This window comes from Styela clava, chromosome 5 (genome assembly GCF_964204865.1).
Source record: "Styela clava chromosome 5, kaStyClav1.hap1.2, whole genome shotgun sequence".
NCBI lineage: Eukaryota > Metazoa > Chordata > Ascidiacea > Stolidobranchia > Styelidae > Styela > Styela clava.
This window is the reverse complement of record NC_135254.1, coordinates 13,323,680-13,467,858: the sequence shown is the minus strand read 5'-3', so window position 1 is coordinate 13,467,858 and position 144,179 is coordinate 13,323,680. Positions and strand designations below refer to the sequence as shown.

General features: G+C 34.2%; 13 protein-coding genes across 13 annotated transcripts in view; 7 read left to right on the top strand and 6 right to left on the bottom strand.

Moving 5' to 3' along the window:
* Positions 1-315, top strand: part of LOC120344299 (exosome complex component RRP4-like) — a 3,276-nt gene extending 2,961 nt beyond the window's left edge. Inside the window, exon 6 of the mRNA XM_039413440.2 lies at positions 1-315. This exon is cut by the window's left edge and continues 15 nt beyond it. Coding sequence (XP_039269374.2) covers positions 1-66 — 66 coding nt within the window. The 3' untranslated portion in view covers positions 67-315.
* Positions 316-3,080: 2,765 nt separating this feature from the next.
* LOC120344784 (putative sodium-coupled neutral amino acid transporter 6) lies at positions 3,081-10,753 on the top strand. The gene is made up of 12 exons (XM_039414093.2): positions 3,081-4,198; positions 4,569-4,748; positions 5,069-5,235; positions 5,743-5,824; positions 6,326-6,467; positions 6,542-6,620; positions 6,950-7,152; positions 8,142-8,322; positions 8,841-8,965; positions 9,216-9,306; positions 9,599-9,747; positions 10,380-10,753. Exons 1-12 carry the CDS (start codon positions 4,164-4,166, stop codon positions 10,455-10,457), a joined length of 1,512 nt encoding a protein of 503 aa, XP_039270027.2. The 5' UTR covers positions 3,081-4,163; the 3' UTR covers positions 10,458-10,753.
* On the bottom strand, positions 10,607-13,419 carry LOC120344785 (uncharacterized). The gene is made up of 2 exons (XM_039414094.2): positions 13,077-13,419; positions 10,607-11,498 (listed from the first exon to the last, which is right to left on the bottom strand). The coding sequence occupies exons 1-2, from the start codon at positions 13,307-13,309 to the stop codon at positions 11,378-11,380; spliced, it is 354 nt and encodes a 117-aa protein (XP_039270028.1). The 5' UTR covers positions 13,310-13,419; the 3' UTR covers positions 10,607-11,377.
* A 1,317-nt stretch (positions 13,420-14,736) lies between these two features.
* On the bottom strand, positions 14,737-44,605 carry LOC120344982 (matrix metalloproteinase-14-like). Its single transcript, XM_039414333.2, has 10 exons — positions 44,268-44,605; positions 43,186-43,457; positions 38,677-38,963; positions 30,196-30,357; positions 29,666-29,831; positions 28,114-28,224; positions 26,411-26,553; positions 25,665-25,802; positions 17,707-17,826; positions 14,737-16,728 (listed from the first exon to the last, which is right to left on the bottom strand). Exons 1-10 carry the CDS (start codon positions 44,463-44,465, stop codon positions 16,304-16,306), a joined length of 2,022 nt encoding a protein of 673 aa, XP_039270267.2. The 5' UTR covers positions 44,466-44,605; the 3' UTR covers positions 14,737-16,303.
* Positions 44,606-49,258: 4,653 nt separating this feature from the next.
* Positions 49,259-50,111, top strand: LOC144422729 (uncharacterized). Its single transcript, XM_078112472.1, has 2 exons — positions 49,259-49,509; positions 49,645-50,111. The coding sequence occupies exons 1-2, from the start codon at positions 49,277-49,279 to the stop codon at positions 49,841-49,843; spliced, it is 432 nt and encodes a 143-aa protein (XP_077968598.1). The 5' UTR covers positions 49,259-49,276; the 3' UTR covers positions 49,844-50,111.
* A 3,014-nt stretch (positions 50,112-53,125) lies between these two features.
* On the top strand, positions 53,126-61,933 carry LOC120344566 (sodium-coupled monocarboxylate transporter 2-like). Its single transcript, XM_039413848.2, has 12 exons — positions 53,126-54,901; positions 55,821-55,924; positions 56,415-56,603; positions 57,132-57,317; positions 57,743-57,897; positions 58,136-58,276; positions 58,352-58,570; positions 58,987-59,099; positions 59,181-59,338; positions 59,693-59,898; positions 60,505-60,608; positions 60,916-61,933. The coding sequence occupies exons 1-12, from the start codon at positions 54,838-54,840 to the stop codon at positions 61,089-61,091; spliced, it is 1,815 nt and encodes a 604-aa protein (XP_039269782.2). The 5' UTR covers positions 53,126-54,837; the 3' UTR covers positions 61,092-61,933.
* Positions 61,934-64,573: 2,640 nt separating this feature from the next.
* LOC120344599 (UBX domain-containing protein 6-like) lies at positions 64,574-67,488 on the bottom strand. The gene has a single exon (XM_039413894.2). It carries the CDS (start codon positions 67,410-67,412, stop codon positions 66,120-66,122), a length of 1,293 nt encoding a protein of 430 aa, XP_039269828.2. The 5' UTR covers positions 67,413-67,488; the 3' UTR covers positions 64,574-66,119.
* Positions 67,489-72,101: 4,613 nt separating this feature from the next.
* Positions 72,102-74,406, bottom strand: LOC144422678 (uncharacterized). Its single transcript, XM_078112377.1, has 5 exons — positions 74,281-74,406; positions 73,655-73,938; positions 72,851-73,252; positions 72,724-72,776; positions 72,102-72,646 (listed from the first exon to the last, which is right to left on the bottom strand). The coding sequence occupies exons 3-5, from the start codon at positions 73,023-73,025 to the stop codon at positions 72,530-72,532; spliced, it is 345 nt and encodes a 114-aa protein (XP_077968503.1). The 5' UTR covers positions 73,026-73,252; positions 73,655-73,938; positions 74,281-74,406; the 3' UTR covers positions 72,102-72,529.
* An 8,134-nt stretch (positions 74,407-82,540) lies between these two features.
* LOC120344558 (matrix metalloproteinase-16-like) lies at positions 82,541-89,856 on the top strand. The gene is made up of 11 exons (XM_078113143.1): positions 82,541-83,072; positions 83,486-83,823; positions 83,898-84,007; positions 84,458-84,726; positions 85,957-86,118; positions 86,533-86,635; positions 86,913-87,020; positions 87,854-88,014; positions 88,485-88,616; positions 89,199-89,318; positions 89,648-89,856. Exons 2-11 carry the CDS (start codon positions 83,641-83,643, stop codon positions 89,854-89,856), a joined length of 1,557 nt encoding a protein of 518 aa, XP_077969269.1. The 5' UTR covers positions 82,541-83,072; positions 83,486-83,640.
* A 4-nt stretch (positions 89,857-89,860) lies between these two features.
* On the top strand, positions 89,861-99,308 carry LOC144422941 (matrix metalloproteinase-16-like). The gene is made up of 11 exons (XM_078112987.1): positions 89,861-91,345; positions 91,759-92,096; positions 92,171-92,280; positions 92,732-93,018; positions 94,307-94,468; positions 94,883-94,985; positions 95,262-95,369; positions 96,203-96,345; positions 96,838-96,969; positions 97,543-97,662; positions 98,024-99,308. Exons 2-11 carry the CDS (start codon positions 91,914-91,916, stop codon positions 98,230-98,232), a joined length of 1,557 nt encoding a protein of 518 aa, XP_077969113.1. The 5' UTR covers positions 89,861-91,345; positions 91,759-91,913; the 3' UTR covers positions 98,233-99,308.
* Positions 99,309-104,298: 4,990 nt separating this feature from the next.
* Positions 104,299-127,806, top strand: LOC120345029 (growth factor receptor-bound protein 14-like). Its single transcript, XM_039414404.2, has 17 exons — positions 104,299-104,497; positions 104,957-105,052; positions 105,449-105,563; positions 105,832-105,952; positions 112,991-113,044; positions 113,909-114,074; positions 114,585-114,706; positions 117,527-117,613; positions 118,359-118,493; positions 118,889-118,993; positions 121,161-121,247; positions 122,089-122,172; positions 123,390-123,552; positions 123,706-123,756; positions 124,011-124,098; positions 124,313-124,406; positions 125,392-127,806. Exons 1-17 carry the CDS (start codon positions 104,428-104,430, stop codon positions 125,536-125,538), a joined length of 1,785 nt encoding a protein of 594 aa, XP_039270338.2. The 5' UTR covers positions 104,299-104,427; the 3' UTR covers positions 125,539-127,806.
* Positions 127,807-129,471: 1,665 nt separating this feature from the next.
* Positions 129,472-130,517, bottom strand: LOC120344166 (oxaloacetate tautomerase FAHD1, mitochondrial-like). The gene has a single exon (XM_039413264.2). The coding sequence runs from the start codon at positions 130,515-130,517 to the stop codon at positions 129,861-129,863; it is 657 nt and encodes a 218-aa protein (XP_039269198.2). The 3' UTR covers positions 129,472-129,860.
* A 19-nt stretch (positions 130,518-130,536) lies between these two features.
* On the bottom strand, positions 130,537-134,214 carry LOC120344165 (dnaJ homolog subfamily C member 1-like). The gene has a single exon (XM_039413263.2). It carries the CDS (start codon positions 134,147-134,149, stop codon positions 132,764-132,766), a length of 1,386 nt encoding a protein of 461 aa, XP_039269197.2. The 5' UTR covers positions 134,150-134,214; the 3' UTR covers positions 130,537-132,763.
* Positions 134,215-144,179: the final 9,965 nt, after the last annotated feature.

Genomic DNA, 144,179 nt, shown 5'->3' with positions numbered 1-144,179 from the left:
AATCCTGACATCATGAGTGATGTTGTAAATCAAGCTGTGTTGAGGTTACGAAGAGAAGAGTCCTGAGATTGAGGAGAATTTCATGAGGAAAAATTGTTGCAAACAACTGTTGCTTGTGCTAATATTCGAAGAATATTATAGGATGGGCTGATTAACAATCGTTTGCACAAGTAGATAGCAAAGCCCAAAAGCATTTTGGGCGATGGGAGCAGTCCTGAAATTTGCTTCATTTTCTGACCTACGGAATAGATAGGCAGTGTATTGTACTCTATCAATCATACATAAAAAGGAAATAAAAGGATTTTAATAACCATGCACTATTTGTATATAATGGAATATTCATGGGTTCATATTAATGCTGTTATCAGTGCTATGGTTGTCTTTGCTTCAATCAGCTAGCAGGTCTGAAAGTGACCAATGTTGGCAGATTAGAGTGATTGATTCAATTCAACCTTTTGTCACCCATCTTAAACTGAAAGACTCTACAAAGATAGTGACTGGACTAAACGCAAAATGAAGTCTAAATGCCAGTGTGATTCATCTTCGAATTATTAAATAGTCTCCAGTAGTCTAGTTACAAATCTTCCTTAAGTATTCAATTCGAAAAAATATTCGATCAAATGCGAAATCATCTGGTATTTGAAAATACCAGCCCAATTTGTGACTCGCAACAGCAGCAATGTGGCTTGGGAGTGCAAAAATTCGAATTTTAAATTTGCTAAGACTGATGATGCTGGACTCCGGGTTATGAGGCTATTATTTTAAGAGACTACGAAATGGGCCCACTTATTAACAGCGTACAAAGGCCCTGGTTTTTGAAGATTGCTTCTTGAATTTGTACGGTGTCAGATAGAGTCAACCAAGAATGTTTTTTAATTTTCTGCAGGCTTCGACCTATTCGGAAAGCCCCAGTTTTAAAAGTATTTCGATATAAATAAAGTTTTGTGCACAAGACGTTGGCTGTTTGCAAGTACTTGGTAATTTCTCTTCTATCAGATGTCTGAAAAGTTTTGAACTAATTCGAAAACAAGGGCTCCGATATCCTAACAAGACTCATTTCAAATTTACACATTGCTAAATTTTGCTATCTATGAATGTTGTTTTCCTTTATAACAATGACCAATCATCGATGAATCGAGCATGAAGTAACAATTGAAATTTGAGAAACCGCTCCGAAATCTGCAGGCACGGTAATAAACATCGACTCGTTGTGGTAGTTTTGAATGTCATTTGTCAGTTTTTAATAATCTTCCGTCTAAAATTTAAGAATCACTAGTCCACTCGCAAATATTACTCTCAATGTGAGCATAAAAAATTTCGCAATGACAAAATATATAAGATGGCTCAATCATATGTCGAACCACGGCTTCTCGTCTGGTTGCCAGTCCATGCCGTGTATCGGGTCAGTTATTTTGTTTTCAAATGCATGAACTTGATATATCAAGTATTTATAATACAGGGTAGTCTTGTTAAGTTGGAAAACTAAGTGGATGGACGGCATGAGTCAAAGTATTCACTCCGGGAAAATCTCGTCTACCGATTGTATCATTGAATTTTCTCCTAACAGCTTTTTCATTTATATTTCGTCTTTTGTGAACACCCCGGGTCGTCAACTTTCATTGTATTTTCCATCTCCACATCGGTTGGCCGAACAATGAATGGCGAATAACGCATTGTCTGAATATCGACCAGGCCAGGCCGTTTGGACAAAATTAATTACAAAATCAGGCTTGGCAATCAGAAAGGTAGTTTTCAAAATGAGGGTTATTAAGTTATAAAAAATTGAAAATCAAATACTGAAATAGTGCAAGATTACAAAGTCACGTAAATACGTTACACTTTGCGCTCAACTTGTGTTGTTTGTATATATTTAAATGAGTAATAATAGGGAACTGATATCGACCTCAAAACAATCTTTAAATGTAAGCAATAGAGTAAGCGGCTTACAATCAGTTCTGTAAAACGGACCGAGGCATTCAAAGCCATTTGTATTTATTCATATATTCATGAAGGCGAACGTCCCTTTCAAATCACCCGGGCGTATGTTTCAAAGACGAAAATAACAATACAATGAAATGGGGAACTGATGTGGGCGTGTAGACGTGTAGTTATTGGGGATGGATTGTGGTAATTTCATATTGTATATATGACGCAAAGTTCGTGTTACCACTCGATTGAATGTGCTCACTGAAGTACCTATGAAATTATTGAAGTATGATTTTAGGGTAGAGAAAGTTTAAGAAATATTCGACGTATGGGCAGAACATTTGGGCACTGTTTTCTCATTTTAGATTAGTGTACTTGCAAGGATAAATGATACCCTATATGGTGTAATTATCGGTTAAAATGTATCTAAAGATCTGTCTAGGCCCAGGCAAAATTGCTTTAAATCTGTAGTTCGAGCCTTAGTGACTCCAATGGTCCATTCAAATGCAGTACATCTACGGTGCGTGGCGGATTAACGGGGTTTTGGCCAAGCAAAACATTTGGTGTCTGCTTTGCCAGTCGTGGCCAAAAATTCAATGGCACGCCAATGTTGAAACTGTCCGTACAAGGTGTAAGCTTTCCGAGCTTATGAAAATAAGTTCTTTAAATTGAATTTTAATTATTAAATTTAGCCCTGTACACGGAATTTTACTTTTGATCGCTACCAGGACGAGTTGTTTTCCCGGCCCTTGTCCCTATAGAAATTCTTCCTATACTACACCATTGCAACATTTTTCGTGCTTATTTTTATAATGTTTCAGCGGGTTACACGTGTAAACAGATATACATATTCAAAATCACAATTTATTACATATTATTCAAGCCGTTTCATGAAAAAGTACTGTCAGCTATTTTTAGCTAAGTCTGTCCCATTTTTTCAGTACCTTTTTTAGTTACCGCAACTAAACTGAAACGCTTCCGGAGACAAAATTACGGTTGGTTTTTCATTTATACCCAAATTTACGACACATAACTAAAAGTAAATAAAGCCAATATTGACATTTGAGCTTGAAAATCCACGAGAGTGAAAGTGTCCGGCCGACTAATAAACGTTCAGTTGTTGGGTCACCGTTCTTTTGTTGCTGACTAGGCATTGTTATGAAAAATTTTAGTTTTTCGAGAGTCCACTCCTGTGCAAAAATGCAGTTTTGCGAAAGCAGAAATTTGCGCAATTTAATTTTTTTAATGTTATGCAAATAGATTTGTGAATGGGGCCTTTTCAGTTGAAAGATCTATATGTATATATAATTATATATTGTAATACTCTGGGATACTTAACTACAATTATTTACTTTCGGGTAATCGACTTCCCTATTAACAGTGTGCGGTGGACTAATTAATAAAATGTTGATTGTGAATGACAGCAAAATTGGTTTCCATATGGTATCCAATGTGTAAAATCAACAGGCTTATAGATAGATGGGACTTGTGTATGAGGCTACCAAATATCGTATAACTGAATAAATATGAATATCGCTCTATTCCACCTGTGAACAATTAAGGACTAATTTTAGTGCCTGCTGGTTTGCAGCCACGTTAACAAACATATTGTTAACGATTAACAAGATTACAATTGAAACACAATGCAACACAGTCAGTACCAAACACGACTGAACTGTCGACGTAGCAATTTGCTTACGCAAGCGTTCCCTTCAGACGATACGAAGGAAGGCATTTCCCAGAGCAGGCAATATTACGTTACGCCGCAGCGTTTTTGGAATGAAATTAGGAATGCGATACAGATTTCAGTTGGTAAATATGGAGACTGTACATTGGAACCCATGTGTATATCCGCGGGTTCAATCTATATGTGGGTGCTAAAATCCATGGGTTAGGGTTAGTATGGGTTCAAATATCCGTGGAACAAAAAAAATTCCATAGGTGCAATAGTATGCAGGTGCAATTGTCGTGGGTTCAAATGTAATGGAACCGATAAATATAACTGCCAAACATAGGACGTTTGTCAATCCTACCTTTTAAACTCGTGACTAGGATTGTAAGAACAGTCAAAAATTTGCATATCCCTTCTTCGTCATACCTATCACATGCATAGGTGACGAAAGATTAAATTTTGATGATATGGCTGAGTTCAAAATAACATATTTTTGTTTTATCAGTTGTTTTCATATGCAGGAGCGAGAGTACTAGTTAGCTCAAACAAAGAGAAGGATAATATCATGGATAAGAAATCTTCGGAAATGGTTGAATTGAAGTAAGTTTGAACTTGTACGCTCCCAAGCAGGAACAAACATTTTGCAAATTATAAATATATTGATATAGCCTTTGTGTTAACTGCTGCGTGGATCTACATTTGAATGTTATGGTGATAAATTGTGTACAGTTACGCCAATTGGCTTTTGCAATGGATTAGTGCACTATAGAAGTTTGTATCTGATGCTATTTTTCATCTCATGTCACGTTACATTACCGCACCCGCTACATCCCACTTCACCATGGAATCTATTACCAAGGCTAGAAACCAATAAATTCGATAGTCAACGTTTTCAAATTGGTCCTTATATCATACAAGACTATATATATATATATACTAATATTTTTCTAAGACTCTTGTCTTTTTATAGGCCTGGCAGGCGTCCAACCCTAGAACAGGTCCAGTATCTAAAGGTACGCCGTGCAAGTCAATACGAAGGGAAAACTGCTCATTTTGCACTATGTGTCTTCAACTTGATGAATGCAATTTTGGGAAGCGGCATTCTCGGACTTGCAAATGCGATGACAAATTTAGGATACATTCTTTTCACGTAAGCTAACATGATAGCAAAAGTTTGTAGCCAGAACGTACATAGAGATGGGCCCACTGGTGACTCAGATTGTTCGCACTACTGATACTGTGATGTTGTGCGACCGATGTTTCTTTTTTAAATAAGATTCCAGGTTTCAGTGCATATATTGATATAATTTTTTCAATCTGAATAAAAACACAATGATTAATGTTACGTCCTCTTATCGATTGCTATTGAGTTTTCATTAAATATATAACTTACTTATCTATTTTATTAAAAATATTGAAGCTATTTTGGATCTTTACATTCCACAAAATTTGTTTTTGTTCAACTTTCAGGGTTTTGCTAGTTCTTGTAGCTTTACTGGCATTCAACAGTATTCGACTGTTGTTGGACATGTGTGATTTGACGGGCATCACATCTTACGAAGCAATTGGAAGGCAAGCATTTGGTGAAGGTGGAAAAATTGTCACAGTATTGAGTATTCTGACTCATACATTAGGAGGTGTGCCAAATTTTTCTCATAGGAAGTAATCAGTATTACAATTAAGGCCGATATAGCTATTAAAAATCGTTGCAAATTTGTAGTAGCCATGCTGTTAATTTATTCGTTGAAGCAAACGGCTTTATTCGAGTCAGTGGAGATTGGGTTGATCGTCTAAAACGGGAAAGCGCCAATTCTTATAAATAATAAATCTCTCTTATATCCTAAGCTGGCACGAGATTAGACTGTGTCATTCTGAGGGGAGCTGATGCCGATTTCAATTAAAAAATACATTTTTATACAGAACATCCCTTGAGAGATTCTTAAGAATACAAAAAAGGCAATGAAAACTGGTCTATATAACCGTAAAAAGTATGATTATCGAATGACAATTCTCCAAACTGGCATTTTAACTTGCTAAACGTATATTACCGTATGTTAATTAAAGATAAAGATGGCATGTAAGATATCGCATTGTGTTCTACCATATTGTGAAGTATTTGCTTCAATCTGGTTCATTGTTTTCAGCAATGTGCAGCTTCCTCTTTATTGTTAAATACGAATTACCAGAGGTACTAAGAACCCTGACTGGAGCCGAAGAATGCTCAAGGTGGGATAATTCACTGTGAAATGATCACTGTTTTAGATATTGTAGGCTTATGCTTTATTTACTAAACTTGTTAAAAAATGTGCAAAAAATATCGAATTGTTGAAATTTCTTCGGTATATATAACGAAATTGTAGTTTTGTTTCAAACTTATTTAATATATTTATGCAAGTGGTAAAACTCTGACTTTATAGTTTTTAATTCGCTCAATTTCCAGTTGCTTTGCGTAGAAACACATGCTTGTGATTCCTCGAACATGGCTGCAAGCGCCCCTGGTCGAGCGAAACACTGTCTGAAAACAGCAGTCTATTCCAGAGTGCCTTACTTTGTGGTCACATGGCAGGGTAGAAATCTTTTAATCTGATATATACTGCTGAGTGCTGACTATTTATACCAAAAAGAAAAGTCCAATTCATTACGTTCACCTAAGCTGCACATTTCACGTATAGCTATTACTCTAAATTGAGGTTTCAAACTTATTTTTAACTTTTTATTTTATTTTAGTGCCTGGTATTTGAACGGTGATTATATTGTCATCCTCGTAACGTTAGTGATTATCATGCCACTCTCTGCTGCAAAAAATATTGGATTCCTTGGATATACAAGCGGATTTGCCATGGCTTGTATGATATTCTTTACCGTCGTGGTATGTTTGCATATTATTCGTTTTTTTATGATTCAAAAATTATACTATTTTATATCCTTAATAATTCTCTTTAGATTGTGATAGAAAAGTTCATCATACCTTGTCCGATATATGGGATGAATTCAACAGTGCATCACGAAGAATATCATTTAAGTAAGCACCGAATCCTGATTTCTGTGTAATAAACACCATCCGTCTCTGTGCAAATAAAGTCCAGTGGCAATATTGTACACATTTCTAATTCTTTTTAATTTCTGTTAGCATCAACCTTCTTTGGAATAAGTTTTTTATCCTGACCAGAATAGGGCCGCAGGATTACATTATCACGTGGCGAACCACGCCTGCTAATGAATCTATATTGGATTAGGCCCAGTGTTGGAATATGATTGTGATGAAATAGCTAATCAGTAAATCTTTTCATATGGTATTATGGCGGACGATTATTAAAGTTTATACTGACAATGTATTCGTATTTTTTACAGTTCAAATCCCGGAGCATATTGATAATTATACCAATACAGTTGCAATGGCGACTGTATCGACTAATAATAATCCTACAATCGAACCCGCTGGCGTTCATAACGAATCTACAGAGTGTGTTCACAAGAGTGCCCTAACTCAGGAATTGGAAGAAGCGTTGGAACAACAACAATGTGAACCAGAACCATTTGTAATCAGTTTGAAGGTAAGAGAAGTATCATTTACTGACAGTATTTATTTTTTATGGTCAATTGCCTCTTATAGCGTTTAAAGCAGTATGGTATTCTTATATCGTGTGACATTGAGGATCCGACGACATGATCGTAACGACAATTTTACTAGTAAGCGATGGAGAAAATGAGTATTCAAATAAGAAACTCTATTTGTGATGAAATCAAACGCATCTTTGTGCAAAGTCCGCTTGGAATGTTATGATTTGTATTTATCTGTAGCGTAGATTTGAACAGGGGCGTATCCAAATCAATCAAATAGGAAATGAACAAATATTTTTGATTGAATATATGAAATCAACATACATCTACGACATGATAAATCGAATCCCTGATGCGCAAATTTGTTTAACATCAGCTTTTGAGTTTGTTTTAAAATCTAATCTTGTTTGCAGTGTGCATTGTAAATTATCAATCTTTACCCGAACACAATGTTGAATCTGTAATTATGTAAATATGTTTGTCTTTTCGAGTACGACGAACTATATTTACGAGTACGTACAGTATAGAAAATATATGTATATTTAATGCCATGCACTTCTAAATATAAGGATCATTGTACTGGTTGGTATTGTTCATCTCTCGCGGTCGTTTGGGGAGTTATTGAACAGCTTATTGGCGTTCTTCTGACATACTCTTTTAAGAGAATATGAATACACCATTTAATATTATTTACTTGATAGGCCGTTCAGGGATAGGTTATACTCTCATAAAACATATTTTGTCACTTAACGTTACCAGTCTGTAGCGTTATCGGTATGTTCATTTTCATAAATATATTATGTCCTAATATGTTATATTGCTAGTTTGCGTTTACCCAAAAAGTATCAAACGTGAAAGATTTATTACCAATTATTCCCGAAAATACATGACAAGTGTCCTTTATTTATAGTGAAAAGTTTAAACAACTATAGTCATGCATGAAACTTTTCAAAGTATTTTGTTTTTTTATTATTTTTTCCAGAGTGCATACGCAGTTCCAACAATGGTTTTTGCTTTCCAATGTCACGCATCAGTTCTTCCTATATATCTTGAATTGACCAATCCAACAAAGACAAGAATGCAACTCGTATCAATCGTATCAATTACTAACATATTTCTTCTTTATTTTATTGCTTCATTGTTTGGCTACCTCACATTCTTCAGTAAGTATTTTTTATTTTAACACGAAGTTTCTCTCGAACAATACCTTACGTTCTAGGAAATGTCAAACAGATAAAACGGACTTATGTTCTTGGAAAAAGCCATTCCAACATGTATGTTTGTGTGTGAAACTTCTTGAAAACATTTACTATCATTGTAATTTAATACTATACAATAGCGGGTAGTGTTTCCTCACATGGCACACCCACCGTTACTGGTGACCAATAGCTCAACACGAAAACTGACACACTGAACAAAATATTGAAATGGCTGCATGGAATTGCTAGCTTAAAACTTTGCATATGTGTGACTTTGGCGCCGTACATTTTGCTAGATTTGAAAACGATTTACATGAAAAGGTCTATTTCTTGAATAAAATGAATGACTGAAATTTTTTTAAACTTTAAAGCAGTTTTGTTCCCTGGAAAATGTGACGATTGGGCCAACAATGTGAGACACGTATTTGTTCGCGAAGCTCTGGGACACAGTTCTCGATTTCTGAACTTTTGTTTTGTTTCAGCTGCTGTTGGACCCGAATTGCTGCTAATGTACAGTTATTACGACCCGGACAACATCGTTATACTTCTTGCTAGAATTATGGTTCTGATTTGTGTCATATTTTCGACTCCATTGCTACACTTTCCGGTTCGTACAATAGTTAAATTGAGAGTTTACAACCGTAATTTCACAACTTTCTGCAATGTTTTCGATCTATTTTATATCCAACTCTTTCGCAAGCGATGTTTAGAAATCAGGATGTTGTAGGCCACAAGGCGATTTTATTTTTGAAAAAAACTAATCCTAACAAAAACGGGATATAAGCTTCGGATATTGATTTTCGGATTTGTAAAGCGTTTTCACTAATAACCGAATTTTACTATTATGTATTTTGCAGTCTCGGCGATCAATCGAAAATTTATTCTTCTCAAAATACGAGTTCTCATGGATTCGCCACCTCGGCATTATGGTTGTTCTGCTATCACTAAGTAAGTGCAAAATACTGTTGACATTTTCTACTACGAAACACAATTTTTGTCGATCTAGATTCACAATTTTTGAAAACAGATTTGATGTTTATCGAATTTGTATTTGTACCGAACTGGGAGAAGTAAATACTTCTACAATCCCAAAGTTTATGGATCAAATTCACGCTTCTGGTAGCAGGGCCTGTAAAGTAAATATTTGCGACATTGTTCATGCCATAACAAAATCCTGAGAAAAATTGATATCATTGATACTTGATATCATTTGAGCAACCAACATCAATTTTCATTTCAGCCGATATTCTCGTTATTTACGTCCCAACTATACGTGAGGTTTTCGGATTTATCGGCGCAACTTCTGCATCTATGCTTGTTATCATTCTGCCATCTTTATTCTACATAAAGCTGGGGTTGGATCCGACTTGTTCATTCAAGAAAATTTCGGTAAGACATTGCCTTATTTTTAGACATTTAAATATATATTTAAGATATAGTTGTCCGGCATTCACACAGTGATCTCTATTGGGTATTAGAGTAATGATATCAGGTTGGCAACCGGGTACTCGTAGTATGTGAACCAAGATGGCGGACACCGGAACGTAGTATGTGTACCAGGTTAGGCTTAGGCCATAATTCCAGGTACAAATACTACGGGAGTCACTTGGCTAGTCCCCTCGTCATAGAACTAAAATAAGGAAAATTGGAATAAAATTATGGCCTAACCCTAACCCGGTACACATACTACGTTCCGGTGTCCACCATCTTGGTTCGCATACTACAGGTGTAGGGGCATCCGTATTCAATTACACGCTTGGCGGTGTCGTGGGTTTGGATTCAGCCAGGGGCAAAGCGTATATATAATACAGGGGTGGGCACCGAGATCTCTCCCATTTCGCATCTCATCAGAATACACCAAAAGCCTTACTACGTGTATGCAAACAAAAATAGTTTGTGGAATCACTCAAAACTTGATGATTTAATAGCAAACAGCTTGTTATATAGAAATTTCATAGCGTATTTTAAGGCAAAATAGAGACATTTCAGATAGATTCTAACAACGCGTTTATTCTTTTTAGTGCATTTGCCTCGTGGTATTTGGAATCCTTTTCACTATCATGAGCCTAACATTGATCATATTTGGGTGGCTGCAGTGATCAGTTAAGACACATCTTGGATTTATGTAAACAATTGAACATAAAGAAACATAAACTGGTGGCATTTCGCGATACGTATCTCCTGACCTGAACATTTATACAGTTGTGTGGGAGAATAGTGATGCTCATTAAGTATTACAATTTGCAAGTGCATTTTGGTTGATTTAATCAGTATGCCGTCAAAAAAGCAAAATCCACATGTTATAACATATTTTTCATGTGTACTTGATTTCTAATTAGCTGCACCATTATTGATAACATATTTTGAAATGTCAAACATCACGGGTTGTTAAAAAGTGGCTTAAAACAGGAATGCTGCTGCTATGTTGTTGAGAAACATTTCTCTCCTCCGAGAAATTAAACAATGTCTTTTGATTTCAGAACATTTTGCTTGAAGGCGTTGTACTTGCGTTTTGCCAACCTTTCTCCACGCCACTGGTTTTATTCCACTGTCCAATTTTATAATACGAAGGCTCAAATTATTAATCCGCTTGTAAACTAACGTGATTTGCAGTCCTTTTCATTGTACTTAATTGAAACGAAATAAAAATAAATCGATTTGCCTGATTAAAGGTCTTTCAATCCTTCAGATAGGAAAATTCAAGAAGACAAAATTCAAGAGAGGTAATATTGAATGGATGTAATGTGCTGAGGAATAATAGCTTTCATTTAACTTGAAATGAACCAACAACTGAAATTCGACATCAGTGAAATGCTCCATAACTCGTGAATCTTGCATAAGGGTTAATAGATAGGTGCAAGACATGCTTCAAACGTCCCAATTGATTGACGGTATATAGGATTTAGTTAATGTATATCAAGTGGTACGCATGTAATTCCACACGTTTATGTCAGAGGATGAAGACAAATTCTACCATGAGAAATATTTGTCATCAAATTCCACCGTCACTGTTCTGCAGTCAAATTAATTGAGTTTGCTCTTTCAAAAAAACTACATCTTGTGGCGAAACATAATTACCTCGGGGTATACGAATTGTTGCAAGTCGTTTCATTCGTTTTGATTCCGCCATCAACAGCTTCCTGCAAAATTAATTCTATTTTAAAAAGGACCCTTTTATAAAATTTCTATAAGATTTAAGGGCATATATATGAAAGAGATTATGGGCACAAATTGCCACTACGCTTTTGTTTGCCTCATTAGTTTTTCTGAGGTAAAATGTGGTCAGTCCCTGATCCAAGGCTACTATATAAAATGGAATAATCGGCTATGAAAATGGTTACGAATTACGATAACCAACTTTTCAGTTTAAATATCCGCATTGCAGGGCAGCAAATAAATAATGCCTAACGATATAAAATACATAGCGTTATAACATGACCACGTCAAGGGTTATTTGCATCAATAAGAAACAAGTATTTATTTCAGGCATGTATTATTATATACCGGTATATGTATGTCTACACATCTCAGTGCTAATCGAATCGTGCTAAGGGTAAGGCACAAGCAGTTTGCAGGATATGACAAAATTTTAATGAGACTCGCTGCTGTACAGCCATGTGTCTGGTAAAAATACCTAATTCTCATAATCGACACGGACTGGTAACTGCGCGAGAGGTTTCGAATCGTCATGTAATTGAGGCATCTCAAACGCTCTGCGCTCCCGTAAGAAAACTATGAAATCCTGGATTGTACGAACGCCCGTTTTTTAATAATGAAACGAGACAGAGTAAAGACTCACTATATAGGTGGTGCACTGTTATCTGGCAGAATTTTTGTTTAATTTGTACAAAGAATATCCAAAATTTAAAAAATTACAGACCGCGCGAGATTTTCGTCGATTATTTTGACAAGAAGTTGTTGTTACATTGACGGCGCGAGACCACGGTGTTCGAATTCGGACCCCACAGCGTTTTTTCTCTTGTACATGTACGTAATTTCAGAGCAATACAGTGTAATAGGTTCTAGATGAAGTTATTGCTGTTGTAATAAACTATAAAAGCATATTACCAGTCAGCGTATTGTCGGGATACATATCAATACGCCGGTGAAAAATGATTTTATGAATCGATAGCATTTATGTAAGATTTTTTATATGTGATCAATATATGGATTACGACTATTAGTTTTGTCGATATTTTGCTTGTGTATTAGGAAAATAATTATTTCCAAGTTTTTTAGTTTTCTTGGAATTAATATCCACCCACCAAATATCCATGTATCATATCAATCGAAATTCTTCCATGGAAATTGGATATTTTAACTATAGTTTGGATCACTAGAAGGTTAATATTTCCATTTTGCAAAGTTTCTGTGTGTTCCATGGCACCCTATGGGGATGTGTGCCTCTTGGACTAGAGATCACACCACCTAATTGCTTCAAGGGTACTCCTGAAATATGCGCACCAAGATGTCGCATAACCTGAACCCTAATCTGGTATCTTGGTGCGCACACTTCAGGAGGTCCGCTCCAAGTTTCATGTTAACAGGTATGCTGACGCTTCATATGCCATTGAGCTCCTTGGTATGTTTCCTTCGCTTTTGAGTTAATGCATTGCTTTGAGCAAATACTCGTAAAAACAATTTATCAGCAATACCCTTCAAGTGCTCTTTATTTATAAAACACAATGCTTTATCGGTAATGATTTATAAAGACATACCTTCTGTAAGCTATGAGGCCCATAGGTACTCCAATGATTATCATGCAGAAGATAATGACGGCCAAATATAATCCAAAATTTCCAGGGAAATTATCTTCTGAAGTCAATTTTCTTTCTTCCTTGGGTATGTATGTTGTGTTTCCATCACCTTCTCCGCTGTGAAAATTTGTATCCGAAACATTACCGATCCTAACATCAGCGATAAACATCCCAGCATCATCACCAGCCTGCATTTGTTTGCTATTTAATTATTTACATATTCTAGGGAAAGTGCTATGCTCATTTTTCAGTTTTCTGCAAATTTGAATCATACACAAATCAGACCGAGTCCAGCTGCAGCTCATTTAATCGTGACTAAGCTCTGACTAACACGTCAGCTGATGACTAACGTTAGCACCAATGCGAAACGACGCAAAGACCTACCAGCGACATTTGCTTGTGCGTGATCGACGGTCACTTATTTGCGTCTGGACTAATTAGTTTAATCAGAATATCCGTTTTAGTTTGTTCAAGCGGAAATTACACGAGTGGGAGAGAAAATATAAATTGCGCCTGACTTGGTTACCGCTTTGTTGTCAAGGAAAAGATTAACGTCGATATCTCACGGCGTGGAATAAATTTACCACGTGTAATCACAACTTTAATCGATTAGGATTATAGTATGAACAGTAAATTAAATCTGGTTTCTAATTTGTTTCTTAGTAATTCCAATCATATTTTGAAGTGTGTTCGAAACCTTTGAACGATGCTAGATATTCACGTTCCATCTGTTTCACACTGGTGGACGTAACATACTTAGAGTTACCATATTTTTGTGACCCCAAAGTGGGACGCCTTCAAAGATCATAGCTGTGATTTTTTCAACTTCAAATTTACCGAGTTTACATTAGGGGCCTAGATTGAAAACCATCCCGGCTGTCTTCTTAACCATGTTGTCATCGAGAGTTCATGCGCTGTCTGTCTGTCTGTCTGTCTAAATATCGGTTTCAGTTCGAAAATAGAAAGGAATTTACGTTGACGTTGAGCACCCTTTTGGCGTACGGGGCTTACACGTAACAAATTGTTAGCGGAAAACAACGAAACAGATAAAACCACGCACCCACCTTCAGTAAGTTGGCTACCGGTACGCTACACAGCAACAACAGTACCGGTATCAAGAACTCGATAATTAAAAATGTTCGTGTATTATGCTGATTGCTGACTGGATGAACGCCTAAGCGGGACTTCTGGCTGACAGGCAGGGGCGCCGGGACAAGCCGTTGAAAAGTGGGACTGTCCCGACTAAAACGGGACGTATGGTAAGACTAAACATACTGTATAATTGATTATATATCACTTCGAGGTAAATATTTTGCTATTAGCGATAAAACTATTTGTAACACATAATAATGTGTTATGACTGACAATCTGTACATGTATATGCGCCACTTTCTGGATATTCAACTACAATTATATTCAAGTTAGGATTTTAAGGTGTGGTGTCACACTTCGATTTAGAAATTTCGAGGCGGGTTGAGGTGTAGGGCAATTGCTGTACCATACCGGAGCTCAATTATGTTGAACTGAGTTCATGATTCGCTCATAACGTTTGACCAGTGCTGTTATTAATGAATCTGCGACTGTAACACGAATGTAGAAATACTATTCACAATTGACACGAAATGGAGTTTTTCCTCAAATTTATTACTCAGTGCTGTTGGAATCCAGTCAAAATAGCAAATTAAAAGATTAATACTGATACTTTTATAAGGTTCTTTATGGCCAGGTAAACCAAGTAAAAGTTTATGATGAAGAAAGTGGCATGTTATGGCCTACTCTGCATTACCAACGATATTATATAAGAAAATGAACTCGGTATAAGTCACGAGGAGTAGAAAAAGTTTTTTTTACTCAGATGGAAAACATAAAAATAATACAGAAATATTAAGAAAATTTAATAAATAAAGCAAAAATGACAAAATAAAAATTTGACATTTGATCTTTTACAGAGGAGACGGCACTTAATAAGCAAATGTCGAATAAATGTAACTTTGCAGAATATGGTTCGGTTTCGAGTTTTTATTTTAAACTGAAAACAAAACAAAATATGAAAACAGTACTTTTTGCAATAGAGATCAATACAGTGACATAACGTTGTATATCACGGTAACAAAATACAAACGAGCTTTTTAAGCTAAAACTGCAGTTTGCTTGGCTATTCTTAAATCTCGGCATTGGTAGAACGTTGAAAATTGTTGAAAACAATTATTTGTCAGTTTTTTAACAACAAAATGCTCCTGAAATTTCAAATAAACGCATAAAACGAAGCTATTTCAATTCAATTTTTGTGAGGAATTTACGTTTTTTTTTTATATATTGTTTAATGCCAGGCCGTTGTATTTATGACAAGCTTTATCCGGTAAAACTTTAGGGCGGTAAACCCAAATCTTCAAGTAAGTTAAGCTCAAAGGAATCCGCATTCAAAAAAAAAATCGTGCGATAAAATTAAGAATTACTGCTTCCAAAGAACGGAGATCCAAATTTAATCCAAGTTCGAATTCCAATGAAAACAACTTTTGAAGTAGTACGAATGGGAACAATTCATATAAAAAAATTATGTCCAGTTCTAGGCAGTAATAATTATAATGTTCTATTATGCTACTATTTTCGTGAACGCGCCGCTGACTTTTATATTGCCAACTCTAGAATTAATTCAATAACTGATACAAAATAAACAGTTGTAGCATTTTAATTCGTGTTTCAGAGGAATGTTAAAACTTGGAGCTAAACTAGTAGGCAATTAATTGAAAGTGAGTATTTATACGAAGACTACTCAGCACCGAAAGATAAAGAAATAATGAAAGCTATCGCGATGTTAGCTCCTTGACTAAAATATAGTTATAAACATTGATGAAATTGTGCTACACAGGATATACGTAAATAATCTAGTGCGTTTGAAACAGTGGTTACACATAGTAAATGACATACAGAAAAGTGGATAGTCCGTCACAAGAAAGTTCTTGGTGCTAATAATACGTTATAATTCACTTTTAAGCCTAAGAGGCCAGAAGAGTATATTTTGCTCTTTCATAATGCCATTGGCGACCTGTGTAATGTGTTGTCCATTCAATGCTTTTGTAAGACTCACAGTTCTGTTTGCATATCAACATTACAGGCCAACCATGCACTCTTTGGCGCGAACCTTCTGACATCAATAAATGGCGCTATAGCACTTCCCTCGTTTTTTTTCAAACTTTTTGCTGCAACGAAAACTTCAAATTGTTCCATCCGTGATTTAAAGTATGTACCCACACAAACCTCTGTGCGGATCTATCTGCGACTTTTATTTCTTCTTCAATATTGCATACGTAATTATAATAAGGTGGCTGAGCAGGGTTAAGGCTGGCTGTGGAGGGAGTGTGCTTGTATCCCCGTCTTCTGTAGTGCATGAAATATATGCCCATAGCGGCAAGAAATAGCATTACTATTACTACCGTAATTGCTGCAATTGCCGGTATGGGTACTCCCGTTGGAGGGGGCGGTGGTAGTACCAAGACGTTTTCGCAACCCAGCCAATCATGAGCAAAGTTGTCAAATTCAGCTATCACTTTGACATCTCGAGCGTGGAACTTCCAGTATTTGTTGCCCTTGACAAAATAGGTGTGATTTTTACCTGAAAAAAAAAATGAATTTATTTCTCGTCTTTGTTTATGGTGATAATATATGCACGAATTCAACTAAAATGGTACAATATATATGAAATATGTAAGTTCTTGAAGATTAAATTTTTTGTCACAGTGTTTCACATTGTATTCTAGTTTCAATTTTAGATATAAATCAAGCTTAATTTTAATCAGAAAACAACCTGAACTCAGGTTGTGTACCAGGTTAGGATTTAGGTTGTGCGACATCTTGGTGTGCATACTTCAGGAGTACAAGTAAATTGTATTTGGGATCTCGTGGGTGACGGTAATAATACACTAATAATGTTCTCAAAATAAGTTCTCTACCACTATTTCGAAAAGCATCGAATGATATATTCAAACCAATATGGATGAATTTTAATGTGATACTAATCGCTAATCTCGTATATCTTATCTATATAGGTCGAGCAATTATACCAGAAGCATAGAGTTGCTTTGATTGATTAACTATTAGGTCTTACTGTTTCAATGACTGATATTCGTTAGCCAACGGCTGCACATTTTATTGGCCGTCAAATAATGCGTTGTCAGGCTTTAATTTCTTTAAGATTATTATCATCGATTATATCGATGTGTAGTTTGAAACTACAGAATGTAATAACTCTTTTGTATCGAAGAGTAAGTAGTTCACTTCTTTAGGGAAGAGAAGGCATATCAAACATATGGAACAGTGAACGTCGTGGTGCTATTTTTACATTTTAAGAGCAAACCATGCTATGTACAAGCTATCATAACTTAAACAATAGGCGGAATTATTCCGATGAATTCGACTCTGAGTGAAGTGGTGAAGTTTGAGTCTCGATTGTTTAACATTCAACTGAACTAGCTACAGAGCTACTGCTCTAGAACAGCCACAGCGACCACGAATGAGGAGGAGCTGGCTTGGTTATTTATAAAGACATTTGCTTGCAGGCTCACGTACAAAATAATACATGATATATACATACCGTCCTCGCCAGGTCCAATGAAAGCAGCATCCAAATCTGCTGGAACTCCTGGCCACGCCTTCATATTCTTCGGGTATTCGTCATCGACGCGATCGTTTTCTAATCTCCAATATTGATTGCCTGTAACAAAATAAAATTGATGAGTTGATGATAAAAAAGGAAATTCAAGAGCTTCATTGTTAAAACTTGTAAGTAAAGTAATAAACTTATCTACGAATTCGGCCGATTTAAAACGCGGCACATTTTGCGGAATGGGACTCTATGTTTAACAATTCAGAATAACAACTAAATTTGTTTTAATACCGTTACTAATGTAAAGACAAAATCGAAGCGAAACAGTAACCACAGGGCAACTTCGTTTATTTTCCCTGTCTTGTTGTATCGACCAAGATTTTTTAGTTAGAAAAGGAAATATCGTGACAACTGTGGGTAGTTATCAAATTAGTGGTAAAACGTGGGGTGTTAACTTGTTTTGGATTTATATACCACAAGGAGATATCGCTAACATGGCGCCATTCTGTATTTTAGCAACAAAATTATCCTGCGTTTACGCAGGGTCAAGTTGAAATGCAACGAGGCGATGAACACCGATAGCAATAGTAAGGCACACCAGAAACAAGTGAGCAATGCTCAAATATATGGACAGATCCAATAAGTAACCGCAGTACCGGTAGCCTGTTCGACTCATATGAGAATGTGACTGACCACCGAATTCGCAAAATTAAAACTCCCGCGCTGGCCACGCTTGACTAAATAAAAACAGTGTTCCCATGAATAAAAAGGATACCGCGTAATTTTTGAAATAATTTACAGAGAACTCAGAGGAAACTTGCCGACTTGACTTTTTTATTGTCTATCTATTTTATCACCTTATTGGGTTACAAGCGGCTACATTAATTTTAAATGTATTTACCAAAACTTTATACTTCTTGCCCAAATCTATGGTTGCCAACATTTAGTGTTTGTTTATATATCGTATGCTCTGGTGGTTGTAATCTAATACGTCAATTACTATTATCTGTATTTTAGGTATTTAGACAATGAAACATTGTAATGGAAATTTTGGCTCTGCAAAAGCCGTGCAATTATAAACAATATAAATAATAAAATATTATTGGAAAAATTCAGGTGTTTGATAACAAAAGAGATTGGGATTGTCTGAAAAGAGTATGAATTGGTCTTGTAATATATAATCTTCACCTTTTCTACTCTACTCTCATATTAAGTTTCCAGTTATTTTAATTGCTATGAATTGTCTGAAAGACTATTTTGTATAAACCTAATTTGAGGAAGGCTTAAAAACCACAAAGAGTCGTTTTCCAACGATTTAGACATTTTAAAATAAGCGTAACTGTTTTATGTTTATGTAAATGCCAACCCCCTGCTATTAGTTGACATAATATAGATTGTGAGTTGAAGATTACTTCTATCCTTCATAATAAGTGTACTTCAAAGAAACATGGTGGACTTGGTGCAAAAGCTATGTTAAACAAAAGGGCCTTTTTAATCCCCGTAGATACGGATGTATACATGTTGGGCACGGATCTTCCAAATGAAAATACGCATAAAAATGAAACGAAGATTTTATTTCTTGGAAATTTTGTGATTTAACCATCAAAAAATGTGGAATCTAAACATTTATTTCACTATCAAAAAATTAACCATTCACCAGGAAGACTTCAATTTTTTTAAACATGTCATATGGTCACACTTGCAGCTGAATGTGAACGTCTGAGTAATATTGGTGCATATTTATTCAAATCTGCACCATTAATTGTAAACCAATAGGCTAATAATACCTTCAGGAAAATGGAAATACGTTCGATGTGACATATTGGTTTCCGAAACTTTCTGCGCCAAAAAATTAAAACGAGGTGTTAAAAAAGTATAAAGTTACCAGAGCTGCTACTGATAGTAATAATTTAACAAACTTCAAACTAAAAATCACTTTATAAAAACCTATGACGTAATTTGTAATTTGCCAAAAATACAAAGAACAGAATCAATTTTGGATATCGTTTTAAAATCGGGTCTCCCGTTTCTGTTGTGTGTATGTATACGGTAATTTCTGAATCCAGACTTGATGGTTATTGGGCGAGATAGTCGATCGGTGACCATATTGAAAATAACTAAATTACAGTTGAAAATCAAGCACCAATTTGCGGTGTAATACATTAGAAGTAATATATGACGAACAGGAAGAATTCTGAATATTCCAAAGGCTATTATATCCAATGCTATTGTTCGAAGTGGAACACCTGATTAAAAATTACACGACCATAAAAAATGAAGCTATTATTCAATAAAATGGAAAGATAGACATTAAAGCAGTGCACGGCAAGGGAAATTTATCGAATTTGACCAATTTAAATTTGTTTTGAAACCAACCGACCCTGTCATCACTTTGCTTTCATTCATCATTGGAGAACAGATCCGACAAAGCCATTAAAACCGCTTCAGATAGAAAGCCAGACGAGCATAACTCCCTCAAAATTAAATTTTCCATTACCGTGTTTTATGGAAAAGAGCCGGCTTTGATTTTAATGCTTCCCCGCGCGGATTCTCACCAGGCCATGTTTGTAATAGAAAAATGAATCATCTTGTCAATAAATGGGCGATCCAAGGGGGTTACCGACCACTGAACTCCGTTCCCCTGCATCACACGGTTTTATACGGCCCATTGTATAAAATCGAAAGATCTAAGCTGAACCTGAGAACTTTTAAGTAACTATTACATCTGATCCACGCCAGATCAAAATCGAACAACTCATAATAAAGCCGTCAGGCCTATTCCCAATGCAATTATGACTCAAAAATTTTCCATTTCTTTCGAACGAATCCTAACTCAAATCATGAATTATACATGTGCCAAGCAATAATATTATACATAATAAAACTTATGCGTCCTTATATGGATTATGGTTACATTTTTCTTTTCCCTGTAGTATTAAATATTTGAACATCGTAATTCATGCATGACATGTAATAAACAAAATAAGCGCCTTCTTATCCCACAGGACGCCTTCAGCAGGTGTTTACTTAAATTTCTATTATTGAATGATAATTTATACAGGAATCATGTTAAATTAAGTATGACAGAAGCTTACATATAATTGATAGTGTAATTATCCTAAATAAATTTGATGAGTTTCTTTGAAATCTTAATTAGGAAATATGATCCGATATATGACGATTAATTAACATTTTAATAATTTTGCAAAGTATTGAATTTCGATTTACAAATTTTGGTAACGTTAAGACTTTTTGCTAGTTATTCAGTAAAAATTCGACCATATTTTCCACGTTGCATAGATATAAACCAGCCAAATCGATCTGTCCAATTCGTATTACGAATCACGTTTCACCATTAACACAAAGTTCCATAAAAAAAAATTTATTTTGCAAAAGACATGGGAAAAGTCGAATACGATTCGAAATTGTATAAAATATTTGATTGCGTACTCTTCATTATCAAATTTATTAATTTTACAGGGAAAGCAAAGTCGCATTATGGCGAAGTCGCTGAAGGCAGTCATTGGGTGTATGCATTTTTGTGTTGGGGTAGCCTTGATTTTTTTGCATTTGATATTACGCTTTCCACAAAATTAGCTGTATGTACAAATCCCAATTTTTGTTGCAGGAAACCCGCCCATGCGTCAAACAAAAATAAAAATCGATTTTTAATTCAACAAAAGGTTCACGTTACAAAACCTACAATAGAACAACCGGTCTGCATTTCATATTAAAATGCGCAACAGGAAAAAGTGAGGTTGTCACCCGAATTGTGATACTTTGTACATTAAAAAATAAACACAAATCGCTGACTACATCTCGCGTGAAAATTGGGCCAATGGTGTAAAACAGCCGGCGACAACGGCTAATTTGAGAGCAATGATTCAGTAACAACGGTCAAGTATGGGCGATAAATGGGTCGCGCCTCCGAGGTGCGACCCATCAATCGCCCATGCTTCCCAAAGGTCCATTTTAAAGCATTACGTAATGAGTCGCTTCATAAAGTTAACCTCATGTAAGCGTGTAAAAACGTTTGCATTAAAGATTTTGATGTTTAGGAACATCGTGTTTCTCAGAGAAAAATACAATCAAACCCTTTCAAATACAAAATGACGTCATAATCGTCCAAGTCATGCACGAGTAAACATTTTATGGCAAGTGTATCCCCTACTTTTTATATTTAGACCATGACCGGTGATAGACTAGGTTGAAATAGCAAATGTACAAAGTTGCATATAAATAAAATCTGTTATATTGACATTTTCCATACCAGTGATATGTCCATCTGTTTGATCTAATTGAATCAAAAGTGTAATTCAGACAGCTACAAGTGTAAAAGGACGGAAAACAAGCTATTTTAGTAACAATTTGTCAAAAACTATTTGGCAGCGCGGATATTTCTCAGACTGATACGCATATTTGTCGATGATTCCAAATAAAACACGAATTTGTGTTGATCAGATTAATATCATGGATGGGAAGAAATAAAAGCAGCATTTCTGATAAAAACCATCATAAACAACTGCAAATTAACTTTAAAAATTGAAAATTTATTCATTAAAAATTTATCAATTCAAGTTTATTTAGTTATTATTTACACGGAAATTGAAAGACTGGTTTTGATAGCTGAATAAATATAATTTCAAATAAATCTGAATCATACTATATCAAAGTTTGCTGTTAGTCATAGAGACAAAATTGAGGAGAAAACGGAGATGTGGTCAAAGAAAAAATGGACAAGTGGCAAAATAACAAGAAAGAACGTTTTTTGGCCTTTTCATTTGAATTTAAAATATAGCTGCCCTGTTTCAAGCTTGCGAACATTTCTATATAATAATTCCTAGTGACTCAATCACACTTGCATAATTTTGTTCTGTAACAGTGCGTGCGAATTCACAACCACAAAGAATGAAATGGGCAGCAGTACGTTACTACAATCATCTGTAACATTTTGGAGTTGAACTCATTAGAACTAAAAATCAGATACTTGTTTAGTAAATAATTAATTGAATAATCGGACCTCAGATGGGAAATCTTAGGTGTTGAATGCAAACAATTGCCCAAGCACCCGTTTGTATCCCGGGCCAGGGGCGAGCTTGCGAATTAGAACTGAACTGGCCATTGGAGGGTGTGATAAACGTTTATTATCGTGGGGATTAGTTTGCATTTGCTAGAGTTTGTCAGATTGATTGTAAGACTTCCTTTTTATGATGTATACAATGCCTATACGGGTGTCATTTACTCATATCTAATTTTACCATTTTCATTGCCGTCGGGATTTGCGACCGATGTTACACGGCCGTTGTGATAAGAGAAATTTGTTCGTCAGAAAGTGTCGACGGACACCCTTTTATGAAAATTTCAACACTCGTGATAACGCTGTCTTTCCTGAAGTACATTTAAGTCTCCCTGTACACCATTAACCCCATGCCCTCTGGAATTTCTATTAAATCGCGATAAATCTTTCATGGGCAAATATGGATCCCTCATAAAACATGATAACGACAGCAAGACCCAATATAGTGAGAAAAAATTGACTGATTCAGCTACAATGTAATAATATGCCAATGCTGTCATAGAATTGTGCTTTTATATTTAAAATATCAAGCAATTAACTGACCGTATTGAATATTTATGTAAGCCCAGCGGTCGATGCCTACTATTGTAATTGCCTTGAAAGCGTTTTTTATACTCTCATTTCAGAAATTGTTTAGTTTTTTTCTAGATTTACCATAAAAATGAACATAAATAACATTTCAGCAAGTTGTTTCTCGTAACCGTCGGCTGTCTGTTTTTGTAAATTATTTCTGCGTGGCGTCCCTTAACGAACCAGCAAGTGGTCCGTCATTTGCGGTGAACTTCTAACGATATGTTGGGGAAAAGCTATTTTTCATAAGCTTCTAGTCCTATTATCCATTTCTTTAACAATAATCCATTTAAATCAAGTTATCGAAGTAGAAGAGTGTTTTGAAATCGGTTCTTTGTCGCTATGACGTCTTTGAATTACAGAGGTACCCCAATTGCCGGAAATATAAAACGGCTCTTAGAATATTCAGAAGTCAAGGAATACTGAGATTTAAAGAATGCCCAATCTAAAGAAGGGACTTTCTTAGCGGCACCATCATTTGTGGAAAAATACGCTCAGTGTGTTTTTAATGGATTCCAAAGGCAATAAAGTTTTTTCTATACTGGTTATGTGATATTATTCAGAAACGTCTTCCAAATTCGAAGTTTAGTTACAAAATGGATTGTACACCCCGTCTAATACTTCGTTATTCACTCAATAATCCACAATTTTAATTTTTCTTCATACAAAATAAACTTCGAATTATTCTATCAAAATTCAACGCGGCCACAAAACTCAGGTCAAGTCCCAAGTCAGGATACGTAAGTACCAATCAATTTATTATTGAGATCCATTTATATCACATATCACTATTTGCGTCATTCATTGAGAATGAGGTTCAATTCAGTAATGAAGTATACTTCGATTCAACTCCTATTCACTTACTAGTGAAATACGGACCTGGTAACACCGATATGAAGCTGGTTCGTTGCAGCGCAGTAGTAAGACATCTTGGTGTTTCAAATTGCTGTAATGACGTGTGGGATTTCGAATCTATTTAAGTCGTGTCGTTGTACATTGATCACCCAATCACTGATTTAATTTAACCTTCGCGACTTATTTTGTTACACCCAGGATGGCGTAGAACGGAGTGAGTTTGAATTCTATACGTTCAGCCTGCGATACCCAAATTTGGAAATTTTAAATCGCGACACAAAACGCATGTTCAGAGCCTTGGTTGGCGTGAATATTTCGTTTTTCGTATTGCCATTTTGTCAGATTTTCATACAAACGCTCGTTCGCGCAAATCTACATTCGCGCACATATATTCCCGCAAAAGGCATTTCTCGCTCGTATCTTGAATCGACGAGGACAGCTAAAAATTTATATTATTTCGAGTATGTGACTGATGAATAATGGTGAATGCGTCAATCAAGATTTGAGATGATTTTTATATTCAAACACTCTTTAAAATTAAATCTTTATAATTTACGGAGAAATTCGCTAAATGAACAATAAATGAACAAAATACCGGATGCACTTTTCGACAATATGTCCAGGTAAGACAACAGCACATATTTGATACGCTATTACTCATGTCGGAAAATAATGTAAAATCGCCCTTTTCCGCTCAATTTCGTAAAACAGTAAATAATTTCCTACAAATAAAAACAATAAAAATGTCTGAAAAATCGCTTGGGGGAATTTTCACTTCTCACATTCAATACGTTATCGCCGTTTAACTTACGGAATAGGTATTCAGCATTCAAAAAATCGATCAAGCGTGGGATATGAGATAAATTGTGCATAAGTGAAATTGTGAAAAGATTCATCATTAGCATATATTTGGCCGATTATCGAAACAATTTGATAAAAGGTCATTTGGGTCATCTATACGGTGTCGCATAGCGAATGTCCGAATCCGACTGAGTCACCTGTCTAGGAGTGGATTAAATTTTGACGAGTGACAAATAAAAGTAAACTAATTTTTTTCGAAACAATATTGACAGAGTATTCAGATTAAAGAAGATTATCGCAGGAGTTCATATTCATATTCCTGCCATTTTTTAGAACTCAATTTCCCTTATTATGCACACGTTTTACGAAGCTGGTTAATATTCCATTTTTATGAGTAAAAGACCATCAACCATTGGTACGTAACGAGGATTCGGAAAAATCTCGATCGTCCCAGTCAATTATAGCATACTCAACATATTAGACACTGAGTGAGGTGGTAACGTAGTGTGAGACAACAGCGAGGCTAAATCAAAACAATAAGCTAAAGTTCTTCCGTACACTAAATTTTTTTCTCATCCAAGAATTAAATTCATGAACAAAATTTATCTGCAAAGTCAAAGTGTATCACCTTACAAATTCTTACCTTTGAATAAATATGTCTTTTTATTTCTGAACCACCATACTGCAGCATCAAAATTTTCTTCATATACCCCCATATTTTTTAATCGTCGTGGAAATCGCGGCATTAAGTCATGTTCATGATACTCGTAATAATTTTTTCCTAAAGTACAAAAAATTATGAGGACGTCAGCAAAATTTATCATGCCAAAAGAAAAGAATAATACTTTCACTCATCAACACAAATACTAAATCAAAACTCAAAAGCATTGAGCACTCGTTCTCGAATTATAAATATGACGTAATCAACGTATGACGAAATAATATTCATAACATCAAATAATTATTTTTTATTGTCACGCTGTCGATTTATTCAAGAATTAGATGACAAATTTTTGAGGTAGATTCGAACAATTTATAAAGTAAACAATTGTGATATCATAAATCATCATTGTCTACTGTCTAGAATTTATACAAAGCATCCATTGATGACCAATAACAAAATAATTTAAAGAGCTATTACGAAATTGGACACAAGTGAACTCGTTTTCTATATTATTACCGTTACACCTTTGCAAGATCTATAGCAAACCTATTGTAAAAATATGATACGAAAAAGATATCGACCGAAGCTAAACTAAATTTTCCTATATAAATTTTTTTCGTGCCTCCGCTCTGAACACTATTTGAAAAGACCGGGCCCTTTTATTATTAGTTATTACCTGAAAAAATAGAATCTGACGACTAAAATACATGTATGAGTGTACTCACCTTGTAACATGACGATTGTGTCATCAAGGGGATTTTCGAACACCGCATCCACTCCTGAACCAACTGCAGGCCAGAAACTGGCGATAGGAATTGGTCCTATTGCTTTCTGTTCGGTTCGTGGCTTTCTCCACATGTATTGCGAACTGCAAAGAGTATTATACGGTATGATAAACAATACATGCAATTTGGAGATTACCCATGTCTCCACGTATTTTGATCAGTTAGACCCACATATTATGCAACCTGAACGATGTAAATAAGAATGGATGTATGGACTCAATCGTCATTCAAATGGCCTGGTCTACTGGGGCTACCATACAGGTATATAACATCATTCAAAATTCACTTCTTTACAAATTGAGTGTGAACACAGTACGGAAATTGACACTCTGCTCAGCGCTCAATGTTGAACACTGTGAACTCAATTACTCAGAGGTAATTTGTGTGTGAAATGTACTTAATTCCCAGATTATAACGTGCGAGATGCTAAAAGCTTTTTTAAAATAAGATACTTTTTCTGTATTCAATTTTGGGTATTTTTCTTTTTTTGTTATTGAAATTTCACACCGGTAAAAGCTTCGTCGAAAACCAAATAGAGATCGAATTTAGTTTTCATGCGTAACTAAGTAATAATATCCTACGTCTCGTCTAAGCATCAGAAATGAAAACGATATTTTATTTCGAAATGCAAACAACCGAATAATATAAACAAACATATAAATTAGGGATTAATTCGATATAAGCCGTCTGCAAGGCCAAACTGTCGCGAAGGTAGGTATTAAATTGTCTGGCAACGATTCTTCGATGTCGCGAAAGCGTATTTTCCAAGTATGGATAGGTATTAAAGCTTCTTTGACTTTTCCAGGCATGAACTGAGAGACGAAGACTATGACTTTCATTTTATCCCCAAAATTAGCCTTATTAAACTAGTTTCATGCATCGCGCGTTGTGTGTTTTAAAACGGGAAGGATACAGTATCCTACTGTACGTGAGCAAAATACAATGTATTCAAGTCTGGAGTCTCTGGACAAGCCCGGTATAGCATATTATTACGTGACAAATGCAAGTTTCGCCGCTGCCAAGGTTTAAAAATGAACTTGCCGAATATAGTGTGAATTGACTGACAAACGATCCTACAATAATTTCTGGTAATTGACAAATTTTATTGGCAATGGTGGAGGTGGCATCAGGAATGCCCAATTTTTTCTAATTCCAAGCGAGTGAGGGACTCGAGCTTGGAGAAATTATTGTAAATTAAATACTGAAGTTTGAGCAGTCATGTAACATTTATGGTCTTATTACCGATCGGACGATCGCAAGCTATTTTGAAGATTTTCGATCGCGTTCGAAAGCAGATTGGCCACCCCTGATACAGTATGCCTTATATATAAAAAATATTAAAGTTAATTAATAAGTTTAGAATTTTTCAATGTTTTCATTCCATCAAATTCATTTACATAATATGGCTGTAACACCACCGCAGATGGTTAAACAAAATCGAATCCATGACCAAGTATTAGTCACAGATAAACTCGCCACAATTGTGCGGATCTCTTGATTTCTTGAAACATTTGCTTGAAATGGCATAAAGCTGATATTTTAAAAAACTTTACTCCAACAAATATTGTACCTTATATGCAAATGTCAAACTTATCGAAGGCAAAAAGAAAGTGATTATTATGCATGAAATATATTCCATTTACCTGAACACGTATAATTCGTTTCGTATGAAAGAGATTGCATCGAAGTTTTTGATGTCACATACTTCAGGTGGCAATGGTGCTGTCTGTGTTGTAGATGGTTTTCGTGGAGGACTATAAAAATAAAAGGATTTTCAAATCTGTAAATTTTGACTATTGTGTGGTTATTTGGGCTATTTAGTTTCAAGGAGCGTGGCGAGTGAATGGTAAAACATCGAATTGATTGGAGTTTTCTATATTATTAGGGTTTATTCGATTCGGATAAATTCTAGGACACCTACGCCAAAACGAGAAAATTAGATTTTCCTATTCACTGCCACCAATGCACCATATTTCGTAAATTAAGCATACTTGGGAGTACCAAAATCTCGTTTACAATATAACAGTCACTCCATTACCCAACCAAAATTGGTTCGGTTCTCAGCGCAGATTGAACATGACTCATTGGGAAACAACGAGAACCGTGAATGATTGAAGCAATTTGTTCAAGTTTTGCGAGCAATATTCGTAATGGCGAAAAAGATTGACATAGATGTAACTCCCATTTCTACTCAATTTGCTACGCTAATTCATACGCACGTTTTAAAAATTGCAAACTTTGTTTATAACCAGTCAATTGACGACTAGAATATTTTATAGAAAATTACAATGAAAAAAAAAAAACGCACACAAGATTGATTATGTCAGGCATGCTTGACCAGACGAAAACTCGGACAAAAAAATTCCGTAAACTTCATCCAAAAATTTCACTCAAGATCAGGTTTTCTCTTCTATATGAATAACGATTTATAATAATGTTCTGAAATAATTATTTATTCAAGTCATATACGACAATTGAACCCATTTCACCCAGCAAATCGTCACTTATTACAATTTTAATATTTCTATTTTTATTTCTGATTTGATCATTTGTCGATTTATGAAAAGTGCAATGAAGTGAAAACGGAAAAGAAACTTTGTACTGACAATTATGACATTTTGGTTTCAAAATTTTAGTTGCTTTCAAAAATTGGATTTTTTTTTACCAAAGAGCCATAAGCCATGAACTTCCAATTTTGTATATAACTCAGGAATAGCATAGTTGTGCGGGCGCGCCATTTCCGTGGAAAACCATTTAAATGAGAAACTACCATATTTATAAAATTGAAATATAATCGTAGATTTAAAATATATTTTTTTTGAAACTATAGAGTTAGTTCTAAATTCTCCAAAAACCATTTTTATCAATTTCATGACAATAATTAGACAGTTGCACAATAACGTTTTCATACATTTACGCATAGGATATTAACTTTATTGTCTCTAAGTTACTACAACCTTTGCAACATGCCACGAACGTTCGATTTCCTTGGATATGATAAATAATTCAAACGGTCGAAATACTTCTACTTAATTATGCAGAGTAGTTAATGCGATTTTTCTTGCTAGCTAAACTGCCCGCTCTTTGTTGGCTATGCTGAATCTAAAAGAAAGGGCTGTGGCCCAATGCCAGTTAAGTAATCCAGTAGAGAATTCAGTACACTAAAAATATTTAAAAAGCAAAATATATACTCACGGTGTTATTGGTGTGTATCTGGGAATGGTTTTTGTTCTTTCCGTTGTAGTGGAGGAGGTTGAAGTTGTAATTATACTCCTCGTACTTTTTGCTATTGTTGTAGTTATTGTTGCTGTTGACGACGGCGAAAGAGGGGGTTTCCCTGCAGGAGGCGGCGACAAAATACCTGAAAATGAAGAAAAAATTTGGTCACAGTTTCACAATATATTCAATCAACTTCGCTTCATCGATAATGCAAATTTTGTTCTCGTGCTTCTTGGGGAATAAATTCATAGTCGGGATTTGAAAGGTTGTTGTGAACATATGTCACAAGTATTTTAAAATCAAGATTTGGGAGTGTGATAAACCACACTCATTTAGCTCGAACGCAAATAATGAAATTGCAGTAGCGAAGAAGAATTCGTCCGTTTGGCGTATTTTTACAACATATTAGATTCAAAAGTCAGATTCTATACGTTATTTTGACAAAAGCCGTCTCCATACCAGTGATAAAGCGACCCAAGAGTAAAGTTACTACAAACTTAATTTACCATAAAGAATCTGAATTCCATTGATATCGTCTTGTGGAAGTTGAAAATTAGATGTATCATGGTATTGATATACAGGAGCCATAATTGCATTGGTATCGGGTGAATGTCCTAGTCCAAGTGCATGTCCGAGTTCATGAACCGCAACCAGGAATAAATCATTTCCTGTGAAAAATGTTTGAATGAATGAATTATCGATGAATGCTAGGATTCCTGCCATATCAGATAAACAATAAAAACACTTTTATGATAGAAATATTGAAATTTTATTCCGTCGTGAGAATTGAGCATAAGAGAATGCTAGTATGAAAAATTAAAACTGAACCAACTAAAAACTAACTTCGAAATAAAATTTTAAAAAATAATGCTGACAAAAGTGTTTTTCGTAAAAATAAAACACTTGAAAAAATGTAAATATAACCGTAATTTCACACATTGTAGCTGTGTTCGTTCTATGTATGGTTATTTCAAAGTGCGACTATATGAACTTGTCCTATTATTTCTACACTTCAAATGACAACTTAGGTAAATAAAGTACACGAAAATATCGAATTAAAATCATAATTCGGTACAATTAGTATCCTAATTGCTGGAGAAACTATCAGCGCAAAGGAACAAAAATATTTAGAGAATATTTGTGTTATGTAAATATTAGTAATTATGTACTCAATTATTTAACCCATTTCAACAACTGTTCCAAAGAAGTTTTTAAAATAACGTGTCTGCAATAAAAAGTATTTCAAAACACTTTCAATCCATTTTTAACTATTTGGAGTCTCAAAGCTTTATACGCGTATACGAGTTGAAGATAAAACTAGAAATCGTGCTACAATAAAATATTCTAGCATGTAAAGTATTATAAAAAATGTTACTCCTGCTGTTAGAATTCGGTTCTTAAAGATTCTTGAAGAACGGGTTTAAGGAGAACAGAAAGATGGGTGTGTTACGATTAAATTATGTCACCAGCTGCTTTACTTGCTTTTTCAGCTACAGGAACCCTAACTTTGCAAGCCATCTTGAAATTTCAGCGACCCATGCCTACCTCGTACGTGCCATGTCATTTAAAAAGTATGACTATATGTTCACAGTCAATTACCAGTATGTGGTTGGCTACTAAACCGATGGCCATCTGTGGACCTGGATTGACTATAGCCAATTTTAGATTCGTATTCTATATTGACAAAAACCGATCGACACCATGAAACTTTGTACAAATTGGACTAGCAATCTTAATTGCTCGACAGAATTACATATATATAGGGTAAGATGCGAAGAAATTCAGAATAAATACTTTGGGTATTTTTAGGTTCTCTGAATTGAGCAGCCAAATTTCTGCACGCGTGATAAAGTTACCCCATGTGCACAAATTTCCCATGTCGAATAACCCCAACAGTGTAAACATACAGTACGTTTATAGTAGAAATGGGTTAATTGATGATTCCATTAATTGTTGTATAAATTTACAATGTGCCATCTTCGTAATGTATTAATATATTAAAACTAATATTTATATTATTACAAAAGAAAAATATTTAATTATATGCAAATTTAAGTTTCTTGTGTTTTGGACGAAGTAATTAAAACCTTTTTCTGTAAGGTCAAAAGAACTGCCGTTTATTATTCTCCGCAAAATTTAATGTCACGCTTCTAACGTAAACCTATGAGCGAATTCCGCAGCGTATTTGGTTGCCGACAGTGAGGGTCCCCATGAATAATTTAGGTCGCCTGCACCCGACAGGTCTACGTTGCATTTCCATAAACCAAAAACAACGACAAGGAGTGGCATGAAGGTTTGTCTAAATCAAGACAAGGATAATATATATTGACATGAAGGATTTATACAATACACCAATGACATAAAAAATCCTTGTGTCAGTGGCAGAGATTACCAAAATAAGGACCCAAGGGAATAGTCGGTTGTTCTAAAATTCTACTTCAAACCAGAACAGATGCGGCGTTGATATAGTATTTGGCGCGATAATAGTAACTGCACGACACGATATAAATCCGTTAGCATGAAAATATGCTCACATCAGCACACAAATATGATAGTACTTCCATAACACAAGGGGAAAATCAGATTGAAAAGATTTAATAAAGGAAAATAGGCTTTCATAAAATGGTAATGAATTAGTCATATCAGTTTTGTAATGATTGAAACTTCCTCCGGGACGCAAAAAAAAACCTAACTTCTTATTCATCGTTAACTACAAATAAACAAAAACATTTACTATTGGAGGCCAAAATCGTCTTTGAGTAAATAACATATTTTAAATGTTTAAATTTTGAATATCCGAAACGTGATATTTGCCTAAATACGTCTTTTAGACTAAAGATGCAGTGCTGAAAATGTCACGTGACACCGTCACCGAAGTGTCATCACTATATTCTGTAGGGTAACAAAGACAGCAGAAAATTACCAGTGTAGCAAATGTAACTAGCAGGCCTTTTAAAATTGACATCTCAACAAATGGAAACTGAACTATTGTCTGGTCGCCAATGTCCCAAGTGGCAGCGCATCCGGACATGTAAGAAAGATAGTACGACCCACATTCTTTCTTGTACGACTCGTTGCCCTCATGGGATCGAGTAATGGCGACGGGCGTGTGTTCTGTAATAGCCGTGAATATTGTGTTATGAAAATCTACGATAAGAAATTGTGTTTTTCTAACACTGCCAACGTCTCTGAAAGAGTAATGAAGTCGCATTACGGTAGCGAAGATAGATGTCAGATCCGATGAGTAGACTGCCGGTACTCAATGGGGTTGCCAGTTTTTGAACATTACGTTTTTCCAGTCTAATATAAATGAAGTATCATTGATGCATCCCACTCAAATTTATTGACTAATTTGCACACTGATCACCCATCGCGTAGCTCAGTTTGATCAAACAACTTTTCTTCGTATTATATATTTATGGATTACTTCGAATTAATATAGATTGTGTCAATGTTGACTTGGATATTTGAAAAATATTACTCGGGAAGACGATTTGCATCAGATTACGTTGCATATATAAATACGAAATTTGGGAATTCATATGTCATCATCACTCATCAGGTCATAAAAATTGCTGATAAGTTGAAATGTACAATATTGCACGGAAATCGACTAGCAGTTGACATAATTTCCGGTCACGCTGTCCAGAGATTGGAAAATCGACTGATGCGACATGATATTTCATATCGGAACACGACCCGAGAGCACGAAGTACCTGGTGGCACGTACCGTGTTTCCCCGAAAATAAGACCTAGCCTGAACTTTAAAATGATTTTAATATAATTCCTTCCCTCTCAGTTAATTCAGTTAAATGACATCTTTATGGAAATTTATGAATCTAGTGACTTGCAAGATATTCGAGAGGATGATGATATGGTCATTTTTGAATAAACTATGTTTAACATTTTTTTGTTTAAATAAAACGTGTTATTTATAATTAATAAATATCGGTTTTCATATTTTGTATATTCGAAAATCTCGTAATTCTCTATTTTGTAATTTTGTTTTTGATAAATGACAATAAAAGACATTCTCCAAAATAAGCCCTCGTGGTATTTTTCGAAGGAGAAGTTGAAATGAGACCCTGTCTCATTTTCGGGGAAACACGGTAATACGAAATTCGGGAATTTATATGTGATCAGTATCACTCATCAGGTCACTAAATGGCTGACAAGTTGAAATGTACAATATTGCACATGAATCGGCTAGCAATTGACATAATTTCCGGTCACGCTGTCCAGAGCTTGGAGAATCGACTGATGCGAGACGATTTTTCATATCGGAACACGATCGGGAAGCACGAAGTACCTTGTGGCACGTAGGTGCTCTGTGTGACTGTTAGTTTTTTCGCTGAAGTGAGTTTGTACGGCATGTCAGAACGGAACACATATCACCAATATAGCAATCAATATCCGTCATAATTGTGTTTCGCATAAAGATTGAATAGTCATCACTGACACACTTATGTGGTATAACATAGTCAGCCTGACAAAACGTGGGAAGTGGTTAATAATAGGAAATGAGTTGCCGATTACACACGGAAATAAAATGCTGAACTGCCAGCCTGTCTCGGAATTTTTGTTGCTTCAAATGCAGCAGCAGTTTGCCATATTCGATGATTTTCTAAACAAAGACGCTTGTTTAATTATCAGAAAAGCTTTGCAAAACATGGACACAAGTAACCCGTTGCTAAAAATGACACCATGTTATTTTTCATCGACAACATAAAAGCATGATAGAAACAAACCTTTCAAATGTAAAACAGCGCGCATGCCCTACACCAAATTACACTTTACTTACAGTACTAGTACTAGTAGGCAAACACAATATGATAAAAAGGTCCGAAGACTTGACATTTTGTATTTTAATATAACTCGTACAAAATTGTTATTGTTAAATAAATTAAAATACTTTTTTCGTCGTATATCCATAAAAGTTTATCTGGATTTCAATCATATGCATGCTACATCGACATCATATCCTACGTCGTTATATCATGCGACATAGAGTACCTATCTCATCTAAATTTTATGTGGCTGAGAGGTTAAACAGAGCTCATACTGTATAAAATAAAACAAAAATACAAGGTATAATGGCAAAACCAATAAGTACGGAAGAAGAATTAAGTATACCCTACCAAACATCTCACTACATGATGAAAATACAACCGACCACAAAACCGACATTATATAAGGATATTGATAATTTTTAAATACTCAATTGCCAGAAAATATTTCTCTATTCTTTTTCCGAAGAGTTTCATTTAAACGTGTCAGAACAAGGAAATCGATACGTTGAGTACCGGTGCGGTAAAAATTTATAAAATTCATCTACGAGTTTACCTTAGAGTTTTCTCAAGTGTGGACGACGATATTTCTCACCATACGGTTCTGTCATGAATGACCGTTAGAGATTTTATTGTGGCGAAAATAGCTCGAACAGTCGGCCATTACTTGGACCGTTGGAGACGAGGTCAAATTTACAAAAGAGACTGCAATTATTTTGTCGAAAAAAGAGGAATTTGGCGATTTTGTCACAACAAAGCGAGTAATTTAATTTTCTGGATTTGAAATTAGATTAGAAATTTCGATCGCACGTTGGAAGACATGATTTGTGAATAAATGTTGTCTTATTTCAACCAGAAATAGAATAGTGACTTTTGATTTGTTTAAATAGGATTAAGGGATCAAAATTGAGTTTATCTGCTTCGTGTATAAAATTAGAACAAATCCCCTTTTCGTGATAGCCGGTACAGTTTATGCAGTTTACTTCATAAGGTCTTCGAAATACAGACAAATTATTAAAAAAAGTTGTACGAATTCAATACAATTTGGACATTCCCTTCAAAAATATATAATATTGCGTAATAAATATTGAAAAATCAGTTTTCCGACCCGAATAAAATATGTCCAAAATCAATAGAATAAACATACACATTTAAAATTCTATATAATAATATTTTGTTTTAGGCATATTTTAGAATATTTAATTTGACATATCGCCATTTCAGGCCAGAAAATTTAAATCCAAGATGGTCTTAATTTCCAACCGTGATTTTAAATGCCGTTACTGCGATGGGGGTAACGTTACGTTGTCGATAAATATGACCAAACTTAGAATGTATTCTTTATTCCGTAATCGTAGATGTTTTTCGAGATTGAATCGGAATAGTAAGTAATCCGTAAATCAATTTTGACCATCTTGGCTCGAAAGTGAGGCAACCTTTTTTAGGTAACGACCTACTCCATTAGGAGTCATTCCCATATAAACTGGAGAAGATTGAAAATAAATGACCTTTTTGATATCTCTGTTATCGGTCCACAACCTTTACGCATTCTATTTTAATCGAACTCAAGTTAATGAACCATTCGTCCGTAAGTTTGTGCGTAGCGTATGCGTCAGATAATACCGATTTGACAGAGTGAAGAACAATATCATCCTAACTATATAACTTCATAAACAAAATAATAATTAAAACTCATAAGTGTATGATACACTAAAGTCAGAGTGCAATTCCCATCCCACGCACTATCAAGTAATGATCGAGACAGTGACTTACGCAACGTCAGTTTGAATCATATTTTGACGCATTATGCTTTTTGAAATAGGATATTGTAGCTTGTATTAAGATTTGAGAAAAGGTTCTCTGTATTTGAAGAACGTTATTAATCAAATGACGAACGTGTATGGTCGGCTTTCGAACGATGTTTTATTGTAGGAAATACTTTTTACAACCACCGACCGCGGATATGTGTAACGTATTTAAATCCTTAAATAAATAAAATCGTACCACAGGCCAACAGACTAACTTTTTGGAACGGCAATCCCAACAAACCATTTAATTTAACAAACATGTCAAATGTACCAAAAATTTGAAGTTAATACATTGAACGCTTTGCCAATTTAAGGCTATTCTTGGAGTGTGTATGGGGTGGACCTAAAAACGAGTTTTTTGCAAAAAAAACACTGATGGAAGAACAAAATACAATATAACACCAATTCACCCGATTATGTAGAGATATTACCCAAATATAAGGGTAATATATTTTATTATTTTAACAGCGTACTTTGCTCTACTGTTTCCGTTACACCCAGTGTACAGCGTTGAAATAGTGCCTTGAATTTGAGGTTTACGACCTTACAACTTCCGGTTGTAAGGTTCACTCATTTCCGGGTGCGGATGTTCGTCATCCAATCGAGACGCCGGACGATAGGGCAATTCATAATCGGAATTGCTCACATCCACGATTACCGATCACGTTCTCATGCAGGACTTCAATTTGCAGCAACAAATCGTGCCAGGTCAAAGGTGATGATTTCATAATTAGTGACTTACTAGTAAAGCGTGGGGCAGTTCCGTGATTCCATTTTACATAATATGATAATTTATTAACCTGTAAGAAGAAATGAATCTTTCATCTCAGGGACCACCGTTTAATTCAGATTTTTAACTACTGGGCCATAGTACTACCTATAAAAATTCTGTAGTTTTTATGGGACTCAAAAAATGTCTGATGTATTATGAATCGTGCATTCAAAAATTACAATGTCAAATATAGCCAAATTACATACAAATATCCCTTCACAAACTTTTGTCTATTCAGAAAAGATAAGACTGAATCAAAAATTACATCAACGACTTGATACAAAATATTCTCACTTAGACATTTGAGGAATTAATGATTGAATGTTGTTGGATTTACTGATTGCAGCAATGATCGGCATTCAACTTTCCAATTGTTTATTGTGTATGGGGACATGGTCAAAGTTACAAATAAGAAGAAAAAAAAGCTGTATGGATTTTTTTATCTAAAGGTCAAAAACTGATTATGCATTATATTCAATGCAAAGTCAACACCGTTGGAAGTAGGTAAAGCTTCCTTTTTGGCACAAGAACAGTCCTTTGGCTACTCCATATGTCAAGGTAATAAATAATCCATCCATATTAGGAAGGATATTGTTGGCAGTAAGCGTGTGACCAAAGCTCCATACAACAATTTGACATTTATAAAGTTGAAAGCAAATGTATTTTATGTCATATTTTGACATGTAATAGGGGGTAATTTTAGAATAAAAAATGACTCAAGTTATTAATAGAGACTGTAGTTCATTAAAAGGAAAGAAAATTAGCTGAAAAAATAGAGTCAGAAAAATTTAATTTTAAACTCGTCGAACGATAATCAATTCGACGTAATATCTTACAAATCGTAAATACCAAAGTCATTCCTAATCTAAACCAAACTTTTCATAATGTAGTAAAATCACATTCAGTAATTTTAATTATTTCAAATAAATTGGCTTCAGGTCTTACACTCAAACACATCGATTTTGAACCCCACTTATACCAACTTTGATTACCAATTTTCCATACATTTATCTATATTTAGTAGTTTTATCAATTTTTATTCTTTTGGTTAATGAGCGTGTGTGCCAAAGTACCAGACAAAACTGTTACGATGAACTAGGTCGATAGTGCTCTCTTGTCTATATACTTCGTTTCTTGATGCCAGAATGTAATTACCACGAAGCTAATGATTCTTTGAAAAGCCGAAAATACAATTTTAAGGTGAAATATTTATGAGACAAATTTATATCTGTACAAGTGGAACCTTCAAAAAATTGTATCGTTTACAAACTTTACACAATAGTGCTCTAAGTCTAGAATATGAGAGATAAGCTAAAATAATAAAGAGAAAAGTTATGGCCTGCATATGAACCATAGAATGATAATAGGGGATTTTAGACGTTTTTGCCTGTCAAAGTCTTCCTTGAAACCAACATACAACATCATAAAAAAGTTTATCTGCAATCTACGAATAGCTGCTAATCTGGGAAAAGCGTGTGTATTTGAACAGTACATATATCCGATTATTTGCAGTATTGTTCATCTCCATAAAGTACGATACAATCGAAACACTACGATATGTACGGAATTAAATGAGGATAATATATCTACTGTAGTCCCAATTAAAAATTTAAACGTTACCTTCATATGGAGCTTTGTTAATCGTCCAAGGTTCTTCAGAATCAAAGTGGGTGTCGCCACCTATTCCAGGTCCGGGATAGAAGGCATGTGCTAGGTACCCGCCTTCTCCGTCAAACGCGGTATTGTCATCATGATAACCTTTTGCAAAAAGGATGACTATGTCTGGATTGTCATCTTTATTGACTTTGACAAAATTGAGAGGCGCATGAGTCGCCCAAACGCTAAATGCATTGTCGATGGCTTGATGTGTCCCGTCTTTACCAATCTTCGGCGTGAAATTGTTGATTCTGTGAAATTTTACTACAAGGTTAAGCATTTGTATTGATTTTGGGAAACTCATAATTTTTGTATTTTACGCGGATGCTATTGAAAGTAACTGACCGACCGACTTTGTACTACATGGCTGTTAAACCCAAGTCCGCTTTAATCAAAAACACATTTTTAATAAATTATTTGATAGGAACGAAAGGCCAGTACTAAAATTAACTTTGCTATTTCAAAAATAAGATTCATAAAAGCTATTCTCCTAGATAAATTCACCACATATGCATAATTGAAAAGGCTAAACTACATACTTACACCATTATGGAAATTAAAGTTATCGAAAATCGAAAAAAATAAAATTATTATTTCTCGAAAAACCGAAGAAAACATGTTTACTCTATTAAAATATAATTAAAACAATGTTCGCGAATCAAAATGTATCAATCCCAGAATAGCAACCAACCAACACTAATCCATAATAAGTGTAATTTATTGAAAATGTAGTTAACGTTTGGTGATGTATATGTAAGATACATATATAAATATGAAAATCCTTCTCTTATCCCACAATACATTTAACGATAAATGTAAAAGAATGATTAAATACGGAGAAAAACATTTCTCACCAACTGTGACAATTCAATATGGAACACGAGAAACGTCAAGCGCCGGGAACTAAGTTGTGACGGGGCCCGGTTTTTCGCGTCGGGTTCCGAATCGTGGAATTGTGTTCAGAATCACCAAGCAAACATTTTGTTCGAAACAATAATTCAAGTTAAAGCAGATAATCACACGCCGTCAACGATGATTAATTTAAGAGATTTGAATGAATATTTTGGGGATCTGGCTTATGTTCGCAAATCGCAATAGACCGTGCCGTTTGCTGTCCTGCTTTACGATTCGATGGAGGTTAAAATTCACAGAGACGAAGTACCATTCATCATCGTTTGTGGTGGATTAAATCCCACCTCTGTATGTGAGCTATATTAATGGGACAATTACATGTGAGACGTGTAATTTTTCTTTAGACACTAAGTAAATGTGTGAAATTAACTTGAAACTTGTGGTAATCTTGAAGAACGCGTAAGGGTACTTCATGTTAGGGTATATGATGATAAATTAACTCACCGACTAGTAATATGAAACTCTGACTCCGTGGAAATTACTAACAGTTCATTTTGCGCATTTTTGACAGCGCATTTCCATAGTCGAGCTGTGTGCTGGATTCTCTGCCATAAACCGGACACCATAATACGATAGTGCCTTTTTAGGACAAAGGTTCGAGTTTCGTGCACCAGTAACAGTTCTGGCGACCTTATTTCAGAGATGCCATATATGTGACAAGGATGGTACGTGCAGGTAATAATGATGACGGTTTATACAGGATTTGTCCAAGTCAGTGCTTGGTGCATTTTCGCCAGTTTTGTTGCACGCTTTCATAATTCAAATTACAGTAAATATGCTACGTTTTAATTTCACCCTGATAAAAACACGGCTGCGTGACATGGCCTACATTTTAATAGTACACACTTCATGAATATGGAACAGTTGTGACGCAATTGACGATCGCCTATTTCGAATTAATATTGCTGCGGTTGATGATTGAAGGAAGAATATTATATTGTCACGTGGTGAAAATACTTGAAGGTCAAAACAAGAAATGGAATCGTATTTTACTTTCATTTGTAAACTCGCCCCTTTCCATTGAAGCCTGTGTATATGTACTGAAGTGGGGATTAGCCATAATTGACATGTATGGCGAGAATAGTGAAATTTCAAGTAGGTCGCGTGCATCTGCATTTTTCTGAGTGCTTTGAATTCAAGTAGAAGAAATTTGATGGATTCAATTTACTGTTTTATCTCAGTTAACTAAACTGCCATTTTTACAGTTATATCGTGAATCCGATTTACATATTAGAAATTCATTGCGAGAATTTTAGGATCTTTTGTACAAAAACTGGATGAATACTATTTTATTTTGTGCGTCGGCGATGATATTCGGAGTCTTTAAATTCTATGTACATACGGGCGTCTTTGGCACAGGCTTAAAGAATACATAACAAACTATCAACAATTTCCATTAAGATTGAGTGCCAGAGATACGCTGCCACGCCATGAGGGAATTGACGTCCATTCCTTGGTATTAGACCCGTCTGTGACCATGAAACCGCAAAGCAGCAGCGCAGATAGCACAGTAACTAACACACAGCAGCATAAAGTGCTTTGAAATAAAAACCGGCAGTTTACGGGCCACGGATCGTGAAATACGTATGCGTTGTTACTAACCAGATAGGTAGCCAGTATTCCGTTAAGTATAAAACTTCCGTGTTCTCTCAAGCCTACGTACTTTATGTACATATGTAATATATATATCTGTAAATCGTACATATAACTCTTCCTATTAGACCAGGTATAGGCGAAGGAAGCCAATCGATTCGGAAAATTGTTGGCTCTAATCAACAAAGGCTGAATTATTGATAAAGGAAGGCGTCGTAATTGCCTGTCTGGAATCCAGGACCAAGAAAATGCATTTTACTCCACAAACAATGAGTTCAAGATTACACTTGATCATGCATGAACACAAATTAGATTATACCATTTTCATATATGGGCTTTTCAAAAGCGACGATGGACATTAAACATTTTAACAATTGTATAATCACGCCGTTCGAAAAACTTCCGGTAGCTAATGTTTTGTTTCAATTTCCTGGTATATTCAGAAGTGAATTGAAAATATTTTCAGTACAATGTTCCAGCGCTCAAATCAATAAATCCTATGTGTTTTATTTTTTATATCCAAAAACATGTTTTCGGGATTTATGTTTGCCAACAGAAATTATTTCTAGGCCAAGATGTTTTGATTCATTACCAAAGCAAAAGTTTCATACTGCCCCCATCCGCTCCACACCAGGGCGATAAATAATATAAAACAGATAGCGTGTTTATTTATTTTCATCCCGGATGAGTATCCCTCAACGCTAACGCTGTTTATATATTCTGTGCAAATAATACTTTTTCGTGTTCAAATAAAACGAGGTTAATTTAAAACAGAAGTTCTCACATGGTAAACAGCGGGCTTTTTATACATAGTTATTATCCCTGATCGTTGAGGTTTTCCAATTCTAAAATCATATGTATTTCTCAGCGTAGAAGAAATGTTTAGAATTATATGCTATGAGATATTATGAAACGTGAATAAGGAGCTTCCTCACTGGGAATAGATTACTCGGGCACGTGACTTCACGGTTCAATTACTATGCCACCGATGCAGTGAAACACGTCCAAATCCAAATAAGTACATATTAAATTACACCATATGTCATTAAATTTAATTGAAATAACGGTTAGGCCCATTACTTAACACACATTACGTTGAATTGCCATTATTTGGTTATAATACCACGTTAGCCGTCTTGTAATGCTTTGAAAATAGAATTTCGGTAATTACCGGTAGGTTGTCGCGTTGAATTTCATCGTTTTGTGGTAATATTATTCGTTCATTTTCAATAGAACGCATTTTGCTTGTTATGTTTGGTTGCGCATGGAAGCTGTTGAGGGTACAAGCCATCCAATCGCTCAAGTAACACAATGAGCTCGCTGATATTCTCTGAAATCGCCCACACTTGTACAGTAGTGACGAGCTTCATGACTAAAATAGTCAATTTCAGATCGCATTGCTTCCGAAATGAGTGGAACGAATCCCACTAACAAATATTCAGAAAAATACAATAATCTTTTATTACTATATATAAATTAATGTGAACAATGATGTCCCAATCAAGCATACGCCTTCGATGAATTGTGTGCTTTCACAATCGGTCCATTTTATAACTTATATCGTGGGGTAGTTTTATCACAACCAGTGTATCTGCTTTACCACAAAATCCAATTCATATTGCGCATCAGTTTTAGAAGCAAATTCGCTTATATTTACAAAACAAGTCAACCTTTACGAGATACCCGCAAAAATGCCAAATAGCTGGCATTGGATGGAAAACGGTGGGAAAATTATGCTAGACAATTTGCGCATGCATGAGTCAGGTCATAAGTTTAAGCTATACAAAAGACAAATATTTTAAATGAAATTTCTGCCAAATTTTGGTTTGAAATTTAACCATAATAGTACACAACATTTGGTTATTACATAGGCAACGTGCGTATCATAGTATACGCAAACATTACAAAATATATATACAGTATTAAGCTTTACGCACGAATTTAAAATACAAAAATTTGTTTACGTACGAATATGTTATTTTCAACTTTGTCCATTTTGAACCGACGGTTGTATATCTCTTCCTTCTAACTTTATCGCTCAATACTGAAGTTTTGTCGGGGTTGCCGCATCGTGGTTTCTGCATCATTGCTCGTGTTCTAGTATCGAATCGCCCAGTTAGCGGCAACCCCAAAAACTTTTGCATTTCTAATATCGCTTTCCTATAACTTCGCTGCTCCTGTACAGCATCTGATGATGTCAGAGAACTCGGAGCTACGTAGCCATATCTGATGAGGTAACTCTGAAATAAGAAATACTGTGTATTGAATACTAGTGAACGTATGGTGAGTGTCTCACTGACTTTTGGTGCTGATAAAAATGCAACTTCACTTATGAACTGCTATAGAACGAACTGTAGCCAGAATTTGAATCATCGATTGATAATTCACCACAACGATTTTTATTATATAGAACACTCATAGTATTACAAAATTCGAATAACCTCAAAATGCGTTTTAAATCTCAAAATTTCTCAACAGTGCACTTTGTTCGAAAAACGCATTGACAACTCCCTCGAGAGCTCAGGTGCATTTCTTCACGTTACATGTTTAATCAGTAGATGGATATTGATTTAAAAGTCAGGCTTCTTTTATAATCAGGTAGATAAAGATCAATAAAACAAGTGCGCTGAGCTAAGTTTGGCATATTTTGTGGTTCAATTTTGCCTATTAGAACGTCTCAACAAAAGGAGTTATATAGCAAAAGATTTTATTGCTTTTTTCTTCTTCATATTTTAAACAAAAATGCTATTTATCTGCATGCATCGCTACTATAAAAAGATTAACCCACAATTTTATTGTATGAAAAAATAGACTAATTTAACGCATTGTGTGGAAACCTTGTATTTCTGTCCAATATCTTTGCAATAAAAATGTAACAAAAAAGTGAATTAGGCAATATAATTCTTGAAATGCTTTCAGTTAATCACAAATGGCAAAAAAATCCTCATAATCCGACGTAATTTTGGTAAATTCATGATTATGCCCAATAAGGTTGTTGAAAGAGTCAATTCAAAATAAAGGATATATGAAAAATAATAGACGGTAGTTACCATTCCACCAGGCGCTTGTCTTTTTCTTCGATGATATGACTGTAAAATATCCTTTTTCGTTGTGAGAAAATCTCGTTTCTTGAATATGCGCAAGTTCATGTTCATTGACGACGATGATTCGCCGAAGACAGTGTGGCAAAATATTGATATCGCTAAATAAGCCAGTAAACTGGCGATCCGGTGTAAAGATAAATTCATATTGGGATCTTTATTTACAAGTCCGATCTCTTGTGTGATTAGTAGGTTATATTCAAATATATTTGTACATGAAAACTACAACAGTTCGAATACCAGCTGGTCCTGTGTCAGACGTCCACCTCGTACTCTATAAATTTGACCTGTACAATAACAAGAAGTTAGAATATCGTAGTAATATAACTGGTGGAATGCGTCGCTAAAACGATATAACTGTACAAAAGTATTGACAAAATAGGAGAAATTGTGTTTGCAACAAAAATAAAACGCACTTATGAATTAACAAAAACATCTGACCGGCACCTGGATTTTCTCGATTTTGTTTAGTTTATTATCTTCATCACGTCACAATCTCACAATGTCATATATATACCATTATTACAACGTCTTACAAACTACCAGCAGTTGTCGTTTTAAAAATGCCCTTTCCCAATAGGGCCTACGCGTGAACATCTCTATAATCGTGTCATACAGTATGCTAGCAAATAACAATAGACTTCTCGCCTACACTAACGTGACTCAGCCTAGCATTACTCGGGAGAGTCGAGTGCATGAATTGGTCGAGCACAGCGGCATCGACTTTATTTTATTGCTTTCTCTCCATCTCACTTTCGCTAACGAACTCGGTTTGCGCTTGTTTTCGCCCTTTTCTCTTTCTGTTAAAAAGAACAGAGAATAGCTTCAATTTGGGCAAAATTGAAGGACATTTCTAAATATGGCGTTAAAAAAATCATTTAAAATAATTCAGTCACTATTCAATACTTGTAACACACAATACGAATGTATTCAGCTAAACTAGCCGAACTTCGTTGGCGACAGTTATTTGCGGGCTGCATTAGGGATTATACGATTATAACTCTTGTTGAAAATTTTGCTAAGAGACGGTACACTTGATATCGTCTAAAATATCTATTTGTTTCTGTGGCTTGCGATACGTTAAATATAGTTCAAGAAACATTGCTTGTTCTATGTTTATATCGGTCTTGTGTTGACGAAGAAACTTAGCCAACGAGTAAAGTAAACGTCATTTCTCCTTCGTTTACGACAAGTCTAAAGATCACAAGCCCGATTCATCGATAAACGACTACGTTAAGAACTAAGATTAGAAATGGCCATACTCGATTGATCATAGTACTTCGTGATGGAGCCAATTTTAATAGAGATGTTTTTGTTCAATCTATTATGCATGGTAGCATTGTCAATTTTTAATGTACGCGTGGCAATCTTGCAAATATAAATACTACTCGAAGCAATTTTGTTTTTGTTGCTCTGTCTTTTATGTATCATAACAAATATTATTTGTTGATGTTGTATAATATTCATGCGCAATTACTAATTACACTAATAAATTTATTCCATCAAGAAAACTTCCGAATAAATATACTTTGGAATAATCCCAGCACGGATACATGCCTGGTCCAGTAAAAGGCAAAATCCAGTGTTCTTCAAACTTTTTTCATCACGACTCACTTGGCACGGCCGATTTTTTTTTCGTGACCATCAGGAACTTCAGTGAGAACAATGTGCTTGCATATTCTCGCACAAAAAAATCGAATCTCGTCTCTATTCTGGAGATGGTGGGTCACAGTAGTCAGTACTGGTGCCAAATCTTTCAAATTTGATCGATATTTTGTTTTAACGTGATCTGGTGTCGAAAAATATTTTTCACGCAGATAAGTGGGAAAAAAAATGAAGAAAAGTAAGTATGGCTAGTTCCGAAAATAATGGGTACCTCGAACCCCACTGAGCTCCTGCACGGGGTCGGGACCCCCGTTTGAAGAGTCCTGCTCTCTTCGATGCTCGTAAATCACCCACTGAGGTTTTTATTTCATGCAGCGATTGCGGTTTAACGTTTGTTACTATTTGTATAAGTTTCCTAGATGTTTTGTTATATTGCAATCATTGAACAACCTTTGCGACAGAGTAAAATGCTAAATAAGATCTCATTGAAGAGTTTGGAGACGCGATGGTGTTCCAAGTTGTATGTTAGAAATTGTGTGTAGTTCTGGGTGGAGTGCGTTTCACCACATTCAGTCCGTGTTGGACCTTCAAAGTACTCATAAAAGATAGCAAGTTTCAGTAAAAATTGACAGTTTTCAAAGGTTCGTGGTTCTCTAATGGGTAATATTCCCATCAGTGATATTGGTAAAGTGGCAATTCGCTGTGTACACTAAACTTTAAATTTCTGAAAGCTCTATCAATAATTTACAATGCTTCCCTTCTATCGCCGTTATGCGTCGTCTTAATTAATATTTTTTCTAATACCAGCTCGAATTCTATCGTATAACCGACATGTTTATATTTCGAAATTTTAACAAGTGTGTATTTTTGCTACAACGCGACACCTAGCGAATGAGCTGAAGAGTAATTCATGATAGCCTGATTAATATATTCATTATATAACTTTGTTTATTATACTCTCTTTTAAATACATCTTTAAATATTATATTGTCTATGACTGTATTCTGGTTTGAACAAAGAAACATTCAAACCTTCAATTGGATGTTCACATTAAGCAGGAGAAGCATGCAGAACAGAGAAAATACATTTTTGGCCTTCTGAATCTTGCGAGATTTGACGGACGCTTCGCGATGAATCTGAACCGAAAAAGCGTGATTACTCGGTGCCAAGCCGTCGTCGGGCCACAAACAGCAATATGTCGGCGAAAGATAAATTGCGCAATAAACAAACACAACGTCGTTATTTCGGGTTCGGTAAAGCGATTGAGACGATTGAAAAACAACAAAATTTCTCGCAGACCGACAAAAAAGCTTCTGGTGCTGATGCAGTTACGCGGACCAGTGATTGAGAACCACTGCTTTAAGTCACAGTTTAAAATTTATTAGTTGATATATGACAACTTTGTTTGGTGTCTAATTACTGGGGGTGTTGATTATTTCATGACTCGGGGGGGGGGGGGGGGGGGTACTTAACAGGAAAAGGTTGAGAACCCCTGCGATTAGTGGGTTCTATCGTATTGATAGATGGAAAAATTTATATTTTTTATATAATGGTTACCATAGAATCTATAGTATACCCTTGTACTATTACTCAGATAATAAAAGAAAGAATTACTGCAAATCCACGTTATACCGAAACTGTAAATAAAGTTGAAAGTGCGTTTTCGCATGCATAGACATGTTACAAAATATTAAACTGTATTTATTGTAATTGATTGCACTTTGATTTATACATATACTTATGAATCGGAAAAAAAAAGAAATATTCTTCAAAATAATATTAATCAATCTTCTTACATTTCTGAAAACTTTCGTTGTGTAATGTAAAAAAACACAATTAAAAAGATTAATACCAATTAAAACCCCAACGTAAAACTTGATATTAATTAATCATCGATTTGCGGGAAATGTCGAGTATAGATCAAAATATTGTTAAAGAAATTCTCACAGAAAATGATTTTTGAAAACTTTTGTTGTGTAATGTAAAAGAACACAATTAAAAAGATAAACGAGAATATCGGTCAGAGACCGAAGACTTATCGATCGAAAGTTAGGGAATCTCCCAAATAGTGCTCTTACTCCATAGTGACACCTTGTGTCCATCACTAATTAATTAATAACTCGCTAATTATACGACATAATTCGCCCAAAATTAATAGGCTTCTGGTCCGAGATAAGATGAATGCACTTTCGTGAGATATCGATAAGTAATAACAATTAAAACGCCAACGTGAAAGTTCATAATAATTAATCATCGATTTGCGGGAAATGTCAAGTATAGATCAAAATATTGTTAAAGAAATTCTCACAGAAAATGCAGCAAGAGCGACCTAAAGTCGCTTCGACTAAATAAGAGAAGTCGGTATATGTGACCAATAAAATACAAAAGATGAAACTAATTAAACAAATTTTAGATCATTCGGCAAATATGTACTTTGCGGACATTGCAATAACCATCCTTCATTCGTTTACAGTTTTATGAATTTCAAGAGTCAATATCGAGTTCGAAGGTTTAGATTCGTGACATACGCGGACAAAACAAAGGTTGATCGATTGAAAGTCTACAAAAGCCATTCTTTACGTGAAAGAAATAGGACAGGAAGAATGATCACATTAGCATTTTTAAATAAAATAAAAGGAAATTGCACTTGTCATATAAGTTTCTGACATATAGAGCGTATTTGGTTTTGTTGTTGTGGGTACCATCGCTGCGTCGAGAATGAACTATAGGCTCACATATTATGTTTGCTTTTGAGTAAAGTAATAGAATATAGAATAATAGTAATAGAATTAGGTATTAATGTATATACATTATATATTCAGAGAAATCTGTAAACGTCTGTATTGCAGGTCAAGAACTTATTTATGGTTGTTAAAATTGTATATTGTAGTTTAGCCAACTAAGGCTGACTTTTGTCGCCATGCGTGCTTTTCCTTTTGTTAGTTTACAATTTGAAAAAAATGGTGTCATTACATTTAGTGTCGAAAATTCGGTCCTCCCGAATTATGTGAACCAAGATGGCGGACACCGGAACGTAGTATGTGTACCAGGTTAGGGTTAGGCCATAATTTTATCCCAATTTCCCTTTTTTAGTTCTATTACGAGTTCGGGAACTAGCCAAGTGACTCCCGTAGTATTTGTACCTGAAATTATGGCCTAACCCTAACCTGGTACACATACTACGTTCCGGTGTCCGCTATCTTGGTTCACATACTTTGGGGGCATCGAATTTTCTACACCTCATGATCAGAAATTATCAGAAAACGTGACAAAAATTTATTTTCTTTCAATATTCACAAAGCGCTTCAACAAGATTAAATATACAGTCTTTGAATTCAAATATAACGTTGAAAATGAAACCTATCGAAGCTAGTACCTATTTTATAACCAACAATGAAACAAATGTCACTGAGAGTGCTTTGGGGTCCGCCGAAGAAGAGGTCAGGATTGGCTTTGTAATGGGTGTTCCAGATTATCCACAGGGTGAAAATGGAGTAGTATTTGACTATAGTAGAGCATATATTGCAGTTGTCTGCTTCTGCATTCTGTTGATTGCTATTCCCTGTGGCTTATTGGCGTATAAAAAGTAAGTGTTGCTGATTTTCATTGACTTTTTTCGCAGTCTTGTCGCAGTAATAGAAGCGAAGGATGATTGTTTTAATGAATATTAAAATTAATGCTTTAAATGATTATTTAAATGTAATAATATTTACCCTTGCAGGGGAATGAGAAGAAAGACGAGGCGGATGGGCAGACGTCTTACCTTACTCAACGCGACGTTGAACATTGATCCCACTCATGGCGGTCTCTCGACTGCACGTCACACCGTCGTAAACTTGAATTCTTCATTCTATAAGAACGATATGTTCCATGACGATAGAGTTAGTGTCAGATCTATGAGCTTACCTGCAATGTTGTAATAATGACTAACGAAGCCGAAAGTTAAGTTGAGATGAAGATATAGCGTTTCCATGCAAGCCAATAGGCAAAGTGCATGCGCCATGCATGCCGTGAATGCTTGGGTGTCGCTGATTGATAACCAGCTTCGATTCCTCACGGCTTGATTCCCACGGCTTGAAATGTGTGATTATCCTTTTTCTTCGTATATTGTATAAAACTGGCTTTTTTACTGGTTGGAGAAAACAAATTTGACCATTGCAAAAGCCATTTCTTGTCAGCGCCATACAAGCAACTTATGTGCAACCATTTTATTCATTTAAATAATTTTTTGTAACGCAATATCTTTACCATTATCGTTGCATTCCGGTGTATTTCATAGCTTCAATATATTGCGTCGAGGCCGGCATTTCACTTTTTTTTTCGTTACTTGGATGTTATTTTGGGGTTTTGTGCAGTAGTAGCAGAGCCATGGCCATGATTTCGACTACGTATGTTATAGTCCGGCAGAATCGTGGCCGAAGGTTGTTTTGAGACATGAAGTTTTATTTATTGTTTAGATATAATGTCGATGTCATAAATAATGATAGTAATAATGAGGTTGTGGGGTATATAATGCTGAGCAATTTCTAAGTGGATTTTAGGGCGCTCCGGAAGTATTCGTACCAAGATGACGCACATCCTGAACCCCAACCCTCACATATAATGTACAGGTTGTGCGCCATCTTGGTACAAATACTTCGGGAGCACCGTTTTGTTAAAAACAATAATTTCATAACTACATAGGTTAGTTTTGAATACATAGTAACATTGAATCTCCTTACAATGTCAGAAATTCAATTTTAGTAGAATAAATGGTAGTTTATTTCACTAATATAAGCCAAGATTCATCGACATTATCTCGCCACTTTCTTTTGCACTTTTCAAACTACATTTGTGTTGCCGCGGGCATTTCGTTTTCCGGCTCAAAGCTTTGGGAAATATTTTAAAGAAATATTTTATTAGTTGGAATGGATTGGAATATTTGACCTTTTCGCTCCGAACAAGGCCACGTAAAACCACCGGTATCTAACGATGTGTAACGTGTTTTCTTTTGGTAGAACCGGAACCTTTCAGGTTCAGCATTGACCAAATTAATATATTCTTGTGGAGATAAAGGATATGTGTATGCGAAACCGAGATGTGCACCTGTTATGCCAACATAGTTGAGTCAAACATTTCGATCACTAGTACATCACGCACATTTCCTGAGTGCGCCATTATGGTGCAAAGATTTGACGAAAAACACCAATACAAATATCAAGCCGTAAAAAAAATTGCTCAAGGCTGCAAACTCCATACCCATATAGAAATGATGAGCAATGACCCCAAGATGAACAATCACAAATGAAAAAACTTTATGTCTGAAAACAAGATTGGGCCCAAAAAGGCCCCTTATCTGCCGGACTATTAGATTTCACGATACTTGGCTCACTCTAAGCACCTCTGTGCACGTGACCCATTTTAGAATTGCACTTTTTTCATCGAATTGCTGTTGAGGTTGGGCGTGTTTTCGTCGCTCTCCGTATATTTTGTGGATTTTCAGTTGATAATAATGTTCTCTACTTTCGTCATTTGATTATCGAACCTATTGCCTTTGCAGCGCACAGAGGCTTCTGATAGTTTCACAGAAATCGCTCAATCGCATCGCTGCAATATTGTCAATATTCATGTTCTAAAAATATAAAGAAACTCCTAACACTTTCACTTTTATTCAATGTCTCGCAAACAAATAAGCACAATGAACTGACACAATGAACTGATAATATGCAAGAATCATGAAAATAATAGCAATGGACAGTGGCGCAGCCAGGAAGGGTTTTGGGGGTCGCCCCCCTCATAATCATTGTCTCATTGTCTTTAAATCATAAATTTGTGCCACGATAACCATGATAATTATTTTATATTTGTTCTCGCACGGAATTGTGCATCCGGTGAGAGTTTATTATAGGCTTATCGGCGGCGAGATTCTAAAGACAAATTCCACGACCTAAATTTTTTGATTGAAAAGCGACAATATAAAAATATTGAAAATAAAACCATAAACAATATAAGTTTTGTTGCGGCCCGCGACAGTCTAAAAACGCTTCTCTAGGCATCGAAAATCGCAAAATTTCGTGTACAGCACACATTATGTTTGGTCACCGTTTAGAAACGTGTCGCGACTAAAATCTAAACACGGTGAATTGTGGGCGGGTTTTACCTTTTTATCCATTACTTTAAAATTCCCGTCGAAAATGTTCGTGTTTACATTACAAGGTTGGAAACGCGACTTTTTCGCGCGAGAATTTACAGCAGATTTACGGACGTTTTATCTTTATAAATAATCGGAGTGGCAGAATTGCGATTGAGCGGAGTCAGTGTTACAAGTACATCTCAAATTTGTCGAATTCGCAAGATAGCAAAAATAAGAATCAACACAATATATAATCGGGCATTTACTACACATTTTTATGTCCGCGGAATGCCGTGGTGTTTTAGAGCGGTTGTTGTTTTATCGGCGCAACCGCAGTTTAAATTGAAGACCATTAAATTAATAAAGTAAGACATTTCAAATATGTCCGTATCGGTCATGGATTGATCACTTTGCACAACAGAAAAATCATATTTCGTTGACAATATCGGCTCTTTTAATGAGTGTCGCAATCGCGGCGACTGTTTGGGTGGATTTCGAGGCGGTGAATATGTATTTTTTACTTACTGGTATACTTTATATGTATGTCCATTGTAAAGTTGGAACGTGAATTCTAATCCACTCAACGTTGTTGTAGTGGAGTCCTATTTGCACCCGCACCCGTCTTGAAGAATTATGCGCAATCTTCCAGCTTCTAGTAACTGCACAACCAAAGTAGTAAAGAGGCAACGAGATCGTTAAAAAACGAACTGTATTCATCAATCTTCACATATATATGAGTAAAATGTTGTTACGGCACAGAAACTTGAAGACCAACGATAAAACTAATTTATAACGATACGGATGCACTATAAACAGCAATAAAAGAATGATAAAATAACATTCACAATAACAAGCAATAATAGCCAATACTAAATAGGACCTAACTAAGCTAAATTTAAATGACAGATTTCACGAAACGCGCACCCCCATGGTAAAATAAATCCAAGGCAAATCTCAATATTAAACGACACTATCGCTATTCCACAGTGCCGTATAGAACAAAGAATCAGAAAAGCATTATCTCAAAACTCTCAAAAGGAAATTAGGATAATAAAGATAGAACATAATAGGATTGTTAATATAATAGACGAAAGTGTGAGGCGTGCGAGGTCAAATCTAACATCCTTGTATGAAGTAAAATTGTACTAGACGGAATTTCATGCGGTATCAGATATTGAGATTTTTCTAACTGTGATAACGAGTTCGCAAGATTGCAATAATACGTATCAAAATTAAATAAATCAGGCAGCTTATCTCATATTTGTATGCCCACAGATCGCCGTGGTATTTCAGTGAAGGAATGTTTTTATTTTGACGTAAGAAGTCGCGACCACTAGGTACGTTGGAAACAATTAAACTAATATGTAAGGACATTTTAGAATCTCGTAGTTGAGATTGATCAGGGATTGATTATTTTACGCGCCAAAATATTATTATAGGCTGAAAAGGCGGCTCTTTTAAGAAACGCGTAATCGCCGTGACTGTTACAGACGGCAATGGGAATTTTACTGTTGCTTCAGTATGTAATGAATAAGAGAGCAATGCTCTAATGTAGGACACGGGGTTGTTACAAGTAGATCCAATCCTCTCTTTTGTCCGCATCAACGGATCCATAATCTGCAGAGCAAATTCGAAAACAAATAAACGTAAGTTTGAATAGTGACTTCCGCCTCTGACTACTGAAAATTGCTCACATCAAAAATATTGCAATTCACGCAGTATAGGTTTACAAACAAGTCACGTTAAAAAGTATTGCAGTTGAGTAGGGATGTTTCGTCAAATACTTCTTTCCTACTTAATCTGAGTTGCATCGACATAATAGGAAATGGGAATCAATACAAATTTATCCGTTGCACAGGTGTTCTAACAGGCAGCTATCATTTACAGCACCGATGAACACCTAGGCAGCAAGTTTTGAATAGTTGATATTTTATTTATTTACTTTACACTTGTATTCAAGTCCTTGTCATGATATTATAAACAGAATAATCTTTTTAAGAATTGGTCGAAAGGAAATCAACATCACAACATTTTGCTGTCCAGTGTGAGGTAGAAATTTACTTCAAATCGATATTGAAACAGTTATAGGATATAGCCCGGTACGGTTACGAGTCGATTTGTGATATATTGAAATATGCAATCATTATAATGTTGCAGATGCATAGCTCAAACAACAATCTATATAGTTTGTTAGAAATACTACCATTTAGAGTTGTAATTGTATCGCAACCCAGAAAAAACGTGCACTAGAGAGATATGAAAATATTTAGTTATCAGGAATGCATTTGTACGATTCAGATTACAAACTAATATAACGTATTGCAGCAATGTTACATAAGCTGGGGTGGGAGTGAAAGCACTCAATACCAGTACTATTGAACTACTACCGTGTATTCGCGTGTACAATCGAGTAATACCAAACTGAAGGATTAAACAGCATAGAAATACATTCATAATAGTATAAAAACATGGAAAGTAGCATACGTATAACTTATAAAATCACGAATAGATTGTAGTTGATTTTACTCCTTTACAAAAATTTGAACGAATTTCCACAAATTTGAATGCAAGTCAGGTTTCAAACAAATCTGCAGACAATTGCCTTCATTTTAATTAACCATTGAAGTAGCTACAAGATTTTATTTAAACAAACCAACACGTTTAAAAATAATTTAGATGTCCATGGCTTTTAAATGATCGGAGGAGACTATTGTAGAGTAGGTGGTTGGGAAAGAAATAATTTTTATGAATACTCACACTTGGAGACTAACTTAAATTAAATCAAGAGAACTATTTTATGAAATGGAAGAAGCAAGTTTAACAACAAAGAAGGACTTGGGTGTTGTTGACTATATATCATTTGTAGGTAAGTCATCTGGAAACTACACTTATTCTTTATCCAAAACAGGAGGCGTTAAATTTTGAAACATTGCCACAATGAAGATGGGTCCGAATGTCCGGTTGCCAGTTTTTGTTAAATGTAACTTTTGTCAAATGTAAAATTTGCGTCCGTGTGCGGCATATAATATTAAAACAGGTAGGTAACCTGTTAAAGTGTAATGACTTGAGACGTACTATAAAACTCTCTCTCGTCCCGACTTGTAAAGTAATGGCATAAGTGTTGTTTCCGAGTGGGATGTTTGCGTTTTTAATAGAATATAACGTCTGCAACGTCTGCACCAAGTTGCCCGTTAATAGCATACAAGAGGAAATCATTATCAAAATATTAGGAAGAATTGATGGGAGTTTACTTAATAAATAAGAAATTAAAAATGAATAGGATAAAAATAAAGTCACAAGAAGTGCACAGGTGAAGCGATATTTTGAGTGTTACACCGCACACATATATATGTGTTTAAAAAGTCATTTTCGATGGTACTCCCGTATAGTATGTGTACCAGGTTAGAGTTGGGCCATAATTTTATTCCGATTTGCCATATTTTAGTCTATTACGAGTTCGGGGACTGTCTGTGTTAGCAAGTGAATATACCCCCTGCCCATAGGCTTCCGTCCCTTTACACAGCTTGATGTAAAGTATGCGAACAATATTAGTTACCGCCATATTGGTACACATGCTTCTGGAGCGCTTTTTCGACAGTGCAGGTTGATTGGCTGTATTTATATAGCTGGCAACATTTTAAATTTCTTATGATTGCATTAAGATATTTGATTATTGAGAAATCATTAAATCGCACTTTATGCCCTTTTCGCCTTTCTTCGTAGCATTTGTAAAGTGAGGAAATATCGCATCAGTGTTTAAGACCTTGAAATATTTTATTTTTCAGGTTTGCTTCTAACATCTTGTGGCATCGGCATTTTCTATGCATATCGTGACAGAGGAAACAAGACAACAAATAATTATTATTTCGGGGAGGGAAAAATCAATGCGGTACTTCTTCTTTTTTGCCTCGTTGTAAACAACACCAATATTGCCATTTAGTTTCGGAAAATATATACAACTCAAAATGTTAATTTGTTATTTCGGTAAATGAATGATTTTTCTATGGTAATGACGTTTTAAAATAGATGTTATGGGAAGGTTTCAAAATGTCATTAATGAAAACGTGCGATATTCGGATTTCTTGCTATTCATTTCTGAAATTTACATTATTTGAATTACCGGATATTGCCATAGGTGCCTTATTTCTGAATTTTAGATTAGACTTTAAAAAAGTGCCATTGAATTTAACCAAACTAAAACAATTCATGTTAACCCAGTATAAGTATTACATGCATGTATCAACCATACGAATTTCGTCAAATCACATGTATAATAATACAAATATATTCAGCTTATGAAGGAATAAATATCGGTTTCTTCGGGAGTTCGCTCATAGACAGTGCGAATTATTCAGATATATGTTATTGTTGCATCGCAGATTGCTGTTGGACTCTCACTAGCAGTGACCTTCCGGTCGTCCCTGTCGGTAATCGCAAGTCCTGCAGAAGCATACATTACTGGTACAGCTGTTTTGTGGGAAGAATTTGCCAACACGACTGTAGTTTTCACCGTCATTATCTACTTTATTCCAGCATTTCGTCGCATGAAACTGAATACTATATTTGAGGTGAGAATTTAATTCAGTTAGTTGTTTCCGTGGTCTTTCCTGGCGATTGCATGCAAAAATGTTGATGATGTACAAATTACATCAGAAAAATTATGACAATATGATTCGCGGAATACAGTATGAGCACATTAATCATACATATAATTTAGTAACGTCACACAGGGTGACGTGACAAAAGGCTTCGATTAGCAGAGTTACGAATCCACAGACTTGGCCATGGAAATGGAATCTGTGCAATATTTTCACGTATATACTTCCACTTATAACGAACGTATTTTGTTTAATTAATATCTCACTTTGGAAAACTCGGGCATTGATTTTCAAATGCTCCAAAATACATTTTGATGCCTTCGCAATACCTTATTAAATTAAGTCTCCGCGGCATGATAAGTGAAGTAAGAAAGGTGCTCAACGGTAAGTTAGCTCTTATGAATAAACCATTTTCAGCGATACTTGCTCATGAGTCATTCTGTTGGCAACACACTATAATTAAAAAATACCAAGAGTAAAAATAATAATATTTTTCAGTTTCTGGAACTTCGTTTCAGTCCAGCTCTTGCAAAGTTAGCGGGCTTCATGTATAGTTTCGGTACAATATTTTACATGGGCTCAGCGGTCTACCTCCCGGCTGTTTCCTTGAATGCAGTTACTTCTATTCCGTTGGCATGGAGCATTATTCTGACAGGGGGAATCTGCACTCTATACACTACTTTGGTGAGACTTGTGATTTTGATTGCTTAGTTACAAAATCACCGGAGCACAATTCGTGGTGGGTAAACACAGTAGTCAATAATCGACCCCACTCTACTCATTAAGAGTAACTAAAATTATTTGTATACGTATTCTTTAGGCTTTTTTTAATTCTTCTTATTTTGGAATTTATGGATTAATTCTACGTGATTTTATGACGTTTGAGTAATATTCTGTAGATTCAGAATATTTTAGTTGACAAATAATCCGCTATTTTACCATCAGTGAGTGACCTACATACATATTAACTATTATTATAAAATATTAATTATTATAAAATTCCACTTCGCAACCAATGACAAACTGCTTTTCCGATTGTTTGCAATCTTGTTGCATTAAATTTATAAACTTTTTCTCTAATATCCAAACACAACATAATTCTGATACAGGGAGGAATGAAGGCAGTGGTGTGGAATGACGCCGTCCAATCCTTTGTAATGATCATTGGAATGTTTGCTGTTACAGTGCGAGGGCTCACATTCATAGGAGGATTCGATGAAATGATGGATGCATTGGAGAGAGGGGGTCGTTTTACTGGCATGAAGTGAGTAATGCAATCGATAATCCTTTCATATTTGAAATACCGGACTGATGAGTTCATATCCCTCATTTATATTCTGATAAGGGCTTTGCATGTCAAGTCATTTTCAAAACAGCATTGACGGATATTGAGATATACGAGATTTGGTATGTAAAATATGATTATTATATGTATATCATATAATACATGAACATAATAATTGTATATATATTGTAAATCTTTCAAACCTATTTATTTGCAGATTTGATTATGGAATAATCACTCGTATTTCACCAACAGCCATCCTTATCGGGAATTTCATCATGTGCATTGATACATTGGGTTTCTCACAATCAATTTTTCAGAGATTTCTTTCATGTAAAAGTACACGACAAGCGCAGTAGTAAGATTTTTCAATATTTTTTCCCCTTTGAATGTAAGTATTGACGTTGATAAAACTAATTTCAATGTTTTTCAGTTCAATGTTGGTCTACCTTATACCTACTTTATTAATGTCCGTATCAATATATTTGAATGGATTTATAATGTACGCCTATTATGAAGGATGTGATCCAGTAATATCTGGTAAGCTAGAAAATATCGACCAAGGTATTCCGTACATGGCTTTGGAATTGTTCGAAAATGTACCAGGTGTGGCCGGATTGTTCATATCTGCAATATTCAGTGCAAGTCTCAGGTTTGCGTATAAATTAAATTCATTTTGTTAAATGAGTATTACAACAAAGCTTTAGAGTGCTTGTGCATATAAGACTGATCACATTTTCCTGTAGCTCTACTACGTTGAATCAGAAAAAGACATTTATGAAAAAATTATTGGAATAACAACTTTATATAACAACGCACAAACTTGCACCCTAAGTAGTGTCGTCGATCTAACCTTTAATTGTTGGTACATGCCAGAAAGTTTACATAAAGTTAGGATATCGAGTAGTACATTGTAACTACTGAAACCCACTTTTTATCCAATAAAGGCTGATTCGAAAAAAGTTCGATAAATTCCATTTCTTTTAGTTATTAGTACTCTCGGTATCAAAAGTAATGAACTATTGCGTATTGACGCATTGTTGGAATTCATTTTGTTATTTATTTCAGTACTATCTCTTCTTGTCTTAACGCCTTGTCTGTGGTTATACTAGAAGATTTTGTAGTGAAGAAGTGGCCGAATATGTCCGAATCTGTGAAACTATTAACTGGGAAGATATCAGGTACCTTCTATTTTTTTTAAATAGAACGAGTTGAATTTGCATATTATATCTAATTCGCTATCAAGTTATTTTTATTTTTAGTTGTTGTTTTGGGAACTTTGGTGGTCATCAATGCTTTTCTGATCTCAATTGTGCGATCAAACGCGATTGAGTTGCTGTACGGATTCACCGGATTAATATTTGGGCCTTTGGCTGGAATTTATATTCTTGGATTGTTTTTTCCGTGGACAAATAAATATGTAAGCATATTGTTTTTTAACTCGACTATATATTGTGAACACGCTTCCATTGATTAATCATTGCATTCCAATGAGTTGGGAAATTCCTAAGAGTTGACTTTTTTGAACCCTTTTGAGATAATATCATCAACACTAGCTTTTGACTTACAAAAATTTTGCCAAAATAATACTGCAATTTGATACGCAGTAGATTTTAGAACGGAATATACTGCTTTGGGTTCTTTGGGTGAATCCCACGTTCCTAACGTTTATGCTGGGTAAAGTTTAATTCTCCATTCAAATCCACCATAATGATACTACACGTAATTTTGACTAACACTGATAAATAGTCAAATATAATTTGTTCTTTTACAGGGTGCATTCAGTGGTTTATGTTCTGGATATGTTTTACTTGCATTTATATTTTTTGGAAACTATATTTGGAATACCGACCCGTATACTAACGACATTCCTCCTCGTACGACCGACTTGTGCCCGGTATTCAATAACACCTTTGACGTGTCATTCAACGTAACAACAACTGCCTTACCCGAAATAACATCAGCACCGATTGAAGTAAAGTAAGTTTTAGAAAACTATGGCATATAAAGAGATTTCGAATGAAGTTAAATGACGGCCTTTTTTATCTGCGAATTAACAAAACTTAATTTGGAAATGGTATTTCGGACAAAACAATTTTAGTTTTGGAATTCCTACTCGAGCAATTGGATTTGTTACTTTGCTCAGTATGATTACCAAGAAAACAAGAAAACCTGAAAAATGTTTATCATCAACAGAATTATATGATAGGATAGGATTTGCATATTTATCCCTGAGGAGAGGAAAGCCGATAAGACGGCTTATCCATATGGCGAACCACGGCCTCTCGTCCGGTTACCATTCCAAGTCGGGTATGGGATTAGTTTTACTGGATTGTCTGTTTTCGGAAGCATGGACTTGGTGGTGGAGGAAGCCGTAACCGACCAGCGGTTACGTGAACCACCCAGCGACGGCGAGGAGTCAGCAATCCTCTCGCACATAACCATCCCTGCATGGGATTCGAACCTGCGAACCCACGCAGAGTAGTTAGAGGTGCGGTGACGAGCGTATTCCTAACGCTTAGCCCGTTGAGCCATACCGCCACTGATATTTTATGTACAATAAATATATTTGTTTTCATTTTTCAGACACACAATGCTTTTAGACGTGCTGAATCTTAACTTCAACATTTTAATGTTTTTTGGATGGTCAACTGCTATCGTTATCGGATTGGTTGTGTCTTTTATTACTGGTATGTATCTGGCGTCCTCCGATCTTACCATTTCATTTTCACTTCTCAATGCTAATCAAAAGTAAAAATTTGATGTTCACTTCAGTTTACGTTATCTTTGTCGAACTCCCCCCGCGCCATCTTTTATAACTAAACAAGATAACATTTATGGACACGAAATTCGTCCAACAACAATCACCCAGCAAAACAATTTCGTAAATGATCCATACAGTCCACTTCGTTTTCAATGCATTTTGAAAGTTATACATTGCTATCATTCCTCGAGTTTTCGTAAACAAATTCTTAACAACGCTCAAACTTATTCCAGGCCATACACCAGGATCTGAAGCGAATCCAAATTATTTCATTCCTCTTTTTGACAACAAGTATCTTCCCGCAAAAGTAAACACGTTTTTCCGATTTGGAGTTCCGGATTTCAAAAGTGGGAATGACGATTCGTCTAACAAAGACTATAAAGATGAAGTTGAATTCAGTAAAATATAATGTAGGATTAATAAAAGCTATTCTTGTCAATTTTTTTGAAAAATGAAATGAGGGAGGCATTTTTGCCTCGCCCTAGAATATACGATTCCACAGACTTGTTTACGTCGTCTTTTTGACGCAATAATGAGTGACTGTAAAGTGTGGCGTGAGTACGCCAGTGTTGCCAACTTAGATTATTTTAACCTAGATTTAGATTATATTCATATAATTTAGATGTAATAAATACCCGTTTAGATGTTAGATTATTTTAGCATTCATTTAGTAGATTATTTTGACAAATGTTTATTTTGCATTGTTCTCTAGTAGCAAAGAAGTGAAGTGCAGTTCATGTAGTCACATAAAATTTAATTATAACCGACTATGATTAATAAGATAATAAATGACTCATTATACCACACGCATTAGGCTACTATGATGTGTGTTAACTAAGTGTGTAGTAGCCTATCGCTATTTCGATACAATGGGAAACAATGACAGTAAAATATGAAAATTCAATGTTCTATTTACTTAAAAGTTGTTCAATAAACATTGTTATATGTATTTTGTTTCTTTGCATTATTCAATATTAGTGTATTTGATATTCAGAGATTGCAGTGATAAAAATTTACATCTATAATTATTGTGTAATTTTTCACTAACGTTCAAGCCTCCACTTATGGACAGCAGATATGTGTTGGCAATAACTGAATTGAAAAATACATACACACAGGTTAGGAAGCTTTAAATTTTTCTCATGATAAATACATATCGTCACGCTAATAACCTAATAACCGAACCGAATTGCGTAAGTCATTTTTGGCGTTTTTGAGTTTTTTATAAATTAGGTACCGGTATTCATGTGATGCTGCGCACCTGTCTGTTAACTCAGATTTTATTTTAAGAATTCCGAAACCCATAAAAATGGAGATTTAGTATGACACGCACATTTGTGCAATTGTTTAGTCATAATGAATTATCAGTGTTACCGCAGAACTATTGTGACGTCACAAAGGCAAAATACCCTCGGCGAAGTATTTTCAAGTTTTTGCAAATCAGATTCTAGCTTAGCGCGTATTAATTTGAATTTATACTACAGTATGAACCTTTCCCCGAGCATCGACTTCCTTGTTTACTTCGTGTCTTCCTAGGAGTCTTCCTAGGAGTTTTAATTTAATTGCAGTAATAAAAAATTAGTGTAGAAATAGCTGTACGTGAAATTCTTTACCGGTACTTTTAAAAAACAGATTGTTGTATGCGATGAATCATAATGATGGTTTGAAACACATACCCCATTTTACAGGCGCCAACTGGCAAAAGCACTCTTAAAATAGCCCCAAAAATTTTGCAATGGTAAAGTATAGGAAGAATTTTCCAGGGGTCAAAGGTCGGGGAAAGGTCCATAGGAAGGCGTGCACTTGTGATATTCACTGTCCAAGTCCTTGATTGGCTTTTATATTGGAGGTATTGCTGTTTTATTGGACACGTAGTGGACATAACGATCGTTTCAAAATTTTGTTGTTATTGTTATTATTTGTCTCCATCATTTTTAAAAATATCGCTTTTCTCTTTGAATACTGGACCAATTGCTTTGAAATTTTCAGTGGTTGAAGATAAAATTTTTCCCCAGAAGGCTATTAATTTTATTCATTTTAAATATTTCTGTCAGTTCTGTGAGATTTGTTTTGTTTGCTATGACGTCATTAAACGTTCTGCGAATATCGGACGCCATTTTGTGTCCGACTGTACTGCTTCGTTGGTGTGAATATATTTGTAGACTGTGATCTGACGGTAAGGTAAACCGTACTGTACTGCGAACAGACGTGTCCATATATTTGGGCGTAGTTCTCTTGTTCTTTATATTTAATCTTAGTCTTATTTCGGTGGGTGTGCAGAACGTGATATATTGATGAAATATATATTATCAAACATAAAATATAATGTAATTGAAACTGATTAGCTTTTTGGGGGATTAGACATCGTGAATACTGAGAATTACATTCGTTTTTGAAATGTTTAGTTTTCAGGACTGGTGCATATAGTAAAGTTGCAAAATTGCGTATGTCCCCAAGTCATAGACACATTTCTGCCTAAGTCACAGTGCGCCAATATGACGTCACTTAACTGCGTCATACAAATTAATTTAAATCCGGCTACGATCAAAAAATTGAACCATGGCAAATTATTGACTCACAATGGCATAACAATATCATTAGGAAGTTTTTTAAGTTTTTCTCAAAACTGCTAAAAATGACTTACGCAATTCAGTTATTAGCGTGGCGATATGTTACTCTACTTATATTCCAAAAACCGTATTGATATAGGAATTATTTTTCTTTATATTACAATTTTCGTTATTTTTTCATTGAAATGTTTGGTCAATTATTTTTTAAATTTAGATTGACAGCCCTGGCAATACGCCTGTAGGAGTTTATTGGCCACAGACTGCTTTCCGAGTATCTTTGTATTTTCATCATGTTGAATCAAGCTTTTGCTGCTATACTGTTTAATTAAATAAGTTCGTCTGTCTGATAAATATTTGAATCCCTGTGAGTGTATGACATCCTGAGAACAATTAATCTTGGTAATGATGATGAAAACTAAAAAGTTTTTGTTCCTTAGTTGTAGGACACGAAATGGCTTCGTCGTGAAATATTTGATTGATGGGGTCAATGGGACGATTTTACGCGTGATTGGTCACGTAAAGATTGTTGGTGTCATGTAAAATTTGATGAAATATGAGAATGATGTCAATCGAAGTCAAATTTTCGGCAGAAACTCGTGAAGCATCAATTCGACCAAACATTTCAAAAGGCAATAAAACAAGTTAGGTTTTCTTGGAGGTCGGAGTCATAATTTTCTTAAACCAGAAAGGAGCCTGGAGTCATTTTCGAATGGTTGGGAATTTTCTACGAGAAAATTCGTTCAATGCAAGGTCACGCCCATTTGCTCAGGTTCAGACGAGGCTTTTTATGAGAAAAGTTACGGGGAACAACTGAGGTGCCTACCGAAATGGAAATCCAAAAACAGTCAAGGAGGCGATCACATTCGATGGAACAGAACAGTATTCCAATAAATTAAATATCGGATCAAATTTGAAAAATCACAAGTACAATAATAGCCTTCCGGCAAATATTTCTGACCTGAAAATCAAATTTAATCATTTCGATATGTGGGCCTGTCTTAGCGCACATCTTGAAAACACATTCGATGGAACAAAAGAGTATTCCCGTAAATTAAATATCGGATCAAATTCGAAAAATCGTAATAGTACCGTTATAGCTTTCCGGCAAATACTTCCGAACTAAAAATCGATTGGTCCATTGGTTACGAAGGGCGAATCGATTTTATCCGTACCAAACTCTGATCCGTAAACTCCCCCGGCGCCTACGGTTTCACGTTCGAGTTTTGGGTTCGCGACCCTACTAGAGCTAAATTTTGAAAAATGACGATAACTAATTACCTTCTTTCTTAACCTGGCCATCGCTCTCAATAAGTCAGTATGACAGAGTTGCTTCAATTATTTCGACACACGAAATATATTAAACTATACAAGCAAGATATATTGCAGGTCCCCAAACTTTTCTTAGCACGTCGCATTTACTTTGTGATGTTTACATTTATTTACAGCGAAGAGAAGTTGTATTCTATATTCAAATTTAATCATTTCGATATGCGAGCTGGCTTTGCGCACATAAAAAAAAAACGGACTAAAGGTGAGGCATCATAGCTAGACGTAGTTGCTGCACTCCAAAACTGATTTCAACGGGTGTGGTGATCAGGGCCAAGTTTTAAACGAGATAAATAATGAGATAAAAAATAAATTTGATATTTATCGACTATTCAGCCGTAATTATTCAGCAAATAAAAAATCATAAGAGCTGCTTAGATTGTTCTTCCCTTCCTCATCCTCACAGACTTCGGTTCATGTTGGTAAGCTTTGCCTTCCGTTCTCCACATGACATTTTCAACTAATTCTAAATGCGATTTCAAGCACAATAACATGAGAGAGAAACAACAAATTAACACTGGCAATTATTGGCATTATTACATAAATCATTACTGCAATAAATACTTTAAAAATGAACAATTCATAAATATATCGGAATTATTATATAAGTTTAAATATATTCAGGATAACTCAACACAATTGTTGTGGTGTTTTTTACTTCTGACTAAAAATGTGTGAGAACACATATTTCAAAATTAAAAGTGCTAATTGATATATTACAAAATGGTCTCCTCACTTACACAAGTGACTGGAAAATGTATCAACCATTTTACCTACGAGATGAAATCATGGGCCTGAGAATTCATATAACTACAGTGAATACCACACTCAATAGATATTCGACTGCCTGTTGCCTAAATATTAGATAGGCGTTGTCAATGCAGAGAAATATGATAGCATTCTTATCCTCATTTCAGGGTAACAATATTATATCTATCTATCAATATTCAAACTTTTTATGAATAAAAATGAGATAAAATGGCACACTGTGATTTGCTATGCTTTAATTTCATATTTTGACATCGAAACAGGTTATTGCTACAAAAAAAATTACATTACCAATTCAATTGGAATACCATGAGCTATATGAATATCCATATAAATTTTCAACAGGTATTTATTGTCCTAAGATCTAGCTCATGATATCCATGTCACTGACATCAATTGCAAGTGTTTTATTGTTAGCAAATTTGACGCTCTTGAACAAGTAGTTGACCACTTTATATTTAAAGTACCGTAAGTGGATTACAATATTGACCAATTGTCATATTCTGTAATCTGATAAGTGATAACAACCTTCGCATAATAAGAACACAATGAATCATACACTGACAGAGACAATATGAAACAAAAGTAAACACCCTACATGCTTTTTTAATGCTTGCTTTTAAAAATAAGCTAATCATGCCAAACAAAAATACAAAATTGAATGGTGTCAATTTGAGCTCGAATAATACATTCACATGATGTCAAATTAGGCTTCCACTTGCATGGTGAAATATAAATTTTATCGAGAAATTTTCTCACCCGAATGACAATTGTCAGTTCAATTCTTCCTGTTTTTGTAAAACCTCATCTTTTAGAGAAAGTGTAACACCTTGTTCATTCAATTGAGCCTGTACTTCTGCAATCCAACTCAAATTCAAGATAACAGATGGTATGAGCTGAAGCGCAGACAGTGTTTCGTGATCCTGATCAATTGTTTGCCCTGTTGATGTTTTTAAAGTATAAGGTGCCCAATCAACATTTATATTCTCACTTATGAATGCCCTCACCTCAGCAAATTTTTCGTTCACTGCAAACGTTCCTTGTAAAATGTACCCTTCAGGAAACCGAATTCTAATCAAAGCATAAATATATTTTCTAGTCTGCCTTGATTTTTCGCGCATTTGTTTTGTTCGTAATTGTTTACTAAGTTCAATCTCTTCTGTTTTTAGTCCCTGTTCTCTCCGAACTTCTTCCAATGTTAAATTGTAAAACGAGTTAGGTAGATTGAAAGTGAGAGACCGATCAGAAGGTTGAAAAATTTTCATGTCTCTGTGGAGTTTTGTTATGAGTGGCTGTGAAGCCAATAAACAATCTTTTGCATATTTAAGATTTTCAATGTTAATATCATTGGGCAGTACAAAATATAATTCTTCTTTTTCATCTGATGACACCATTGTCAATTTGAAGCCGACTGCATTTAAGAACTCTTCTGTTCCATCCAAAGGAGCAACTCTTTCTGAAAATGCTTTATTTTCTTTCCTTATTTTTCTGTATTTCTCCTCATCAGGATTTGCAATGATGTTGTCAATATATTTGCTTATGGTTTTTACTGCAATTTCAATCTTCGATTTATCTTTATTCAATGTCCGTATCATACTACACGAAGCATCAATGGCTTCATCTGAACCTAGCTTCAGTAAGAAACTTTCTTTGTAATGTGCATTAAGTTCTTTTTCTTGCATGATCTCTCCAGATAAGGCAGAAATAAATTTAACACCTTCAACTGAGTATTGTTCAGGTACAAAATCTTCTGCTGCATCAGCATTGAGAGGTTCAGACTTGGGCACTTTATTATCTTCAGAAGCTCTCGCAGCTTCTTTTGCCAATCTTTTTATTATTTTTGACGATGATGTAGATGTCGTTTGCTTACATTTTTCATTTCTTTCAATTGCCGCAATAGCTGCATTAGCTTGAGATTCTGACATAGGATTTGCTCGTACAGGAACAGGTTGTGTAGATCTCGAACTTTCCTGCACCCCATGGCCTGACTCGTCAGTAAGTTTATGACCCTCTCCTGCACTTCGAAATTTAGTTTCCAGTTTGACTTTCTGGAAAAATTTTTTCATGGTTCCTATAGGCCTAGTTCAACAGAAAACTGTAGCAGAGAAAGTTTAAACATCATCATTAAAGCCATCACAAAATGTATGTAAATCATTCAATTTAATATCTTTTCCCTCTTCACAATTTTATTTAGCACTTTGTGTGGAAAAGATGATATGATTACTGTGTTCAGAAAGTGCTAACTTAGATTATGAATAAAGATTTCTTTATTTCTGGAAGTTTTTTCTTATTACCGTCTAAAGGCTTTAAGGATGTAAGGTCAGAAGAGTCCCTGAGCATAATGCATAAACACACCATCCTACCATCCTTACAGGATTATCTTTTCACATGTTCCTACAACTACCTAGGTAAAGCTAGCGGCCACTTACAGCGGACAGTTACCAATTTTTCCAAATTTGAACCCGCCATGTTCCACGAATTCGCGTTGTCGCGAATTCACTTAATTGAGGCTACATGGATGCAAAAAAATTAGGTGATTCTCCCTTTTAGAAACTGACAACAGACCTGAAACATAATAAAAAACAAAAATGATTGAAACAACACATTTTTTCCTCGATAAAATGAATTATTGCTCAGAAGCTCATTTATCGACAAAATCTAAAATTCAACTGAGTTGAAGCGTAATTTATGCAAGAAATAATTTTTTCTCATCCAATTCATTAATACAGTGAATTTGATGAAGATATATAAAACATATATTAAATTTTAAAACAATTCCACTATGCGGAAAGTTGGGAAATACCCCCCAATTGAAGGAAAATTTTTAAGAAATTGTCAATATAACTCAGTTAAAGCGTCATTTATGCAGGAAATAATATTTTCTCATCCAATTCATTAATACAGTGAATTTGGTGGACAAATATAAAATACATATTAAAATTTTAAAAAAATCCACCTTGCGGAAAGTAGAAAAATTCCCCCCAGTTTAAGAAAAAAATATAGGAAATCTCTAATTTAACTCAGTTAAAGCATAATTTAGGTGAGAAGGAATTTTTTCTCATCCAATTCATTGATGCAATGTGTTTGGTGGACAAATATAAAATAGATATCGAAATTTAAAAAAAATCCACCGTGCGGAAAGTAGGGAAATTCCCCTCAATTTAATGAAAATATTTAAGAAATCGTCTATCCAACTCAGTTAAAGCATAATTTATGCAAGAAAGAATATTTTCTCATCCAATTCATTTATACAATATATTTGGTGGACAAATATAAAATACATATTGAAATTTAAAAAAAATCCACCGTGCGGAAAGTAGGGAAATTCCCCTCAATTGAAGAAAAAAATATAAGAAATCGTCAATTTGACTCAGTTAAAGCGTAATTTAGGTAAGAAGGAATTTTTTCTCATCCAATTCATTAATGCAGTGTGTTTGGTGGACAAATATAAAATAGATATCAAAATTTAAAAAAAATCCACCGTGCGGAAAGTAGGGAAATTCCCCTCAATTTAATGAAAAAATTTAAGAAATCGTCTATCCAACTCAGTTAAAAAATAATTTATTCAAGAAAGAATATTTTCTCATCCAATTCATTAATACGGTGTATTTGGTGGACAAATATAAAATACATATTAAAATTTAAAAAAAATCCACCGTGCGGAAAGTAGGGAAATTCCCCTCAATTTGATGAAAATATTTAAGAAATCGTCTATCCAACTCAGTTAAAAAATAATTTATGCAAGAAAAAATATTTTCTCATCCAATTCATTGATACAGTGTATTTGGTGGACAAATATAAAATACATATTAAAATTTGAAAAAAATCCACCGTGCGGAAAGTAGGGAAATTCCCCTCAATTGAAGAAAAAAATATAAGAAATTGTCAATTTGACTCAGTTAAAGCGTAATTTAGGTAAGAAGGAGTTTTTTCTCATCCAATTCATTAATGCAGTGTTTTTGGTGGACAAATATAAAATACATATTATAATTTAAAAAAAATCCACCGTGCGGAAAGTAGGGAAATTCCCCCCAATTGAAGAAAAAAATATAAGAAATCGGCAATTTAACTCAATTAAAGCGTAATTTAGGTAAGAAGGAATTTTTTCTCATCCAATTCATTAATGCAGTGTGTTTGGTGGACAAATATAAAATACATATTAAAATTTAAAAAAAATCCACCGTGCGGAAAGTAGGGAATTCCCCCTCAATTAAAAAAAATATATAAGAAATCGTCAATTTGACTCAGTTAACGCGTAATTTAGGTAAGAAGGAATTTTTTCTCATCCAATCCATTAATGCAGTGTGTTTGGTGGACAAACATAAAATACATAATAAAAGTTAAAAAAAAATCCACCATGCGGAAAGTAGCGAAATTCGGTACTCTCGAAATATGGACACAAAGATGACGCACAACCTGAAAATAAAAGGTGTACCAGGATAGGTTCAGATTTAGAATCTAGATTGTACGCTTTTGGGAGCGCAGGGAATAACCCATTTATGCAAAAATTAATTTTTTCTCATCCAATTTATTGATACAGTGTATTTGGTGGACGAATATAAAATACATATTAAAATTTGAAAAAAATCCACCGTGCGGAAAGTGGGGAAATTCCCCCCAATTTAATGGAAATATTTAAGAAATCGTCTTTCCAACTCAGTTAAAGCATTATTTATGCAGGAAAAAATATTTTCTCATCAAGTTCATTAATACAATGTATTTGGTGGACAGATATAAAATACATATTAAAATTTAAAAAAAATCCACCGTGCGGAAAGTAGGGAAATTCCCCCCAATTTAATGGAAATATTTGAGAAATCGTCCATCCAACTCAGTTAAAAAATAATTTATGCAGGAAAGAATATTTTCTCATCCAATTCATTAATACAGTGTATTTGGTGGACGAATATAAAATACATATTAAAATTTAAAAAAAATACACCGTGCGGAAAGTAGGGAAATTCCCCCCAATTTGATGAAAATATTTGAGAAATCGTCTATTTAACTCAGTTAAAGCGTAATTTATCCAAGAAAGAATATTTTCTCATCCAATTCAATAATACGGTATATTTGGTGGACAAATATAAAATACATATTAAAATTTAAAAAAAATCCACCGTGCGGAAAGTAGGGAAATTCCCCTCAATTTAATGAAAATATTTAAGAAATCGTCTATCCAACTCAGTTAAAAAATAATTTATGCAAGAAAGAATATTTTCTCATCCAATTCATTAATACAGTGTATTTGGTGGACAAATATAAAATACATATTAAACTTTAAAAAAAATCCACCGTGCGGAAAGTAGGGAAATTCCCCTCAATTTAATGAAAATATTTAAGAAATCGTCTATTTAACTCAGTTAAAGCGTAATTTATCCAAGAAAGAATATTTTCTCATCCAGTTCATTAATACAGTGTATTTGATGGTGATATATAAAACGAATATTAAATTTTAAAAATATTCCACCGTGCGGAAAGTTGGGAAATTCCCCTAACTTATGTTAAAATCAACGGAATCGTAAATTTATATAAATTAAAGCGAAATCTTGTCATATTTCATTTTATTGGTTTACACTACAACCTCGTAACACCCCCTCTCACTCCATATAGCACTACCTTCCGTAAAACCTCAGTAGTAACTTATGCTGGTATCTTTGGGTCACCTTCGGTGAACGTGCAGCCTTAACCCAGTACATCAGCAGCCTAAATCAGAATAGTATTGTCAACCTTAACAGATGAGGTGGCGTCATCAAGATTAGTAACGATTTGACACTTATGGCGCTTCATTTGTTATGTCGAATATGTATGTCGCCGAACCGTTTAATGCTGTTGTTAAAAAATATCTCAGAATTTGAAAGACTGGGAAACTGTATTAAAGAGCTAAAGGAAGTATGGCACACCGTACTAAGACGTTGGAAGAAACGACGATACGATCGATAGCAGCCGCTACGATCACTGTAAACGTATGAAGAAACTTTCAATTCCCAAATGAAGTTTTCACATGAATCAATCAACCAATCGTTTTTTATTCGCCAATCACAAAAAAAATGGAAGCAAAAAATATCACGAAAAACTTGTATACAGTAGAAACTCTCCGTACGAAAGGCTCTAGATACGAAAAATCCAACAATTCTTTTCCGAAAACTTGCATAGTGATATTTGTTCATTTTAGATTAATTTAATGCAGGGATGTTCAATACAAACCTAATATTTGAATATTGCGACCTTCGAATATCGTTTTTTTGGTGTTTTTGAGAATACCGAATATGACGCACATTTCCTAGCGCCGTCAAACTTTCGATTTAAAAAAAAATATTCGCAGCCATTCTATTTTTTATCGCAATTGAAATCAGCCGTGCGCGTCGTGGCACTAAATTATGGCCAGCATGAAAGAAATTCAAAAAGCGCAATTACAATTATTACACAATATTCACAATTATTATCGTCTATTCCAATAAATCTGAAAGCAAATTGTGTCGCAATTAATTGTTTTCACCCTCAATTTCGATAGTGACCGAACATAACAGGAATTTTTTTCATTTCTTACAATTAAGAGTTTATAAAATGACCTTTAAATGTTATTTAATATCTAACGCGGATTTTATCATTATCCCGACGTCGTTGATGAAAATATCGTTCACTTTAAGTTGGCGATATCAATAAGCAAAATTAAAATAATAACACCAGACATGAAAGATTAGCGCCGACTCAAATCAAGTAAAAACCGACTTAAAAAATAAAACAAGTTTTCAGGTCTTAATTCTCCATCAGTGGCGGACGGTAATTTGGGAATCAATCATTTGATTATGACGATGGTAAACAAAGGTACATAAGCATACCGTTCTTAGTTTTTATTCGTTATTACTATGTTCTTCCTTCTTTCCGTATGTTCTTTGTTTATTTATTATGCTGTAATCTAATTCTAACATGTAGTTGTTGGATTTTAAGCATTAATATAATTTATACGAAAATGATGTCCGAGTTTTACGTGGACTTAAAACGGATTAGGGCATTTACATAGGTAAAACGCCTTATGTAATACGACGGGTCTTCGGAACGAATTAATTTCGTGGGTAGCGCTTCTACTGTATATTCATGGCTCTGTACTCAATGGACAGGTTAACGGGAAATGGCCATTTGATCTACTTGTTAGTGTCAAGTGGCAACCCTTTGAAACTTATTTTTACATCAAATGCGTTTTAATGCCAACCGGCCTCGTATGCTGGACATTTCCAAAGTTTCCAATATCTCCGTTGTAGCATCCAGCATGAAACCAGCGTGGAGACACATCACAGCCAATCTTTAAAAAAAAGTCAAAATAACATGAATATAAAATTATATATTGCATGTTTATTGAACACCTATTAGGTTACTTACCCATTCTGCTTCTCCCGTCTCCCCACAAAAACTGCAGTACGTCTCCACGCAGTCTGTCAAAAATGTATTTTTTAACTGCGTAATGTTTAGATAATTATCTAAATATCAAATATTCATTTCGTCATACCGGAATTCTGAATCACCCAACTGGCAATTTTCGCCCTTTCATCGATTGGTGAAACAACATGGATGCTTTTAGTTTCCAGCATCATCCAAGCGAACTGCAATCGAATATATGCCAAAGAACCAATAGACAAAATAAGTTGTTTCAAAATAACGCAAAATAGTGTGAAGAAAATCATGAGAATGTTGTTTGGTATATGAAAATAAATTAATCAATTCTTATGGAACAATTTCTTGTGAATAAATTGACAAAGAACATATACTGATGTATGGATAATTAAATTTGTATGACTTCCTATATACCTTTATCACGTAAATTCCACAACTGGATCCATCCCTCTGAATGGGATGTTCAGTAACCGTTGGTGTCCAGTTATCGCATTCTTTTCGTAAATTCATCCAGTTTCTGTGTGTTGTAACGTGTGTAAATTCAGTTTTACTAATATACTTTTCATGTAACTTCATTTTTAAAAATCAATACTTTTCATTCAATTTCAATGTCATTCACAATTGTCAATGTCATTCCAATTGTAAATACAGTTTGTTACTGGTACAATGTGATTATGTAGTTCATATATTACTTGTAAGAACAGGACACGTTTTTACGAAAGCAGCCGAATACTTTCAACAAGAGAAATAGAATATTAAAAATAAAGGACTGGATAACTGTAAAGAAGATAATTTTAAAAAATCCACTCCAGGATTTGAAAGCGATCTGGCAACAGTGAAGTAAAGGTTTATTGAGTTTCTACTTTAGCTTGTAGTTGAAATGGCTAACGATAAGATGTATTTCAGGAATTGAACTCACTTATAATTTTTACATGCGTGAGTGGTCTCTTCAATTGAACTTCCATACGGATTCAGAAAGTAGAAATTATTTCTCGTTGTGTCAATGAATTGCAAAGATATTTTGTTCGAATCAAAATGAAGAATCAAATACAAAAAGGCAATATGTAATTTTGCCACAACAATTTCTTATTTATTGAATATTATTAAAATTTCAAAACAAAACTTCATCCTCAGCAAAAGAACCCAGTGATTTCCATTTATCCTGCACGCAGAAACAATCACGCTATAGTTTCCTAAATTTAACTGTAAAACAAATGAGATGATATAAGTATGATATTAAAGTGTTGTAGGAAAGATGAATATGGACTTTTTAGATAAAAAAACAATGTCGATTTTCCAACCCTAATTTTGTTTATACCAATGGTTTTCGATCATAGTTCCGCAAGTATATTCCAGCAGTTTTACATTCAAATCCGAGGTGTTCGGCGTCAAATTGTTTTTTTCATATTTTTGTAACAAAAGTAATCATGAAATCAACTTATACATATCAATTACACCGGGGTTCTCGAGCCTCGGATATATTTATTGGTTGTTTCCTATCCGCCTGAAAAATTAAAAACATCAAAGATTGAAAGATTGACTTACATCAGTCATTAGATGGTGATGCATGTTGGTGAAAAACACAACCAGCAATATAACTATCCATAACGTAAACATCACGGCGATTCTTTGTCATCAGTTGAAAGGAGTAAATAATAGTCTGAAAGTATGTGCCGATCAAAAAATTTGAGAACAGTTACAAACGAATTATAAAAATTATTTAATTGCTTGTGATTGAATAAATTATACTTTTATATCCCATTTGGAATCATGTAGAGGTAGAATTGTTACTGAGTTGTCTGTCGGGAACAGTAGCAGTGAGACGGTCATTTATTTCCTGCGCTCCCAAAAGCGTACAATCTAGATTCTAAATCTGAACCTATCCTGGTACACCTTTTATATTCAGGTTGTGCGTCATCTTTGTGTCCATATTTCGAGAGTACCGAATTTCCCTACTTTCCGCATGGTGGATTTTTTTTAACTTTTGATATCTATTTTATATTTGTCCACCAAACACACTGCATTAATGAATTGGATGAGAAAAAATTCCTTCTTACCTAAATTACGCTTTAACTGAGTCAAATTTACGATTTCTTATATATATTTTTTAATTGAGGGGTAATTCCCTACTTTCCGCACGGTGGATTTTTTTTAAATTTTAATATGTATTTTATATTTGTCCACCAAACACACTGCATTAATGAATTGGATGAGAAAATATTCTTTCCTGCATAAATTATTTTTTAACTGAGTTGGATAGACGATTTCTTAAATATTTCCATTAAATTAGGGGGGATTTCCCTACTTTCCGCACGGTGGATTTTTTTTAAATTTTAATATGTATTTTATATCTGTCCACCAAATACATTGTATTAATGAATTTGATGAGAAAATATTCTTTCTTGCATAAATTATGCTTTAACTGAGTTGGATAGACGATTTCTTAAATATTTCCATTAAATTGGGGGGAATTTCCCCACTTTCCGCACGGTGGATTTTTTTTAAATTTTAATATGAATTTTATATTCGTCCACCAAATACACTGTATTAATGAATCTGATGAAAAAATATTCTTTCCTGCATAAATTATTTTTTAACTGAGTTGGATGGACGATTTCTCAAATATTTCCATTAAATTGGGGGGAATTTCCCTACTTTCCGCAGGGTGGATTTTTTTTAAATTTCAATATGTATTTTATATCTGTCCACCAAATACATTGTATTAATGAATTTGATGAGAAAATATTCTTTCTTGCATAAATTATTTTTTAACTGAGTTGGATAGACGATTTCTTAAATATTTTCATTAAATTGAGGGGAATTTCCCTACTTTCCGCACGGTGGATTTTTTTTAAATTTTAATATGTATTTTATATTTGTCCACCAAATACACCGTATTAATGAATTGAATGAGAAAATATTCTTTCTTGGATAAATTACGCTTTAACTGAGTTAAATAGACGATTTCTCAAATATTTTCTTCAAATTGGGGGGAATTTCCCTACTTTCCGCACGGTGGATTTTTTTAAAATTTTAATATGTATTTTATATTCGTCCACCAAATACACGGTATTAATAAATTGGATGAGAAAAAATTATTTTTTGCATAAATGGGTTATTCCCTGCGCTCCCAAAAGCGTACAATCTAGATTCTAAATCTGAACCTATCCTGGTACACCCTTTATATTCAGGTTGTGCGTCATCTTTGTGTCCATATTTCGAGAGTACCGAATTTCCCTACTTTCCGCATGGTGGATTTTTTTTAACTTTTAATATGTATTTTATATTTGTCCACCAAACACACTGCATTAATGAATTGGATGAGAAAAAATTCCTTCTTACCTAAATTACGCTTTAACTGAGTCAAATTGACGATTTCTTATATATATTTTTTAATTGAGGGGGAATTCCCTACTTTCCGCACGGTGGATATTTTTTTAAATTTAATATGAATTTTATATTCGTCCACCAAATACACTGTATTAATGAATCTGATGAAAAAATATTCTTTCCTGCATAAATTATTTTTTAACTGAGTTGGATGGACGATTTCTCAAATATTTCCATTAAATTGGGGGGAATTTCCCTACTTTCCGCAGGGTGGATTTTTTTTAAATTTCAATATGTATTTTATATCTGTCCACCAAATACATTGTATTAATGAATTTGATGAGAAAATATTCTTTCTTGCATAAATTATTTTTTAACTGAGTTGGATAGACGATTTCTTAAATATTTTCATTAAATTGAGGGGAATTTCCCTACTTTCCGCACGGTGGATTTTTTTTAAATTTTAATATGTATTTTATATTTGTCCACCAAATACACCGTATTAATGAATTGAATGAGAAAATATTCTTTCTTGGATAAATTACGCTTTAACTGAGTTAAATAGACGATTTCTCAAATATTTTCTTCAAATTGGGGGGAATTTCCCTACTTTCCGCACGGTGGATTTTTTTAAAATTTTAATATGTATTTTATATTCGTCCACCAAATACACGGTATTAATAAATTGGATGAGAAAAAATTATTTTTTGCATAAATGGGTTATTCCCTGCGCTCCCAAAAGCGTACAATCTAGATTCTAAATCTGAACCTATCCTGGTACACCCTTTATATTCAGGTTGTGCGTCATCTTTGTGTCCATATTTCGAGAGTACCGAATTTCCCTACTTTCCGCATGGTGGATTTTTTTTAACTTTTAATATGTATTTTATATTTGTCCACCAAACACACTGCATTAATGAATTGGATGAGAAAAAATTCCTTCTTACCTAAATTACGCTTTAACTGAGTCAAATTGACGATTTCTTATATATATTTTTTAATTGAGGGGGAATTCCCTACTTTCCGCACGGTGGATATTTTTTTAAATTTAATATGTATTTTATATTCGTCCACCAAATACACTGTATTAATGAATTGGATGAGAAAATATTCTTTCTTGCATAAATTATTTTTTAACTGAGTTGAATAGACGATTTCTTAAATTTTTTCATTAAATTGAGGGGAATTTCCCTACTTTCCGCACGGTGGATTTTTTTTAAATTTTGATATCTATTTTATATTTGTCCACCAAACACACTGCATTAATGAATTGGATGAGAAAAAATTCCTTCTTACCTAAATTACGCTTTAACTGAGTCAAATTGACGATTTCTTATATATATTTTTTAATTGAGGGGGAATTCCCTACTTTCCGCACGGTGGATATTTTTTTAAATTTAATATGTATTTTATATTCGTCCACCAAATACACTGTATTAATGAATTGGATGAGAAAATATTCTTTCTTGCATAAATTATTTTTTAACTGAGTTGAATAGACGATTTCTTAAATTTTCCATTAAATTGAGGGGAATTTCCCTACTTTCCGCACGGTGGATTTTTTTTAAATTTTGATATCTATTTTATATTTGTCCACCAAACACACTGCATTAATGAATTGGATGAGAAAAAATTCCTTCTTACCTAAATTACGCTTTAACTGAGTCAAATTGACAATTTCTTATATTTTTTTCCTAAATTGAGGGGAATTTCCCTACTTTCCGCACGGTGGATTTTTTTTAAATTTTAATATGTATTTTATATTTGTCCACCAAATATATTGTATTAATGAATTGGATGAGAAAATATTCTTTCTTGCATAAATTATGCTTTAACTGAGTTGGATAGACGATTTCCTAAATATTTTCATTAAATTGAGGGGAATTTCCCTACTTTCCGCACAGTGGATTTTTTTTAAATTTTAATATCTATTTTATATTTGTCCACCAAACACATTGCATTAATGAATTGGATGAGAAAAAATTCCTTCTTACCTAAATTACGCTTTAACTGAGTTAAATTGGAGATTTCCTATATTTTTTTCTTAAACTGGGGGGAATTTTTCTACTTTCCGCACGGTGGATTTTTTTTAAATTTTAATATGTATTTTATATTTGTCCACCAAATGCACTGTATTAATGAATTGGATGAGAAAAAATTATTTCTTGCATAAATTACGCTTCAACTCAGTTAAATTTTAGATTTTGTCGATAAATGAGCTTCTGAGCAATAATTCATTTTATCGAGGAAAAAATGTGTTGTTTTAATCATTTTTGTTTTTTATTATGTTTCAGGTCTGTCGTCAGTTTCTAAAAGGGAGAATCACCTAATTTTTTGCATCCATGTAGCCGCAATTAAGTGAATTCGCGACAACTGTCGTGGAACATGGCGGGTTCAAATTTGGAAAAATTGGTAACTGTCCGCTGGAAGTGGCCGCTAGCTTTACCTAGGTCCTACAACTGTACTGGTACCGTACAGTCCTATTCCATGCAATACCGGTACCGTACTATGCTGACAATGCGATATAAAATCGTTTTAGCAATTGAGGTTAGGTCGACTCGACATTTCCTACACACTGACACATGCAAATGACTGAATGATACGGGTAACAAACGAATACCGGTACAGGAATAAGCATCCCCGGCCAAAATGTACCGTATCGTTAAACATTACCGGTACCGGTACTGCATCTGTGTTAGTTTTAGCTTGCCTGAACTCTGTCCACACAATGTTTTGTTTTATCCTGCACCACCACGGAGCCAGGATCCTGTTGAGTTACCGTAAGTAGGCCTATCATTGCACACAGCTATCGATCGATGACTCCATAAAGGTAAAAGCAAAAGTATCGATGATGCATCGTCGGTCTATAGATGTTACCCGACCTTTCACCCCTGGGAATTTCTTCCAAAACAGTACTTTACCATTGCAAATTTTTGGTGTTTTTGGTTGGAAAGTTTAGCCTTGTCTATTATAGCTATTTCTTTCATGTCTGGGTGCCATCACGGTGGCTCCGATTCTAACGCATTATTCAAACTGTGGCTCCAGCTCCGGAGTTTTTTCAGCTCCCATTTTTCAACGCCGGAGTTGGGCCCCAACCATTGAGGTTATATACACCTCAATGGCCCCAACTCTAACCTCTCCGCGGTTCTCAAGTATGACCGCTACCACTAAACATCAGTAATACCGTGATTCCCCGAAAATAAGACTGGGTTTTATTACAATAACCAAATAACACTAGTGCTTATTTCCGGGCAATGTTATATATTTTCATTTATCAAAAACAAAATTACAAATTAGATGATTACGAGATATTTAAATACACAAAATAGGAAAACCGATATCTATTTACTTATGATTGTTAGTAGGGGTGCATGTCGCACATCTGTGTCTTAGGCCAGTAAGGTCTTGAACAAGTATCCCGTCTCTGTTTTACTGTTTAATTATTTTGCATTTAATGTTACATTTTTGAGGCAAATAAACATACATACACACGCACCCATGCACGCACGCACACACACACGGTCCTTTTTTTTAGAGATAGCCCTCGCCCGCTATTGCCCACCTTAAATGAATGGGCATGTTTTTGTTCGTTTTGCGTGTTATGCCACAAAGGATGTAGTGCTACATTATAAAATACACATATAGCATGTTTCTTGTGTCTTTCTCCCCACGCCAAAAAAGGAGCTTTGTCGGTGGTACGCGGCCATAGTAAAAAACAATAAAGTGGTACGCGGTCAGTAAAAGGTTGAGAACTATGGAAGTTACCCCGACATGCCGGAAAAATTACTCTAATACTTTACTATTGCAAACTTTATGCTTATTCTGAAAGTTTTTTGGTGTGTTGGCGCATATAAACTGGTTTACGTGTTTGAAACCATAATTTTTTATTAAAATTAATCAACCATGTGCCGTTTGCAGGTACTGATATAGCTAAGTTTAGCCTTGTCCATCGCAGCATTTGCGAGATTCAATTTCGATCACTGCAACTAAAGTAAAGCCCCGCGGAAGACATCATGACAAATAAGTTAATTAATTCACTATTATTTTCTTGAAACACAACTGAAAACTGACAAATATCACTCAAAACTACAAAAACGAGGCAATGTTTGCAACCATGCTTGAATATCTGTTCGAGCGACAGAAGTGTCAGAGCGGCTGAGTGCAGAAATTGCAATTGTTACATGTTGCGTCATTAATGACTTATTGCTGATTGTTTATAGTTACGGAAATAAACATAGAAACTGATGCTTGGAGAAACATCCATAAACACTGTTCAGCGAATACATACAGTAAGGAAGATAAAGCGTAGCCGGCATATTTTAGCCAACGGAAAGGTTAGTTGTTGCAATAATTCAAATCTGCTCGCGTACCACTTGAAAAGCTCCCGCGTACCACTAGTGGTACGCGTACCACAGGTTGAGAACCACTACTTCAATGATTTTTTAATGAGACTGTAAAACAAAACAGGGGAAGGTGGGACATAGGGAACAGTGGAAAATCAGTTCTTACACTCATATACTATATCCGAAATCAGGTCTGCGGTTTCTATGTTTGAATCCGCCCTTCGGTGAGTTACAACGTTCCCCCAAACGGCTAACGGCCGTGTAGAGTGACGCAAGTTATTGGATGAAATTGGTTTTGGGATGTTGAAACTAAAATTTTACCGTTTAGGTTTTTTTGTTTTTCTACTTTAGCCCCCAACATGACAAACCATCGTATGATATTTTTCAACTATAGTCCACTGTAAAATATTCATAACGTTGGTATATTGATGTGCCTTCCTAATCTCGACGTGGGACTGTCTAAAAATATTTGTCTCCTATGGGGAACAATGGGCCGGGGTTCAGTGGGACATGCTCCACTGGGCACATTTTGACAGTGTTTGCTCCATTATGTGCTTAGAGAGAAGCCTATAGAGATGCGTTATGTTTTGTGTAATATTAAGGTACCTTTTGGCCCATGGCCCAATATGAAATATATTCTAGATTTAAAAATATTTTTCAGATATAGATTCGAAAAAGTAAATAATTTGCCTTTTACCGGAATTATAAATTTTACTTGTTAATATATAAATGCTGGTTTTATTTTAAAAATTACACCGTCGTTTTTTGTTTTTTTTTGAATGTGTCCCAGGGACTGTCTGAATGTGCCCCACAAATGGGGTACAGTGGGACACTTAACAGACGTTTTTAACGCATTTTACTGACAAGATGTGTGTCGCTAGGGAATTCTTAGTCGATGAATAAATACTACATTTACCTCTTTTGGCATTAGCCCCGCAAAGTAAAATGAATGTGCAGAATATATGACTTGAAATATGCAAAAGAAAAAAAGTGTCTCAATCTTCCTCACTTGCAGTAGGAATATTCCGTGGATGGAACATTTGTGGAGCGAATAATCTGTATACACCATCCTGTACAACAGGTGTGCACCAAAAATCAGCAACTACGATAAAGACGGTGCACTAACAAATAATGCCTAAACGCGGGCACGGCAAATTAGGAAATAATAATCAGAATCGGAAGTGCCAGGGCCACGGAATCTGGGAAAATTTACACCCTCAACAAGAATAGTTGATGCCAACTTTTTACCGATAACGTCAACAATGTAGTTGTATTTGCTACTCAAACAATTGTTTCCTTGGTCGTACCGATACTACTTCATCGTGTCAAACGGTTTTCAATAGCTATGATTCATGGATACGATTAACAATTTTTATATAAAACTTCCAGTCCTTTATAAAAGACTGCCAATAGCTGGCAATTTGACTACGACATCATCGGAAACCAAACTTCGGCGTATTCAAGTCTCTATTCATTGTTTATTGAAAATGCCTTGTGGACTTTGATGTATATATTTTCACTTATATATGTTGTAATTATAATCATATATATCGAATCGAACTTCAACTAATATTCTAATTGTGCTAACATAAATTAATAATCTTACAACATCGATTTTTGATAAAACCTCCCTTTTCGCTGCTTTGAGAAAGACCTGCCAAATGTTCCCTCATTTGGAAATGGTAGACAAATCGACTACACGAGATTTGCAAATATCTAATGTTGTTGCTTCTTCTGTTTTATATTGATATATCTGTTAACATTTTAATGGTCATTTTAAAAGGTCGGATAGCATTAGTCACACCATTGCCTTCAATCGTCACATTTGTGTTAGGATGTATAGAAAAACGAGTACTCCCAAAGCATGAGAACCAAAATGGCGGACACCAGAACTTAGTATGTGTACCAGGTTAGGGTTACGCAATAATTTCAGGAACAAATACTACGGGAGACACTCGGCTAGCGCCCGAACTCGTAATAGAACTAAAATAAAGAAAAATGGAATAAAATTATGGTCTAAGCTGGTACACATACTACGTTTGGTGTCCGCCATCTTGGTACACATACTTCGAGAGTACCGAAAGAAGGAACGTCACGAATGTTGTATTCAAATTTCGAGAGAAGCTTTATATAACGTAATGCAAAAGATTGCATTCAGTCAAAAAATAAAAGTTGCGAGGTGATAATGTCAGAAAACCGTATACTTATCAGACTAGTTTATGTATCTATTTCAGATCGAAAAAGGTGGGGATGCAATTTCCTCGTCAACAAAAAATAGTTTGGTATTGTGAATCAATCTTTACTGTCTACAACACCCGAACCTTTGAGACCATAATATTGAAATAGCAAAGTCAGTTATACCGAATGAGCAAGCGACTTTAAAAATAAAATACTTTTGAGGATATGTTTGAATTTGTACTAATTCAGTTATAAAGTATAGCACTTTAAACTTGAACGCCACAAAATCAGATAAAACCAATAACCATACTACAACTAAATTATACTTTAAAACTATACTTCATTCAATGAAACAACCTGCAGGTAGACGGCTGATCAAAAATTTTTACATTTTACTGGAATTTTCTCAGAGACTTCTTTATTGAGTCTTTAAAAGTGAAATACGAACGAATGTGGTCGACTTGGTGTATATATATAAACTCTAAAGTGAGTAAAGTCTTTAACTTCACTTGGTATACTTATTTAGAATTTTACTTCGTAGCAATAGTTGTTAAGTAATGGCAGCAGCACGGAACCTCGAAATTAACAAAAAACTGGCTGTGCAGATTGGAGATCAAATTCGAAAGTGACAAACACAAAGCGCAATCGCTTGGGGCATTTGACCTTGGCTTCTAATTCAATTCAGTCATTTCAAAATAACTTCCATTGCAGATTATATGCATGCATTTGCAATGAAAGTTATTTTGAAATGACTAAATTGAATTAAAAATAAAATTGCTCCGATTACTATTTACGTTTTTATTATAGTTTTTGATTTTTGAACTCATGTATTTATCGTTCAAGCAATGCATTTCACGAATTAGATTACGAAAATATTCTACTATCTTCTTGATATACAGGTTAAATTTATAGACTGCAGTGTGGAATCGTACCAGGACGTCTAATACGAAGTTAGCTGGTATTTAGACTGTTGAAGTTTTCATGTAAGAGAAATATATTTGAATATCACCGACCAATCACACAAGAGATCGGACTTGTAAATCAAGACCCCAATATGAATTTACCTTCACATCCGATCTCCCGTTTACTGGCTTATTTAGCAATATCAATACTTTGCCACACCATTTTCGGAAAATCTTTGACATCAACAGACATGCGCTTGCGCATGCTCAAAAAACGAGATTTTCTCTCAACAAAGAAGGATATTTTACAGTCATATCATCGACAAAAAAGACAGGTAGGTTGCGGATGGAATGGTAACCATCCCCTATTTATTATGCTGATATAATATATTTTGAATTATTTAAACAGTTGCCACTACGCAGCATTCCCGACACAACTCCAGTATTGAACGATAAAGTTCGAAGGAAGAGATATACGACTGTCGGTTCAAAATGGACAAAGTTGAGAATAACGTATTCGTACGTAAACAAATTTTTGTACTATTGGCCTACTGTTATTTTTGTACCGTGGTTAAAATTCAAATCAGGAGTGGATCGAGATTCTATACGGATTATTCGTTTTTATAGCTTTTGGTCTGACTCGGCCGAGTTAATAGCAATTCGACGTAATGTGTGTTATGAGTGATGTAACTACTTATCATGCTGATTAGGTTTTATGAAAAAAGGTGTAATTTAATATGCACATATTTGGATAAGTTTCACTGGATCGGTGGTAGAGTAATTGGACCGTGAAATCACGTGTCGGAGTAATATTGGTCAATTTGATGATAATCGTTATTCGCGCTTCATAATATTACCCGCCGGATTTGGATTTTGCAGCTAAGGGCGTGAGACCGGAATCTCAAGCCTGATTGTTTACTTTAGTCCGATCAATCTGATTTTGTTCACAAACTCCCTCTCCTTTTACAGAATCAACAATTTCACGGAAAAGATTGGCAAAGACGGGACACATCAAGCCATCGACAATGCATTTAACGTTTGGGCAAAACATTCGCCTCTCAATTTTGTAAAAGCCAATAAAGACGATAATCCAGACATAGTTATCCTGTTTGCCAGCGGTTCTCATGGTGACCGGGGCGGAGCCAAAACACATACTTTCTATCCCGGACCTGGAATAGGAGGTGATATCCATTTTGACTCTGAAGAACCCTGGACGATTAACAAAGCTCCATATGAAGGTAAAATTTAATTTTTGGATTGGAACTCGCTATATTGCCCCTTTCATTGTACCGGAACTATTATGTGCTGTATGAGTACGTCATTACTTATGAATTCATCGTCATTAATTCTGATTATGAATCACCCTATCGTCCGTCCCTTCGATTGAATGACGAACATCCGCATAAATGAGCCTGCAAGCGGAAGGTGTACTGCTGTAAACCTCAAATTCACTTTTTGCAAGATCAGCAAGATCGGTAAATATTGTGATACAGTTTTATCTATTCAAGGAATAAAATGCGTCTTACATGTCCGCGGTCGGTAGTTGTAAAACTATTTCGCAGACCGACCATACACTTTAATCACTTGATTAATTATAAACCAAGTTAGATTTTTAAGTTGTCTGTATAACTAAATAAAACATACTGGATACCAGGAGTAGGATTTTTGTTTAAATTGTATGCACTAGGAAGAAAAAACTATTTTTGATCTCCCGATTCATACCTAAATAAATCATCGACAACAAAATATACTATTTAAACGGTTGTATCTTGAATAATAATAATCTTGGATAATAAATATTAAAATAAAAATTGTAAAGTCCATTTTTTTATTTAAGTTTTTATCAGTTAGTCGGTCTTACTAATGCTGTAAGTAAAATTTGTTTAGTGTAGTGCACGCGCGCTGATTTGGATACTCATATGTAAGTATCATGTTTTAAAAGGATGTTTGAATTTACTTCGATCTTCTGGTATCAAAGAGAAGTAACATAGTATCATTCACAGCAGGGCTTCTTGAACATGTTTTGCTGAGGATGCCTACATTTTTATTTAAAGTCGTATGGACCTCCAAGCGTTCATTGGAGATATCCATTTTAAATCACTTGCTGTTTTAATAGAACTATTTGATTTTGGTGTACTCAGTATTATTACCATATTATTTTGGACTGCCCGGAAGGTATGCGTGTGGCCCTTGCTTGTCGAGTTTGACCTTTCCATTTCGTTTGGTTCGGGTACTAAGTTTGCATATTCATTTCGATTCCAATTTTAAAAGATTCTATGATCAATTCTACTTCGTTCAGCTTTTATAAAATCCTCTGTTTTTCGAAAAGGATTACATTTTGCGTTTTCAGTCGCATTATCCAGCAAATAAAATCTCAATATTTCTTTCATATAGGTGTATGTATATATTGTTGATCTGATATGGCAGAAATCCTGCATTCATCGATAATTTATTCAAACATTTTGCAGGTATTGATTTATTCCTGGTTGCAGTTCATGAAATCGGACATGCACTTGGACTGGGACATTCAAGCGATATCAATGCAATTATGTTTCTTGTATATCAATACCATGATACATCTAATTTTCAACTTCCACAAGATGATATAAATGGAATTCAGTTTCTTTATGGTAAATCAAAACTGTAGTAATGTTTCATTTCAGTGCTTTATCTCTGCGATGCAGAGGCGAAATTTGTAAAACAGTAACCGCGGGTTCGATCTTCGTCGCTGTTTTCTTTGGACAACATTTTCTTGACCATTTTAAAATTTTGATAAAAAATTATGTCACAGTTCGACGTTTATGTGAAGAATTACTTGTTATATATTCCGACCTTTGATTGAAAAATATGGAATAAAAATGCGTCAAACGGACCACAGGATGATTGCGGTCATTTGGAAATTAGTAGCTCTTTATAGATCACGTCGTATAAATTTCTCCATTTCTCACTATCATAAATTCATTCCCCAAGAAGCAGAAGAACTCAACCTATAGACCCGTAAAAAAGCGTGTGAAAGTGTAACTCAATATCGTCTTGCACTGTAGGGAAACCCTCTCTTTCGCCGTCGTCAACAGCAAAAGGGTTGGAGAGCGTGATTACAACCCCGACTTCTATCATTACAACAGAAAGAGCGAAAAGAATTCCAAGGTACAAACCAAAAACGTATTTTTCTTTTGCTTTTTAAAAAACTGTTCGTTTGGAAATCTTCACTGTATTACTTCACTGGTATTGGCTGAGTTACGTAGGATAGAACATTCATTTGTAACATTTTTTTTTATGATCCGAATTTTATCAGAAATGAATAATCACTCTAGTCTACAGTATTTAGGATTTTTTATGATTCATGGCATGTACTTCGGAACTACGTCACCAAAATTGCATTTATAGTCAAGATTATAAACGTCGAAAATCGCTTCCATTTCAGCTCCACACGAAAACCATCAAAACAATCAGCCCCATTGCCACCTGACATCTGTGACATCACGAAATTCGATGCAATCTCTTTTATAGAAAACGATTTATACGTCTTCAGGTAAAAAGAATATAAATCATGAGTAATCAGCCACGCGTCAGAAATTCGATGTGAAGAAAAAAATACGAAACATTTGACTTTGTAGGTTAGAGATCCCCGGCCCGTATCTTTGTTAATCAAGTTAATGTTTGAGGTGAGCTACGTTATCCAAGGTATAAGAAATTTGGTGGGTTATACCAAATGGATTAGATTGCAGTCCCATATATATTCTACGTTTGTATCCCTTCTTATTTGTTATTCCAAAAATCGTACTGTATAGCGCTCAAATGTTTTTGTTTATCGGTTCATGTTGGCAAAAATTCTAATAAGCACTCATACTTTAGAAATACGCTCTCGCGAGTACGAATACGTCGACAGGCAATTCAATAATTGAAATTTCAATAACAAAACAAAAAATGCCTAAAATCATATCCAGGAAAAAATATTTTATTCAAAATATAGCTTTTAGCATCTCGTCCGTTGTAATCGGCGAAGTAAGTACATTCCATACACAAATTGCCTCCGAGTTCACAGCATTCAACATTGAGCTCTTAGCCGAGTGTCAATTTCCATGCTGCGTGCACACTCATTCGTAAAGATGTGGATTTTGAACGCTGTTAACTTTTTTTTGTGAAATATAGCAGGAAAAAAAACAAAATATTATTATAGATCTGATGTGTTATTATGCCACGGGTTCCGCGGGTGTGTTAATTTAAAGGAATGTTGGGTCCAAACTCGAAATATCCATTCCTGTTGACAAAGTCATACACGGATTCAGTAAATCAAGAAACGCTGAACCAACGATAAGCCTCATGTACATAGTGTTTATCATACCCATGATACATATTTTATAGTTCGAAATATATGTGGCGAAAGCCTTCAACCGAACAGAAAGCTATGGGGCCAGTTCCTATCGCCAGTTTGTGGCCGGCAGTAAAATCAGGAGTAGACGCGGTGTTTGAAAATCCTTCGGATCACACAGTCGTCATCATAAAAGGTGTGTACACTCTCACCCGTATTTTTGTCGCGGAATCTAATTATTCCCGTTCAAATCACATGCTCACCACCTCAGGGTGGAAAAAAATGGGTTGGAATTACCAATCTGTTTTGGAGTGAATGCATGAAAAAACTTCATATGATGATCAACAAAAAACGAGTTTACAAGTGCCCAATTTCGTAATAGCTCCCAGAGTTATTTTGTTATTAGTCATCAATAGATTCTGTGAATAAATTATGGACAGTATACAATGATGAGTTATGATATCACAACTGTTATTTGTATAAATTGTTGGGATTTACTTGAAAAGTATTTTCCTTGAATTTATCGACAGACATGACAATTATTTGTTCGAAATAATAAACATAAATACGTGATACTATTAATTACGTCATATATTATGTTTGCAAAACCAGTACCTGATGTACAATTTGATATTTGTATAGTAAACGGATAAATTAACTTTGATAAAATCAATATTTTTTCAGGAAAAAAATATTACGAATATGATGTACTAGCGCCTCGATTTTCACGACGATTGAAAAGGATGGGAGTATTCGAAAATGATATCGATGCTGCCATATGGTGGTACAGAATTCATGACCCATATTTATTCAAAGGTAAGATGATACTGTTCGCCTTCGTATAAACACTTTTTTATGCATTGTTCTTCCACTGACGATCGCCATTGGACAGAATATTATGCTGTTAATATCGTTGCGTTAAAACTCAGTTTTTTTCATTCTGTCAAAATTTAGTTCAAAAGTAATTAGACTTTTTCAGACTTTTTTATTTGTAGGAAATTATTTGTGGTGTTGCAAAATTGAACCAAAAGAGCTCGTTTACACTACTTTCCGAAGAATACCACTAATTGCGGTATTAGATTACCCTACAATATATATATAAATAATAATCGTTGAATATTGGGATTAAAAAATACTTCATTTAAAAAATGCTTGGTTATACAACAACAGCAGGGAAGCATACGTAGTTAGTGGCCACATTGTTACCGTCCGGTTCAATTTTGTCTTCACAAGTTCCTGATAGTAACAGTTGTACTGTATTATAGGACATAGAGTTTCATTTCGCAAAATGAATTGTGTTTTCTTTATTGTTTAATACGCGTATTATTTCACATAACATTATATATACATAATTTCCTGAATTGTTCGTGGTCAACTTAATAATTTCATTACATACAGGCGATAAATACTGGAGATTAGAGAACGATCGCGTTGCCGCTGGGTATCCGAAAAATATAAGTGTGTGGGAAGGGGTTCCTGCAGATTTGGATGCTGCTTTCGTTGGACCCGAAGAAGGCGGTATGTGTCTAAATATGCATATATATATCACGCCATGTGTTAGCATACCTTGAAGGGTTGAACCTAACTATTGCAAGCTGAAGATTGATGAACTATATAAGTCATGCTGAATGAATAACGATGTCGATTTAGTGAACAACTAACTGTGAAAAAACGATTAGTGTTTTATTTGTTCATTTATTTTCGTTTTAAAATTATAATATACGAGTATCCAGAAAAAAAATCTGACAACGAATTAAAATTTTGTATTTCATGTTATATTGTGCCAATTTTGTTTAATCTGAGGATAAAATATCATAATAAACATATATATTATTTTCCTTTTTCAGGGGTAAATCACACCTATTTTGTCAAAGGCAACAAGTACTGGAAATTCCACAACCTAAAGGTCAAAGTAATAGATGAATTTGACAACTTTGCTCATGATTGGTTAGGTTGCGGAAACGTCTTGGTACAACCATCACCACCTTCAACGGAAATGTCTATAGCCCTTCCCTCAATTGCAATGCACTTTCTTGGCGCGTTGGGAGTGTACTAGATACACAAGAGAATAGCCATACACAAGAGAAGATGGGGATGTAAGAACACACCCTTAACAGCTTAACTCTGTTCCATTGTCTACTTTACTTATATCACCAAGAACCATTCTTTGTGACGTACTATCCACCCTCCTGTATAGTATATGTCATTCCCTCCAACAATTGTTTTAAAACAGTAAAAAATATCGAAAGACTTCAAAATAAAACCAGAATCTACCCCACTGTACCGAAGAAAATAATTCCCATAACGATGTTTTATGCCGATTTTTAACAGATATTGAAAACATTCTAAGAAAATTAACACTAACTGATTAAATTTACGCTATAAGCACTAAAATATCTTATAAATATCAAATATTAAAAAAAAAGGATAAAAACCAGACTAGAATCTATCCCCTGATCATAGAGAATATTTTCCGATAACATTGTTTTATGTCAATTTTCAACAGCTAATAAAATGTTCCCTCATTTGGAAATGGTAGACAAATCGACTACACGAGATTTGCAAAGATCTAATGTTGTTGCTTCTTCTGTTTTATATTGATATAGCTGTTAACATTTTAATGGTCATTTCAAAGGGTCGGATAGCTTTAGTCACACCATTGCCTTCAATCGTCATATTTGTGTTAGGATGTATAGAAAAAAGGGTATTCCCGAAGTATGTGAACCAAAATGGCGGACACCAGAACTTAGTATGTGTACCAGGTTAGGGTTACGCAATAATTTCAGTAACAAATACTACGGGAGACACTTGGCTAGCGCCCAAACTCGTAATAGAACTAAAATAAAGAAAAATGGAATAAAATTATGGTCTAAGCTGGTACACATACTACGTTTGGTGTCCGTCATCTTAGTACACATACTTCGAGAGTACCGAAAGAAGGAACGTCACGAAAGGAAAGTCAGTTATACCGAATGAGCAAGCGACTTTAAAAATAAAATACTTTCGAGAATATGTTTGAATTTGTAATAATTCAGTTATAAAGAAGAGCACTTTAAACTTGAACGCCACAAAATCAGATAAAACCAATAACCATACTACAACTAAATTATACTTCGAAACTATACTTCATTCAATGAAACAACCTGCAGGTAGACGGCTGATCAGCGGGAAAATATCGTAGTTACACGACACCTGCTAACTTTGAGAAAGGACTAAAATAATGTTCCAGAAACTAAAAAAACGAGATAGTTAATAACGAGAAAAACACTCAATTTTTATCCTTCCGGGGTAATATTTTATTATTATTAAGGTATTCATAGAAAATGCGATATCAGAAGCCAATCATTAAAATTAGAATATTTCAAGGTTGGAAATTAATGTCACTTTTCCGAAATTACCGATGAGAAATTAACCACAAGACCACGCTTAAAACTTCTAAAAAAATTTACATTTTACTGGTTTTTCCTCAGAGACTTCTTTATTGAGTCTTTAAAAGTGAATACGAACGAATGTGGTCGACTTGGTGTATATATATAAACTCTAAAGTGAGTAAAGTCTATCACTTCACTTGGTATACTTATTTAGAATTTTACTTCGTAGCAATAGTTGTTAAGTAATGGCAGCAGCACGGAACCTCGAAATTAACAAAAAACTGGCTGTGTAGATTGGAGATCAAATTCGAAAGTGACAAACACAAAGCGCAATCGCTTGGGGCATTTGACCTTGGCTTCTAATTCAATTCAGTCATTTCAAAATAACTTCCATTGCAGATTATATGCATGCATTTGCAATGAAAGTTATTTTGAAATGACGAAATTGAATTAAAAATAAAATTGCTCCGATTACTATTTACGTTTTTATTATAGTTTTTGATTTTTGAACTCATGTATATATCGTTCAAGCAATGTATTTCACGAATCAAATTACGAAAATATTCTACTATCTTCATGATATACAGGTTAAATTTATAGACTGCAGTGTGGAATCGTACCAGGACGTCTAATACGAAGTTAGCTGGTATTTAGACTGTTGAAGTTTTCATGTAAGAGAAATATATTTGAATATCACCGACCAATCACACAAGAGATCGGACTTGTAAATCAAGACCCCAATATGAATTTACCTTCACATCCGATCTCCCGTTTACTGGCTTATTTAGCGATATCAATACTTTGCCACACCATTTTCGGAAAATCTTTAACATCAACAGACATGCGCTTGCGCATGCTCAAAAAACGAGATTTTCTCTCAACAAAGAAGGATATTTTACAGTCATATCATCGACAAAAAAGACAGGTAGGTTGCGGATGGAATGGTAACCATCCCCTATTTATTATGCTGATATAATATATTTTGAATTATTTAAACAGTTGCCACTACGCAGCATTCCCGACACAACTCCAGTTTTGAACGATAAAGTTCGAAGGAAGAGATATACGACTGTCGTTTCAAAATGGACAAAGTTGAGAATAACTTATTCGTACGTAAACAAATTTTTGTACTGTTAGGCCTACTGTTATTTTTGTACCGTGGTTAAAATTCAAATCAGGAGTGGATCGAGATTCTATACGGATTATTCGTTTTTATAGCTTTTGGTCTGACTCGGCCGAGTTAATAGCAATTCGACGTAATGTGTGTTATGAGTGATGTAACTACTTATCATGCTGATTAGGTTTTTTGACAAAACGTGTAATTTAATATGCACATATTTGGATAAGTTTCACTGGATCGGTGGTAGAGTAATTGGACCGTGAAATCACGTGTCGGAGTAATATTGGTCAATTTGATGATAATCGTTATTCGCGCTTCATAATATTACCCGCCGGATTTGGATTTTGCAGCTAAGGGCGTGAGACCGGAATCTCAAGCCTGATTGTTTACTTTAGTCCGATCAATCTGATTTTGTTCACAAACTCCCTCCCCTTTTACAGAATCAACAATTTCACGGCAAAGATTGGCAAAGACGGGACACATCAAGCCATCGACAATGCATTTAACGTTTGGGCAAAACATTCGCCTCTCAATTTTGTAAAAGCCAATAAAGACGATAATCCAGACATAGTTATCCTGTTTGCCAGCGGTTCTCATGGTGACAGGTTCGACTTTGATGGAAAGGGCGGAGCCAAAACACATGCTTTCTATCCCGGACCTGGAATAGGAGGTGATATCCATTTTGACTCTGAAGAACCCTGGACGATTACCAAAGCTCCATATGAAGGTAAAATTTAATTTTTGGATTGGAACTCGCTATATTGCCCCTTTCATTGTACCGGAACTATTATGTGCTGTATGAGTACGTCATTACTTATGAATTCATCGTCATTAATTCTGATTATGAATCACCCTATCGTCCGTCCCTTCGATTGAATGACGAACATCCGCATAAATGAGCCTGCAAGCGGAAGGTGTACTGCTGTAAACCTCAAATTCACTTTTTGCAAGATCAGCAAGATCGGTAAATATTTGTTGATCTGAGTTGATTTTATCAGGATCGCTGTTCCGAAAAGTTAATCTGTTGGTTTGTGATACAGTTTTATCTATTCAAGGAATAAAATGCGTCTTACATGTCCGCGGTCGGTAGTTGTAAAACTATTTCGCAGACCGACCATACACTTTATTCACTTGATTAATTATAAACCAAGTTAGATTTTTAAGTTGTCTGTATAACTAAATAAAACATACTGAATACCAGGAGTAGGATTTTTGTTTAAATTGTCTGCACTAGGAAGAAAAAACTATGTTTGATCTCCCGATTCATACCTAAATAAATCATCGACAACAAAATATACTATTTAAACGGTTGTATCTTGAATAATAATAATCTTGGATAATAAATATTAAAATAAAAATTGTAAAGTCCATTTTTTTATTTAAGTTTTTATCAGTTAGTCGGTCTTACTAATGCTGTAAGTAAAATTTGTTTAGTGTAGTGCACGCGCGCTGATTTGGATACTCATATGTAAGTATCATGTTTTAAAAGAATGTTGGAATTTACTTCGATCTTCTGGTATCAAAGAGAAGTAACATAGTATCATTCACAGCAGGGCTTCTTGAACATGTTTCGCTGAGGACGCCTACATTTTTATTTAAAGTCGTATGGACCTCCAAGCGTTCATTGGAGATATCTATTTTAAATCACTTGCTGTTTTAATAGAACTATTTGATTTTGGTGTACTCAGTATTATTACCATATTATTTTGGACTGCCCGGAAGGTATGCGTGTGGCCCTTGCTTGTCGAGTTTGACCTTTCCATTTCGTTTGGTTCGGGTACTAAGTTTGCATATTCATTTCGATTCCAATTTTAAAAGATTCTATGATCAATTCTACTTCGTTCAGCTTTTATAAAATCCTCTGTTTTTCGAAAAGGATTACTTTTTGCGTTTTCAGTCGCATTATCCATCAAATAAAATCTCAATATTTCTTTCATATAGGTGTATGTATATATTGTTGATCTGATATGGCAGAAATCCTGCATTCATCGATAATTTATTCAAACATTTTGCAGGTATTGATTTATTCCTGGTTGCAGTTCATGAAATCGGACATGCACTTGGACTGGGACATTCAAGCGATATCAATGCAATTATGGCTCCTGTATATCAATACCATAATACATCTAATTTTCAACTTCCACAAGATGATATAAATGGAATTCAGTTTCTTTATGGTAAATCAAAACTGTAGTAATGTTTCATTTCAGTGCTTTATCTCTGCGATGCAGAGGCGAACTTTGTAAAACAGTAACCGCGGGTTCGATCTTCGTCGCTGTTTTCTTTGGACAACATTTTCTTGACCATTTTAAAATTTTGATAAAAAATTATGTCACAGTTCGACGTTTATGTGAAGAATTACTTGTTATATATTCTGACCTTTGATTGAAAAATATGGAATAAAAATGCGTCAAACGGACCACAGGATGATTGCGGTCATTTGGAAAATAGTAGCTCTTTATAGATCACGTCGTATAAATTTCTCCATTTCTCACTATCATAAATTCATTCCCCAAGAAGCAGAAGAACTCAACCTATAGACCCGTAAAAAAGCGTGTGAAAGTGTAACTCAATATCGTCTTGCACTGTAGGGAAACCCTTTCTTTCGCCGTCGTCAACAGCAAAAGGGTTGGAGAGCGTGATTACAACCCCGACTTCTATCATTACAACAGAAAGAGCGAAAAGAATTCCAAGGTACAAACCAAAAACGTATTTTTCTTTTTCTTTTTAAAAAACTGTTCGTTTGGAAATCTTCACTGTATTACTTCACTGGTATTGGCTGAGTTACGTAGGATAGAACATTCATTTGTAACATTTTTTTTATGATCCGAATTTTATCAGAAATGAATAATCACTCTAGTCTACAGTATTTAGGATTTTTTATGATTCATGGCTTGTACTTCGGAACTACGTCACCAAAATTGCATTTATAGTCAAGATTATAAACGTCGAAAATCGCTTCCATTTCAGCTCCACACGAAAACCATCAACACAATCAGCCCCATTGCCACCTGACATCTGTGACATCACGAAATTCGATGCAATCTCTTTTATAGAAAACGATTTATACGTCTTCAGGTAAAAAGAATATAACTCATGAGTAATCAGCCACGCGTCAGAAATTCAATGTGAAAAAAAAAATACGAAACATTTGACTTTGTAGGTTAGAGATCCCCGGTCCGTATCTTTGTTAATCAAGTTAATGTTTGAGGTGAGCTACGTTATCCAAGGTATAAGAAATTTGGTGGGTTATACAAAATGGATTAGATTGCATTCCCATATATATTCTACGTTTGTATCCCTTCTTATTTGTTATTCCAAAAATCGTACTGTATAGCGCTCAAATGTTTTTGTTTATCGGTTCATGTTGGCAAAAATTCTAATAAGCACTCATACTTTAGAAATACGCTCTCGCGAGTACGAATACGTCGACAGGCAATTCAATAATTGAAATTTCAATAACAAAACAAAAAATGCCTAAAATCATATCCAGGAAAAAATATTTTATTCAAAATATAGCTTTTAGCATCTCGTCCGTTGTAATCGGCGAAGTAAGTACATTCCATACACAAATTGCCTCCGAGTTCACAGCATTCAACATTGAGCTCTTAGCCGAGTGTCAATTTCCATGCTGCGTGCACACTCATTCGTAAAGATGTGGATTTTGAACGCTGTTAACTTTTTTTTGTGAAATATAGCAGGAACAAAAACAAAATATTATTATAGATCTGATGTGTTATTATGCCACGGGTTCCGCGGGTGTGTTAATTTAAAGGAATGTTGGGTCCAAACTCGAAATATCCATTCCTGTTGACAAAGTCATACACGGATTGAGTAAATCAAGAAACGCTGAACCAACGATAAGCCTCATGTACATAGTGTTCATCATACCCATGATACATATTTTATAGTTCGAAATATATGTGGCGAAATCCTTCAACCGAACAGAAAGCTATGGGGCCAGTTCCTATCGCCAGTTTGTGGCCGGCAGTAAAATCAGGAGTAGACGCGGTGTTTGAAAATCCTTCGGATCACACAGTCGTCATCATAAAAGGTGTGTACACTCTCACCCGTATTTTTGTCGCGGAATCTAATTATTCCCGTTCAAATCACATGCTCACCACCTCAGGGTGGAAAAAAATGGGTTGGAATTACCAATCTGTTTTGGAGTGAATGCATGAAAAAATTTCATGATGATCAACAAAAAACGAGTTTACAAGTGCCCAATTTCGTAATAGCTCTCAGAGTTATTTTGTTATTAGTCATCAATAGATTCTGTGAATAAATTATGGACAGTATACAATGATGAGTTATGATATCACAATTGTTATTTGTATAAATTGTTGGGATTTACTTGAAAAGTTCTCGTATTTTCCTTGAATTTATCGACAGACATGACAATTATTTGTTCGAAATAATAAACATAAATACGTGATACTATTAATTACGTCATATATTATGTTTGCAAAACCAGTACCTGATGTACAATTTGATATTTGTATAGTAAACGGATAAATTAACTTTGATAAAATCAATATTTTTTCAGGAAAAAAATATTACGAATATGATGTACTAGCGCCTCGATTTTCACGACGATTGAAAAGGATGGGAGTATTCGAAAATGATATCGATGGTGCCATATGGTGGTACAGAATTCATGACCCATATTTATTCAAAGGTAAGATGATACTGTTTGCCTTCGTATAAACACTTTTTTATGCATTGTTCTTCCACTGACGATCGCCATTGGACAGAATATTATGCTGTTAATATCGTTGCGTTAAAACTCAGTTTTTTTCATTCTGTCAAAATTTAATTCAAAAGTAATTAGACTTTTTTATTTGTAGGAAATTATTTGTGGTGTTGCAAAATTGAACCAAAAGAGCTCGTTTACACTACTTTCCGAAGAATACCAGTAATTGCGGTATTAGATTACCCTACAATATATATATAAATAATAATCGTTGAATATTGGGATTAAAAAATACTTTATTTAAAAAATGCTTGGTTATACAACAACAGCAGGGAAGCATACGTAGTTAGTGGCCACGTTGTTACTGTCCCGCTTCAATTTTGTCTTCACAAGTTCCTGATAGTAACAGTTGTACTGTATTATAGGACATAGAGTTTCATTTCGCAAAATGAATTGTGTTTTCTTTATTGTTCAATACGCGTATTATTTCACATAACATTATATATACATAATTTCCTGAATTGTTCGTGGTCAACTTAATAATTTCATTACATACAGGCGATAAATACTGGAGATTAGAGAACGATCGCGTTGCCGCTGGGTATCCGAAAAATATAAGTGTGTGGGAAGGGGTTCCTGCAGATTTGGATGTTGCTTTCGTTGGACCCGAAGAAGGCGGTATGTGTCTAATTATGCATATATATATCACGCCATGTGTTAGCATACCTTGAAGGGTTGAACCTAACTATTGCAAGCTGAAGATTGAATATCTCAGTTCAAACGTCACTCAGGGTTTGATGAACTATATAAGTCATGCTGAATGAATAACGATGTCGATTTAGTGAACAACTAACTGTGAAAAAATGATTAGTGTTTTATTTGATCATTTATTTTCGTTTTAAAATTATAATATACGAGTATCCAGAAAAAAAATCTGACAACGAATTAAAATTTTGTATTTCATGTTATATTGTGCCAATTTTGTTTAATCTGAAGATAAAATATCATAATAAACATATATATTATTTTCCTTTTTCAGGGGTAAATCACACCTATTTTGTCAAAGGCAACAAGTACTGGAAATTCCACAACCTAAAGGTCGAAGTAATAGATGAATTTGACAACTTTGCTCAAGATTGGTTAGGTTGCGGAAACGTCTTGGTACAACCATCACCACCTTCAACGGAAATGTTCATAGCCCTTCCCTCAATTGCTGCGCACTTTCTTGGCGCGTTGGGAGTGTACTAGATACACAAGAGAATAGCCATACACAAGAGAAGATGGGGATATAAGAACACACCCTTAACAGCTTAACTTTGTTCTATTGTCTACTTTACTGATATCACCAACAACTATTTTTTGTGACGTACTATCCACCCTCCTGTATAGTATATGTCATTCCCTCCCACAATTGTTTTAAAACAGAAAAAAATATCGAAAGACTTCAAAATAAAACCAGAATCTACCCCACTGTACCGAAGAAAATAATTCCCGATAACGATGTTTTATGCCGATTTTTAACAGATATTGAAAACATTCTGCGAAAATCAACACTAACTGATTAAATTTACGCTATAAGCACTAAAATATCTTATAAAGATCAAATATTAAAAAAAAAAACGAATAAAAACCAGACTAGAATCTATCCCCTGATCATGGAGAATATTTTCCGATAACATTGTTTTATGTCAATTTTCAACAGCTAATAAAAACAGTAAAAAAATTATCATCTACAGCAGGGTGGTCCAAACCCAGGCCCGCGGGTTATCTGTGGCCCGTCACATTCGGAGAGTAAACAATGAATCGCATTTCGTGTTGTTTTGTACTAAAATTATTCAGAAAAATCTTTTGACATATTGTTACATTACTAATGTCACTGAATTGACTAGTGTTATGGCTAGCCAAGGCAAATAGCGAAATTGGATGATATGCTTGGCAGTCTAAATTATTATCTGGCTTTCTACCTTTTTGGTCGGGAATATATGCTAACAATATAGGCATCATAGAAAACTAAAAATCGAATGCGGATTCTATTAGCTAGGGATGGCTATGTCTGTGTTTGCACAATAAAAGTGTTTGTTTTGTATTGCACTGTTTATCTATTCTTGGCACTATTGTGGCCCGCGAACAATGAAAAAATAAAAGTTGTTGCCTGCGGAGCCGACAACCTTGGACCACCCTGATCTACAGATTGATATCTCATGATGAGTAGTCTACTAAAGTATATAAACATAAAAATATTCAGGAATCTATCCTGAATAAAACTTAAAATAAACGGGATGAGCTCCTGTGAGTAAATGTACCTATACATGGGTGCAAATGTCCACGGATGCTAAATTTATTGGTACGAGTGTGGCATGTGTAGAGCAAAGGTTCTTAAACGAGGGTCCGCGGACCCCCAATGGATCTGATAACTAGTTTGAATGGATCGGTTTAGGACCAGTAAGAGTTTCAGATATGAAAATGTAGCAATACCCGGTACAAGATGAGCACAAATTAAAAAACATTCTGAAGAATATCTGATATTTTAGCTTGTCGCTTGGTTTACTCCTTTTTTAGGTCAATTCGTATCTAACATAACAGTTATAGCGAGTGCTCACTAATTTTGTCCTGTTGTTTAACGAAGCGTAGGCATACATGTGACGTCACAAACAATTCCCTGGGATGTTGGATGAGAGAACGTACGAGACAGTTTATTGCTGGTTTTGCTTTTAAACGCGAATATAGCAATGAAATGGTGCAAAAATTGGTGCACATATATCTTCAACCTTGCTTGTTTCTGCATATATGGTTGTGTCGAATAGTCCCGGAATACCGATAAATCGAATGATTTGCCATTAGTCAACATAGGCTACTCCACCGTTTGCGTTACTTTTGACCAATTTATAGCTTAAAACTAGGAAGTCGAAACCGGTTGGATGTCAAGGAAGGTTGTTCATGTCAGGGAGGCACACAAACACAACAGCATTCTTCACATTAAAGTTGCGGCTCTATCTATTTTCTATTGTATATACTACTGTTTTCAAGCATGTCACGGGGTTCGGCACAGACCAAAAAAAAATGATAAAAAAAAATTTGAGAACCATTGGCATAGAACCATTGGATCTATGCATGCACAAATGCCAAGGGTGCAGTATACGGGTGCAAATGTGTTGTCACCTTCTCTAGCATAAGCATCATTGATTCCACTTTTATATTTAGAAACTGAGCTAGCATGTGAAGAACGTAAAGTAAGATATGTAGGGGTATTGATAGGATATTGGTATGTAGATATTGGTAGGATAAAAGTTTTATTGAAGATGTCAAGAAAAGCTTTCGATAATTGTCAAAATATGGATTTCGGAATAGGATGGACGAGTCAGTTTATGATGACGAAATGCGGCCGATGCCTGTCAAAATTGGGATGGCGGAATACGGTCGAGTGGTGTAGCACAGTGGTTCTTAACCGCCGGTGCTCTTCATCGCTGTAATGTCCCTATAAGATCAAACTGCATGCTACATTTTATAAACGGCTGTGTAACACTGGCACCTTCTTCTTTCCCGCCATCCCTGAACTGACACGCATTGACCGTATTTTCCCATCCATAAACTGACACGTATCGATCGTATTTCGCCATCCCTAACTGGCACGCATTGTCCGTATTTTGCCGTCCATATTTGAACACGCATCGATAGTCGTATTTTGCCATCACCGATCATAGTCATAGACTCTATTCACCTTCCCTAATTGGACACGCATTAATCGCATTCCGCCATCCAGTCATCCCTATTTTAACACGCATCGACGATCGTATTTCGCCATCCCTAATTTGACGCATAGACCGTATGTCGCAATCCCTAATTCAACACGCATCGACCGTATTTCGCCATCCTTATTTTGACATCCCCAATGTGACTTTTACCATACCACCTCTATAGTGCCATACAGCGGTTACTTTGTTGGATTCTAAGCAAAGTTGAAAGAACTGAAGGATGCGGATCTCGTATGACTGTGATAAGGTACAGGCACGGTACGGTAGCCCTTGCAAATTCCCGGCATACCGGTAGTGGTGTCAGTAGGCAGGCAGGTTCTTGGGTACCGGTACCACTGCAGTACGGTACAGTCTGCCAGCACCGGTGACAGCAGGGCACTGATACCGGTAAGGGTAAGAAGCCTGTAAAACCTTTCCGGTACCGGTAGGCTACCATAGTTTCTGAGTTTAATTTAATCTGTTGGTGTCCAAATTGCAGAAATGTACGGTACCGGTACCGGTACCGGTATCCATCTTTAGAACTTGGAAAATTGTATCTACGGTACGGTACAGGTGTACTTCACTGGTTTGCTGGTGTTCCTAATACTGTAATACCGGTACCGTTACTGTAATAGCCTAGATAGAAGCAAGTGGATTTGATTATTGAAATTGCTGACAGTAATTTAATTGATGGATTGGAAAATTTGCTTTTTTTAACCTAAACTAGGCTTATTCAATTCCACGCATACCGGTACCGGTATGACAGTGCTGCAGTACTGCAGTATGAAGAAACATGACGTTTTTGTGTCATTTGCAACAACAGTTAAGGTCACAATTAAGGTTACACAAGTCTATAGTCTGATCACAAATGAATAAAAACTGACTTTTAATTGAAGTCATTTTTTCTGGAAAAGATAAGAACATACAGTACCTTTTCTGAGTGTGGAGTACTACAACAACCTGGCAACAGAGAGCCCTTTAAAACAGACTAACTGGTCCCAGTCTTTTATTTTGGATGTCAATATTTCAATTGTTGATAGTGACTTACTTGACAACAAATTTAAAATAGTATTTTGTTTGGTAGCTGTTACTTTTCAAGTCATAAGATGTTGTAAAGGATTGAATACCTTTACAGCCTTAGAACTGTGCAAAATATTTAAATTTCAGTTATTGGTTGTGATAAATATACACTCCATACTATTTTGAATACTTTTTACTGCAATAGATACTTCAATGTTTGTTTTGCCATTCTAGTAGTACTGTAGTAGGTTTTGTTGGTGCAGTAGTGATATGGTTTCATACTGATACAAGGAATAAGTAACTATTATCTTTAAAAAATCAGGTGCTATATGTGAATTGATTATTCTGAATTAAAATACATGCCAAGTGAATAAATATTGAGTAATTTAATTACTTTCGATTCCAAAAGAATTCTATATTTCTAATAATGCCTAGATTGAGACATGATGACATGATGAAAATATAAAACATTACGATGCCTTAGCATTATTATCCTATCCTTCCAAATAGTGGGGCAATGTTGTGTAGTGATGTACAAATGCCATTACCACAAAATTTAATTAAATTGCAAAAAATTAAACAGTTGGATAAACTTTTGTAAGCATTTTTTTTTTAGCTTAAAGCAGACTTTAATTTAGGGAATTTAAGTCTTTGCTCAGATAAAACAAGGCATACCAAGTGTCCATAGACAAATATTATTTCATCTTCAGCAGAAAACTTTTATCTTTAATCACAATCCAATATTTCAATGGAGTCTAGGATAATTTTATAATCTCATTAGTAAATAAATACACTTTTGAAATTATAATTTCTCACGCATAGGAAATTTTGTTGTAATTTTCCATTTACGTATGTGTCTTTTATGATATGAGCTCTTGAAATTGCAGAAATTTTTTCTACATGAGGATTGTTTGCTCAACTACTTGACTTCTTGTTTACTGATCATTTAATGACTTTGTTATAAGACTTTTTTATCTGTATTAGTTTTTTTATATAAAACATAAGCGTTTAAATGCAATATTTTTTCATTAATAGGAAGTTTGCAATTCCTATCATCGTTTTTATAGATTTTTTTCATTTATGGCTTAGTTTTTCATGGCTTTTTAGAGTTTTGACTAGCAATATGTAAATAGTTTTATATCTATGAAGTTTTTATATTGTACAATTTTTCCTCTGGATTTGTGACATGCTTCTATTTAGAAAATTTCAAGTGAATCAAATTTTACTATGATGTAGAGCCATAAATATATAAATATTGCTGGCAATCGCATGGAATACTTTTCAATCAAATTTTTTTGAGCTTCTGTAAATTTTATAAACTTGTTATGATTTAATTTCAAGGTTTATAGTTTTTCAACTCATATCAGCGTCATGTCTTATAATGAACAATACTTTCTTTCATTCCCCCTTAAAAGAACACTGTTTATTATTGAGTACGCACTGCACAATTCTTTATTCTGCTATATTGACTTGGGCTCAGTTGTAAATTTATATTGTTTTAAAGGCATACAATATTATAATACCGCATTGTATTCGCCCGATAAGTTGGTGTTGATATAGTACCACAAAATGTTCAAATATTTAATTGCAATGACAAACTTGTAAAATGTTGTTGAATTTAATAATCATTGCATTGGTTTACTTCCCCACGTTTGATAGGCCCGCATTCATCCGGATATAAGTACAACAAGTCCTTATCTTGCTCGATTTTGAAGGGCTTTTTAATCTCCTTTAAATATTTGCTGCTGTAAAAATATCTTCAAAAGGGAAGAACTGGTATGCGTTAGCTATTTGGATGAAATTTGGGGCGCTTCTTAATTTTGCATTATATATCTCAATGAATGTTCTGGTCATTTTATGTAAGATCCACCAGAAATGATAACAGTTTTGTAATCATGTTCATAACGACTTCTCACTGATTTTTTTTAAAGATTCCCCGTACTTATGCACTACGTTTGCTTGGTATATCAACCAAATCTAAGATGGCAACAATATTCGTTCAATATTTTAAGATGTTAATTTTTCTATTTGCAAATGTTACCACTTTGATCATGTATAAACTTTCTATTTCCACAATTTGTCATTCATATGACTAATAGCAGTAATAATCCCATGATATGTGCAAACTAGCAAAGCAAACATTCGTTTCCGTTGGATTTCTATTTTAAATTATCAGCCTCATTGTAGGATATAGATAGCAGTACCTGCCAAGTAAATATACTTTTGTACGAGAAAGACACTTGTTATACGTATTTGGGGAGGCAATGGTGCTGCAATATTGCATCGGTTGCATGCTATTGGTTGGAATAATTTATGAAGCACACGCCTTCGCTACACCCATTTGAGGTTGAGGCCAGGGATATTTTATTAGATTTTTAATCCCGGTACACTTCATTTTGAATCTGGCATAGATACTGATCAGGTCAATTATAGTAGCTGTATTTCTGGGTCTGAACAGTTAGCTTTCAGTTTGGAATGAAGAATGTACTATTTTTGCTTAACAAAACAATGTGCTTCAGAAATAAAACTCATTGTTATATTTCTTCTATTTTCTTGAACAGGTACCATTATACTAGATATAGAAAATACTTATTCAAATATAGAAGCCTTTTAAAGTATCGGCAGGTTCACAATATACATTTATATATATTCTCATTTGCTCCAGTTTTGTGACATAAATTCTATATTTGTGATGAACTGTCTCAACACGAAAGCAGTGGTTAGAAGTCCTCTTGCCACAGCTCCAGGAAATAGAGCTGCAGGTACTATTTTGAATATATGTAAAACATACTGAAAATCTTTTTTTTTATTTAATTCAAGAAGTACCTTTTATTTTATACCTTGTTATAAATTAAATCATTTAATTATTATTAATCACTGAGTTATAGCTCATTGCTGAGTTGTTTGAATCAATTTTCAAATGATAAGCTATATTGCAATTTTTGTTTTGAAAAGATGTTTCTCTTATTTGAAGGGCAATACTATATTTGGACATAATATATTTATCTTTCATCGTAATATATCTAACTTCAGTATTCCTATTTAAAGTGGTAGCCGTATTCAGAACAAGATTTTGGTTTTTGGATAAATAATTCTGAAATGTTAAGTCAAATATACCAATCGATATATCGACCCCAAGAATATTTTGTTGGCAATCCAGCAATGTTTTAAATTGACCACATCATATATTCCGAAGTATATTTTTTGATTTTTTTTCTTAGATGATGATGTTGATCTGGAAAGTTTAATAAGCATGAGATATGATGATGAAGAATCAGACAGACAGTCAGAAATTTTTAACAACAGCGGAACATCAGGTAGAGTTAACTGTTTAATATAATCAGTCATGTATAATAATGGATTATTCTATTATGAGATATTAATATTCAATTTTATTTTTCGATATTTCATATTAAAACGTTCAAATCCATCGAGCTGAACATGTTATATTTCCTTTGGTATGCGCTTCGCTATTCAATTTATGGAATTTCCTGTAACACGTAATGCACTATCCAATAGATATATTGGGGTATGTAATTATTTTCTGCAGATCCATGAATATATATATATAATTTTATCTTGTAAAATACAAATTAAATGATGGTTTTCATATATTATAAATAAAATTTTGTTAATTCTTGCTATCAAATTACTACTCGACCTCTATCTTAGATCTGAAGCTGATTTTTTTTTAAATGGGGTTATTTTCCTAGATGAATCGACCACAAGCCTGGACAATGGAATGTCAAATCATTGCAACGGACATGGAAAAGTAACAAATGGGAAAAGTTTTTTCAAGTCTCTACCAATGGCAATTTTAAGTAGAAAGTAATTTTAATAAATATTATTTTATATTTTCTGTAACTCAACAAACCTGTATTACAACATGAATATCCATATTTGAATATTTTACTAAATTAGAAATTTGAATTATTTTTTAATTAATTTGGATTTTTGAGAAATGCATCTGCAGGGCATTAAAATCATGATATAGGCCAAGTCTTGAGATTTTATCTGTGCCCTTTATACGGTTGTAGTCTTCAATAGGCTATGTGTTACCTTGTTGACCTGACAATTGTTTCTATTTCCATTCCAGGAAGTTATTCGGGTCGCATTCTGATTTATCCAATCAACGTCCATCCTCTCCAGTTATCCCAGTGCAGCTATCATCATCCATTCCACAATCAGATCATAATTCATCCTTCAAACATAGAAAAGTAGGTTAATCTTATGTTTCTGTTTTTATGTACGGTAGTTGTATAGAAATGTTTGATGTTGTCTCCTTTATCACTGATAACAAAGTTACCTTTTCTTTCGATTTTGAAAAGATATCTAAGTAAGTAGTATTTAATGAAAGGGTTGGAATATTTTTTTACACTTCATCATACTAGTTAAAGTACGGTAAGCATAATGTTCATTTTTATGCGAATCATTTTCATGCAATCGACTCATAACAAGGTTCTGTATGAGCGGTCACTGATGTGTAAGAAGTTATTATCGATAATTCATGGTTTACAGATTTTTTCTTTGCACTCGACACCATCCCTGTCACAAGATTATTGGGGGATAACTCCCTTTTTCTTATTTGCCTGTGGGTCTAAAATATGTTTCATTTATGTCCAGTTATCTTTGCGCCTTAATTAATTCCAATTGCAAATTTGTTTCTGATTTTAAAAGTAATCAAAAATGGTTTTCATTCATAATTCCTTGTTATTGACTGAGAAAAATGAATTTGAAACCTTGAATTTGTTTGAATTCATGTATTGGAACAATTTGGAAGCCATTTTTCCTTAATTTTGAATATCTAAAACCAGTGCACTTGATTTAGTCAATGTTTCTTGAAAGTAATTAAATCATAAGCGTTTTCACCAAATCTGAAAGCGAAAGAACTCTTTGAGAATCACACTTGAAAATGTTACAGCTTATAGAAAATCTATAGTGTTGTCATTTTTAATAACATGGTATGGTTGGGAACAATTTTATTATAATAAGAAATGCAATCACGCTTTGACATAATTTGTATCAAGCAATGTGTGTTATTTGAATAACGACCACATTAAATTACAAGTTACCTGTCATTTAGTGTTGTAATCTTGAGTGCGGTTTCACTGTTACCTCAAATTACCCTAATTTACATTGCTACACTTATTCAATATAAACCTTCTTAGAAAACCATGAATTGTGGTACTTCGAGTTTGAAGTGTCTCGTACTCTTGGTAATTTTTTTATTTTAGGATTCATTGCGTTATTAATGGTTTATTGAGTCATATTCCACTTTTTGGTCAATTTACTGAGTAAATCGACTGATAATTGTATATGATAGCATATATGGAATCCAATGTGTAATCATTGTTATGGATGGTTTAAATTTGCTAATATTCATTATTCCTAAATCCTAATATCCATTTTCAATGGTATTCATAAGTAAATTCTTATTTGTAAGAGGCTAACAGCCCTTTCATTTTATTATAGCTTAATATTGTAGGATTGTTTGGTTTTTATAATCCATTAAAACTTTATGAAAAGTCGTGATATCTTGATGATCATTTATTTGGCTTAGATATAGATCTACATAAATTCTAAAATAGGTATGATAACTTTTGAATTTTGATCATCGTAGATCGCAATTATTCTATACACTTTCAATATAATAAAGCTTAATTTCAAATAGCAAAATTGTTATCATTCAGAATCAAGAATTTCATTAAAAGATGGTTTCAATCGATTCCTGATATACCTTTGAAAAATTTTAATGGCTTCTCCAAATATAGGCTTTTCCAAATATTTATTCATAAATTTGACCGACGTAGGCGTAAGAATTTTTGGTTCGTTTCCGAGATTATAGATTTGTATGTTTGGCCTTTTTAGAAGGCTTTAGCAATATAATACAAATGGTGGTTATCTGTTGCGAAATTTAAATATTTGCCCAATATAATCCAGTTAAGCTCAATATGAGTCATCGAGCAATTTTCGAGAACAAACCACTAAACTCTACAATGCTCACGTATTTAAGATAAAACAGTTTTTCTGTTTGTACGCAATGTGATACCAAGCGAAAATAGAATTACGGTAATGAGAAATGCTTTTGGTAGTGATTAAATACACCTTGCAAAATATTTTATTTCCACTTTTTATTAATAGGATTTTACCTTTGCTTTTTGGGTCAGGGTTGAATACTTTTACACAAAAAAAATAAAACAATGGCATTCTTTTTAAATTTTTATAGTAGCACTCAAAAATCAGACTTATATTTGGGCCATGTTTAATAAATCATAAACATTGACATGTGGTAAAGCAAAATGTAAAAAGATTTGGAGGCGTTCCGAGGGCCAGGTTATACTTCATGACCCCTTTGTTTACATTACGCTTTCAAGAGTGAGCAATTACGTCAAATGACGTCTTTCGTCGAGTAAAATCCTAAAAATCTATTGAGGATAGCGGACAATATTACAGTAGAGTTATTGTAACAGGCGGAACTAATTGGATGTAACAAAACGTCGGTTTGTTAACTTTTAAGACGTATCATATCACCTCAACATGTGACATAATAGCATTGTGCCGGGTCTTAATGTAACATATTTCAAACCATGTTTTACAGAATGTAATTTATTAGCATACAACTTTTTATGTGATCATAATTAATACCAAATGTATTTTGTGTTTTGTCTGAGATTATCTGGCAACCAAGAAAAAACCTAATGTGAATGCCCCAAAGTTGCAGATTGAAATTATATACAATTACCTTATATAAGCTTATAAATGTGTTATACTGGTCCACAAGTTTTTGCGGTTTCTGGTTTTTGGGACTCATAAGAAGCAGTCTTAGTACTTAATATGTCTTAAATGCAAACTTAAAGCAAACCTATGGATCGGTATAAATTTCATAATGTAATTTTATTATTTACCATCATAAGATTGTTTTCGTTTAGAACTTTAGATCAATAGTATGATTCAAATCCTCAGGGGAACTAGACAAGTTTCGATTTATCGTCCAGCGTCCTGATTTTTGTGAACTTGTTGGGGTTGTATAAATGAGAAAAGTACCTGGGTTTTGTTTTCGCTTTCTTTCCTTAAGTTTGACAGTATAATTCAATTTGTCAATCCTAATTTAATGGCATTCAGATCAGGACCAGTCATGAATTATTTTGATTATTCTTGCTTTGGCTTTCTAAGCGGATAGTCGACAAAGTTTCTTTTCAGCTTGGAAGAACATCATATAATTGAATTTAACATTTTAATCTGATTTTGAAATTTGTTCCAATTAGTCAAAACGGAAATCGAAGTTTGGAAAATTAAATTTTGACAATAAATTTTTTTTATTTGAATATGGGATAGTTTTAAATGTAACATTATTAGCAATGAAACAATTAACCAAACTAAATTTGTGGAAAATCAGTTTTAACTTTTACATTATGAATAGTTGTTTAGGCTCTGTTAGTATTTTGATCTTGCAAAATTTATTTGTTTTTGGTGCGACTTTTAACTCACATCGGGGTCATAGTAACGTTTACAGTACCAAATCTACAGTAAATATTGCATTGAATGCTTCCTGCTTCAAGTTTTGAGCTGTCAAATACTTTCACGTGTGTAAACCTTACGTAATATCTAAATACATGGGATGTCATGTTGTTTATTATATGTACACAGTCTCCAATGTTGTGTGAACCTTATGCAATATCTGAATATATGTGATGTAATGTAGTTTATTATATGTACACAATTTCCAATGTTGTCCTTTTTGACATAGTGAATGCTTTCCGTATTAACGTCAAAATTTTAGTCATACAACATATGTATAGAATCATTGATGCTGACAACAATTTACTAGTATAATAATTTCGACATCACAATTTGGGTTCAAGTGAAGTTATACTCAAATCCAACCCAACACTTTCATCCAGTCTCTGTTACAAATTCTTACAATGTTCACTTATTATGCAGATGGTCTTAAATTCTGAGCCAAATAACATACCCGGTACATAACCACGTAAATTGAGGGCGTCCAAATTTCCGAAGTTTCGTAGCTCATCTCTATGCGTCTCTGCTTACACAGAGCCTTGTTCAGACCCATCGTGTGAAAATAGTTCATATAGAATGCACCAACAAATTAAAAAAAAGTCACATTTTTTAAATTATCAGTACCACAGGGCATACCACATTACCAATGATTACATCACCCCATTTCATACTTAGACTAGTCAAGAGACCATTCCAAGTTGTTGACATACTTGTTTATTATAGTTATGTAGTGCCCTTGTTAACTTCCACTCTAAGTGCTATTCAGGATGTATTAATGAATCATCTGTGTATCCTGTTGGCATTAGCAAATATGATCAAACTGAATTATTTATGTTAGACTGGAATCTCTCCTGCTGATTAAAAATATGTGTAATTTAATATTTGGATTTCCAGGTGATATAAGATAGCATCAAAGAAATTTAGGACTTGCATTTATTTGTAAAAAAAATATTCTCCTTTATCACTGTCATAAATCATTCATTACGAAGTCATGATTCTGGTCAAGCCAACTTTAATTTCTACTCTTAGTGGAATAAGATGACCTATTATGAACCTGCTGGATTTTGACGGTCAAAATAATTTTCAATCTAGTTTTGTACATGCCAATATGACAACAAATTTTGTAGGGATTTTTCAAAATAATACGTTTGTACAAATAAAATGTTATTACTCATAACTTATATTACAATAATATTTGTCACTTTTAGTCAACTTTTGCGATCAGAAATATATTTAACTGGACTTTGAAATGCATATTTGAATAGGGTATAGGCCTATTACACTTTTGTAAAACTCCCCGCATTTTATAATATTTTAACAAAAGAAATATCCGTAACAATTCGCATGTATATCGCAACTCCCTACCTGATGTTATATAACCATTGTTGTACTAGAACTCTGTAAATATTTCATATCAAATTCTTATCTCTTCCATTGTTTACTATGAGTGATTGTACCCACGCTTTTTCACATGAGAAATGGTTTGTTAGTCATTCATTGTACATTTGCTGTACCACGATTTCTCATGACTAATTGTAAATACTAATGCATGGGTATGTTATCTGATTTATCAGATTATTTATTATAGTATACATCTGTAAGAATTTTAAATTTTTACTTTTGACGATAATAGGTTACAAATATTTTATAACTAGAAGGTATGAATTGCCTTTTTTAAATTCGTCTTGGGGGCGTGACAAAATACCAACAAGATCTATTTCCAAGAATTATTTTTAGTTCATACCTGTTCGTCAAAAGAAACATCTTTTTATGAATGTTTTCCACTAAAAACGCAGCCATTAAATGTAGTATTTTGGAATATACCGGTATTAGTTACTAAATAAACACACTCATACAATACTATAATAAATTATTCCTGTCATTCAATCATATCCTGTCCTATTTACTCATGTGTGTTGCTTATATAAAACAAAGTTAATTCATAAAATTATAATCAATCTATTGAATCTTCATCATGAGTTTTTCTGATGTGCGTTTCATTCACTTCTTGGTTAGCGTAGTGTAGTATGTATGACAAGACATTTTTCAAAGGAAAAAATTATTACAGAAAATTTTTTTTTCAAACTGCCACATTTTCCAGTGGATTGATTTAAATTCTTTTGCTAAAAAGGATTAAAATTAAAATATGTCCGATATTGCAGATTAAAATATTTCTCTAGTTCTGTAAGTAGTTCTTAGATGTTTCCTTCGAAACGGAAAACCACTTGCTATAATTAATGACTCTATTGAGATAGAAAATTATACCTCGATCACTCAAATCATTTTGTCATGATAGTAGTTGACTTTTGGTTAACCTCGAATCAATGAAAACTACACTTGTCTTCAATTGACAATAAAAGCATTCCGATCACTAATAAGCCACTATTAAAGTGAGTTGCGACATGTTTTAAGAAAGAATCTTCGAAAATATGCCATTAGTCCAGCTGCTTCAGTGAGCAGGTTTCTTGAGTTAAGTTTTCGGTTCCTGGTACAGAAAGTATATGCTAGAAGACGTGACTTATTAGATTTTAGATTCTGTATCACATAAGAGTGGTCAATTGAAGTTTGTTATTCAAAATGCTTGAATATGCTACTACCACCTCGTTCATATTTACAGTAAGTAATGCTTGGAATTTTAATTATTTCTATCAGGGAATGTTTGTCTGTATAGATTGTTGAATCTAACTTATATCAGGTCTGTACTCGATGTCCATAATTGCCGAAATTTTCGATATAATCTTGAAGAAAATTTGTGAAATTTAACAAATGTAATATTTTATTTCATGCTGCAAGAATAGAAGGTCATATTAATGTGGGTGTTTCAAGCTGTATGCGTATTCAAAGCGTTACTTATCATAACTTAAAAATACATTCTTATCTGTTTTTCCTTTGGGAACAATGGTAATTTTTTTTTATTAGATTTTGTATAAAAACATTGCCGTAAATCTTATGACGTCAACCACGATCAAAATAAATACCGCTATGTGCTTTGTATCGATCTAAAAGCATGCCAAGGGCAATTTTTGTTTCACCTGTATTGCTCGTAACAAAACAATGATATCACGTTCCATTTCACTATACACATGACCAACGCTAACTTGTTTGAGTTTTGTTGAATAAACTTGTCACCTTTTCAACTAAGCTGTGATTTATCTTTTGATTTATGGCTGCATTAATTCACGAGATAGAATGTTTAAGAGGAAAATTTTACTCAAGTTGTATTTATCTAGGTACATAAATAGCGATACAAAAGATAACCACAACAATAAAATATAAAAGGACCTGAAGTATGCGCACCAAGATGGCGCACATCCTGAACTCAGGGTGTGTACCAGGTTAGGGTTCAGGTTATGCGACATCTTGGTGCGCATACTTCAGGAGCCATATATAGAAAATACATAACTTTACTCAGTGTATAGTCTTGAGTCACATTGAGTTACCTTCAATTATTTATGAATCATTTTAACGGAAGATTGCCATTTTGATTCCCATACTGACTCAATAGCCATGAAGTTGTTTTATAGCATTTTTGGTAAATATCTCGTCAAATATTAATTCTGATCATATGACTTTTTTTTAATTTTATTCACATATTTTATACAGCTACTGTAGTTTGGTATTTAATGTCATCAAAATGTTGTATATATTTGTTTTGCTTCGATAATAACCTAAGTATCATATTACCTTTCTCCTAAGGTTCTCTTAATGTCAATTTCATATGTTGTTTTTGTCTACAGTCGCCCTTGGTTGAAAGATCAGCTCACAACAAAAGTAACGGTGTTCATAATCAGGTAAATGAATTTTTGTTTTTTATTCTCTGAATTTTTGTACTTATATTTATCAATGGTGTTTATTTCTAAATATTCATATAATCGCAATTTTTTTCTATATCAAATTATCCAACATGAGTCCATGACCTTTTTTTACTAATATTTGAATGAAATTTTAATTTTTAACCAAATTGTTGCGCCTCTGGCACAAATTCAAAAAACAAAATTATATTTATGTATATCCACATTTTTTGATTTAGAAATGGCATATTTTCGTGAGAACAAAAATTGTTAGTAAAAAATAATTCAACATATTAGCGTATTTTCTATTTAGTCTACCAGACGTGTATAAGTATTGGTATATGTTTAGCAAACAACAGCTGATTTACATTTTGTAAATATTATTTTTCATGATCATCATTATCTCATTTTTCAGGTAAAAAACATGTTTTCGCAATTCCCTATCTATCGTAGTTATGCACCCAAAATTGATACGCATTGCAGTTGAACAATTTTAGCTTCCCAATATCACGTTTATTCTAAATTATATAATAATTGGGGGATATGTTTATGCAAGGTAACAATTTGCAGTAATTCTGGTTATGTAACCAATTCAATTTGTCATCGGAATGAAAATTTTTTGAAATTATATTTCATCAATTAGATTATGTAATGCTAATATTTAAAGAACAATTAACTTATCATTAAGAATAAACATACATTTCACATGGAATTTCTGACTTGAAACTGTTGCTGTGGAGGTTTTACCAGGCTCAGGCCTTACTGTTTACCAGCATCGCTGTATTATCTCCAGACCGATATATTTGAAATAGTGCTCGCTTGTTTCTTAATCATATGAAATTTACATTTTTATGTATTTTTCAGAAAATATGGTCAGTTTGGGTGTCAGATTCAAACATGTTTCAAGATGTTGAACTTCCATACGATGCAACATGTAGTCTTCTTCTTCATATGCTTTTATTAAAATTACAACGACAGACGGATCTAACAACATGGTCAATTGTATTACAAGACAGCGAGTTTTTAATAGGTAAAAGACATATTAACCTTTTACGTTTACAGCATAAAATTCATATTAATAAATTTGTAAAATTTTCATATAAGCACCCAGAGTCAATTAACTTGAATATGTGATAAACGTAGGTTCAATATTGAAAAATATTAATTTATCAGTAAACTGTCATTTACTTCCTACTATGAACATGCTTACCACCTGATATATTAATTCAAAACCCTAATTTTGTTGTTGTGTATAATAAATAGTATATTTAATTTCAAAATTTTGCGCTCTTTTTTTTTTTTTGCCTGTTGCCAAAACAAATACATTCCCAATTCAAAGTTTTCATAACTTAAAATATGTTTTATTGGATTGCAGAGCGAATATAGCTTACCATTCGCTATATTAATTTAATGTCATGAAACCCTATTTTTGTTGTAGTGTATAATAAATAGTATATTTAATTTCAGAATTTTGCGCTTGTTTGTTGCCAAATTAAATACATTCCCAATTCGAAATTTTCATAATTTTATTGAATTACAGAACGAATTATTGAAGATCACGAAGTATTGGTCGATATTAAAGATACCTGGTCATCGGAATCAATTAACAAATTGTGTCTCAACATTTCGCCAACGAAATTTGAAATTTTGCAAAATCCAGAGGTGAGAATTCATCTATCCCATATTGTTTCTGTCAATGGCCATATTCAATCTTTTTTACTCATTTTTTGACTGTGCTTGAGGAAAGAATTTTTATACAAGATCAATATGAACTCGTTAAATGTTGGAAAAATTTATAGAAGTGATCACTTAAGTATCATACTTATATATTTTTTCAAGTTATCCACTGTTTGTGTGAAAATTTGCAAATATTTCATACTTTCATTCTAACAACAAATTTTTATTGATGCCTCCAGTGGCATTTTAATAATTTGTTATGCCACCATAACTTGTCAATATTTTGTAAAATATTTTTATTTATATTTTATCTGATATTTTTAGATATATGTATACCAAAAATGTTTTTTCCTCTCAATATATCGTTCAAAATTCTTCAAGTTTAACACTATATCATAATTTATCAAGTGAAATATATGTACTGGTACATTTTGAAATCTTGACAAATTGCAGAAAGTGATACTAGAATATCGTTATCAGATCAGAGTTCGTAGCTATGTGTAAAAGATATTCTCAATACAAAATTTTGACTTGGACCTTTCTTGATAGAGGCTATTTAACAAGCATTTTTATCTAATCCACTTTGTGATATCTTCCAAGTCTTTCCGGCTTTGACCTGGAATATATCCGATACATGTCATTTGCGTGGAATGTGGTCATTTCTATTTTTGTACATGTAGAGCCGCCCACATGGTCAAATTTCCTAAGAATTCAGATTGAAAAAATATATGAAAACGATGCTTTATCCATAACCTAAAATTACCTCTTTGTGTATTGAATTGGCCTCTCTTTTGAGTAAAATTGAGCAATGCTAATTTATAGCATTGTATATCATGTGAAATATTACAGAAATTTATTTCAAAATAACATGATTAGAATATACAGGAGTTCCAAGATTGCATCCTCCTATATGTCATCACATGGTTGCTTGTCTGGGATCTTATTCGCAGTGAATATACGAGACATCTTGTAAATAAACTAAGTTATGGTAGTCTATTCTTGTATAAAACATTTTGTATGATTGTTTTATTTCATACCATTTGGTCATAAAATTTATCTATCAAATAATAAAATTTATGGCCATAATTATAATCAAAATGTCTTCAGGCAATGCAAAGTGAAACTAAAATAAATTATGATTTTGTGTTGCTATAACTTTAAATTTTTTACATTTTGGATAATTTATACTTCGCCAAGTTTGTTTCATATTTGTTATCTTTCATTCTTACCAATGTGTTTATGTTGTTTAAGAAAAATCTTGATCTGTGACAAATTCCTTTAAATAATATCAATCATGTACCGTAATTCGAAAATGTGGTTACGCTCAACAGAAGGTATGTTTGTATTTACTGGAAACTTTTAATGAGCTTACTGAAACTTGTGGCTTGTGGGAAACCAAATTTTATAGGATTTTGGACAGTTGGAATGAATTTGAATCATAACGTTATGGATTAAAAAATTTCATATACCAATAAATCGTATTGTGATCTTATGTTAATTTTACATCGCATAATAATATTAGTGGTATTTGAATATGCAGTAAATACATTTTTAAATGATTTTATTTCGTAATAACCAAATTTTGAGAAAATTGATTTTCATATCCGTTATTCACAGAATTACTTACTGTGATTTAAATATAATCTCTGTCGGAATTTCAGGTACTTTCGCATTTCTGATTTAAAGAAATTGCTAATATGAAACAAATTAGAAACGCATAATTTTGTTTTTCGAGGAATGTTTAAGAAGGATTTTTTTCCACCAGAAACCAGCAAAGTCAAAAAGGATATCGATTATAAAAAATATGTTAAATGTTTTTTGCACTGATATTTCTCAGTTTTGAACTGAAATAACATCTGACTTTACATTTCTTTAATCCAGAGTCTTCAGTGCAACTCACGCTGCATTAGAATTAGAAAGAAAAATTCCTTTAGCTAACATTAAATTGAACAAATAATTTTTATATAATGCATTTTTATCAATGCAAACAAAAGCTTGTTTTTATGCATAGAAATAATAACTGTAGCAATATAGCAAGTCGTACTTCACTTTCAAAGCTAAATTCAACAGATTTGACCATTTCATATCAAGTTGTGAACGAAGGCGAATAAGCAATTTTTTAGGAAATATATTGATATTTTATTACACACTCAAAATTTGGGAGCCACTACCTTAATCCTATAGAACTCGCATCACACACCTCACATTTACCTATTGCGGATTTTTTTAGATTGTTAATATATTGTAGATTTTTTCGCTCTATTACCTTCTTCTCTTTTTCTCCTTTTTTATTTTGCATGTTCACTTGAATAGGACAGACATGACACAAACTGTGGTTGAAATTTAACCCAAACATTTTTCTTGGTTTGAATTTATTGGAGCTTGTTTTATTTTAGAAGTAATTTCTCTTTGAAATATTTCCCTATCGATTCGAGCAATAGCCTACAAAGTTAAACTGTATAACCAGAAATGCTTTTATTTCATTTCTGGAAGCTTTAAAATTACAGAACCAAATAAATCATACTTTGTCTTTTCTATATTTCCAAATTCAAACACATTATTAAATTCACGTTAGCTACTATGTGCCTAGTGACAAACATCGCTCAGTATGGAATATAATCGAAAATATATTAATTTTAGGTTGCATTCATAATATTCAAGCCAGCGAATTTGAATATTTGCTAATGTTCTCAGTATATCTAATACATTCTCAGTATTTCTATTTTCTTTATATTCATATTTTTCAAATATAATTACACAATATTTGTCCAATTTATTCTCAATGTTTTTTTATCTTCGTTTCAGTCATGTCTTCCGCCAGGAATGTTAACAATGTCGTCACAACCTACTTTAATAATGGAAAGTACAGAAGCGAAACGTTATAAAATGCAGGTACGCTTCATTAATATAATAACCTGTAATTATAATGGTATTAACATGGATTTTTCAATGCTTTATTGCGTAAAGATTTTTGTAACTATTGATGACTAATCTGACCTCATTGTTTCTAGTATTTTGAAATTTCGTAGAATCTTGTGGGTTTTTGTCTTTAATTTGATTGTATCATGTTTTAATCTTTGAATGACATTTTTCGATAAGTTTCATTTATACAAATGTATAATGAATCTGCACATATGCAATATTATTCTGGGTTCTGGTATAGGCCCAAGCAGCGTTATAAAATATCCCAAATGCGATAAAATTTTCCGATAGTAATATAGAATAGCAAATATATTTTACGTAAGGCCATGTTATTGTCACATATTGCAAGAATGACCTTTTATTTCTTTCAATTTTGGATTTGAAATTGCAGTCTCGCTAAATTTTTTTTGAATTGGTTTTTATTCGTTACCAGACTACCAGAAGTAAATTATTCAAATCCATTCCATCTAATATAAAGAGTATATAGACTAATTTCAAATCTTTATGAAAATTAATTTTGCTTCTCACTACTGCCAATGTCATATTGTGGGCCTCAAATAAATTGCAAATAAAAACCTGGACTGGTTGTGATGTCACAATTGCAAAACATGTTATTTATACAAGCATGACAAACTGTTCTTCATTCTTCCATGTTCAGTTAAAAACCCAATACCACTCTAAATTGATTTTAAAGATATTTATATTTATTTTTCAGTATATTCTAACGAAAACAGCACCTGAATTTTGTGGTTGGCTACATGTTCGAGATTGTGGTGCGAGGTTTTGGAAAAAAACATTTTGTGTTCTCAGAAATTCTGGTCTATATTGTAGCAGCAAAGGAGAAAGCAAGGTAACTTTTCATAATTTTTTAAAAGTATTAATATTGTTAGTATGGTGATTTAGAAAACCTGATACATAGCTTTAGAAATGTGTAATTTCAAAACTAAAATAAACAAAATTTATTTTTCTAGTGGGAAAAGTTGCAAATGTGTTAACTTTTATAAAGTAGGGTCATGCATTTATCGTGATTTTGCATTAATATACTCAATCAGGATATTCTATAACATTTCAAATCTAGAATTATGAAAATATCAGGATATTGAAATATCCTTGTATATTTGAAATATTTTTCGCAGTCTCAGATACACATTGTATTTGTGTGATTTTTGTTAACTAAATTATTTATATTTTACACACTAACTCTGTCTCACTTATCTCGTTCAACTTTTCATGTTCTTGTTACAGGAACCTCGTCACTTGCAATGTTTCGCCGACGTTCTTTCATCTAATGTCTGGGTTTCGGCTCCGAATAAGAAATTTGATTCAACATCATATTGTTTTTGTATAAAAGTAAGATAAATTCATTCATGTATTAATTCATAATAACTCTTTCTCATATATGTCCTATAAAAGGATATGTTTATGTTTATTTCATACTCAGGGGATGTTAATAACTTTTAAAATAATTTAGTTACTCTTGAAACTATCAATCTCACTCGTGTTGTTTGTTGGGAAAAGGCTCTGGAAGAATTGAAAGTTGATTCGTCTGAAAATAAAAAATTTGAGTTTTTTTTCATATATATACAATGTCACCCTTACCCTGTTAATTGAGCACATAAATATGATATAGGCACTGTCAATTATTAATTCACTTTTGACAGAAAATAATTTATTTAAAGACATACATTTTTGTTCAAATTGTGCTAACAAAAAAGAGCATTCAACGTTCAATAGCTGACAAAATATCCATCAATCTATGTGCTGTTGGAGCTTTTCATGCAAACATGACATTTTTCAAGTGTGGTTTGGCATACATAATATGTGATATAAATAAATTGTCAAACACAAATTGTAAACACAAATGAATAATGTCGCATTGATAAAGTTTATGTAATATTTTGAGCACAAACACAAACAGAAAAACACTTTAATCCCGCAGAGATAATTCTGAGTATCACATTAAAAACTTTCGACAAGAACTTATTGGTAATCCATCAGGATTGCAGGAATTTTGAGTCCAAATATAGCAGTATCGTGTTGGAATGACGTTGTTTTGATTTTGTACTTGAAATTATTTTCATATTGTGTGGATTTAAATGTTTGTTTCAACTTATTTTTTACTTATTTGTGTGTTTTCTGTGAACTTTGCATTTGAAACAATCAACAAGTTTCATAATTACCTCGTGTTTCAATAGATTAGTGAAACCTCCAAATCTCTGTATAAGTTTTAGGTTATGGTTTGTATAAGTACAACTTGTTTGAATTCGGTTGCTGAAAATTTTTCATTTTTTCAGCTGACTTCAATATTTTCACTTTACATTGCAAAAAATGATTGCATATTATCTGTACATTTTCAAATTTCATGCAATTTTGAATTTCTCGATATGTGATAGTATGTACTTTTGCAACGACAATGCAATTCATTGTCACGTTCGCATGTAATTTTAGAATAATTGCGACTGCGAATGAAGTGGCCGGAGGGTTCGGCGAAATGTGCTACGTCCGATTAGCATTTTGAATTGTGAAAAATCGGGATTTCGTCTATTTGCACACCATTGTTAATATTCCGCTTATTCATCGGATATAGAATGATTAATGTTGTTCCAACTGGTTCGCATTTTACTTTCTTATAGTCACAATTTTGTATATTCTCACACCTTTGTCATTATTCCGCTCATAAATATAAATACTTTTTCTTAGTAAAGATTCACTGATAAACATTCTACATTCATGGAGTCAGAATTTTTTGTATTCGCACACCTTTGTAATTATTCCGCTTAAAAATTTAAATAATTTCACAGAGTAAAGGTTCACCAGATATGAAATGGTTGAGCGCTGACAGTCAGAAAATTTTTCATTTCTTCGGCTAACTCCAATATTTCCAATTTACATTGCAAAAAATGATTGCATATTATCTGTACGTTTTCAAATTTTATGCAATTTTGAATTTCTCGATTAGTGATAGTACGTACTTTTGCAACGAGAAATTTCGCAATAAATGGAATGCAATTCATTGTCACGTTCGCATGTAATTTTAGAATAATTGCGACGGTGAATGGACTGGCCGGAGGGTTCGAAGAAATGTGCTACGACCGATTAGCATTTTGAAATGTGAAAAATCGGAATTTTATATATTTGCACACCATTGTTATTATTCCGCCTATTCGCCGGATATGGAATGATCAATGTTGTTCCAACCGATTAGCATTTTACTTTCTTATAGTCAGAATTTTGGTACTCCTGAAGTATGCGCACCAACCTGAACCCTAACCTGGTACACAACCTGAGTTCAGGTTGTGCGCCATCTTGGTGCACATACCTCAGGAGGTCCGAATTTTGTATATTCACACACCCTTGCCTTTATTCCGCTCATAAATACTTTTGCTTAGTAAAGATTCACCAGATATAAAATGGTTAATGTTGTTCTGGCCGATAAAATTTTACATTCACAAAGTCGGAATTTTTGTATTTGCACACCTTCGTAATTATTCCGCTTAAAATATAAATAATTTCACAGAGTAAAGGTTCACCGGATATGAAATGGTTGAGCGCTGACAGTCAGCTTGAGCAAAGAGCATGGATAAATGCAATCAGACTCATAATGGTTCGTATCTTTATTTCATAATATCTATTTGTCATTCACAAAGAAAGGCTTACGGTAAGTCTTTTGTAAGAATGTTTATTGGATAAATATCGCGACTTATCATCATCCTGTTATTTGTGATTAAAGCGTTTGTTTCACCGAAAACTTCATGTTTATAACTTTTAAGCTGAATAAAGTATTTTAGTTCTGTGAAATGTCTTGTTTTTGCCAAAATTAACATGAGCAATACACAAATATATCAACATGACAGTACAGTTATCAATGGCGTAAACCATTCATTGAACAAGAGCTTGTCAAAATCAAACTTTTCTCTTTAACAATAATCTTTTGAACCGTCGTCGGCTATCTGACAAAATTGATAATCATCTTGAAATGTCTCTTGTTTCATTTCATTTAAAAAAAATATAATCCAGAACTGTTACTTTCATGTTACTGTTTATTCTCAATATCAACGCCTTTTGCTATTCTGTAGATAGCTATTTCAGTACCAAAAAGTTTCTTTCATTTAATATTGTATGCCATCCCTTCCTGTAGTTTTTTTTCTCAATCTTGATTGGGCTTGAATAATATTCAATGAGAATTCTAACAACACAATAATAACAGCAAGATGGTATCCCAAAAATATACTCAATTATAGGCCTTAAAATTACAGAATATATTCCAGCTTTATCCTTGGCCTAAATTTAATTCATCAAATATTTCTTGACCCGTTTTACCAACTTATATCTTAATTTTGTTTTCGAATAAAGTAATACCAGTTGTGCATCCTTCACATAAATATTAATTAATTTAAAATAGAAATTAACTAATTATTAATTAATCTCTTATGTTTGCAAAACAGAACGGAAACAGATTTCATGAATGTTACGTCAACGCCAGGCGGAGAGGTGCGACAGTATTTTCAAGACTGAGGTCTTCAGCTCCAGTAAGTATATCAAAGCCATTGAATTTCAACGTAAAGCACCAATAGTTTGTCTCATTTTTTTGAATGTATCTCCAGCCATGCTGTCTGGATCGTGAACTGCTATTGCAAAATAGTTGTGATTGAGAGCGCTTGATGGAACATATGTAATGAACCTTAATCTGCTTTATTGCTTATCCTAGGTTTTAGCTCATAAGTAGTTTCGTCAATATCTGGACAACGCCTGGATTTTATTTTGTTTAAGATTTTGATTTTCCAAGTATTTTTTGTTTTTGATAAAATTATTGGAAAGAATTATTGACAGTTGAATTTGAATAAGCTGAGATTAATATTTAACGATTCCAAGTTGATGGTGGAAAACCTAAACAAATAAATTGGGAAATGACTTTTGATGATCACGATTTTGACAGTTTACTTAAATATCTCACAGCTGTGAATGACTAGAGCAACTTTCCAACAGTCATAATGTAATTTGTCATTGAATAAATTTCTCCTATTACAGAAAATATGTGATGAATTCTTGTTCTATTCTTACCAATTCAACTTCGAATAAGTGCTCAACTTTGCAGTTTGTAATTATACAAGTTGCAATACACATTTAAATGAAGCTTGTTTCCAGTAGACTATTATAACTCAAACATACAGTGTTCATTGACTGTTCAAACTCGATCAAATAAAAATCACTTGGTGGCGCAATTTTATAATCGGCGAAATTTGGTGCAAAACAATAAAACAATAGAGTGGACCTGATATGTTATTGTTGGGATATTTGAGACTAAGGGAACCTAGAAAATATGAAACAAATTAAAACCAATTCTCATTGAGAGCATCTTCAATCTTAAGTTGCTGAAAATTAGGAAGTGATTGCCTGATTGGTTGAAACGTTTTAGATTTTTTTTCCCAACAGTAACATATGTCATATCGAAAACGATATGTCCAAAAATGTTCCAGGGTATCTTACTTGAAGATACGATATATGGTTTGTTTGTATCCAAAAGCAGGTAAACTTCCACAGTTTACATGCCTCACTATCTTGTATTAGCTTAAGGTGATTTCTATTGGATTTACTTATTGTAACCGTTTGTATGAGGAAGTCTGACTTTGGTATATACATACGAACCACTAACATAAAATAAAGGCACAGAGGAAGGATAGGGAATTAGTCTTACGCAACCCAACTTATAACTGATTTCTTTCATATGCAATTTTTCCATTTTCAGTTAAGTTCATCTGAAAATAACCTGGTCGCAATGGATTTCAGTGGAAATCAGGGAAGAGTCATCAGTGATCCAAGTGAACTCGCAATGATGGAACTGGAACAACAAACATCATGGAGAAGAAAGATAATAAGATCACATGCTCATGTTGGATCATGTCATGCAGGTAGCAATTTTAACAGGTTTCACATCTATAATAGGGATAGAAAAATGTCTTGCAATTAAGAGTGAAAATAGTGTGATAGGAGTTTACCGATATGACATGTGAAATAATTCAGTTATCGTAAAAGCAAAACTAAATTTAAACATTAATTCTCAGATATGAATGGAAGTTCCGCACCTACTCAGCAGATGGCTTGGATTGCCCGATGTAAGTGCTGCATTGTTTGTATTCAACCTTGTTTTTTTATTTTATTTATCGTTTATTGTAAGCTGTAGCTCAGACTATGGGTGAACTCAAGATATTGGGTATTTTGCTACTCTGCAAAAATTAAATTTTTTGTGTTGCCAGACTAGATGTCCGAAGTTGTCAACGAAAAATGTTGCACACCCCTGGTTCACATGATTCCATCCATAATATTTCATCATTTTTCATTGTATAATATTGATATTTACTCCTTTCAGCAATACATCAGACACAACCATGGTTTTATGGCAAAATATCAAGAGAAGATGCTGCAGAAGTTCTTCATAGACAAGGACTCATAGAAGGGTGAGAAAGCTTTTTTGTGTCTTCATCAAACTCGAACAAAAATTCAGTCTGAAGTGTTGTATACACACTGTTGGATATGGACATCCCTATGTGACACTTGTTAAAATTTTTCATCATTTTTCACTGTTCTAATATTAGTCAATGCCGATATGTTTTAATAATTCTTTAACAAACTCATCTTGATTCAAATCTAATATTCAATAATTTGTTTCAGGTCATACTTAGTTCGGGACAGTCATCGTATACCTGGAGGTTTTGTTATAACGTTGTGCCATAACCAGAAAATAAAGCACATCGCTGTTAGCCAGGTAAGACAATTCAATTTGTCTGTATTAATTTATTATACAACATTTAATTGCAGTTTCATGTAAGTTTGTCAAATGTGGAATCACAAGCCCACATTCCTATAAGTAATATATCATTGAAATTATCTTTTTCATGAAAAAGTCTTTGAGTAGATTTTCTATCTTGTTCATAGGTCTTCAGTTTAGATATCAATATTGGTGAGAAAATGGGAATTGTGATCATTTATTTTTTGATTTTACTAATTTCTGGATTTTTTTCAAATTAGATTTTTTTCTTGTATATTCACTTATTATATTGATAGAATAGGTTTTTCAATGTGTTTTATGTGTAAATATGCTCCCGTCTTTTATATTTTCATCTTCACCATCATTCATTCCTGGGTTACTAATAATTTATTGAAAAAAAAATTATCAAACCTGAGTCGTAGTTCAAAGCTTGATGAAGCTGGTTGGTTGATACTCTAGTAAAGGGGTGTGCAACCTACGGGTGTGCAAGAAAAAATTGTGCGGCTCGCCAATAAGTGCCAATTTGGAAACGAGTTTTTGGTACTCCTGAAGTATGCGCACCATGATGTTGCAGAACCTGAACCCTTACCTGGTACACAACCTTAGTTCAGGTTGTGCGCCATCTTGGTGCGCATACTCCAGGAGGTCTGAGTTTTTACTTTAGTTTAATCTGGAACGTGCGAGTGATTCCAATCCCTTCGCAGTGCAAAGTTCAATTTATGCACATGACATTACAATGCTCGAAGCTAGCTTGTGCGAAGTGAACAACGCATGTCATAGGATCAATAACCAAAATTTTTGTGCGTGCAACTACTAGAAAGCCTATGTTAAAAAAGGTACTTGTATCTGGCCTTCATGTATTAAAGGTTGCATACTCCAGCTCTGGTACACAAAATTTTTCTTCGGTATTGAAATCTTTGTTACGTTATATAAAAAAATTGTTAAATATATTGCAGTTTCTTAATCTTTCTATTATTTTTAGATTGAAGTGGACGGACAGTGGTGCTTTTCACTCGATAATGGTGAAACAAGGTTTGCAGATCTTATTCAACTCATTGATTTTCATAGACTGAACAGAGGTACTTTACCATGTCAGTTACAGCATGAAGCAATATCAAGTTATTCATAGTGAAAATCTCAGAACATTTTTTCACTCTTTTTTTTAACTTCTTTACCAAAAATGAAATTTTAGTTTATGATGTGAAGAGTATCCACCATATGCCTGCGCACGACAGCCCCACCCAATTTTTTAGCCTATTTTCTTTCTTTAATCTGCCAATTGGTGCTTTCATTATTACTTTTATTGTTTCTTTGAAATGTTGATTTTTACATTGACTTTAGTTTGTCCATGATCGGCGGAAAAGCAAGGTTCCTAATACTAACTAATAAGGATTTAGATAAGCCTTACATATCCATTTGCTGTGTTTTGGTACAGAGTTGTAATAATTTTTTTTACCATATATGGGTGTAGAAGTCACTCAACTAATTTGGCTTTGAAATCTGAGATTAAGTGTGTGATGCTAATTTGTATAACCAATGTTGATATAGTTACTGAAATGAAATCAAAAAACATGTTTCAACCGAAATTTAAGGTTATTTAGGCATAATTTTTAATTATTCATGTAAAACTAACTAAAAGTAATCAATTCAATTTCACGGCCTGAGATATTTATGTGGATGTGAAATTCCAACATATACTCGATGAATTTTAATTGAGATTTTATTATACTCGTCTGAGAAATGTGACTTTTGAAACTTGGAAAATACTGCATTACCTAATACTTTTTGCGTTATTCAGCATGTATTTGTGTGTCCTATGTCTTTTATTTTGTCTCCCGGAACAAAAAAAAAACACTGCCAAATCAGTAATAAAATAAAATCAGCTTGTGGGATGATTTTCAATATGTTGTTTGGTAACATCTGTATTGTTTTCAAATTAATAGAACCAATAGCGCACAAAGTTTAAATTTGTACTGTGTAGAACAAATGACTGATTGTTTCCATACCTGGCATGGACTAGAAGCCATGGTTTACTTTGCTATTAAGCTGTCTTATCTATCCTCGAGATAAATTTGAAAATGCTATCCCACTAGGATGTTTCGATTGATGCTTCAGATAAATGCGATCCTCGAATGAGTATTCAGAACATTCCACATTGAAGGTGTTTTGACTCCATACAGATTGTTTTCTAAGCTTTTCATCCTTTTTTTAAAAGTTCAATGCCAGTAAGCCTAATGTGGGCTTTGTAGTGCACAATGCACATATATCAAATAAACTACCTATTGTTTTATAGTTATTGCTTTTTAGGTGAATCCAAATTTGTGAATATATGTAGTGTTTGAAGAATAATTTAGTTTTAAGATTTTTTTTCTCAAATCAGTGTAAATTTGTTATCAACTCAAAACTGTAAGTACAACTCAGGAATGTTAAATGAATGTATAAGGGCTTTTCTTGGTACTCCTGAAGTATGCGCACCAAGATGTCGCAGGTTGTGTGCCATCTTGGTGCACATACTTCAGGAGGTCCCTTTTCTTGACTTCAGTTTATTGTCTGTAAATTGGAATTGGTGGAAATATGTAGCCTCAGGCCAGTGGTTTGCATCCGGAGTTCCGGATCATTTTGTTTTCCAATTTTGGCTTTAGATAAATTTTGAGTATTTAAATTTATTCCAATGGTATTTTTTTTTCATAAGACAATTCAACTATAGGGTGCTTCTGAGTCTCTGGAATATTTTATCGGTCTCCGCTACCCCAAAAAAAATTGAAAACTACTGCTCTAGGTCTATTTTAATCAGAAATTGATAACTGAATGCAATAACTCATGAAGAAACTCTTCAGAAAAATGTAAATGATTCTTACATTTCATTTGGTTGTACCATATTTGGATTTATTGGAATATTTCCTGCCATGGATACTTTCACAAATACCAGTAGATATGAACAATTTTGCATATCCGAGCTGTATTTACAACACCTTTTATGGCACGTACAAAATGCTTTTGCTCGACATAAACTTAATGATCAACTAAATATAAATAGCAATTGAACTGTTAATGCTTGGAAAGAAGAAAACTCAAGAACATGAATTCCCCCAGATAGTCAATAAACAACAATCTGCTATCAATTGCGATGGCAAACGCTGTGATTAGATTTAAATACCAACAATAACCAGTGATGGGATAAAAGACGTAATTTTAACTTCAAATGATATTGTGGCCTTTTTATTAGCCTTCTTTCAGTGTTATTTTGCTTTATCTTGTGACATTAACGTGTGGTGACCCCAACGCACTCTGCTGTACAGATTTAATATATTTCTTTATTTATTTGTACTTCTTCGCCTTATCATCTGTTGCTTTATTATGTGGCGAACTGACCATTTATAAAAATTTATGATGGAAATATGTTTATTTGTCTGTCAAAAGTACTTGAGTTATAGGCAAATGCTGTTTTCCACCTGGAAAATGCTAGTTATGCATATGACGACCCACAGACTTAATAGTTGCAGTGAGGCGGATCTATGTTGTGGGATTATGCTAAACATAATTAGTTTGCCAGAGTGAAGAGTAGGATTTTATATATCTGTTTTCATCTCGGAGAATAGGAAAAAAAATGATGGAACCGCTCACTATTAGAGATGTACCGATGTATCGGCCATGTATCGGTATCGATTAGATTAAGGCCGATATTGCCGATATATTTACCTTTTTGATATGGTCCAAAATGTTTTAAAAGATAAGTTGCAATACTACTTTTTAATTTATTTTTATCTGGAGAGATCGTGAGCTATGAGCCATACATGTCCCCACCCCCGCGAGAGAATAGGATTCACATGTTTTTAGCTATTTATCATCTAAACTAGCTCAACTAATTTGGCTATTTTCGCTGTCAAATTTTTATATTGACATTTTTAATATTACATAGTTTTTATGAAGAAATATATCAACACAGCACATAACAAAAAGCAACTAGGAGCCCAGTTTTAAATCATACAGTAGAATTGGGGTCCTTCCTTATTAACGGCACATGGACTTTTGGCACAGGTATAAATTCTGACTGTTTGTCGTCAAGTACGAGTGTCATTTAGTCCGTCGACATCGATAAACTAAATTCCGACACAATTATCCCACTACACAGGTATTAATTTTAATTCTGCTTAACTACACGATTTCTTTATAGATATATTGACTTGACCGCCTAGCCCTAGACTGAGTCAAAATATAAGATAGCAATTGTAAAATATTATAAAATAGGGAAGTAAAAAAACATCCTCAACGGTTATCGGTGGGCCTTGATTAGCCACTAAATTAAATATTTGTAAAATGCTTTTAATTTGAACGTAGGACGGCGGCGCTAGAATGTGTGGGTGATATTCGATATTCTTTTAAACACGAATAACGATATTCGAAGCTCGCGATATTAACTTTTAATTCAAATTGGACATCCCGGCTTATGAGTTTTCTAATTGAACACCGAGATTACTAGCGTTACTGTACAATGTATCTTAATCAGTTACAGCATATGGATACCAAACATTAGTTTCATATTATGTGATATATATATCTTTTTTTTTCGATCTGAAATAATGTGTACTATGAACAATGCTTAAAGACCATTGTTTTAACCCGTCTGCCCTACACAGCATACCTAATTAAGTAATAATTACATAGTATCGGTATCGGAATATCGGCCTTTTTGTAGTATCGGCGTATCGGTATCGACGTTTTTAGCTGGTATCGGCGACAAAAGTGGTATCGGTACATCTCTACTCACTATACCTCCAGTATCCGATCCTACAAAAGCAACGCTCGAGTCGCCACCGTTCGGTTGAGTTTGTCGAATGCAGTATCTGGGTTCAATATTTTCGCTAATCACGCAGCAGAGGAAGTACATATAGAACGAAAATGTGCCTGTCCTTGCTGCAACCTGATTTATTCGGAAGTATATTGCTGACAGTCCCAGTGTCTGGCAAGACCAATATCTTTCAACATACCATCCACCCAGTTACTACCACAAAATATGAGCTTTTTTTCTCAACAATTTATGTACACACAACATAATGATAAATAATTATGATAGAATTTAATGATCAAATAGCATCCTATTTTGCAGTTTACAAACCTATTGCTGCACTCAATGTATTAGCGAATGTAATCATTAAATTGAGTGCACAGTTCGCCTAGACCTAGACGAATCTAAACACAACGGTCCTAATAACTATTGCAGATAGTTGCAGATGAATAGAAAACAACAATTAACGATGACATTAGAGAATAATTGATATGAAATAATGTAAAGTAAACACTAGGAAATCTTAGCTCAAAATATTGAAATTCAAATTATTAAAAGCTTCGGCATCTTAGATAATATTGGCATCAAGTTGAAAATGATAGAAGACAATTGCACAAAGTTAGCTAGGATATTTTGCTCGGTGGACTGCATAACAATCAAATGAATCAATCTTTAGTAACATTAAAACTCATTGTAAAATCACCTCCTAGCCCACAATCTATCACATCATTTGCATGTACAGGTCCCACACCTTCAGGTGTGCCAGTTAAGATAAGATCCCCACTTTCAAGACTAATGTGCTGACTTATGAAGCTAATGAGAAAAGGTATATTGAATATCATATCAGAAGTATTGCCTTTTTGTTTTTCAAGTCCATTCACTTTCAACCAAATATCTAAATTGTGAGGATCCTTCAAGTCTTCTTTAGGAATAAAGTTTCCAATTGGGCATGAGGTATCAAATCCCTTTGCCATTGTCCATGGCCAGCCTTTTGATTTAGCGACCGATTGCCAATCTCTTGCTGTCATGTCAAGGGCTAGTACATATCCAGCAACATGTTCCATTGCATTGTTTTCTGTTACTTTTGTTCCCGGTTTTCCGATCACAATTCCAAGTTCAACTTCATGGTGGACTTCCTCACATCCTTTTGGTATGACAATACTGTTGCCTTCTTTGAGATATGCTGATGTTGGTTTAGTGAAGATCAATGGCTGTTTTGGTAAAGGGTTTTTCAACTCTAAGCAATGTTCACGATAATTTCGGCCCACACATAATATCTTTCTACCCCATTCCCAAAACCTGGATATTGCCTGTTGTGTCATTATGATGGTCACACAGCACTTTTATTAATTGATATATGGAATTTTTATTTATTTCTGAATAGACAATAAACTTTATTCTAGCAACAGAAAATTTAACATAAACATATTTCCTATACTCTCTTCTGGTGATCAAAAGTGTAACACATTGTCTTGGCTTGTTACATGAAATTTAAAAATAATATGGCGATAACACACTAATACATTTACAAATAAAGCCACACACAGAATTAGCTATTTTTGACCAGCTGAAATAGAATGAAAAACACAAATGTATGGCAGTAGTAATCAGGATGGAGACATTGAATAATTTTTTGAAAACTCAAAAATGGATCATGGTGTTATAATTTCATTTTTTAAGGTTGAAATTCAACTTCACTTACAATGTTTAGTTTGGTACTATTAGCAGCTGTGATTGATTTATAGTTGCATAGTGAACAGTTAGGTCCTGTTACCCAATGAGGAGGAAAATTATTATTTCTCAATATATTCCAAAAACACATGGATACTGACTGTTTCATGAACTTGCGATTGGTAATTTCATAAAACAGATAATTCAGTACTGAAACTGTATGCTGTAAGCAAAATACATTATGATGGCGTCCAATACTAGAACTAACTTTATAAATTTTATAGAAGAGTATCTATTTATAACATATACATCATTAAATATGCTACGTAAAGACCAAGGTTAAATTGATATTTTGAAAATCTGCCAACACATGATTCAACCTACGAAAATGTAAGAAACATCAGCATCACAAAAGAATGTGTAATAAACATTGCTTATAGCATGGACCACAAATGTGAGATAAATATCTCTAACTGGTATTTTTCAATTTTCCATACGTTCAACATGAATAAAATTTGGCATGTGTAAGTAAATAGCACCATAGTCGTAATAGTTTTGTTTCGTACGCACAGAATTACTATGAAAATAAATTGCACAATATATCATGCAAATACACTTGAACATTGCTGAAAAACCTGGATCTGCACAATTTATTCGCAAACATATATCTCATAATACTATAATATTCATTTAAATAAAGTCATCGTCACAAAAATTTAAATCAGCAAACGTTAATATCATAAGAAAATATTCATAATCTTCAAGTACTTTACGCCAGGCCTGCACAACGTACAGGGCGCATGTGGCCCGCGAGAGCTTTTAATGCTGCCCACGGGATGATTTGAAAAATTCACTCATGCAGACAAAAATATAAGCGATCGGTGCTATAGAACAATTATATATAAGCTAATTCCAGATAAATTAATATAAATTCTAGCATTTTTAAACAAAACCGCAATGACCGAAAAAAAGATTGGAAACGGACAAATTAATCAAACAAACGATTGAATGAATAGTTAGTTGTCGCTGGCAAAAGATGGTTGTGTCGAATTGAGCATATGTTACACTGGTGTCTATACTATATATTACGAAAAATATGACTTGATATAAGTTATACGTTAACAATGACAACTCACGGTCCATACAGAACTGTTTTTGTACGTCCCGGCACTTTCATTCATTTGAGTTGTGCAACATCAACAATTGAGAAATATAACTACGGCTTAATAATGCAGACACCACAAAAAAGTACTAACACTCTACAGTTTCATCAAAGAAACCAAAAACACCCATTGTTTATAAGCCACCTCAACCAAACATCAAGCGATACAAGTCAAAAAAGAGAAGGTTTTTAATAAATAACTACAGACTACATATGTCCGAACAATTTATTCAAGTGAAACATGAATTTAATACTATTCCAAAATAACTTGGCAGTATCTCTATCATGTTTTTTTTTATCTGTGAAATATGTGAGTTATTGCACTAAAATCATTATTTATGTTAAATTCCACAGGATATAATTTAACATATCTCATTATATTCCTGTAGGCTGTAAAACAAACCTGTTTAGAATATATAAATTGAAGGTAACTGCAAGTAGATTACAGAAAATTAACCTATTTTAAATATGGACATTCCCATCATTGACTTGATCCCAACAGAAAATGCCGTCTATTTATAAATAGACGATATATATATAGCCTTGGGCAGTTACATTATGAAAATGAAGTTGGCATGAATTTTCCTAAAGTTTTCTGGACTTGACATACTAGTGATTTTATCAAATTTCATAATAATCTCACTTTGGAAGCTCAAAACAAGCACATCTGTTGTGTAGACTGTGTTATGTTGGGTCAAAAAAATTCAATAAAGCATCAATGTCATCACATTTATATTATCGCTTTTGCTTTTGTTGGACTCTTTCAGCTAATTGTTTGTACCTTGCAACACAATCTTCTTTTGTTTTAGAAGGTATACACTTAGCAATACATTCCCATCTAGCAGGAGTTCCTTTTGGGAACTGCCTTAACGCCATTTCTAACAACTTTTGTTGAGAGGAATCCCAATCGTCCGTAATATTATTCTGTTCAATTGCATCATGTCGAATGGTCACCATTTCATCGAAAGCGTTCGGATCCACTTTGTTCGAAACTTTGATTTTTTGTCTCGATACAGTATTTTCAGAGCCAATGTTATTCTTTATTTTTTTGGCTCTTTTTATCACTTCATCGACTGGTTTATCCATATCATCAGCTATCGAATGCCACCTTTGTGACGACCCTGCTGGATATTTCGACATCATTTTTACAAGAGTTGATTCATCTTCAATTGTCCATTCATTTTTCCTGGCTGTTTTCTGTTTATTTTCCTCATCAGAGCTTCCATACATTTGCTCTAATTCTTCCAATGTTCCTTCAGTTTCGAAAGGTGAATAAAAGTTGCCTTCTTCTTTTAAAGATGTTTGAACATATTGTAACATTTTTTCTTTCTTTTCTTTAGCTTTCTGTTTACGAAGAACTTTCTGTTCTTCCCTTCGTGCTTGTTCTTGTATTTTCATCTCTTCCTCTTCTTTTTCTTCTTGTTTCCTTAGCTCTTCTTCTTCTTTAAGAAGTTTTGCCTCCTCACGCTTGTGCCGAATAAACTCGGGAACCCATTTACAGAATCTATATAACCCACGACCAATTGCAATAGGCAAAATATCTAACAAATGAGGCTTTTTCAACTGATTAATCAATTCAGTATCAGGTTGTGTTGAATCTTTGTCAGCTTTCTTCTTTCCCTTTTGTTTCTTTTTTCTGATACGAGGTATATATTCTTCTAACACTAGTCTTTGTTCAACGTATGAACCCCACATAAACAAGTAATGTCCAATGGTAAAAATAAGGGCAATGATAATTGAAACCTCAAGCATACCCATTTTTCTCATTGGTTTCGGGACATATAAATAGGCAGCATATGATGATGGGATGCCATCGCTAAGAACATTATCATAAATTTGTCTTTTTTCCTTATTCTTAAGAACTTCATAAATGGCAGCAAGTTGTCTAAAATTTTCAGCAGCACCCTCAGTTGTATTTTTATCAGGATGCATTGTCAAAGATAGTTTTCTGTATGCTCGTCGAACTTCACTTGTCGAGCTGCCTTGATCCAATTCCATAAACGAATAGAAGTTGGTCTTCAATTCAGAAACCAAATCCCAAACTGCCATTTCGTCATCACTCCATCCCCAGTCAGCAGATGCAGCACAAAATAACAATGATATCAAGAGTATTCGCAGCATATTGTCGATTGAATTTTGGTAGTATCACCTAATTAAGTCAAAAAATCTGAATTGAAAAAAACAAGATGACTTATTTCTGATTGCTATTAGATTTGTTAAATTCATAAATTGCACATAATACTGTAAAAGGCCTTGATTATTGATACCAGAGAAAATAAAAGGCAGTAGAGTTTACCAATGGAATTAACCTATCAGAAAAAAGTTTTTGTTGGTTAAAACAGTAAAAAGAAATAAGACTTTTAAAAATGAATTGTCAAAATATTCTACATCCCAAAAAATTAAACTGCACCCCTTTCCAACATATTTTTATTACTTTAAACACCAATCAATCTGAGATTCAACAAGACATGTTTTTTCTATTTCATTACAGTATTCAATCAATTTCTGTTACGATATTAGGCATAGGCATATGAGAACACTATTTGTAGCCTATGGGAAACAATTTCAGTTTGGTAGTCCCACTCATAGAAAATAAAATAAAAAATTATCTTACACTTTGTGGCTGTTGATCGAAATGTATCTGCAGAACTGTTTTATATTGATCTTATCATCTCAGTGACTAACAATTTTAATTTAATATAATCTACCCCTTGACAAATTCGAATTGGACCTCCTGACCTCTGTCATATATACCAGTATAGGGTAAATAGTCTGCCACATTAACATTCTGGTATTGTGCAATCTCTCTAATCTGCTAATAGCAAAAAATACATGAAATAGCAATAGTAAGACCAACTACTTACAGACTTAAGTATGTACTTGTTAATTGTTACACCCAGTGTTTATACATTATCCTACATATCTACGAGGCTATTGTTGGTTTTGGCATTCAGGCATTGCGCACAGTTTGGAACAGAACCTCACAACAATTTCAAATGTACATATTGCATTCATATATAATATATTTAACATGAGCTAGTAATCTATCTACAGCAGTAAGCGCTGTACCGGCTATTATTATCTTACAACTGTAGGTGAAAATGATTCAAATATGTCAGTATGTGAACATGTACCGGTACCATATTTTTGTTCCCGAGAAATACAAATGCTCAAATTTATCTCACAAAATATAATATGATAAATAAATAAAAATCGTTCCTCCTGAAACCACAGAGGATAATACCAGTACGGTACCAGCTATCTTACCGTACTGCAGTACTGTAACAAGAGACTGGTGACTAAAAGAGTCTGAATTCGCCAGTACAGTGTTTTTGGAAAACACTGTATTGTGATAACCTTCTGTCATTGTTTTCTTCGTTTATATTACATCACACATACACATTCACCCTGATTATAGAGATAAAAGGAAAACATAAGTTCTTGAATCCGATGAACATTCTCGCCACGCCGATTTTAAATGCTGAAGACCAACATGGGTGAACAGGCACATGCATTTATACGTGTTTTAAACCCTACTCGAGGTTTTGCCTGTTTTCCCGATTTCCCATTATTCTGTGTGTTTCCATTATTCTGTGTGTTTGTTTTATGTGTTTATTATTTGTTATGTGTATGTTTTTTTGGGGAAATCAAAATAAAGATTATTATTATTATAATTCAATAATTTTGCCTGAATTACCGTATTAGGGCCATGTAAAAATCGGTCGCGCACTTGTCTTATTACTGTAGCTTAACTTATTACCCTATATATATATCATATCAATACTGGAAAACGATATTATCATAATAGTCGTACCCAAAGCGTATATATAATATCAGTAGTATAGTAGTGATGTAGTATTATATTGGGTCATACCTGTACGAATGTGCCGGTACCGGTACTCCTTGGACAAACATGGTAATCTGTTCAGCCCGATTTGCTGAGTTCATTTTGTATGGGTGATTTAAAAACAAAAATTCGTTAACCCTCAGGGCATAAGACTTCACCCGTGGCTTTTTAAAACCAATCTTGCGTCTAGTAGAGGGTTAAAGCTGATTATACCTATTAGTAATTATCTACGATTATACCATACCTAATTAATTGTATCGTTTTCTTGTGTTCTTAAGCTGTCTTATCTTTATAAAATATCAGTTCACCTATTATCAAAACACATTTAAAATGAAATGAAAAAAAACAGACGGCACAACTATATCAGTTTTGGATACAATACCGTGACTAAAATAAATTAACGTAAATTTCACAAAAAGGCACCTTTAAGTATCAATGTCAACGTATTTTTCAACTTATGTGAAACATTTTGGTCGAATTTAGCAAAAGTATCGGGGAATCCGAAATAAGTCAAAGCTTGGCATGTTTAGTATTCCCAATACGGTATTTTATTCACAATGATATTCTAAACTTCACTCATCGTCCAGCATGTTCCATTGCTTCATCGAGTGAGACCTACACGAATGTTGCTCGATTTTTCCTTATTTTAGTTTTATTACGAGTTCGGGGACTGTCTGTGTTAGCCGAGTGAATATCCCCCTGCTCATATGTTCCAGTCCCTTTACACAACTTGATGTTAAATAGGCGAACAAAATTGGTTACCTCTATATTGGTATACATACTTCTGGAGCGCCAGAAAAATAGCCTGTAGTAGAAAATAACCATAACATTGATATGAGATGTTGTGTATTTGTATTTACGTCATAACTTGTTGTTTTTAACACGGACTAAATTTGTGATTATGATGGCATAATTGTTTTCTCGTAATTGCTCCTTTCTTTTACCTGTCTGCGTGCTTGTTATTCGTTCTTGTGTCTGAAGTGTCTAGTACTCTAGTGTTAAGCTGTGTTATACGTAGTAGTATATATTTACGGTTATACTGACGTCTTACTTTGCCGTATAATAAACAGTAATATTTCTGTCTACTGTTGATTTGGTAATACCCAAGACATCACACGAGACAAAATATATTGGAAATCTCTACGTAGATGCTATACATAGTGCTGGTTTTTTGTGTGGTGTAAACAAGCCTACAAGACTAGGCTTGACAAGTGAAACCCTATTGGACCATGTATACCTTAATGATATGCAATTAGAATTTGATATGTACAAATATTGTAACTAATGACTTGTCTGATCATTTTCCCTTATTAATAGAGACAAAACTAATGTGTGAAAAATCTAAAATAAAATTACGCAAACGAGATTTTTCTTATTTTTCGCCAGAAAATTATCTGGAACATCTCACAGCTGTACTGAACCGCAACTTAAACACAGAGAGAGATACTAACTCCAATTTTCACATTTTTATTGAAACAATCAAAGAAGTTATTGATAAACATGTGCCATTAAAAACCTTGTCTAAAAAAGAAGTTAAAATGAGGATAAAACCCTGGATTACTGCTGGCTTGCTGAAATCAATTAGAGTAAAAAATAAAATGTACGAAAATAGTTACAAGAATAAAAAATCTGAAAAGTTCAAGAAATACAAAACCTATAAAAAATGTCTTGAAAACTCACTCTCGACTGCAAAAAAAAAACTACTACAAAGAAAAATTGGAAGTATGTCAAAAAAACATTGCAAAAACTTGGAAGCAAATTCGTAATATTATAAACAAAAACTCAAAAACTGATAACTTGCCATCATTTATCGAAATTAACGGTGAAAAAAATTATAATAGCAATGTAATTTGTGATGTTATGAATAAACACTTCTCAAGTATCGGCCGCAAGCTTGCATCTAAAATTGGGCCATCTCCAAAGAAATTTGACGCATTTCTAGGTTCTTCATTGCAAAACTCATTCTTTCTTCAGGAAACTACACATTGCGAAGTTGAAAGTCTAATTAATAAATTAGATACCAACAAGGCAGTAGGGCCGGATAGTATACCGACCGGGCTTATCAAGATTGCAAAATCAATTTTAGCTCCAACACTCACAAAAATTATCAACCAAAGTTTTAGGGAAGGTATTTATCCTGAAATATTAAAATTAGCAAAAGTAGTACCGATTCATAAAAAAGGCACAAAATCTGACCCTAATAATTACCGACCTATTTCTCTCCTTTCTCAGTTTGCCAAAATTTATGAAAAAATTTTGTATAATCGCTTTGCAGTCTACTTTGACAAAACAAATGTGCTGAATGAATCCCAATTTGGTTTCCGAAATGACTATTCGACCGAACTCGCAGTGACAAAATTGAGAGAAAAAATATTCGAAAACTTGTCAAAAGGCAGAGTTACCTGTACTGTATTTTTAGACTTGGCTAAAGCTTTTGACACTGTGAACCATGAAATTTTGCTTTGTAAAATGTCTCATTATGGAATTCGAGGTTTACCCCTCAAATTATTACACTCATATCTGAGTGAGAGACAACAGTACATTGAATGCATCGATGGCATCTCTTCGCTTGAATATATAACATGTGGTGTCCCACAGGGGAGTACTCTTGGACCGCTTTTATTTCTACTATACATCAATGATTTACCAGCAGCAACTAGCTTAGACTCGACTCTTTTTGCAGACGATACCGCGCTCATTGATTCTGCTGCATGCTGTGAAGAACTGTAGATTTCGATTAATAAAAAAATCGAGATGGTCAACTTATGGCTAAAAAGTAATAAATTATCATTAAACCTCTCAAAAACTAAATTCATGGTTTTTGGTTCCAGGCAAACTACTTGGCAGTTCCATCTCCAAATTGACAATAAAAAGTTAGAAAGAACAAAATGTAATAAGTATTTGGGTATAATCCTAGATGAGAACTTGTCATGGAAACCTCATATTGATCACTTATGTAAAAAAGTTTCACAATCACTCGGAATATTGTATAAGTTACGTAGAATCCTCAGTATCGATGCATTAAAAATTGTATACTATAGTCTTATATACTCTCATCTGAAATATGGCATTATAAGTTGGGGAGGAACTAATAAAACTACGCTAAAACCACTAGTAATTCTGCATAACAGGGCAATTCGCTGCATGCTATCTGCAGAATCACAGCATGTTCATAACTCACTCTTATACAAGCAGTGTGGAGTATTGCAACTGAAAGCTATCTATCTTTCTGAAATTGCCAAATTTATGTATCGCTTCGAAAATCATATGCTACCCCCTATATTTCATAACTTTTTTACAAAAATTTCAACCATCCATAGCCATGCCACAAGGAGTGTTACAAAAAGGACTTATTTCATGCCTCGATGTTCATTTTCAGTAACAAAAAAAAACGCTCAAAACAGAAGGCATACTAATTTGGGAAAAAATTCCGTCTAATATTAAAGAAAACTCACTTGCAACATTCAGTAAGCGTTTAAAAATTCATCTACTTGATGACTATGAATAGATGAAAAAAAAGACGACTAGGTTTTTTATTTTCCTCACGTATTCAAGTTATTAGGCTTCCCGCTGCTTGTCAGCAGGGAACCTATTGTATTCCTGTGTTTTATTATTATTATTTATTATTATTAGGCTTCCCGCTGCTTGTCAGCAGGGAACCTATTGTATTCCTGTGTTTTATTATTAGGCTTCCCGCTGCTTGTCAGCAGGGAACCTATTGTATTCCTGTGTTTTATTATTATTATTTATTATTATTATTATTTATTTTTATTATTTTTTTTTCAAATTGGTCCTACAAACTTGAAATTCACCTCAAATGTGCAGAAGTTCTCAACTAACAATAAAATGCAAATTTTATGCATGACTGACCACGCTTTCACGCTCCAGTGAGCAAAACGCGTTTTCAGTTTTTTTTGCGATTTCTCAAAATTGATACATGGTATTGGGTTGCAATTCATAACAATGATTAATGGACATGTTCCGGATACGATATGTCAAGGATACGCATGAGTGACCTCGGCGATACGCTCCAGTGAGCAATATAGGATTTTACATTTGCATCTTCTTCTCCAGAACGACACTACTCAGAGACTTGAAATTTAAATCACACGCAGATAATAAGTCCCCCATCATAAATTGCGAATTTTATGCATGACTGACCACGCTTTCACGCTCCAGTGAACAAAACGCGTTTTCAGTTTTTTTGCGATTTCTCAAAATTGATAGATGCTATTGGGTTGAAATTCATAACAATGATTAATGGACATGTTCCGGATACGACATATCAAGGATACGCATGAGTGACCTCGGCGATACGCTCCAGTGAGCAAGATAGGATTTTACATTTTCATCTTCTTCTCGAGAACGACACTACTTAGAGACTTGAAATTTACATCACATGCAGATAATGAATCCCCCATCATAAACTGCAAATTTCATGCATGACTGACCACGCTTTCACGCTTCAGTGAGCAAAACGCGTCTTCAGCTTTTTTTACGCGGGAAGCCTGTTAAAGCTGCACGCAGCTCTAGTTATTATTATTATTTTTTTTTTAAATTGGTCCTACAAACTTGAAATTCACCTCAAATGTGCAGATGTTCTCAGCTAGCAATAAAATGCAAATTTTATGCATGACTGACCACGCTTTCACGCTCCAGTGAGCAGGACGCGTATTCAGTTTTTTTGCGATTTCTCAAAATTGATACATGGTATTGGGTTGAAATTCATAACATTGATTAATGGACATGTTCCGGATACAATATGTCAAGGATACGCATGAGTGACCTAGGCGATACGCTCCAGTGATCAATATAGGATTTTACATTTTCATCTTCTTCTCGAGAACGACACTACTTAGAGACTTGAAATTTACATCACATGAAGACAATAAGTCCCCCATCATAATTTGCAAATTTTATGCATGACTGACCACGCTTTCACGCTCCAGTGAGCAAAACGCGTTTTCAGTTTTTTTGCGATTTCTCAAAATTGATACATGCTATTGGGTTGAAATTCATAACAATGATTAATGGACATGTTCCGGATACGATATGTCAAGGATACGCATGAGTGACATCGGCGATACGCTCCAGTGAGCAATATAAGATTTCACATTTTCATCTTCTTCTCGAGAACGACACTACTTAGAGACTTGAAATTTAAATCACATGCAGATAATAAGTCCCCCATCATAAATTGCAGATTTTATGCATGACTGACCACGCTTTCACGCTCCAGTGAGCAAAACGCGTCTTCAGCTTTTTTGCGATTTCTCAAAATTGATACATGCTATTGGGTTGAAATTCATAACAATGATTAATGGACATGTTCCGGATACGATATGTCAAGGATACGCATGAGTGACCTCGGCGATACGCTCCAGTGAGCAATATAGGATTTTACATTTTCATCTTCTTCTCGAGAACGACACTACTTAGAGACTTGAAATTTATATCACATGCAGATAATAAGTCCCTCATCATAAATTGCGAATTTTATAATTTTATGCAGGACTGACCACGCTTTCACGCTCCAGTGAGCAAAACGCGTCTCCAGTTTTTTTTACGCGGGAAGCCTGTTAAAGCTGCACGCAGCTCTAGTTATTATTATTATTTTTTTTTCAAATTGGTCCTACAAACTTGAAATTCACCTCAAATGTGCAGAAGTTCCCAGCTAGCAATAAAATGCAAATTTTATGCATGACTGACCATGCTTTCACGCTCCAGTGAGCAAAACGCGTTTTCAGTTTTTTTGCGATTTCTCAAAATTGATACATGCTATTGGGTTGAAATTCATAACAATGATAAATGGACATGTTCCGGATACGATATGTCAAGGATACGCATGAGTGACCTCGGCGATACGCTCCAGTGATCAATATAGGATTTTACATTTTCATCTTCTTCTCGAGAACGACACTACTTAGAGCCTTGAAATTTACATCACATGCAGATAATAAGTCCCCCATCATAAATTGCAAATTTCATGCATGACTGACCACGTTTTCACGCTCCAGTGAGCAAAACGCGTCTTCAGTTTTTTTGCGATTTCTCAAAATTGATACATGCTATTGGGTTGAAATTCATAACAATGATCAATGGACATGTTCCGGATACGATATGTCAAGGATACGCATGAGTGACCTCGGCGATACGCTCCAGTTAGCAATATAGGATTTTACATTTTCATCTTCTTCTCGAGAACGACACTACTTAGAGACTTGAAATTTACATCACATGCAGATAATAAGTCCCCCATCATAAATTGCAAATTTTATGCATGACTGACCACGCTTTCACGCTTCAGTGAGCAAAACGCGTCTTCAGTTTTTTTTACGCGGGAAGCCTGTTGAAGCTGCACGCAGCTCTAGTATTATTATTGTATTGCTGCTATGTCCATGCTCCATAATTTTTGCCCAAATCTCAAATAACTTTGATAACAGTTTCCCTCAAATAATAACAATAACAAATTCTGCAACTAGTGCCCAATTAGAAAAACAGCCCTCCAACATTCAAATTATGAAAAGAATTGCCCCCCCCCCCCCCTGTAAACAATAGCTTAACGTATTTGTTTTTAGTGTTCACTTTATTTATTGTGTTCAGTGTTCACCTTATTTATTGTGTTTAGTGTTCACCTTATTTGTTGTTCAATAATAACAGTGGTACTTCGGGTGTCGCTGCTCGATAACCAGTTTTGGTTCCCCGCGACTTCCCTTCCCCAGTAAAATTGTGTACTATTTTCTTGTAATTTGTGCCTGTGTTATTTATTTATTTTTTACTGGTTGGAAAAAAATAAACTTGATTGATCGCAAGAAGGGCTATCGGCTGCCAAGCGTAGAGTTCCAATTCACAATTCATCCGAGATTTTTTATAGTACGCATGCACATATGTAGATTCTATTGATAGGATTTATATTTAACATAGTCAAGGTTCAAATAATAACTCCAAATATTGGTTATATTGAACGTATATTACCTTCTTAGCGTATTGACGGACATTTTTACAAAAGGAAATTTTATGGTGTATTCGGATAAAGTGTTAAATTTTGTCCAAAAGTGCGAAATTCATTTTAATCCAACTCCATTTTTCTTCTTGTATGTCAGCTATGACCCAAATTTTTTTTTGCATGTGGTAGAAGTATTACCAATATTTCTTGTTTACAAAGGGATTAATTATCAGGCCAAATCATCAGGGAAAAAACGGCGCACTTATACAAATGAAATATGGTGCTGTCGACTCGGCAGATGAAGAAACTGCAGCAAATAATGTCTATCTACATTGTTACGTACATGTGAATCGTTTTGTTGTTATTATTCTTGTTGTTGGTATTGTTGAATCGAACTTACATAATTCCAATAAAAAAAGTCTCAGATCTGTCACACAGCAGTTTTTTAAGTAACTCCGTTGAAAAAAAATATCACAATTCTGGAGATTACAATAGCAATTATCACAAAATCCCAAATAATGACTAGGTATAAACATATATAACTGACCGCATTGTGAAGCTCAAACTTGACAAGAAAACATCACTGACAATTAATCAGGTTAAAAAAGATCTTGGGATCCACATGCAGAAAGAAAGCTCAGATGAGGCCAGCATGTCACTCATGGAAAATGGAAGAATACGGACGTCCAGGACCAGCTTAATGCGCCAGTCAGCCAAGCCTGGAACAGACAGTGACAAAAAAACCATCATAAATTTGTTTAGGCCAGAGCCGACGAAGAAACTAAATAGATTGAAAAAGAACCAGGTTCAGCGGAACGGGTTTGGTCTTTGGAGATTGAGCCAGAGAAACTCTATCGCAGTCAAAGTAATGAAAAGGAATTGATGGAAGAGGGGATGGTACGGACGTACAGGTAAGGTGAGTCTAGTGGAAACGCGTAGAAAAAATGTGGATAGAAAACGTAGCTGTGAACCTTGATTCTGAATGTTTTGAGCATTGTTATAAAAGACAAGTGCTTTCCCGAATGATTTTCATATATGTATTTAGTTTACTTACTTCGTCGTGCATCGCCCTCAAGACTTCAATTGAACCCCGGTAATTGAATTGCACTTTTCCGTAATTAAGAATGAATAATCTGGACTCAATTTGCGCAATACACGTTCATTTAAATAGTCAGGGATATATTTCCCGACGACGACCCACCAACAGCGAAAACTCATCTACCGAAGTAATTGGTCAAACTTCTGTGTTGCTCATTCAATGCTGCTCAGCAAAAATAACCGGAGAATCTAAAAAGTTTCATACAAGCTGTCAAAAATATAAAAAATACACATTTTGAAACTGCACATATCGGTTCTGG

Excerpts from the sequence above, each read along its gene's own strand:
- LOC120344784 (XM_039414093.2), top strand. The coding sequence starts at position 4,164 with ATGGATAAGAAATCTTCGGAAATGGTTGAATTGAA. Across the intron at positions 7,153-8,141 it reads CATTTGTAATCAGTTTGAAG|AGTGCATACGCAGTTCCAAC; the intron begins GTAAGAGAAGTA and ends TATTTTTTCCAG. Across the intron at positions 9,748-10,379 it reads GTTCATTCAAGAAAATTTCG|TGCATTTGCCTCGTGGTATT; the intron begins GTAAGACATTGC and ends TATTCTTTTTAG.
- LOC120344785 (XM_039414094.2), bottom strand. The coding sequence starts at position 13,309 with ATGCAGGCTGGTGATGATGCTGGGATGTTTATCGCTGATGTTAGGATC. Across the intron at positions 11,499-13,076 it reads GGCCTCATAGCTTACAGAAG|GAAGCTGTTGATGGCGGAAT; the intron begins GTATGTCTTTAT and ends TTAATTTTGCAG.
- LOC120344982 (XM_039414333.2), bottom strand. The coding sequence starts at position 44,465 with ATGAATTTATCTTTACACCGGATCGCCAGTTTACTGGCTTATTTAGCG. Across the intron at positions 26,554-28,113 it reads AACGAATTATACGTGTTCAG|TTCGCAATACATGTGGAGAA; the intron begins GTAAATGGAATA and ends TACTCTTTGCAG. Across the intron at positions 17,827-25,664 it reads AAAGACATATTTATTCAAAG|GCAATCAATATTGGAGATTA; the intron begins GTAAGAATTTGT and ends ATTTTGTTACAG.
- LOC144422729 (XM_078112472.1), top strand. The coding sequence starts at position 49,277 with ATGAAACCTATCGAAGCTAGTACCTATTTTATAACCAACAATGAAACA. Across the intron at positions 49,510-49,644 it reads GGCTTATTGGCGTATAAAAA|GGGAATGAGAAGAAAGACGA; the intron begins GTAAGTGTTGCT and ends TTACCCTTGCAG.
- LOC120344566 (XM_039413848.2), top strand. The coding sequence starts at position 54,838 with ATGGAAGAAGCAAGTTTAACAACAAAGAAGGACTTGGGTGTTGTTGAC. Across the intron at positions 58,571-58,986 it reads ATATTCAGTGCAAGTCTCAG|TACTATCTCTTCTTGTCTTA; the intron begins GTTTGCGTATAA and ends TATTTATTTCAG. Across the intron at positions 59,899-60,504 it reads TCAGCACCGATTGAAGTAAA|ACACACAATGCTTTTAGACG; the intron begins GTAAGTTTTAGA and ends TTCATTTTTCAG.
- LOC120344599 (XM_039413894.2), bottom strand. The coding sequence starts at position 67,412 with ATGAAAAAATTTTTCCAGAAAGTCAAACTGGAAACTAAATTTCGAAGT.
- LOC144422678 (XM_078112377.1), bottom strand. The coding sequence starts at position 73,025 with ATGATTTTCTTCACACTATTTTGCGTTATTTTGAAACAACTTATTTTG. Across the intron at positions 72,777-72,850 it reads TTGGGTGATTCAGAATTCCG|ACTGCGTGGAGACGTACTGC; the intron begins GTATGACGAAAT and ends CATTTTTGACAG. Across the intron at positions 72,647-72,723 it reads AGACGGGAGAAGCAGAATGG|ATTGGCTGTGATGTGTCTCC; the intron begins GTAAGTAACCTA and ends TTTTTTTTAAAG.
- LOC120344558 (XM_078113143.1), top strand. The coding sequence starts at position 83,641 with ATGAATTTACCTTCACATCCGATCTCCCGTTTACTGGCTTATTTAGCA. Across the intron at positions 86,119-86,532 it reads TGGAATTCAGTTTCTTTATG|GGAAACCCTCTCTTTCGCCG; the intron begins GTAAATCAAAAC and ends CTTGCACTGTAG. Across the intron at positions 89,319-89,647 it reads CGTTGGACCCGAAGAAGGCG|GGGTAAATCACACCTATTTT; the intron begins GTATGTGTCTAA and ends TTCCTTTTTCAG.
- LOC144422941 (XM_078112987.1), top strand. The coding sequence starts at position 91,914 with ATGAATTTACCTTCACATCCGATCTCCCGTTTACTGGCTTATTTAGCG. Across the intron at positions 92,097-92,170 it reads ATCATCGACAAAAAAGACAG|TTGCCACTACGCAGCATTCC; the intron begins GTAGGTTGCGGA and ends TTATTTAAACAG. Across the intron at positions 96,346-96,837 it reads CACAGTCGTCATCATAAAAG|GAAAAAAATATTACGAATAT; the intron begins GTGTGTACACTC and ends ATATTTTTTCAG.
- LOC120345029 (XM_039414404.2), top strand. The coding sequence starts at position 104,428 with ATGAACTGTCTCAACACGAAAGCAGTGGTTAGAAGTCCTCTTGCCACA. Across the intron at positions 114,075-114,584 it reads AGACAGCGAGTTTTTAATAG|AACGAATTATTGAAGATCAC; the intron begins GTAAAAGACATA and ends ATTGAATTACAG. Across the intron at positions 122,173-123,389 it reads GACTGAGGTCTTCAGCTCCA|TTAAGTTCATCTGAAAATAA; the intron begins GTAAGTATATCA and ends TTCCATTTTCAG.
- LOC120344166 (XM_039413264.2), bottom strand. The coding sequence starts at position 130,517 with ATGACACAACAGGCAATATCCAGGTTTTGGGAATGGGGTAGAAAGATA.
- LOC120344165 (XM_039413263.2), bottom strand. The coding sequence starts at position 134,149 with ATGCTGCGAATACTCTTGATATCATTGTTATTTTGTGCTGCATCTGCT.